This window comes from Vicugna pacos, chromosome 28, assembly GCF_048564905.1.
Source record: "Vicugna pacos chromosome 28, VicPac4, whole genome shotgun sequence".
NCBI classification, from domain to species: Eukaryota; Metazoa; Chordata; class Mammalia; order Artiodactyla; family Camelidae; genus Vicugna; species Vicugna pacos.
Genome location: NC_133014.1, coordinates 5,195,567 through 5,339,023, shown reverse-complemented (window position 1 = coordinate 5,339,023; position 143,457 = coordinate 5,195,567). Strand labels below are relative to the sequence as shown.

The following is a 143,457-nucleotide window of genomic DNA, read 5'->3' as shown; positions in this document are numbered from 1 at the left end:
CCACTGGCGCCTCCACCCTCTTTGCTCCCCTGCACCCAACTAAAGCTCTGAGCGGGATGACTTGTCCCTGAGGAATGGGGTACATCTGATGTCACTCTCCCCACTCCTCACTCTCCCCGCCCACCTCCAGGATGATTGGTGCTGACTGAGCATTTTCTAAAAGTCCTCTTCACTCTGGCGTCTTGGGGGATCAGAACCTATCAGCTGCTTTCTGCTGGAAGCTTGGCTGAAAGAACTCCATACTGTGCACTGGTATCCGAATGTCCTTCAGTTCACCATCAGCGGTAATCTCAAACTCTAAAGAAAACCTTGACTCCCGTGTTCAGGAGGGGCACATTTCCCTGCGTTTCACTACTCGGTAGGAATGGTGAGCGCAGGTCCCCCGACAGATTCTGGGTTGGAATGTTCAAAATTCCTTTATCTTCATTTCAAAAAAATATTTTTCGAGCATTGGGAGAAAGAATTTTTCCTCCAACAAGTCTCTGTTAGATCACTGCTGACAAAAACACCAGTTTTTAAAAGGTACAGAGAAATGACTCAGAATAGGAATTTTCTAGGAAACGAGCCTGATGCAAAGTGATTAAGCTTTTCATAATGGGATCTACATTAAGCTTTATGAAACTAAGATATTTTTAAATCATTGCAACCAAACAAACAACCTCAGAATGGATTTGGCTCCTGCTGTCATAAGGGAGTATTTTGAGCAACTTAGAGGTTTAATTCAAACATGGCTCCTATGGGTTTGCTTTTCTGTTTCTCTGCCCTTCAGTATATATTTGTTGCCACTTTAATTCTTTCTTTCTTTCAGTCTGTCAGTGACGGTTTGTGCCTCTGGCCTCTGGGTCAAATCCAGGAAAAATTTCTCCCACTTTCTATTTTCACCTTTATAATAAAAGCATCCTTAAACCTGGCACTCTTATAAAGAAAAAGATTCAATTCAGTAAAAAAAAATTTACAAATTCATCCTTATGCTTACTCAACAAGAGACCATTCATTCATTTGTTCATTCAGAAGGCATTTATTGAGGACCTGCCCTGGGGATACATCAGTGAACAGAACAGAAAGTCTGTGTGTGGTGAATAATAATTATGTAGTACATTAGGAGGTTATAAAAGCCATAGAAAAATAGAGCGAGGAGGTTGGGAGCACAGGGCTGGTTGAGGTAAAAGGTAGACTCATTAAGGGGAAGGTGAGGGAGCCAGTCACACAGCAGCCTGGAGGAAGAGAATCTCAGATAGGGGAAATAGCTCTGAGGTGAGGGCAAGCGTGGGGTGTTCAGGGAAGAGAGAGGAGGAGAGTGTGGAATGAAGGTGGGGGCACAGAAGGATGTGAATCAGAGAGGTGTGCGGGCTAGCAGACCACAGAGGGGCAATGAGTAAAAGGACCATGCTGGTTTCTGCTTTGAAAACAGATCCTAAGGGGGCAAGGGAAGGACCAAAGAGATGAGTTTGGAAGTTTCTCAATAATCCAGGCAAAAGATGATGGTGGCCTGGACCACCAGTGAGGGCCATAAGCGGTGGTCACAGACTTGGCAAGTAGATTTAATGGGACTTGCTGAAGGACTGAATGAGGTGTGTTGGTGAAAGAGGTTTAAGGAAACCGCCATGGATTTTGATCTGCGCAGCCGTGAAGATGGAGTTGCCATCCACCATGATGAGCGCTGTTGGAAGAGCAGGCTTTGGTGTGAAGAGTAGAAATCAATCTTGATGGGTTAATTTTGAGATGTCTCGGACACAGACAAGTGGAGACATCAAGTCAGCAGGAGCATGTCTGAGTCCAGAGTTCAGCGGGGAGAGTCTGGATGGCAGGTTAAACTTTGAGAGTGTAATCAGCCATATAGAAGATGTTTACAACCTGGATACTAGACCACATCACATGGAGTATGAGTGTGGACAGAGAAGAAAAGAGGTTTGAGCTCTGAATCATGCAGCGATGGAGAGAAGAGATGTGAGGAGAAGCCAGTGGCGTCCTGAAGAAAGATGAGGGAGGAAGTGTTCCACTGTGACAGACACTTCTCAGGGCTCAAGGAAAGGTGGAGACTGAGGACAGACACTGGCTTTAGCAATTATGTGGACGTAACTGGTGACATCGGCAAAAGCATGGTACCATTGCAATCCTGACTAGTTATTAGAGTTTTATGGTTTCAGATCTTACATTTAAGTCTTTAACCCATTTGGATTTTATTTCTGTTTGTGGTCTAAGAAAGTGATTCAGTTTCATTCTTTGGCACGGAGCTGTCCAGTTTTCCCAACACCACTTATTGAAAATACTGTCATCCCCACTATATATTCTTGCCTGCCTTCTGTTAGATTGATTTTTTTTTATCATTATATAAATCCTTTTTTTTTTGTCTCTTGTCACAGTCTTTGTCTTATAGTCTATTTTGTCTGATATAAGCATTCCAGAATCCACTTTGGTCTCTCATGCTCCTTTACGGTTAATCGAAGGCTGTCATCTCCTCATCCCAGACAATCACTCATTAGCTTTACAGTTTTAGAACATTATGTAAATGAGATCATATAGCGTGCACTCTTTCACACCTAGCTTCTTTCACGCGGCATAATGTTTCTGAAATTCATTCAAATTGCACAGATCAGTAGTTCCTTCTTTTTAATTTCTGAGTAGCATTCCATCATATGAGTATAAAAGTTTATCCATGTACGTGGTGATGGTCGTCAAGAGTCTATGAGACTGATGTGAGTCTCTTTATAGGCACACATTTTTTTTTTATTTCGTTTGGTCAAATCTTTAGGGGAAAAATTCCTGAGTCACATGACATTTCTTAGAAACTGCCAAGCCACTTTCCAAAGTCATTTACCATTTTACGTGCTGATCAGTAATGTGCTGGGAGCTCTTTGCACCACATTCTCACCAGCACTTGGTGTTGTCAGTCATTTTAATACTACCCACAATGCTGGATCTCACTGTGATCTTAATCACTTGCATTTCTCTAATAAGTTACCTTGGAACATCTTTTTTTTTTTTGTATTTGTTCAACATTGATACATTTTCTCTTGTGAAATATCAGTTTAACGCTCTTCCTCTTTTTTTAATGGGGCTATTTGTCTTCTTTATACTGACTTGTAAAACTTATTTCTGAACTAGACACAAGTCCTTCATCAGATGTCTAAATTGAGTTTTGGGTCTGAGACTTTGGTTTGACTTATTCCAATTGTAATGATGCCTTTGATATAATGGTTCTTAATTTTGATGAAGTTCAAGTTATTTCTTTTTCTTTCATGGTTGATGATTTTTGTATCTAGTCTAAGAAATATTTGTCCTACTCCAAGTTATTAAGGTTTTCCACTATGTAACTTTCTACATATATGATCCATTTTGATTTTATTTTTGTGTATCATGTGCAATAAAGATTTATTCCAGATAGATGGCCAATTTTTCCATCATCATTTGTTGAAAACACTGTGCTTTCCCCAGAGACTTATACTGATGCTTTTATGAAAAATCAACTTGCCTTACATGTGTGAGTCTATTTCTAGACTCCTTTGATCTTTTGTTCTATGTATCTATCTTTATGCCAGCACCACACTGTTCTCATCATTGTGGCTTTATATTAAATCTTATAAACAAGTTGTATTAGTTCTCCAGTTCTGTACTTATTTTTTAAAATAATATTTTGGCTCTTTTAAGTAATTTAAATTTCCATGTGAATCTCAGAATTGTCACAGATTTACAGATGATGATTCTAATGCCGGGGAAAATAAAGGCCACGCTGATCCCACGACAAAGGAAAGTGTCCATGAGATAAAGGCTGGCAAATGCTGAGCACAGTAGCAGATTCTCTGGAATTAGCAGGGGGTAGATTATACGGTGGGCATAAGCTATTAGTCTCAGAGGGATCGTGGTTATAATTTAGTCACTTCACATGGGCAAACAGTTAAGCGAGCTGGCTGGTTTTCCTGTGGCCAGCACCCCCACTCCCTCCTTCTGTCTGTCCTCAGACAGCGGAGCCCCTCCTGGCTTACTCAGCTGCTCACTCCTTTCTCACCCCTGGAGTTTCCACAGGGCCTTCCAAGGTGACTTCGTCCTCATCGTACCATGAGGCCGGACAGGGAGGACAGGGTTTCAGGGGAGAGCTATAAAAGCATGGCAGAAAGTGTGCTGCTCCTGTTCAGATTCATACATAAAACCTTTACTTTTCAGACTGAAAACCCCACCCCATAGTTGGTGTGCTGGCTCATTCAGTGAACACTTTTGGGGCCCTGCTTTGTACAGGTTGCCATTCCAAGGATGTGAGCTAGTGATCAGTGGACACAACTGACAGAAACATCTTTCCTTCTGGAGCTCGTATTCTAGCGGGGGAAACAGAACAGAAACAGTAAACACGGTGTGTTAAGTAGAGTCTTAGGAGATGATGTGCGCCCTAGAGAAGGACCAGAGCAGGGCAAGGAGATGGGGAAAGAGGGAAAGATGGGCAATTCAAAATTAGCCAATCAGATACCAAACAAACGCTTGGACACCGATGTCCACAATGGCATATTCACAATAGTCAAAGGCAGAGGCAACCCACATGCTCACAAATGGATGAACGGATAAACACATTGTGGTATATTCAGACAGTAGAATATTACTCAACCATTAAAAAGAGTGAAGTGCTGATATATGCTTCAACATAAATGGACCTTGACTACATTATGCTAAATGAGTCAGGTACAAAGGGCACTTATTGTTTGATTCCATTTATACGAACTATTCAGAATAGGCAAGTCCATAGAGACAGAAGACAGGTGGATGGTTGCTAGAGACTAGGGGGAGGAGGGGTGGGGTGGGTGACTACTGATGGCACAGGGTTTTATTTGGGGTGATGAAAATGTTTTAGGTCTAGATAGATTGTTGGTTTCACAACATTGTCAATGTATTGAATACCACTGAATTGTCACTTTAAAATGATTAATTTTATGTGATGTGATTTAAACTCAACAAAAAAAGTTCAGGAGCCAAAAAAAAAAAAAAAGAGAGAAGAAAAGAAACTTGAGTAGTAGGGCTAAGCCTTACTGAGAACGTGCCGTAGGAGCATGGGCTTTGAGGAGGTGAGAAAGTCAGCCTTGTGGATCACTGGAAGGAGCCATCTAGACAGAAGGAAGGGCTAGTGCAGGGCGGGAACTGTCCTGGTACATTCAAGGAGGGCACAGGATTGGAAAGGAGATGCCAGGTGGCCTCAGGTTGTGCGGACGCCACAGTGGAGGTAAGGGTGTTGGCTTTTCCTCTGGAGGAAGTGGAAAGACATTGGAGGTATATACGATTTGACTTAGGTTTTAACAGGCTCTCTGGAGCCTCTGTATTAAGGATAGTCTGCAGAAGGGCATGAGTGGAAGCAGGGACAACCATTAGAAGCTATTGTTAAAATCCAGGTGAGAGATGATGGTGGCTTGTTCAAGGGAGGTGGCGGTGGAGGTGGGAGGGAGTCCTCGCAGGTAGGATGTTCTTTCAAGGTGGAACCAATAGGATGCACTGGTGGACTGCATGCCAGATATGTGAGGAGGAGAAGAGTCAATCATATATGGAGAGTTTTAGCTTGGGGAACCGGAGGATGGAGTGACCGTCATTGAGACGAGGGAGACTTAAAGGGACAGGGAGGGGAGAGGGATGGAGGAGCTCAGCAGGCTAGTCCTGGATATAGATAGTCTTTGTTATTTCCAGTTTGTCCTTGAATATGTACCAATTGCTTTGAGTTTTTGAAGGGGAGAGTTGGGTGAGGCCAAAGGAAGGATGGAGGGAAGGAAAGGAGCACTGAGTGCTTGTTCTTGTGTGAATCATTGAGTGAGAACCTGACCCACTTTAAGTCACATAAATTTAACAGGACAAATATTTCCTGCTTTTCACATGGTTACTGTAAGACCAGGTCACCACTGGCCAGCCCTGCAGTGTTAAGACATTCTATCTCAATTTCGCTATGACACCAGCCAAGAAGATGAATAAACCTCACAGGATATCTTCTAAGTAACAAAATATTTGGATGCCATGATCCAAATGCAAGCCCCTAGGTGTGACTCAGGCAAATAAAAGTTTTTGTGTTTTGCTTCTTAGTAGAAATTTCAGAGAATTAGATTATAAATAAAGATATGCAAGATTTCAAAACAGAAAAAAATGTATGGCCAAATTAGGTTAGATTAATTTTGAAAATGAAGAGAGCTTCTGCAGGAGCAGCCAGCAGGCACCGGAAGATTTCTGCTTAACTTGGCAGAATCCGTGGCCGCTCAGAATCTTTGTTTCAGGTATTTATTAGAAGCCTTGCCTTTCGCATATTGTCTTGCTAAGTTACTATCAACTTCTAGAGTTTGATGTTGGATGGTGTCGGCATGGTTAGAAGCCAGAAGGGTTTAGTTCTTGACAGAGGAGAGGCTTAAAGGAAATTAGAGTTGCTTATTCTGTTTTACCAGTCATAGCCATAAGAAGGAAAGCTTCACTGCTCTAATCTCTTTTTTAAGCTGATATTTGAAAAAAAAAAAGAAAGAAAGCCTTGGCTTTGAGGTTCAACAAGTCTGGTTTCAACCCCAGCCACAACTGGGTGAACTTGGTCAAATTTTTTAACCAGTCTCATCCTTGGGTTTTTATTTTAATCTGTAAACTTTGAAGGATGCTGATGATAAGTCCCATGCAGTGTTGTATTTTGAATGAAGGGGCCTAGTTGTTGAATAATTGACTGAGTTATTTTATAATAATATCTTTTATTTATCATAATAGCTAGACTTCATTAAATGCTTCTGCAAGATTTCGTGATGATGATATTACAACTCTAACTGAAACCTTATTTAAAACTAAGAAACCAAGGTAGCTGTGGCCTAGTCTAAATGAATATATGCCCACATTAAGTAAAAATTTTTGAAAGATGTTTTAGGACACAAAGTATAAGTTTGTACTCAAGTATAAGAATGTTCAAGTTGGTATTATTTCATTTATCACAATGTTATCTCGAGCTGACGGTTTCTGGGCACTGTGTCAAGCTTGCCTGCTCCTGATTCTGTGGTCTCAGTGTCAAAACTCAGGATCTTGATAATAAAAAGTTGACAACTAAGTCAAGAATGGCAATGAACAGATCTAATCTCTCGAATTCACACCAGATGTCTCGTGGTAAATCTCCCAGCAGTGACAAGACTTTGCTCCTCTTCCTCTGAGAGCATGTGACTGATGTCCATGCAGACGGGGGTGGCTGTTCAGGCACGTTGCCGGTCACAGTGCTGGGGGGGGAGGGTGGGTGTAGTCAACTGACTCCAAAAACCTTCTACAACTTTGGCAGCAATCTCCTTTCTCAACCTTTCTCACCTGGTGGTGGTATGACTTAGTGATTAGAAATCTAGCCTTTAGAGCCAACCTGCTTGGGTTCAAATTCTGGCTCCGCCTCTTAGCAGAATGTGACCGGACATATTGCTTGTCCTCTCAGTGCCTCAGCGTCCTTGTCTGTAAAAGGGTGACCATAAGAGCAGGCCTGCCTCCTTGGGTGTTTGTGAGCATGAAGGAGTTAATACATGGAAGTCATTTAGCACTCTGTCTGGCATAGAGTGAGTTCCAGAGAAGGCTTAGCTTTTATTAGTATATCATTGTGCTGGTCTGGAATTAGTTCCCGAATCCTTCTGGGATGTGGTGAATTTTAAAAGTGAGTTCAATTTACTCATGCCTGAGTCATCCCAGCAATGCATAGCTGAAAGCAGATTTTTGCGGTGAACGTTTGTTTTATGTGGACCCTGAGAGTTGAGGGTCCTGGTTTTCCTTGTCAATTCCCTTCAGGCAGCCTTATTCCTCGAAGCCTCCCTCTATTTCTCTGAATTCCTTAGGAAAACTTCCTTTCCCCATCCAAGCCTGCGAGCCCTGTAGGGACTTACATCTGTGGAGTTGGAGTCTGTTTTTGGATGAGACCGTGTCACATTCTGTACCTGAAACAGAACATTTGTGAGATCCTGTGAAGTCCTGTTTGCTCCTGCTTTGCCTTGGAAGCTCTCTGACAGCCTCCCTAACCCATGGCTGCCAAGCGACGTGCCAAGGAGTATCTGAAAGGGCAGTATCAAATTCCCAAGACTGCAAGATCGTTTAGAACTCAAAGTGCAGTAATATCGGGGTGATAAACAGCTAGCATTAGTCAGCTTGAGAAACTGATGCTAAAACGGGTGGAGATGATTTGAGTACTTCTAAAGAACTATTCAATGTACTTCTCATGCTTTAAATATTTATGTACCAGAGTCAAGGGTTCTTGGTACACGATACATCAGCATTTTTGAACAAGTCATGAATTTTGGCTAAAAACCAAATTTCGGGGTGGGTGGAGTGGCGAGTTGAAGGATGTCTTTGCGTGTCACCCCTTTGAAATAAAAGAGAGAGCGCATGCTCGTGAGGACTCTGCAGGGAAGGAGCCACGAGAGCCGGACACTTCACAGCTCAGTCTTGACGTGAAGTTCGTTCCCTCTGCCCTTCACTTTGGGTAAGCATCAGTTACTTATCTCAAATTTGTAGTAAAAACTTTTCCACACAAGGAATAAGAAAAGTGTCAACGATTCATGCTTAGAGGACACATGCTTTCTGAAATATATTAAGGGTTGTTGTATTCATTCAGTATTTGTCAGTTTCTACATTGGTTCCATCCCTCCCTGGAGTTTTTTAAGAAAAAAATGATATAGTTAAGTTATTCTTCTGCTGAGAGGGGGAAAAAAGGTATGCAATTATTTTTCACAGACTTTCGACTCTTCTTAGAAAGACTTTGTTGAATCCTGGGGACCAGCTGGGGCAGGGACAAATTTTAGAGGGTTTGGTGTAGTGTTCAGGGCAATTATTTGATGACTTTCCTGTGTTCCTTAGCTGCTTTGTGACGACTGTTTGCCTGTGTCCTTGAGCTGTGGGTCACGCAGCTGGTAGCCTATGTGGATGCCTGTGGTCTCAAATCAGTGTTTATAATATTGTGTTTTCTAGGGTCTGTTGAATTTTATGGTTTTATTTTTTTCAAAAATAGAAATTCATTTTCTTTCCTCTTAATTTAGCTTCTTTCAGTACATTCTCATGAGACTATGAAATGGCATGGCCATAGTAAGTTTTGTGTGGTCCAAAGGTCCAGTAGGAATAAATGTGTCTGAAGCCTGCTCCCAAACATATTTATACATACTAAACACCTGTGAATGATTAATTCTCCTGGGGGGTATTGGGCAAGTAAAATCATGGCTGTAAATATTTTGCTTGTGATTTCGTATGATTTGTTTTTCAGAAGAGATACTGACAATTCTTTCCGACTATAAATCTTAGGGAGCGCCATCAGCCACCTAGGGGAGAATTTCACCCTCCTGTGTCACAGATTCAATCTGAATCATCTCGAGAATCAGTTACCAACACTTGCTCTGGATGAAGAAACTGAGAATGAGAGTTTGCGTCTTGGCAATTCTGATGGTTCTCATACCTTCCGCGTCAGCTAAGTTCAGTAAGCATTGCTTTTGAACTGAAATTTACAATTCTTTACATTAAGTAATTCCAAGGACTTTTGCCTTGCTTTTAACTGCTTGCTGCCAGTTGCTCCAGCTGAATGGTAACTTGGAAAATTCATTTATGCTCTGCAGACATTCTTTATCACCAATCTATCAGGACAAATTCTTCATAACAAACATGGCATAATTTTAATTTTACGTATTCAAATACATCAAAATTTAACACGATGCCTGCACGTGGAGGCACTGTAAGCATTTGTTGACTGACAACATGCTTTGTGTAGGTAGACATGGCTGCTTCTCATTGGAGCAATGCGGGGGATTTAGCCCCAAATTAAGTCATTAACCTGTGGTACCCATTAGAATCATCATTTTAAGTGAAGTAAGCCATGAAGAGAAAGAAAAATACCATATGATATCACTCACATGTGGAATCTAAAAATAGAAAAAAGAAGACACTAATGAACTCATCTACAAAGCAGAAACAGACCTGCAGACATGGTGAACAATCTTATGGTTACTGGGGGAAAGGGGGTGGGAAAGGATAAATTTGGGCGTTTGAGACTTGTAAATGTTAGCCACTATATTTAAAAATAGATGAAAAAAACCCAAGTTTCTTCTGCACAGCACAGGGAACTATATTCAATATCTTGTAACAACCTTTAATGAAAAAGAGTATGAAAACGAATATATGTATGTACAGGCATGGCTGGGACATTGTGCTGAACACCAGAAATCGACACATTGTAACTGACTGTACTTCGATTAAAAAAAAAAGAATATTTTATGAAAGATCATAGCTCATTTACTTATTCTTTCTCAGTTAAAGTATCACCAAGTATGACCTGGTTTCTAAATTTAATCCTAGAAGAGGATATTTAGAATACAGAGATTATAATCTTTATATACGATCATTCCAGGATTTCATATTTATATAAAATATCTATAATTTTTTTTTGTCATTTGCAGGCAAATCTTCTTGGGGCCTGGAAAATGAGGCTTTAATTGTGAGATGTCCCAGACAAGAAAAATCTCAATACCCTGTGGACTGGTATTACTCAAAAACCAACACAATTATTCCCACCCAGAGAAGAAACCGTGTAGTTGCCTCCGGGGAACGTCTGAAGTTTCTCCCAGCCGAAGTCAGCGATTCTGGATCTTATACTTGCATCATCAGGCGGTATTAGCCCTCTTACCCTGCTCCCTTGTCTGAGTTGCCCTCACTTCCCTTCCCTTCCCCATTCTAGACCTTTGTGGAACAGTTGAATATGTAAAGAAATTTGAAAAAAAGAGCGCTTCTAGGAAAAAACCTCAGGTTGGGGTTTAGGTGATGGTGAACTCACTATTGGGATGATTAATGGCAGGGGTTAATTTGTAGCTCAATTGGAAAAAGACTAACTCTTTCAGTGACCAAGAGAATTGAGAGCAGTCGCTCATGTGGGGCTCCAGATCAGAACAACCCAGCACAAAACACAGGAACCTAGGAGCTGGGCATGTGGAGGTCTGCAGTGTGTGTCAGGGGCAGTTTCCCACTCTGTCGATCCGAGGGGCAAGCCCCAGAGGGTAACGTGAGATTGTGTGCCTGCAGGTCACTTACCTTCCGTGTAAACTGTCAAATGTCTGTGATTTTGTGCCTGTTCGGCACATCCAAGGTGTCAGGTGAACTGTCGAAAGGCAAGATGTGTATAGTTAGGTGTCTAGATTCTGAGATCAGACAGGGTTTGTTTCAAATTCATGGTCTGTCACTAGTTAGCTGTGTGTTGCCAGCAAGTTACTTCTCTATCTATAAACCCACTTTGAAGGACAGTTGTGAGACTAAAATGAGGTAGTGTTACCACTACGAATGGTAACTGTTAATAAATACTCATTGTCTTTAATTATATTGGTCCTCCGCAGGCATTACAGCAAAGACAGTATACAAAGTAACAATGAGGAAGTCAGCTTTAGGGTTACTGTAAGAGCTATGTTTTATCTCAAATGTAACAAAAGTATTTAAAACTCTAAATTTCAGTGATTATTTTAAACCAAGAATCACTATAAAATAACAACCATGCATCACTTGTTTTAAGAAGAAAAGCAATATTAAGTAAAAGAGTTGCATGAAGTTATTTCATAATGCTAAGTGATTTTAAGAAAAAAATTGTTGGCTTATTTTAATAGTCCTACCTCCAATAAGACTGGGTATGTGAATGTCACCATTTATAAGAAACCACCAGGTTGCAGTATTCCGGATTATCTGATGTATTCCACAACATCCGGGTCAGAAAAAAATTCCAAAATATATTGTCCGACAATTGACCTCTACAATTGGACAGCGCCTGTTGAGTGGTTTAAGGTAAGAGACGTGTGGGACACGGAGTAAAGTCACACAATGTATATGAACGTAAGGAAAGAATTATTGCATATGGACTGGAATTGTGTTTCAGAATTGTGACCTTCTTCGAGGATCAAGGTACCAAGCACACAAGTCGTATCTGCTGATTGACAATGCGACTCGCCAGGACACCGGTGATTATACGTGCAAATTTATGCACAATGAAAATGGTGTCAGTTACAGCGTGACAGCAACCAGGTCATTCACAGTTATTGGTAAGCTGCCAAGTTTAACAAAATGCAACACTTGAAGAAAGATAACATGAGAGATATTGAGCCCTTGTCAGTCTGCCTTTGCTTCATCCTCCTCCCCGAAATTCCTCCTGTCTCATCTTATCTCACATACTCACCACTATGACGCAAGAGATTTTCTAAATGCGCTATCAAGATTTAAGACAGCTTGGAGGGAAATTACTCTACGAATCCAAAGCTGCAACTGTTCTCTCCTCTATGGCTTCATTTTTCAAAGATAAAGTGAGCTGGGTGCTAATTGAACTCTTTTTTTTTTTGACTAGAATACAGCTATTTGGAGAACAAGATTAACTCTCTTCCTCCCAACTTGTTGTCAGAGGTTCTGCAAATAGAAAAAAAAAAACAGTCTATTTAGTCTCTATTGCAACTAACTGGATTAGAAGCTTAGTGAGAAGTTTTATGCAGAGATACACAGATATCGTTGGGTGCTTTCCAATCTTGATTTGTGGTGCTTTCAACATCATCAGTGACCTCAAGTAGGTCATTTAATTCTAACTTCTTTCTTTCAAATTTACTTTATATTCTATAAAACTCCTGTCAAGGGACAAGACTTCACAATCAAGCATGTCAAATCTCCAGGGAGATGGGGGTCTGGTCTCCTCAGCATAGCTCGATCTGTGGATGCAGGTGGAGCAGCTCCTGAATGGGTGGCGGAGTTCTTAGGGCAGAGCAGCAGTGGAGAGGAGGTTTTCTGTGGAGTTTTTCCAACAATGTCCCACTGCTGTAAAACGGACATGACAGGACCGCATTTCTGTCAGTGCCTCTTGCTGCTTCACATCAAAGCCCGCAGCGATCCTTGATCACACCGTCCTGAAATAAGTGAGAATCAAAGGGTGCAGGAATGCAGCCTGGCCCCAGAAGACCCCCTTTCACTGTCTCTAGCCATCAGTGCCACAGGAATTAGAACCTCCTGGGACAGTGGGCCACCTGGGCGGAAAGGCGTGAGCAGAAGTGTGGACTTAACATATTTATCATTTTCATGAATCTTTAGAAATCTTCCCTTTAGCACTATGCTTATTCTCCAGAGCTGCAACTAATTTAATAGGTTGGACAGCCTTTCTTTTAATGATTAAAAAAGAGAATAGGAAATGACAAAAACCATCACAGGTTGTAAAAGGAAGTATTACTTGAATGTTTTTGTTACATTTGTGTGTGTGTGTGTGTGTGTATTTGTGGCCATGGGTCACTGGCAGAAAAATGTGAGAAACATCACTATGAAATAGGACAGAAATATGAAAATACAAGGTTTACAGTGATGACCACCCAGTGCGCTCCTAATACTTTTATTCTCTTTCCATCTTTAATTTCAGGTGAGCAAGGCTTTTCTCTGTTTCCAGTGATTATAGCCCCTTCACAAAATGAAACAAGGGAAGTGGAGATTGGTAAGAAAACTTGAATGCTGTCAGTGTTGCATGGAAAATCCTTCCATATGACCCCTGTTCTGAATTCCCCAAGCGGTGGGGTGGGGGGCGGGGGTTGCGGGTCGGGCCATTAGCATAACAGATCTTGAGGATTAAATGAGACGTCATGTTTGGAAACACCCACCTCCGGCACTCGCTAATAGTAGGAGTACGTGGCCACAGCAATACTCAGCACTTACATCTGAGCTGCATTTGTAACTCATGCTGCCTTCACGTGTACTGTTTCGTTTCCCTTTCACTTCTATCCAGGCGGTAGACAGTGTCCCCACTGTATGCTTGTGGACACTTAGGCTCAGAGAGGACGCACCCAGGGGCGTGGACCGTCAGTGACAGAGGGATGCTCTGCCCATCTCTGCCTTTCCTGGCTCCCCACTAGAAGTGGGGTCCCACTCAAAGTTCTCAGCATATAAAACGAGACCACGCTGACCACCTCAGGGTTGGTCCACGGATTTGCAGCACATCCACGATCTTCCCTGCCTTTGCCCATGTGGTCCCTCCTTCTCATCCCTCAACACTAAGCTCAAATTTCACCTTGTCTGTGAAATCCCCCATGCCAGCCTCCTTGCCTGCCAAAGAGCAGGATCAGAGCCACCGTCCGATCAGGTCCAGAGGCACCTGTGGCAGCCCTGCTCCCTCCACTGACCCCTCGTTCCATGTTCCCGTGCCGCTTTGTCAGTCTTTCTGCTAGAGCACTGGACCACCTTGTGTTCTGATCGTTTGTTTATGGCACTGTCACCTTCCGAGAGACTCTGAGCTTCTCATCCCCCTTCAGACACTTGATTCTCTCTTTTTTTTTTTTAACACTTTTACTGTTGTCTGGTTCCTGTACAGTAAACTACACATATTTCAGATGTACAATGTGATGAACTTTGATAGATGTAGACACCCATGAAAGCACCACCATAATCAAGACAGCTAACATTTCCATCACTCCCCCAAAGGTGCCAATTTTGGATTCCCAGTTTATCCCTTCTCACCTCCCTCTACCCCCTGGTAACCATAAGTTTGTTCTCTATGTCTCTGAGTATGTTTCTGTTTTGTAGGTTAAGTTCATTTATGTCCTTTTTTTTTTAAGTCCACATGTAAGTGATATCATATGGCATTTTGCTTTCTCTTTTTGGTTTACTTCACTCAGAATGATGATCTCCAGGTCCATCCATGTTGTTGTAAATGGCATTATTGTACTCTTTTTTATGGCTGAATAGTATTCCACACATATATGTATATGTGTATCTATATATGTGTATATCCATCTTCTTTGTCCAGTCATCTGTCGATGGACATTTGGGTTGTTTCCATGTCTTGGCATATGCTTAATTCTTGACCCAGGAACTAAGGGCTCTGTAAGAGATGGCTGAGTATTGTCCCAAGGCAGGAAGCAGGTAGCCCTTAAGCTTTCAGTTCTGAAACGAGGAAGTCTCAAGTTACAGAAGTGAGGATGGAGAGGGCTTTTGTTGGACAATTAAACACTGGGATTGTAGCTGCGTCAGGTAAAAGGGTTTTACCCACCAAGGCATCTCTCTATAGAGAGATGAAGAGAATTCTGTAGAAGGAGAAAGGTGGAGAAGGGAGCAGTTAAAAAGAAATTGCAATTTAGAGTAAAGGGAAATCTTAGATATAATGTGGTATCAGAGAAACCTCTTTAGTTTCTGCTGCAAGGGAGAGGGGAGAGGGAGCTGAGCTTCAGCCTGAGTTGTGGGATGAAGGTGATTGGAGAGGGAGGAGGCAGAGAAGGTGCAGACGATGAGGGAGGGAAATGGGAGTCAACTCATGGCACCTCTAGGTGTTCGATGAGTGTTTTTACACTAAATTAAAATTTAAATTCATTGCACTTAAGTACTACTTGCAGAACTTAATTTTATTGATGCATTTCTTTCCTTCTCATCTAGGAAAACCAGCAAACATAACGTGTTCTGCCTGCTTTGGGAAAGGCTCTCAGATCATGGCTGAGGTCCTGTGGCAGGTGAACAGAAGCAAGGTTGCAAACTTTGGTGAAGCAAGAATCCAAGAGGAGCAAGGGCAAAATCAAAGGTATTTTAAAATTGCAGTTAAAGCATCCCCTCCCTTTCATGAAAGTTTGCAACTGCAGCATAAGCACTGAAAGTAACAGGTTGCCTTTTTAGTTCTAGCAATGAGCTGACTTGTCTAAACACCGTTTTAAGAATAGCGAGTATAAAAGAAGAGGATTTGTGGCTGAACTACAACTGTCTGGCCCTGAATTTCCACGGCTTGGCCGTGCACACCGTACGACTCAGGAGGAAAAATCCAAGTAAGCCATGTTTCTGAGACTTCGGTCACCCGAGTTTGCTGTATCGACTGTGAGCGGACATCATTTTCTTAGAGAAAAGAGTGTTGACGTGTGGTTCCAGGGGGCCCCATCAAGACAACAGAGGGCTCATAAATTGTGCTTCTCCGCTTCAGAACACTGAGCACTTGTAGCCTGGTCTTCTTGGAACATTTCCATCTGTCTGGTTACCTCTCTACGGGGTTTGCCTCCTCCTCCTCTTCGTTCTGCTCCTCCTCCGCCTCCTTCCCTCTCCTCTTGTTGGTTCCTCCTCAACACCCATCCGCTGCCTTGGCCATTCTTCTGCTTTCTAACTTCATTAGCTCTCTCTGTCTCACTGTGCGGGAGGCAAAACACACCAACAGTGAACTGTGAACATGCTCTTTCATTACGTTTTATAACTGTTGTTAACATAAACATGTCCCTTTTTATAATTTGTATTTTTTTTTGTCCTAAAGAACATGCATTTATTTTAGTGAGGCTGACAAAGTGGACTAAAAGTGAAGTATGTAATTGCTGCCCATTCCAGTAAGAAAATCTTAGGAGCTGCTTTGTAATGATAGTTAAACAATTTAGGTGGAACTCAGGGGAAGTCTGGTAGCTCAGCCCATTGCTTTATTATATCTGTTACTCAACACGCAACTGAGGTACCACCTCTTCTGAAGAGCCTTCCTTGACCACCAGTTTGGAATACATTGTCCTCTTCCTTCTGTGCATTCCTGCAGCATCCTGTCTCCATCACTGCTCTCACCACACCCTGCTCTACGTGACTGTAAATGCCACGAGGGCAGGGGTGGCATCTCACCCATCTGTGTGTCCTCAGGCTGTGGGGCAGTGCCGGGCACCAAGCATGTGCTCAATGAACACTTGCTGAATGAAAAAATGAACACACACCAAAGTTATCCAGGAAGGCTGTTTTCGTACACTTCCCTTTCTCTAGCTACAGGCTTCATGACACAATAAAACAATAACACATTTATGTTGGTTAAATCGAACAACTTTACTCACAAATTAGGAAGGGCAAATTAGTTGTGTTAGTTTGCAGTTTTATCTAAATCTAGCATGCTTTTACTGATTTCCTCCTATCTTGATGCAATAGCATATAATTAGGCAAATATGAAACTGACTACTCTTCAATGGATTAATTTCAGACCTATATATAATCTCTCAAAATGTAGCATCCTCTTTTGCAAATATTCAGGGCTACAAGGAAGAGGCAGGTGGAGAAAAGACCTGTCTCTGGTGTAGGCAACAGGAAGATACACCATAGGGAATTCGAAACAGAAACAAAGCCATCAGTCACTGTGGTTTTTATCGCCAGCACACCCAGACAGCGTTACACCCGTCAGTGAGGACACGCTCCCACTCCCAGGGACACGCCGGTCTTCTCCCAAACCTTCCATGTGTCACTGCACGCACTGATGGCAGCAGAAATAGTTTGACAAACATTTCCTTCCTGGCACCTGTCAGTTCCCTCACTTGTTTGCTTGTCCAGGTAGAGACACCTTGTTTGTTAGATGGAGCATTTAGTCCAGTGGGATAAATGGTGGGGAGAAAAATTTGATATTTTAACACTTGTCACTCCAATTGCCACTAGGTAGAAATTACTCAGTGTGTCTGTCAATGAGTCAAAGGGAGAGTTAAACTCCCAGACTATACCCCTAAGTGCGGGTGCAGCCCAGATTAATTTGGATAAACCCACAAAGGCACAATATGATTGGGAGAGATGAGAAGACAGACCACCAGTTTGATATGAGCGTTTAGTCTCTGCCTGAGGTGGTGCTTGGGATGTTCTTTGTGTTAATTCAAATTTAACCACCAGTTTGTAAGTTTTTATAAAACAAATGGCAACGTGACTACTGCCGATGATTTTAAATGCTATCGTGTTTCTTGTGTCACCAGGATTCTGCCAGTTATAGCTGTGTCACCCCAGGACATGTGGATCGTGTTGAGATGTTATGTCAGGGCGATGTTCGTGGTGCTGGTGGGCACGGTGGACCCCGCAGGAAAGCGGAAGCCACGCCCCTCCAGCTTTGTTTATCTCATCCTTATGCCCACGCTGTGCTTATGTGCTCCTTTTATGAATGTTCTCCGGGTACCTGTGTATTGGAATTGTTTTCACATTACATGTACTTGGTGATTTCGCTTCTTGTAATTTATCAGCATTTGCTACCGTTCACCTATTTTTCTTCAAATCAACATGGTTACACTGTTTCAGCAACTGTGTAAATTAAACAAAAGATGTCACAGCTGCTCTTGAGGGTCACACCAAATTCCTTTATTTCTAATCACAGAATAAAAGAAACTACAGCATTGTCTCGAACTTTAAAAACAAAAACTCAAAAACGCTGTGTCCTCATGATGTTAAATATTATTAAATATTTGATACCCATAATAATAATAAGAGTACACATTTATTCATTGCTCCCTACACGCCAGGACCTGTTTCATTTTTTCCCATTTAGTTTTTCATTTATTTTATCAAAACCCCAAGAGGAAGAGACTTTTTAGACATGAGGAAACTGGGGCAAAGAGAGGTTGGATTAGTGACCAAGTGCATTGTTACAGAGGCAGGATTCAAACGCAAGCAGTATTTCCTGTTTATAAGCACTTACAGAAAGTATTCGATGTTTGGCCATCACATACAGGAATGATTTATACGTTTATAAAGTCTCTAACATTTAGGAAGATACTGAACATCAACTGCCTTCAATGCCTTGGAGTAGCGTCTAGTTTAAAGTAGCCAGTCGCATGTGTAACCACTTACCCACAACCTCCACAAGCAATACGCGTCCCCAGTGTGCACCCAGACAGCCCTTTAAGTAAGAGTGGACTGGGGAGGAATCCTGCTGAAATAATTGACTTAGGGAGTATTTATCATTTAAACTGATGGCAGCAGACGTGGAGCTCGTGGCCAGTTTTCGGTGTTGAATGGGTTCACCTCGGTCATTCTTGCCTTCCCCGTGCTGGAGACTCAGGGAGCCGAAGGAATGGATGGAGGAATTTGCAGATAGGGGCCGGTGATTTTCTCTGGCCAAACTGACAGCCCAAGCTTTGAGACCAGATGAACATGAAAAGAGAAATATGTGGCCCAGCCTCACGTGAGAGCCTTCGCCCAGTTTTCTTTAAATGGGACTGTTTTAAGATCGGAGAGTTAACGGTTCTTAATGCAGGACGTAAACGTAAAGGAGCCATAAATCCTAGTGGTGAGCACGGTTCTCGCCTTCACTTTGTCTGTATCTGATACACGGAAGATGGGGCCACCTTGCACACGTACGTTGTGAAGCAATAAGGATAAAGGCTCAGTGATGGCTAAGTAACGTTCCCCAGAAGGGAAATCCAGGGTCTATTTAGGACCTAAAACCCAGTCATTTGACTTCATCAGCTATGCATTAGACTTATATGGCTCTTGTTTCTTACCTGCTCTCCTACGTCACCAACCCCAGAGGCCGTAAGTCCCCAAGACCTGTTGATTCTTCCTTCTCAATGCCGCCAACACCAGGCTTGTGTGTTCCTCTCTCACTATCACACGAGTCTGGACCCCCCTCCCCTCTCACCCCCAATACTGCAGAAACCTCTATCCCATTCAACTCTGAGTACCTGTGGTCCTTTTCTGCAGAGACTAACCCTCCACTGCCATCAGATTAATCTTGCTAAAAAACCACGCAACACTCTTCAGTGGCGCCCATGACCAGAATAGAGACAAACTGCTTCAGCTAGAGCTTCGAGTCTGATCAGAACCTAGTCCTGGATCCACTTTTCTACTCATAAATTCCAGTAATTCCCCAAACTGGATTATCCCCCTTCCTCAGAAAACTCCCTGCCATCTCTGACCTTGGGCTCAGAGCATCCTCTCTTGCCAAGAGTGCATTTCTTTTCTTGCAGCCACCTGAACCTTACTCATTCTCCAGGGGCCTCATCTTGCAGGGAGCCTTCATTGCCCAGACCATCATGGAGTGAGCTCTCCTTCCTAAAAACTCTGCTCGCTAAAACTAACGCTTTCACTTCTTGTTTTAGTTAAGTTTACACGTGTTTCTGCATCTCTTATGCTTTGAAAATCTCCTACAATGCCTCATCTGGTGCCTTGCACAGAATTGAGGCTCAGTAAACATTAATTTACTGATTCTTACAACAGCCATGTAAATTCCATGTGGGCATCCTTTGTATGAATCTCTTGTACTCCTAATGGAAGCCAGAATCCATGTTTTCGTTTATTTTCTCTTGTTTTAGTAATAATAGTGATCATTTTTCTCCTCCCTCTGTCTTTTGAATAGTCGACCAACAGAGCACCTACTACCTACTTGCAGGATTTGTCATATTATTATTGCTAATCAATGTCTTGGTGATAATTCTGAAAGTGTTCTGGATTGAGATTATTCTGCTCTGGAGAGACGTAGCTAGACCGTACAAAACTAGGAAAGGTAAGTGGCAAGTTTCAAGTTTTCTTCAAAAGGAAAGGTCCTATGATGGCTGTTGGTTACTTGTCCAATAACTTCTTAATAGCTATGCTACTAAACCCAGGTTCCCTTTTGCTTGCTAGCATCTTACCAATAAACCTTTTCAAATCCACTCACAGGACACTCTCTGTCTTGCCTTGTTGCTTCTCTTGGTTCTGAGATTCATCTCAACAGCTAAAATTCCCTCCCCCAGCAGGATTTCTATTCCTACTAAATCCCCAATAATATCCAATCCCAGAAAGGGCATTTTGGAAAATGTGTGTTGGCAAAACTTAATGGAAGTCAAAACATTAACAAAACTTTTTCCTGCTTTCCAGATGTGAGCAGGTGCACAGCATTCTTTCATTTGGCTGCAGATAAACTCTAGATTCTCCACGTGGGTCCCTCAACTAGAGATAATTGTCTGACCTGTGGGAAACTCAGATCCCTTAAACACTTCTACTTTCTTGCCACTGTTGGCCTTTGGCACTTTCACTTCCCCGGGAGAAATTCGCTTCCCCATGGGGAAGACAAAAGATGACGCTGAATTCTGTCCAACACAGCAGAAAGCCCCTTAATCCATGACTATCAATACTTATTAATAAATCATTGATCAAACTTGATGATATGATTGGGACTAAACTGGTCAGGCTCTTGCCTGTTCTCTGTTGTTCTGTCTGAGGCAGTAAGAAAGGGGACTTTGGGACCGAGACTGATTCCCTGATGACATTTGACAGCAGTGGACTGTTTTCAACATCTCTGGATCCCAGAATAATTGCGGGGATGAGATGCACTCGCCAGTGACCACAAAGCTCCCTGAAGAACGTCCACCAAGACTCAGATGAGAAGTTTCTAGGGCTGAGTTGTAAAGTCGTGTTTCTTGTTCTCACTTTCAGATGGGAAGGTCTACGATGCTTATGTGATCTATCCACGGAACTGCAAAAGCAGTTCGGAGGGGGCCGGCTCTGTGGAGTACTTCGTGCACCAGATTCTGCCTGATGTTCTTGAAAATAAATGTGGCTACACGTTGTGCATCTATGGGAGGGACCTGCTCCCTGGAGAAGGTAAACTTATCACCATACATCAGGGACAGAAGTTCACTCTGCCCCTAGCTCACTCTATGTCCACGTCTAGGATAACTCACAGCTCCTTAGCCTCTCTAGAAGATTTGGAGGAGGACTTAAAACCCAAAGAATTTTGTCCTAATATCCAGAGGCACTGGCTAAAATACTTGAAAGGACTCAGAAAGTCTTTGTAGTTTTCCTTAAATGGGTGAAAGGTCTGCAAACTTACATTCTCACAAGAACAAACAGAATTGTGTTTTCTGTTTCTTAATATTCCTAGTCGATTTCAAGTACTTCTGACAGTTGGGTCACAATCCCAGCATTTCAGTGGTCATTCTCCTTTCTCTCCGTATTTACGTCAAGTACCTATGAACTATCCTTCTAACCCTTCCCAGATTTCTCAGGGACCAAGAAGCATTTGGAATGTGAATGAGTCAGGGACATCATGAGCGTGAGCATTCAACATTAATGTTTAGGAGACTGAGTTTAAACTGGCATTCTTACTGAATAGAGGGGTTCAAGTGACTACAGGATTAAAGGTCCACACGACAGGCCAATTTGATTTATCCTGCAATATTTGGGTCACGTTCATGGCCTCATACCAGCCTGGGAGACATGCAAAGTGCACAGTTCAGGACAACGTAAGCAGAGTCTCCCTGGAGGTCCCCCTCTTCCTCAGCTCTCCCCACTGGCTACCTGTGCAAGCAGAGAGGACTCTCGTGGTGCTCAGATGCTCTCTGCATGTTCAACCTCTGCTCATGAGGCTGCAGGTGTTGGTGACATCACAGATGGTGACATGCAGATGTTGGTGACATCATAGCAGGTGACCAATCTCATTTCTAATTACAACCCTCCCCAGCCAAACATGAGTGCCAGGTCGCTGGCGCTAAGCTTCTGTTGCCTTGATTGTGCTGTATTTCATTTGAAAAGATTTCCCACCTCCCCTCTCTCAAGTACGTCCTCTGACCTTGCCTCAACCAAAGTAAAACAAAATCCAATAAAACAACACCAAACTTCACTCTTCCCATAGAAAAAGTTCATGACGGGCTCATACAGTGTACTTCTTCCCATGACGGTTACTTTCCATCTGTTCCTTCAAATCCACTCTGTGCCCTTCTCTATCCAGTGGCTCTGATGGCTGACCCTCATGGAATCCATCAGCCCTTGTCCTCTGCTCCATGCTGGGCTTGGCTAATGAGAGGCACTGGCAGGCGCTCAGAGGGCAGGACGCATCCCTGCCCGGTCCGGATGGGGTTGCCAGGGTAGTTGTGCGCCTCTCGGCTGGAGCCCTGGCTCCTGTCAGTCGGCCCTCCTCAGCCACGACACAGCTTGGGCGCCGTAACCGCTCCCTCCCCTTCACACCTGGTGGGTGGCCCTGGCTCCCCGGTATGCCCAGTTGTGGGGCTCTGCGCCATTCCTCACTGATTTCCCTTGGCTCTGCCCACATCTTCATTAAAGTTTCTTTACTCAGTCCTTTTGAGTGTGCCATGCTTTCTCTTAGGATCCTGACTGATACAAGGTGTTTGTCTGGCACTGTTTGACATTCATTTCCTTACTGCTGACTTTGTGGACTGGCCGTCTTTAGCCACCACTCTGTAAGAACATCTTGAGTTGCTTTGTTCATGGTTGTGCCTCCTTAATCACGCTGGTACCTCCTTGCCCTGAGAACTGGGTGTTTGACATGTTCTCAACCCACCCAGAAGTGAAGTGAAGTCGCAGTGAACCTGATGCTCTACAAACACTGACCTGATGAGGGAATCCGATCTTCCTTAAGATTTCTCTAGGCTGGATCAAATCAGCTTCTAAAACCAAGACTATGGGAGAGGGTGTGAATTGGACCCAGGACTCCCTGGAGAATTAAGTCAACTCAGAGAAGCAAGGGTTCCTGAGTTTGTGCTCTTTGATATGAGAGTTAAACTTCTAAGTCCTTTTACAACATGGAAGCTAATATCCTAAGAAGATAGTATGTAGCTAATGAGCCTGAATTCCAAGTCTCCTGCTGAATCTCTCAATGTTCACCTTGAACTGAAGGACTCTGTTTAGTTAGGACCCGTCTGCCTGGGAAAGAGGAGGGCGTGGGGTTGATATTCTCACAGTGAAAGATGTAAGATGACACAACAAGTCCTCTATCCGTGTACATGCCCACCTTTCTGAATAAGCGACCTGTTCAGTGTCAGAATCTCATACCTGATTATAACAATAAGAGTTTTTCTTAAAGTTCAGAATATTTATGATCAAAGCATTAGACTTACAGACGGAACACCGGGACACCCTGTCCGTGTCTTTTGTTCCTAGATGCAGCCACTGCCGTGGAAACCTGCATCCAGCAGAGCAGGCGGCACATCTTCATCCTGACTCCTGACATCGTGCACAGCAAGGAGTTTGCCTACGAGCGGGGGGTCGCCCTGCACAGCGCCCTCCTCCAGAACGACTCCAAGGCCATCCTGGTTGAGATGGAGGCTCTGTGCCCGCCCGGCGGACTGCAGCTGGAGGAGCTTCAGGACTCCCTCAAGCACCTCGTCAAAGTGCAGGGGACCCTCAAGTGGAGGGAGGACCACGTGGCCAACAAACGGTCCCTCAATTCCAAGTTCTGGAAGCACCTGAGGTACCACATGCCTGTGCCAAGCAAACCTCCAAGAAAGACTCCCAGCTAGGCATCCTTGAGAGCCCAGGGGCGGCGGCTCTGGCTCTGATGGCCAACATGCCTGGTTTTGTAGGTCCAAACCCCTCCCAGCTGGGTCACAGACACTGTACCAGATGGTGTACCAGAGAAGTAAGAATGTCAAGGGTGTTCAGAGCTCAGGTTTCATGCACTAACTGTATTTCCATTTCCCTGACTCTGGGTGGATGTAAAATGTCCAGAGACTTTTATTCTCAGCCCCTTTCTCTCCACTATATATTCTCTCCCCCATCTTCCTTGGCTGGTCCTTCTCCATCATGGCCCAACCTCTTCTCACTACCTCTTCCCCTCTCTCTCCTTATTCCTCATCAATATTTTACATGTTGAACATCAAACTGAAAGTTGTAGAGTTAAATTTTCAGGTAATCTTGAAGAACACTCAAATCCCCTCGAACAGAACATTGGTGCTAAATTTTGTTCCCAACATGCTAGAATTTATTAGACATTATTTGACCAGATGCTTATGTTTTATTGTATCAATATTCCTAGTTTTGTTGGAGTTTCTTCCCCAGTTACTCGATTATCATTATAATCAGTTTTTTTACAATCTTTTTTTTCAATTCTGAAATTTCTTTCATATATTTTTATTCTCTTTGAAGATTTTTTTCTCACTGAAAAAGTTACAGAAGAACAGAAAATATAATAGAAGAAAAATAACAAAAATTATTTGTGAATCCATCATCCTAAGATTATGACTTTTAAACATTTGGGTAAACTTACATTTTTAAAAAAGGTTAATTTGTAATTCAATGCACCATATATATAGCAGGGATCACACAATGTGTAGTCTTTACACTTTTATCTACTCAACATTATGATAAAAGCATTTGACGTGTCATTTAAATTTTAACATTTTGAAACACTCATAGCGTTCCATCTCATGGCTGTGCTGCAGGTGATGTGTCCAATTTACATGGTCATCATTATAAATGATTCTGCCATGGCCATGCCAGTATGTATCTCCCAATTAAAGCAATTTTCTTTTTAAATTTGATAAACTTGGTTTGTTGTAATTTTTCTATGAAATGAGTAGCACATTTTGGCAGAACTGTTTTGGTAAAACTGAAGTTAATTTGCACAGCCAAGGCCACTCCCTTGAATTCCTTACCGTTAGCATCCCTCTGGGGGCTCAGCCCATCAAAGCTAGGGCTGAGGCACCTACAGGCTGAGAGTCCTATCAGAACTCAGATTTTGCACGTGGCTGGAGATCCTGCTCTCAACTGAGCTGCTGTGTAAAGTGTGTGCTTTCGTATTTAACTGCAAAAGGAGGCTGCACTCCAGACCCTTGAGTGTCATCTTGAACTCACTGTCGTTCAGTTCCTGGCAGAATCTTACCTGGAAAGAAATCATCTTTCTGGAAGGTTGTCTAAAGGATCTGCAGTTACCTATGCCTCTCGATATCCTGTAATGTAAATCTATACCCCCGGCCGCCCCAGGGTGCGGAGGGCCCGCAGGTCGCCGGGTCACCGCACACCGCCCGCGAGCTCCCGGGACCCGGGCGCGCCGCCTGGCCCGCAGCCCGCGCGGCCCCGGCGAGGCGCCGGATTTTCCAGCTGCGCGCCGTCGCCCCCGCCGTCGAGCCGCTCCCGGAACCCAAGGGCGGGTCTCAGGGCGGAAGGAGCCGGTGCCCCGCGCGCCGCCAGGAGCGCGCACCCCGCCCCGGAGCGCCCCGGACCAGGAGCGCGCAGGACCCCTGCGCCCCCACCGAGGAGCATCCCCAGACCGGGCAATCCCTGCCCCGAAGGGCCCGCAACCCGGAGCATCCGCAGCGAGGAGCGTCGCCAGACTGGGAGGACCTCCGCCCCGGAGCATCTCAGACCCGGAACACCGCCCCGGCGCGGGACCCGGAGCAGCGCCTCGCCCGCAGCCGAGTTTCGCCAGACGCTTTTTCTCTCTGCGTACTTTCTGTTTCTTTTTCTCGTTTTCTTTTTCTTTTTTCTTTTTCAGCCTTCTCCAGTTGTCTTATCTGTTTCATCAGCCTTGCGGCTCCTCTCCTTTCTCGTTCCGCGGAGCTAGGGGGGCAGCGGTTGCTGCTTCTCACCTCCCTTCTCACCTCTGCCATCGCGCCCCGTGTGAAGGGGGGACAGCCGCCCCGCCCCAGCCCAGGGACGCCCGCCTGGAGGTAAGGGCAGACCTGCCTAATACCGCACCCCCTCCCACTGCCCCCTGCTGCCGGCCGGGGGGCGAGGGGCAACCCAGCCTCGGGGGCAGGGGTGTGTGTGTGTGTGTGTGTGTGTGTGTGTGTGTGTTTACACGAAAAACTGGTGATTTCAGCGTCATCAACTTTCCCTGATAGTATAGTTTAGAGGTTAAAAACAGTCCTCCCGCCAATTTTTTTTTCTTCTGGAAAGGCGAGAACAGCTAAGATAAGTGATGGTTTTCATGTATTAAACACTTACCGGTGTCTGACACTATGTAGAAAACTTTCAGATGCATTATTGTCACTTACTCCTCCTACAGGCGGGATGAAGAATTCTTCCTGCAAGGAGGTAAACGCAAGCACAGAGATGTTCAGTGGTTTATCCAAGGACATCCAGCTGCTGATCAATAGAGAGCAGACTCACACCCAGATTTTCTTGACTCCAAGCCTTTGCCTTGATCCGAGCTGCCTCCAGGAGTTGGAACCCCGTGGGCTGCATGACAGCTATCAGACAAATCCCCGCGGAGGAAGTCCGGTCAGAGATAGGCACCTGTCCCCGCATTACAGAGCGCTGTGCAGTGCGGGGATGGGGGCGGGGGGCACACTTCTCAATCCAAGGGTCTTGGATGGGCTGGGAGAAGGTAAATTTGGGGGAAACTGGCTTTGAGAGGTTCTGGGATAGTTGGAGAGCTTCCTTAAGCAGACAAACATTGAGGCAGGTTGCAAGGACCGCGGGGACCTGGCAGCTGGAAGTGGGGAGGGTGGTTCCCCAGCACGACTAGCACAGGCATGCGGGGGTGGGGGGGACACAGGGGTAATGACAGCAGACATTTGTGTGACAAGGACTGTGAGACGCAGGTGTCTCTCCTGGCCTTGAGAAACCTAATTCGACACGAATTCTTTCTCCCTTAGAGTGGAAGTGTGTGCGTGCGTGCACACTTTGTGTCTGTGAGATGTCCAAGATAACCTTTCCCCTCTTTGCATTTGGCTGTTTTGTCACCTTAAGGGATGAATGAAACGCTGCAGAGAAAGAATTACGTTCAAAAACTACTGGTGCTGTGGGGCAGAAATTAAGGATACTTCATAAAAAACGGGGGGTGGGTGTAACTCAGTGTTACTGCGCGCTTTGCATGCACAGGTCTCGGAGTCAATCCCCAGTATCTCCATTAGAAAAATCCCAGTTAATTAGAAAGGAAGGGAGGGAGGGAGGAAGGAAGGAAGGGCGAAAGGAAGGAGCACTGCTGGTATGATTCTCATTGGCAGGTTCTCTTAGGAGGCGCTCAGTTACATGTCTGTAACGCTGATCAGAGTGAGGCGATCTCCATCTGTTAGTGTGTGAGTCAGTGTAATCCTCTGTAATTTGAACTTGAACATTTCATCTGATCGAGTCTCAGGCTCTTGATCAGAAAGAACTTTGAAGTGGCCTAACAACTCTTGAACTTCTGTGAACTGTTTTTTCTAGAGAGCAGTCACTTTTGTTCGGGGTAGGGTTTGTGAACGGAAGTCCGGCAGAGCGAGGGGCTCAGGAGCTGGACGTTGGGACGCTCGGGGAAGGGGTGGTGTTGGAACCGTGCAGCCCTGGGGGCAGAGAGAGTGGTCCTCTTGTATCTGACCCTTGCCCAAGGTCGCACAGGTTTTGGAAGAGAATCTTTTTCATTAAGAGAAAACTTCATGCCATTGGGTGATTGAGGGTAAGTTTGTGAGTATTCTTTGTGTGTGTGTGTGTGTGTGTGTGTGTGTGTGTATGCATATGAACATACGTATCTACATATATACACATACACATATTCATGCACATATATTTATGTATCTTAACTATTAGGTATTGTTATTAAATGTATATTTAAGATATTTTGAATTTACTTTTCTTAAATTTTAAAAAATTTATTTCTTATTTATTTATTTTTTGAGGGGGCAGTAACTAGGCTTATTCATTTATTTATTTTTAGAGAGATACTGGGGATTGAACCCAGAGCCTTGTGCATGCTAAGCATGTGCTCTACCACTTGAGCTATGCCCTTCCCTGCTAAAATTACTTTTAAGTATACAAATAAGTCCCCTAGATCAGGGTCTCCCTACTTCAGCTATATCTTGGGATCACCTAGAGGAGTTTACAAATCACCCAGGCTGTACTCCAGATGTCTGGGTGGAACCTAGCCACCATTGTTTTTTTCCAAGCTCCAGGTAAGAATGAGTGCCCCAGTTGTTAAAACATAACTTCTCAGGATGTTATGATTTAAGAAGCATGTCATAGGTAGAAGGTTATCTTAATCTTTCCACGATGGATCAGATAATCACCTAAGACTCCAAACTGTATATATTTTATGAATTTAATGCATTCATCAATTCAGCGAAAAACAAACAAAAAAGCAAGCCTGAAATAATAATATGTCAGCTAGTGATAAGTGTTACGAGAGCAAAACAAAGCAAGCTGGGAGAGCAGAGACAGAGAAAGAGGGTGGTGTGCGTGTGTGTGTATTTGCCCTTGAGCAGATGTTAGATTTTCCATAAATTGCTCAGGAAAGCCCTGTACCTTATACCTACAGTATCAACCAACTGTAAAGGAAAGACAGGACTGTTTAACTAATGACAGAGAAATAAGTAGTAGCCATTTGGGGAAAATAAGTTAAGTTAGACCCTGTCGTCTTACCAAACAGCAAAATTAATTGTTAATGGACAAAAAATGCAATGCAAAAAGCCCACTGAGCCATACAAATGAAGAAAACACAGGTAAGTATCTATCAGATTATTGAGGGGAAAGGAATGTTCTAAATGTGAAAGTTAAGGAAAAATCACAAAGCAAAAGAATGATTGGACTGACTTCATAAATGTAAAATCGTCCATCTGTGAAGACATCAAAAGAGGAATTAAAAAGGAAAACTAAACACGTTGGGGAAAACGCTGAACATTTAAGAACTGGACAAAAAGCATGAAGACAAGGAAATGAAATAGCTAAAATACATGATGAATATTTTACCTCATTTATACCAATAAAAAAGCATACTAATAAACCATGAGATACCATTTTATCCATTTAAATGCCTAATTAGATTTAAAGACTGAGAACGCTCAGTGCTCATGTGGATGTGGTGGAGAGATACTGTGCTGCGCTGCTGAGGGGGCGTGAATTCTTACAACATGTCTGTGTGCAGTTTGGCGGAATGCATTTTCATGTTTAAAATGTGTGCTTTGACTCATAGATTGTAGTAGCAGCAAGAAGAGAGTAAGAAATGTAGACAGACAATAGCAGGGCAGACACTTGGCCACCATCCCATCAGTTCTGGGAGGCAGTGTTGTTACCCCCTTTCATGGATAAAGAAATTGAACAGAGATGGTAAGTGACTGGCCTGATGCTATTCAGCTGGTAAGGAGTGCAGTGAGGATTCAGATCCAGCCAGTTTGGCTCCAAAAGCCATGCTCCAAAAACTGACTCATAGCCTTACATGGGGAGGTGGCCGGGGGGGTTATTTTATAGTAAAATACGTCTTGTAAATTGAGATATCTATATGAAAGAGTATTGCGTGGCAGGTAAGATGATGTTAACCAAGAGTATTTTGTGACATAAGAAAAAGCTGTTTGATTTAGTAGGAACTGCAGGATATGAAATTATTTAAATATTTTATTTGAAAATATATAGAAAAAAATACAAGAAAGGACCAAAGTGTGGTGCATGTTGAGATTATTTGCTTCTTTTCCATCTTCATTTTGTAAATGTCCTACAATGGGCTTACAGTAATCTAGAAATCAGGAAAACTTTTAAAGAAAAAAAGAGAGAAAGAAAGAGGAGGAGAAATTTTAAAATTACAGAAAGACCAAAAAAATGGTACCAACCTCAAACATAACACTGAAAAAGAAAAACACACCAAAATTCCTACATGCAAGAAATGTAATATTTATATTCTCCAACGTAGTATCTATGACATTTCTCAGGATAACTTTTCCTTTGGAAATAAGTTCCATTATTTAATATCTTAATCTTTTAAATCCACAAGTACATTCAAAATTATATATACACACACACACACACTCACACACAGAGCAGTGCAAATATCAGCTAATCTGTGTACTGGGATCTTAACATGTTTCATTTTGAAACTGAGAGTTAACTCAGAAGAATTCTGAATTTCTCATAATAACTTTATCTCTTAGTAGACCCTGAAAATTAAAAAAAAAAAAAAACACCAGAAAAACCCCAACAGTGCCCTTTACAAGACTGTGTCGACCTTAACCAGAGGAAACGACACTTTTCATTCTACCCGAGGTAGGAGGATATAGTTGATAATAAAGTGTGTGTGTGTGTGCACGTGTGTGGGTGGGGGCTGATTTCAAACCATAGACATATTCTAATTTGATGATGAATGGCTGGTACTTTCCATACATACTTATCCCCTTTGTCTTTACATTATTGATTATTATCTCTTGGAAATTACATCAAACGCTTGGTGATGTTACTCATAAGGGTTGATGTAAATGGCTTGGCACCTCAGCTATTAAATGTTGTCAAGGGTCTGGGTGCTAACAGTGCTCTGTTTTCATATGGGAGGTGAGTGACAGCTGTCGGGAGAATTACTGGGGGCTGAGAGGCTACCGTGCACCCAGGAACCCTTCATAAATATATTTGCTCATTTAATCACTTAGTACTTTTGGAGTTAGGCTTTCTTATCAACCCCATTTTGGTAATGAACAGACAGGCTTCATGACTTCTAAGTATCTTGCCCAAGGTTATGCAGCTTGTCAAGACTTAAGTAGGAATCCCAGCCCAGTTTTGTGCGTCCCAGAAACCAAGCTCTTTCCATCCTGCTGTGCTTCCTCTGTCCAGTGGGGCTAGATGTTTGGTACACAAGGGACATGGGATTATTTATGAAATATTCAGACTCGGTGGCTGAGGCCCAGTATATCCTTCTTACACTCTCTCTCAATTTGTAATCAGTAGAACAAGTGATGGTTTGGAGTAGGATCGAAATTCAGCAGATTTGAGTTCATTGAGTCGATGTAGATTAGGGATCTGGGTTGTAGAAAATCCCCATTTTGTGCCTCCATTTTCTAGAATAAACACTATGGTCACATGAGTGTAAACTTGTGTACAAACACACACACACACATCCCTATTCCTCTTTAACAAGTATTAATGAGTGCTTACTATGTGCAAGGCATTGACTTTGGTGCTACAGTGATGAACAAAACAGACTTAGTTCCTAACTTATGAAAAACTTAGTTCTGAAGAAAGAATATCGGTATTTAATAAAAAAGGCACCTGGAACACACACACACACACACAATTCTACATGGGCAGACCGTTCATTCATAGGATGGATTTTCTGGAAACACTGTTGTCCCCCACCTTGACCTTGTAGGTAAGATTCAGTTGACCAGGACAAAAACACAGCAGACTCTGTTGTATTAGAAAAATTGCATTATTTAGGGATTTCCAAAATTTGCTGCCTTGAAATGTTAATCATTATACATGGTTGAAAGTACTAAAGGAAACTAGTGACTGGATTGAGGGATATGAAAATTTGTTGGGCTGATTTTCAAAAGCCTGTTTGCCACAAGACTTTTAAAACCTCCTTCATCAGACAGGTGTGCTTTTGTCTGAGATCCTTGGCTGAACTTGTCTTATTCTGTTTTCCAGAGAAACCATTTGAAGCAAATCCTAAACATGCATCGTAGAGAAATACCCTTGACATTTTTGATGCTTGCGTTTTTGGGCACTACAGGTAAGTCATTGTAATCAGTCACAAACATACTCCGTTGGTAGTCTAGAGAGAATATCAGAGCTTTGCTTTTTTAGGTGGAGGTGACCACTGAAGATGCTGAATTTTTTTTACATTTGTGATTTAGAATTTTACTTTAGAAAGTTGCCAGCCATTTGGTACCCCTAGCCTAGAGAATAAAAGATTCATAGGAGTGGGGTCAAGGAAAGACTCGTATGGGGTCACTGATAAAGAAAAAGTTCAGCTCTGTGAGTTTACACAGAGAGAACAGGACGTGAACACTTGCATCACGAAACTGTCTGAGCTGAAAATTTGCTTCATGCTGTTTGCAACCGAAGAGATCACAGCCATCTTTACTACTGAGTTTTAGATAGTTTTGCACACTTAATTTCCGCCCTGGCATGAAGGCAAAGATCCACCTCATTATTCAGCTAATGAAGAAAGTAAACTGGAATACCTTACAGATCTTAAAGAAAATATTCAAGTTAGAGGGAGCATATAAGAAAGAGATTGGTTGGACCAGGAAGGCAGGCAGGCTTTGTATCAGGTGTCAGGTACCCATTTCAATTCATCAGCTGTCAATGCTTGAAGCTCATTCAGAAGGATCCTGAGGCCTGAGCAGGGACCTCTGAAGACGAGTCCCATGATTGATTGACAAGGTCCTCACAGGCTTTGGGAGGAGAAAGCTGGGGCACAATGATTGGTTTGCCGTGATCTACTGAATGGGAGAGGGAAGGCGTGAGCTCATATCCCACACATTGAGAATTGCTGATGAAGAGATTACAGTTAGGTCACTGAAGCTTTCAAATAATTCAGGTCCAATATTGGGGAATAGGTACCTAATGGGTCTGTGTACTGCTGAGATCTGAACAGTGCAAAGCTACCCAGATGCTGAAGGAAAGAGGCAAGTCTGCTCTTCCTGTATGGAAGGACCTGTCCGAACAAGTGAGAGAGACCAAGGTGCTGGAATGTGTGCATCATATGAAAGGATCTCTTGCTGTATGGACATACACTGATAACCTTGCCCCCAAGTTGCAGTAAAAACATGCTGCAGGCTTCAAAACAGCCATGCGACCTGTGCTGTAAGGAAGCTAAGGTCCCAGCTCTCTGTCCTTTGAGGTGTCTGAAAAGCACCTTTCATGCAGGGTTCACTCTAGGCAGACGTGACAGTTTTCCACGAGTCGGATTCATTTAGCCCTTGCTGAAGTTAGGTGATCCTGTTACTGTCCTGACTCAAGACAATTCCAAACGCAGACATCATTGCAGAGAGGTTAGGTCCTCGACCTTGCTGGGTCCTTGTGCTCTGTTCAGGTAAGATTAGGAGTGTGTGCTGGGCTGTCCCCGCCCTTTGAACTCCATTCATGTCTCTAATCAAAAACCATTTCGAATCAACAAAACCTGCAATGTTAAACATAAGATTAGACCTCTGAAACCATTCGTTGCCTGGGGAGTGTGAACTTTCAACTGCCGACCGTGCGCCCTGGAGAGAAAGCATCCCAGACCAGGTTGCTTTACGTGATGACCGCCTCAAAGAGGAATGAGTGTCTATGTCTGTACAAATTCGGGGGTTCATAGAAGCTTGTTAAAGATTGGCTCAGACCTGGAGATCACCCAGACAGTCAACACTGTTAGAATGGATAAATAAATCGTCAAATACTAACACAATTGGATACCACATAACTATGAAAAAAAAAGAACAAATCACCGCTACGTGCAGCAACATTGATTCCCAACCTAGACAAAAAGATGCATCAATGGTCCAGACCAAAGAAGAGTGTAATGTATGATTTTTGTACTCTGTTATACGCATATTATGCCTCTAAAACAGGAAAATAAATTAAGTTCTTAATGAAGTACCGTGCTTTGGGGTGTCAGTGAAAACTAATACCCGCATTTACACATGTATCACACTTTCTAAGTTCAAGTCCTGAACTGTAAGATAGAGATTTCGTAACAACCACCAGACTCAGGGTTGATGCTCATTAACTCTTACGCTTCGAGGTAGGTTTGACATCCATGTTTTCAAAGAATTGCTTCTCCCGTTGGAGCCACTTCCTCTTTACCTTGCGGTTAGCAACACTGAATTAAAACCAGACGGTTGCTTTGCAAAATAAACCCCAACCATAGAGAAGGCACGATCTCCATGCCCCCTGAGAACTGCTCTGCCCAGTATAAGGGTTCTCATTCTCATTCTCAAAGTGCAGTCAAAGGAAGCTGCCGGAGGACAGGATACAGGGAAGGTCCACTCATGCTGACTTCGAGCTGTTGGAAGTGAAGGAGGAGGCAGGTGGTGACCCTGTGTAACCAGAAGGATCGGAGAAATGTCCAAAGCTAGAGTTACCTGGGTTAGTTGAGAAAGAAGGAAGTGGGGAGAGAGAGAGAGAGAGAACGAGATCAGAAAGGGGAAGTGACAGATCCCCTGATTTGGAGTGAATCAATATGAATTATTCATCAGTGTGAATTATATGAATCAATTCTTGATCATGCATATGGTAACCTTGAGGGGTGCTGGACTTACAGACGCATAGATGTACCTTTAACCATCCCCACATCTGCCTGGGGAGTGGCCAGGGAGACTGACTGAGAACAAGACCTATGAGACTTCTGATGATGCAGATGAAAAACTGAGGTCTCAAGGTTTTTGTTTGTTTGTTTGTTTCCCCCATGGAGACTCCTCACTAGGGACGTTTTGGTGTAGGTGTGGCAACACTGTGACTCTGGTGGCTTTCCTTGAGAGGAAGATGTGATGTGTAACATTTTCTTTTAGAAGATTACAGTGCATTTATCTGTCTTCTAGCTTTGATAGGTTAAGTTATGTTCTGAAAGTGCCTCTGTGTTAGAAAGATTGACTGTCTCTTAGAGTTAGAAAGACAGACCCTAAAATAAAAGAACCCACAGAACTGAGACATTGTGATTTCTCAGGATGTCCTTACCAACCTGCTTCTTCACTTGGTGCATTAGGGAGGAAATTCACCTTTGTCATGCTGGGTTTGTTTTTTTCTTGTACTTTGCTAATCTTTAGAAGGAACCTGTACTTCACGTCTGCACATTACTGCCTTCGAAGGGGAACCTTTCTATCTGAAATACTGCTCCTTTTCATCTGAGCGCGAGAACAAATCCACCACCATAAAATGGTACAAAAATGAATCACGTGGACTTGTTGAGCTGAACCCAAGTAATTCACCCAGAATTATTCTGCATGATTATGTTTTGGAGTTTTGGCCCATTGAGCTGAATGACAGTGGATCTTACTCTTTCCGAATGGGGTGAGTACACCTTCTTGTTAGTATGTTTCACTACTGGACTTCGTTCAACAAATCAAGTCTCCACTAATTGGAAGGGTCAGATAATCCATGTGTTTTCGTCTCCTTACCCTTCCTACACCAGGAAATAAATACTTCATTGTTGAAAAATTAACTTAAACACTGCCCTTGTGTTTATGTTCTTAGTGATCCCAATGAAAGGAGATTAACTTAATACAATTTATGTTTAGGCGATCCTGGACAAAGGTAAGTGACGACTGAATGAAACTCATTTAAAAACTCAGCTGCTTCTGTTGTCTAGAGTCATGGTCAAAGGAAATAAATGGCTAGGGCTTCACAATGTTATAGACATGTAGTGAAAGGGATCAGTGTCAGCTTCGAGGGTGGTTACTTCAAGCCAGGGTGGCAGTTGGAATTGGTGTAGACACTTCCTAGCCCAGTTTCCAGGGCTTTGCTGAGAGCAGGTGGCAGTGCTGGTGAAGGGTACGTGTGTTTGTTAGCCCATCACAAACCTAGAGCCGGGGACAGTGAGAGGGGGCTTTGCACGGCCGTTTCAGGACATAACCCTAGATTCTTCCAGGATATTCACAGTCAAGAATCCTAAGTTCTGTGAAATGGTGGCAACCAACTGAATTGTGTCAATGACTGTTACTGACCTTGGTACTCTTCTTTATATTTTATTTGGTGAGATGAGGTAGGAGTAACTGTGACAAGAAACCTTCTATGTGATGGACTATTAGCGAGAACACTGATGACACAGTGTTTATCTGGTACGTTTGTGATGTGTACGAATGTATGTATTTCTACAGAGATTTGAGACTCACCTGTAGAAAACAGCTCAGGGCCAGGTGAGGGGTGACGGTGAGCTTCTCAGACATGGGAGTGAGTCCCGAGTGTTATCCGTGGTGCCACTGAGAGCGCAGTGAGATATCACAGTGAAACTTTGATATCACTTTTGTGGTTTTGCACAAATGAGATCATTTGGGTTTGTTTTTAGACATAGAAACTCCCAGGAGTCAAAGAGACATTTGAAAATTCTTTTCCTTTAACCAGTGAATTTTATGTGAACTTATAAGAGGGATGGTTCCAGAAATGGGTCACCACTGGGTTTTTCCACACTGAGGAGGAGCGTGCACTCACAGCTGGTGTAGAGGAAGCACGTCTCCCTAGTCCTGACTGAAGAAAGGCGTGAGTTATGTGCACAGACTGTTCTGGGCAGAAAGAGCACATGAAAGGCAAGCGCTGGTTATCTCTGAAGGTCCCTGGGAGACAGGTGGGGCTGGGGGGGCATGAACTGTCCTTCTGTTATGGGAGTTGGAGAACGCAGCCTGGATTGGGGAGAATAAGGGGAGTCCCCAGGTGGAGGTAGGATATCGGGGAGGCACAGACAGACCAGGAGGAGGACAGGGACGGTGGGGAGGCTCACAGTGCTGTGTGATGAGCGCTGAAAGTGATGGAGGCTGACGATTAACGTGAGACTGCGGTGATGGTGGGAGCAGCAGCCTTGACAGTGGTTTTGAAAACAAATGGGAGCCTTCATGGGAGTGAGTTGTTCTGGATGCCTGAGAGCATTGAAGATAGAAGCTTTTCAAGTACAGTGCAGCTGGTGAACAGTATCTTGTGTTTGCACAGAGGGGTGTGTGTATGTGTCCATGTGTGTATGGTGTGTATGTTTTATGTGTCCATCTGTGTGCGTGTGTTCATGTATGTGTACATGCATGTATGGTGTGTATGTGTCTGTGTGTGCATGTGTCCTTGTGTTCATGTATGGGTGTACATGTGTGTGGTATGTGTGTCCATGTGTATATGGTGTATATGTGTCCATGTGTGTGTACATGTGTGTACGTGTGTACATGTGTTCGTGTGTGTGTACATGTGTGCATCATTTGGGTGAGTGAGTCTTTGTAGTTCTGTGTGGGATTCATCAATGACCAGACCCTCCTCCTGGACGCCTTCCATTAGAAGTGTCATCCTATAATTCTTCAGGAATCCTCTACTGATAATCAAATGCCTTTGGAGACTGATGCTTTAAACCTGCAGTGACAATCACTTTGTCAGCGAATTTTTGTGGAAGTACAGTATTGTGCAGAGCACTCTTGGCCTTGAGGGCCAAACAGACGTGCATTTGCATCTGGTCCTTATTGTGAGCTGGGTGTGTGACCTTGGGAGAGTCATTTAACCTTGCCTGAAGATTAGCTTTCATATGGCATTTTTCTTTCTCTTTCTGGTGCACTTCACTTACGTTTCTATTTCTCATCAGAAGGAACTACAATGAAATGTATTCAAACTGACTTTTGCTCAGTGAGGCACTTCGGGGCCTAAAACAACTACTCGGAGGGTGGCCGCTCCAGACGTGGTTTACTCACCTAGTAAGAGGACTGGAAAAAAAGCGCCATGAGAAATATAAAACCTGGTGCATATATACGAACTTCCGGAAGACATTGTAGCCCTCATGAAACCACCTCCACTCCCCCATCCTGGGTTAAGAGTCTTTGAACCTGATCGTCTCTAAAGATCATTGAAGTTTTAAACATTTCTATCTTAAAATGTACATTATATATGGTCTGGTGGAGGCTTGTGTGTGTATGTACTTGTGTCTGTGTGTGAGTGTGTGCTGAGGACACCTCAGGGTTTTTTCATTCACTGCCCCTTGCTCACCTCCCATGACAGTTGTTAATTTTTTTGCTGCCCTGAACCTAAAAGGAGCAGAACAGGATTTGGGCATCAATGAATGAGTCCCCTTACACAAAAATAAGGGCAAATTTTCACCAAATCAGTTACTAAAAGCTGGTATTTGCAAAGTCTCTGTATTCATTATAAAATATTTTTAAACCTTTATTTCCTAGGAATGATACTCACGACTGGAAATTAAATGTCGTTGGAAGAGGTAAACACAGCTGTTTTACTGAGAAACTAGTAATTAGTAAAGTTGTGGAAGTTAAGAAATCTTTGCACGTAGCCTGCGAACATAGTTACTATCAAAAACCGGTCAACAGAACGCTGTATAAGGTAATGTCTTTACATTTTTAACTTACAACTTGATAGAAAAGACAAAATTCCAAAATGACGGTCTGATGGCTGTGGAACATTTCGGTCTCACGACATGCAAGCTGTGAACCCACGCAGCTCAGGTGGCCGCGTGGCCCACCACACCCCACATGGGGCGCAGCTTCCGCGCACAGCAGGTGTTCAATAAATGATAACAGCTTCGTCTCCCTTCCTTCGTTTTCCTTCCCTTTCAGGAAATTAATTTTTAGGAATGCTAGTTCATTTCCTTCTGCCACATATACTTAACATTTTAAATTCTATAGTATGTTTGTTTCCTGAATATATATGAGTTTATGAAATTGGAAGATGAAAAAATGAATAATGAAGATAGCAGAGACCACTCAGCTGGAGGCTGGGGGTTCTTCTGTGTCAACATCTACCTTTAAAAAGTGGTGGTTTTCCTTTATTCACTAAAAATTATACCGTGACTATATCCCCACGTCTTTAAATATTCTCCTAAACATGGGATTCCGTTGTTTATACACTTGTATCGAATTGATTCCATTGTTATACACTTGTATCTAATTGATTCTGTTGTGTATACACTTGTATCTAACTGATTCCCTGTTATTGGACATTTGTTAGTTTCCTGCTTTTCAATATTATTTATAAGAGTAAAATAAATATCATTCCCCTAAGCCTTATGGTGTATTATGATTTTATCTTTTAACCAAATTCATAAAAGTAGAATTGTTAGGTAAAAGGCAATGAGCATGTTTATAGCTTTGGATTTACACTGACAAACTGTTCTCCAGGGAGCAATACCAGTTGAAAATCCTTTTTTTTTGTACCAGTACCATAAAAGGATGAATACTTCAAAAAAATTTAAAAATCTGACATGCAAAATTTCTGTAACTCTGTTTCCCCATTTCTCTTCTTAATAATAAGTTAAACATTTTTATGTATTTATTGCGTCTTAGTATTTCTTCTCTTGTGAATTGTCTGTTTTCTTCCGTTGGTTCTATGTGTTGAGTTGTCAGAGTGTGTTTAGACAACACTATGGAAATTATGTATACACAAGTTGTATTTGCACTCACGTGTGCAGTGCATAATATACATACGCTTACACACACATACATGACACAAATTATGTTATTTCTATAGAAAATGTAACTCTGTTATGGAAACTCTGAAGCTCTGTGAGAGAGGGTGGTCTGAACGGAAGACCTTGAGAAAGTTCAAGCTACCGACAGTGATTTCTTAGAAACCTTCGTTTGTACCTTTTGCTCGAACACTGTTTACTTGTGATTCGTCAAGGAGAGCTCTTACCCAAAATGTTTTCCAAACATCTGTGTCAGTCCTGAGCTGACTCTATTTCCTGTCAAATACGCAAATGTTTCACAGTACCTGTAAATTTGTGAGGATCAGGGTACCAAGTTTTAAGAAATTCCTATATGCAGATATTTAAATTTAGAAAATGAGACGCATCAAGGATGTTTTTAGCTGGAAAACTGAGAGGAGAGGAGCAAGGAAGCTGTATCAGTAAATAATTGGTTGGAATTAAAAATAAAGATTTTTTAGATGCCTTGGTCTTGACATTTTAACATGCCTTGGAAAAACTAAGTCTGGGTCCAGAACATTTTGGTGTGTACGATTTTGTGGGCAGTAGGTGCTCCTTGGTTGATATTTACAGGAACAGGGTCACATGGTCGAGGCTGGCAGTTTGGTCGAGGTGAACAAACTTTGCTTCAGAACCTATCTGTGGGTCCCTGATGGCTGGATTGAAGAAGGTGGGTTTTTCGTTACGATTGATTCCTGTAACATTTGGAAGTTTGTCTTAGGGAGACATGTTTGTGTGTGCCTACACGTTGGAGTGTTCTCGATGCATTTCTTGTCAGTCCACTGTCGTCTGGTGGAGGACATCAAGGGAGTGGGTGGTCTGCCAGGTACTCAGCTCTCTGAGTAATTCTGGTCCCACCCCCACCACCCACCCCCAGGATGGGTGGTCCCGAATACATGGAATTAGGCTCAAAGTGGTAAGAAATAGAGCTGTGTGGGAAGTTTTGACCAATGCAGGAATTTTTTTTGTTGTAGTGATTTTTTTCTCTCCTTCCTCCTCCTCCTCCCTCTCTTTGTGTGAATAAGAGAGAGATTAAAAGAAAATGACAAAGGCAGCAACAGTGCTCCCCACGCTCCACTTCCCAGCATGTGTTAATAATGGTGACGCTAATTCCAGTAACAGGACTGTGTTTCATTGTTCCAGGAGAGGTGGTGCCAAGTCACTGGGACAGTCACTCAGAAACTGCTAGTGCTCAGTGTTTCCCTCTTTCTCTAAAGATCTTTCACTTTAAAAATTTGAATTCTTGTAATACAATATTGCTTTTACTTAAACTACTTTACCTTGTTTTTTTTAAAACACAGGACTGTCAAAAGATAGAGAACAGTAAAAACCCATTTTCAAAGAATGCAGAGTTTGAAGACCAAGGCTACTATACCTGCATGTTTTTCCTCCGTCACAATGGGAAACTATTTAACGTCACCAAAACCTTCAATATAACAATAGTTGGAGGTAAGAGAAATTTTAGAATTGGGACAAAACAAATGCATCTTAGTAAAATGGGATCTCTTCTTTCTTCTAAAGCAGTATGAGAAGCCAGAGGCAACCTAGTGGGAGTTATAACCACAACAGTAGTTCAAATATAAGGGTCAGAATCTTTGGCATCATCCACCACGCTGAATAATTTTGAGGGGGATCTAGAAACGAAAGTTTATCTGGGTGATCCTCCCATGCGTCAGCTCTCTTATTTGGTATTTGAGCAAATTGTAGAGTCTTTTGTTATTAAGCATATGTTCACACTCAACAAATATTTATTGACAGGTGTCTGTATTTAATAAGCTGTACTGAGTGTTGGGAGGTAAGGGAGCAGGGAAATAGGAGATGTAGTGAGTAGTGTAGTGTTCTCAGGAATTTGAATACAGTCAGGAGACGGGATAAGCCAGGTGGAAGCACCATAGTGTACGAAACTGGAGTTGTCTGTGAGGTGCTAAGGGTGCAGAGCTAGAACAGACGCAGGATGCCCTGAGCTGGTTCTTGGAGGCTGAGTGTGGTGGACGGGCAGGTAAGGAGCACAGGTGTGGCGGTGGAAAGGGGCTACCTTTTGGGATGATGACTTAGTCTGGTTGATCACGAACCCAGACCATATCTAATGGAAAAACTGAAGCCTGCATTTTAGGGTAACAGAGATCTTAGAAATAATTTAATTAAACCCCATACTGTGAAGATCTCCTTCATATGGCTCAGCCAATACCGGATCGTTCAGTCTCTCCTCGGGAACTACTGTGGAAGTTACTAACTCCCGCGATAGCTGAGGCCAGGCTTTTGTGCCTGATTGTGGAGAAGTCTTCTGCTCCCGTTGAGTCCAGCTGTGCCTTCTTGTCGGTCCCACTCCCTGGTTTGCGTTTGCCTCCAGGAACTCCACAGATCAAGTCTGGTCCCTTCTGAAATGACTGCTCCTCTGAGTATCTGAGGACAGGTGGCTTGTCCACCCTTCATGTTCTTTCCCATCCTCTGGGAAAGTGTACCCTCCTGCAGTGACTCGTTCAACAGCATCGTGGGCTCATGCTTCCCAGAGCTTCTTTATTTCAGCATCATTTTCCCTCTTCATTCCAACTGCCTTACGGTTCTGGAGGTCAGAAGTCTGAAGTGAGTTCACTGGGCTAAAGTCGAGGTTTCAGTAGGATTGCATTCCTTCTGGAGTTTCTGAAGGAGAACAGATTTCCTTGCCTTTTCCAACTTGTAGCTCTGTTATTACCATCCCCGTTGCCGCCCCCCAGGCCCCCCACTGCCCCAAGTGCTAGTCTTCTGTCTTAACCACCCATCTTATTTTCCTTGTCTTCTTGGGGAACGCCACCTGCAACTTTCAGGACTCAGCCCAAACGTCCCTCCTCCTCTGCTCTTGTTCTTACTTCTGGCTGCTGTCAGAATCGGACGGCATGCCCGTTTCTGTCCCTAGACTGCGGAGCTCCTGGAAAGATGGGATTCAGCTGAGTCCTCTTCCTCATCTTGACGTCTCCCATACTTATGGCTGGCACTTGGCACTGTAGGTGCTCATTACATGTCTGCTGAGTGAAGTACAGGCTTACCTCATTTTATTGTGCTTTGCAGATACTGCCTGTTTTTTTAAAAAATGGAAGTCTTGTGGCGACCCAGTGTTGAGCAATTTGCTCTATGAGCACTTTTCCAACAGTATTATTTTAAAATTGAGCTATGCACATTGTTTTTTAGACATAAGGCACACTTAATAGACTACCATATAGTGTAAACATAACTTTTATATGTCCTGGGAAACCAAAAAAATCTGTGTGACTCACTTTATTGAGATGCTCGCTTTTATTGTGGTGGCCTGGACGGAACTCACGATACCTCCAAGGTGCGCCCGTGCCGAGACAGCGACAGTTTCTCAGTCCTGCTTCATTCAACAAGGAATCTAGACTCTTCACCTTCGGTTTTGGTGAAGTTTGCCACCATTCTCTTATAATGTAGAGCTTAGAGTTGACGCTGGTAACCAGGAGGTGTCGTGACCCCTGCTGAGGGCAGCGGGACTCTGAGCGGCCACCTTGTCTGTGTTCAGCTGCGGTCGTGGGTGCAGCCCTCTCAGCTGTCACGGGGCGAGCACCGCGCCTTGGACCACAGTCCACTCCATCCCGCCTGGCCTCCACCGTTGTCCTCATCTCACGCTCTGGCTGATGTGCTGATGTCTCCTCCTACAGCTGATGGTCTCTGTGCCATTTTGATTCCGTGACAGCAGCTTCATAGGTAGACCTGGCTTTCCAGGGGCGCACGCTGAAGTGTTTTTTTTCTTCTGTTACCTTAAATAGGACTGTGCCCCTCACTTTACACCAGTTTTGCAAGCCCGGTGCTGCTCTGGTTCTCAGCATACACTTCCAGTTCTGGTACCCGGCATCCTCTCTTTAAGATGTCCTTTCCTAGTGATGTTCTTTTTACCACCTCTTCCCAAGACTCCCACCAAGTTCTTGAGAACAAAGACTGATCAAGAGAAAGACAGTCAGTAGGAATTTTCTCCATTACCCCAAGCCACCTCCTGTCCCCTCGTCCTGGGACCAACCCCCGCTCCTCGGTGCTCTCAGACCTCAGGGTTGGCTCTTTCTTTGGAGGCAGCCCAGCTCCTCCTGCCTGTGTGAATTCCAGGCTTGCCCAGAGGAGAGTCTCACCCTGGGGGAGGCTGGGAGGGCGTGGGTGCTGAGGGAGAGCCCCGAGTCTCCTTTTCCCCTCATGACCAGGCACTGTGCTTGCTGGGAGCCCCATGAGGGCTGCTCTGGACCTTACTGGCAAATGCCCCAGAAGCACGGACGTACTAGAAGGGAGAATCCAGGTGATGAAGAAAGTTTCCGATGCTGATGGGAGGAGCAAGAACGTGACTGTGTGGCGAGTAAACGTGGGACCGCAGGGCTCTCAGGGTTCTGCACGTATTAGCCCCCTAGGTGGTGGGACAGCCCTCTGTGGGAGGCTGCCGGGGGCTGCTTACCTCCTACGCTTTGCCAGATGGGGCTGAGATGGAGAATATTTATGTGCCTCCGATCGGGGTCAGAAGTCACTTAGGAACAGAAGCAGAACTGAGCTCACAGGTGTGGACATCAAGCTGGGCTGGGGCTAGGGTGTGGCAAGTGAAGTTTTCAGGGCACAGAAGTGAAGGGGCGTCTCCTCTCACTGTCCTGCCAGGGGAGGGTCTCCAGAGGCACCTGGGAGTGAGTGCCTTGCCTACCCAACCCAGGTCTTGACCTTGCACCCAATAAATCCATCATGAGGAGTTGAGGGTGGGTGGAAGGAAGAAAGGAAAGCAGAAAGGTGATTGATTCCCAGTGACTTTGCGTCTCCTAAGTCCTGCAAGTTTGGTTGTCCCCCTGGATGAATGTCATCTTTTGGCTTTTAGCTGCGGTGAGCAGAAGCCACAGACAGGCACTGAGGGAAGACCGAGTTCAGTGTGCTTTCTCCAGCTAGGTGAGCTTTGAGTCGATGGACAATGAAACAACAAAGAGTATTAGCTGCAACCATTATTTAATGAAAATATGATAAAGTAATAAGTGTAACAGGATGATTGTTAGAATTTTGGTCACATGGTATTATAAGCGTATTTACAACAAATGTTTTTGTCTTCGCAAAGCTCGATACAACACTAATGCATTTTTGTTTCTTTTTTTTTTTCACTTTTAGATCGCAATAATATAATTCCAGTTCTTCATGGACCAAAGCTTACTCATGTTAAAGTGGAATTAGGTATATTTTGACATACGTATATTTTGCATATATGAATGGGGGGCGTAACTGAGTTTTCCAAGGTTAAATCTGGTTTCTTAATGATCAACATTATGTAACATTCCATGTTTACTGAAGAACATTTCAAGAGCAGGAAAACCTTGTCATTGTTTGTTGCTATTTTTAAGCAATAATGAAAATTAACAGTCTGTTCAAAAGATTATGGAAGTGCCTGTGGTTTGTAGACTTGTGGATTTAGTCACTTTGTATGTGATTTTAATAGCATCTGTGGGCATTTTTAATTACAAAAACTCATTGGAAATACTCTGGAGAAATGATTCAAACTTAATGTGTGGTTTGAATATTTGATTAATGAATTCACTTTGAATTAATTGACTGTACATTTAAGGTTTGTCTAGGCAAGTCCTGCTGAATCAATATGTCCCAGCTGCATAATTTCTTTCAAAAGAGAAAGGAAGGAAGGAAAAGAATAAATCCACAGATGCTAATCCAAGTATTGTATTAGGCGACAGAAGTATGCGATTTCATTAAATCCTCCAAGCAGCTCTGAGGGGTACTGTTCCCATTTTGTGGATGAAGTGACTGAAGCTCAGAAAGGTTAAGTTAATTCTCTGAAGTCAAACCATTGGAAAGTGGCAGAGCTGTGATTCAGGTCTCTTAAACTGTTTGCTCTTGATTATTGTTTGAACTTGTTGATCGTTTCCAAAGCCCACAGCCCTTGACCACAGCTGGTCGCGGTCATGTGCATGGCCACATATGCCCAGTGTAACTCGGACACTTTGCCGTTTGTGGTTTGTCTGTTTTGTATGTTTATTGATGTCTGAACTTATGTTTATTATTTTTTTCTTCTCATTTTGGGCTTAATTTCCACCTCATGTTTCTTCTGTTGACATGGAGAGTTAGAGAATCAGTTTCAATTATCCTCTCTTGTCGTATGGGCATTTTAAGATCTAAATGTCCCTCTGATCACTACTTTAGCTGTTCCCAACAACACTGGTATGCCATATCCTCACAACTCTTCAGTTCAAAATATTAAACAAACCTCCCTTGTGATTTATTCTTTCATCTATGGATTACTTATGTGTCTTAATTTCCAAATATTTGAAGGATTTTCTAGCAATTTTTCTGATATTGATGTCCAGTTTAGTTTCATTATGGTCCAAAATAATGCACTGAACTGCTGTTTTTAAAATGTGTAGTAACTTGCTTAAGGATCACACTGTGGTGTATCTGGATGAATGTTCCAAGTACCTTTGAAGCAAATATGTATTCTGCAGATTTTGGATTTATCATTCTATAAATGTCAGTTAGGTGAAGTTGGTTAATGGTATTGTTCAGATCATCAATATCCTTTCTCGTCTTCTGTGTGATTTCCCTGTTGCCAAGAGAGATGTTGGTACCTCCAGTGATGATGGTCAATTTGTCTGTACATCCTTTAGCTCTGTCAATTTTTGCTTTGCATATATTGAGGGTATCTTATGGGCACATACAAGTTGATGTCTCTTGAACTGACACGTTAACATTGTGAAGTCTCTCTCTTTATCTGTCATCATACATCTTTCTGTAATGCCTGCTCTCTCTCACGTCCAAGAGACACGTCAGTTGTCTGTGGTTTGGGATTGGCATGCTTTATCCTTTCTCACATCCTTTTACTTTTAACACTTGTTTGTCTTTATACATAACATGTGTCTCACATAAGCTGCCTGTGTTTGGATCTTTTTTGAAATCCAGTATGTGTGGTGTCTAATCCATTTACATTGAATGGCTTACTAATACGGTTGGTGTGAAGCCTCTTATCTCGCTGTTTCCAGTTTTCTTATGGGATATTTGTTCCTTTTATTCTCCTTTCCTTTTAGATTAATAAAGTATTTCTCTTTATTTGGTCTGCTTTGGGTTCTTTTTGGTTATGCTGTGTTGTATTCCTCATAGCAGCTCCCCTAGAGATGATAACGTCTCTTCTCGTCTTCCTACAGCAGGACAAATGCACTTCTTAGTACGTTGACCATTTCACAAACATGTGAGAACCTTACAACAGGTCATTTCATTCATCCTCTTTGCTCACTTTATGCTATTGTTTTATATATTTCTGTCCTCCACATGTGTCATAAAACTCACAAGAAATTGATGTTGTCATTGCTTTAAACAACCAAAATTATTATATATATATATACCCAAATCTTTGTCCTTTCTTGTACTGTTCATTTGTAAATGTATGTCCTTGCTTTAATCTGGGATAATTTTTCCTGAGAGTCAAAAATTCCCTTTGGTATTTCTTCTACTGCGGTTATGTTGGCAATAAATTCTTTCAGCAATTGCTTACTTGAAAATATATTTATTTACCTCCAATTTTGAAGATTTTTTTTCAATAATTTCAATAATTCTAGATTGGCAGTTTTTTTCCTGTACTTTAAAGATGCCCTTCTGTTGTTCGCTGGTTTCCATAGTTTTTATCCATTTTTTCCCCTAGAAATTGCAGTGGATGTGTTAGCCTGACTCTACCTATTAAGTTACATGTCGTAAAGAAAGTCAACTGGCCACCCTAAGTTTTAATAATTGATTTAGACATAAACATTTCAAAAGAAGCCAATTCATGGTTTGGTGATAACTTGTAATTACAACCTAATTTCTCTGCTTTATAAGTTTTTTTTAATTTAAAAATAAGACTTTTTTTTTGAGATGCAGCACTATGTTAACATTATATATTAGGGTAATATATATTGATTATATTAATCCTAACCTTCGGGAAACCTGAGTTTCTAAAATCACATTTGCTGTCAACTTTTACCTAGGAAAAGACATACAGCTCAACTGCTCTGCTTTGATGAATGAAAAGGATAAGATTTATTGGAACAACTGGAAAGAAAATGAAAACGACCCTAATATACATGAAGAAGAAGGGCAGAGAATCTGGTATGGCTGCATTCTGTGCGTTGTGCGCTTCTTGCTAGACAAAAATCACACTGTATCGTGTACACGTGAGATAAATACAGCAGACTCCTGAAAGGCCGACAGGATACTTGAGATGAATTTAACTTATAATCGTGGTTTACATATTTTATAACTATGATTCCTGGACTCTGGGTTGGTGAATTACGCAGAAATGTATTGCTGAGATCTAAACTAGAAAAAGAAGGTCGGTGAGGCTTTTGAGCATCACCTTACAAAAGCTGCTTTTGGTCAGTCGGGATCTGATGGAGACGGGGACTTTACCTTAGCGTCTTATAAAAGAGTGATCCCCTGGGGGCACAGTCTTCCGAATTGTGAAAATTGCGTTGAATGCTTTGTGTTTGCTAATGTGCCAGAGAAAAGGCCAGGTGGGGAGACTGGGACACGTGCAAGTGACTCCGAGCCCCCGGTGTGCAGCAGGCGTGCCCAGCTGTGTTCCCCGTGTCACTGTGACCAGCTGCGAGCCCAGATGTTGCGGCGTACATCATTAGTACCTTTTCCTGCTGGGGGGCAGCCCCGGCCGCAGGCGGGCTGTCTGCTGCCGTTGCTGCTCCAGACCCACACACGCGGGGATTTTGGGGATTTGTTTGCTGGGCGTGAGATGTGCTGACGTGGGACTGCCTCCTGCTCTTTAGAGACAGCCCAGAGCTTCTTTTTATGCTTCTTTTTATGCTTCTTTCCCAGAGCATTCCTTACAGGGAGGAACTTCCTTAAAGGTGAGAACTGAGGAATTTTGTCAAATACGGAAAGCTCTCCAGAGACTGTTAGGTGTTAAGTGATGTCTTGAGAAAGCACTGCTGTAAATGACCAGGTGTCAGCCCTGTGCCATTCGTTGTCGGCAGATTGACGTTGATCATAGTAATTGTGGAGGCATCTTCCTGCCGGAGTCCATTAGGGAATTAGAAAGACAGTAAGAACAGATAGAAAAAGCAAACAGGGCAGTGGTTAGCCAGATACCTGGGAGGCAGCACTCGTGCAAAAAGTTCCTATATTCTCCTGCTAAGGGATGTTCATACTTGTTAAAACAGAACATTCTAAGCCTATGGGCCATTTAAATATTTTGGAATGACTCTGGATTATTACTGTCATTTTTAATGTGCTGATCCACTCAGGTTCCAGTGAGTAGGGGGCCTAAGGTGTCTGTCACCTTAGCGGCACTTCTGAGGGCTTTTCTCTGCTTTTTATATCATCATGCTGGAAGCTCTCAATTCTTGCTGACACTTGCCTACAAGTGCCTTACAGTGCGAGGTCTACGCCCTCGCCTGGGGCCGGGCGCAGCTGCGTGGCGTGGCTATCTGGCTGTCGCATCTTATCCTCAGCGTCTGTCCTCTTCCCCCCACCCTGGGTTTCTGCATTTCTCCCCCTTCTCTATTTCCCCATCTTCTCATCTATCTCTTGTTAATCTTTGGAGTCACAGAAGACCAGCTCATCAAACTTATCAGAAATGGAGCTTAAGCTAAGCTAAGTCTTAATCACAGGTGTATGAACGCCTTATGGCGTCTGTTTTGGCTTCCCAGTGGCTTTTTGTGCCTTACTCCTGGATGTCTCATGGATGTTGGATCGCTGATGTTTCTGGGTTGGTAACTGCTGCACAGAATTATGTTCCAAAATGCATTTGAGATAGTTGGATGCCACAGTGGGTACCATGCCCCGGCTGCTAGGGGCATGGCAGGTGAGAGACTGCACCTGGGCGTGCTGGCTGCCCCAGCGCCTTCAGGCCCTGTCACCGGCAGGTGTCAGGTGTCAGGAGCATTTACCTTGCATCAGGGACAGGACAGCTTGAATTCTTTTAGAAGAGAAAGAGAACCGGCTGCCTCTGGTGGTCTCGGTCATTTTTTGACACTCACTGAACAGCTGAATTGGTATTTCTCATGTGCCTGGGGAGGGGGGTGTCTGAGAATAGTGTTGTTTTTACATTTATATTATTTTAATTTTATTTTATTGAGTTATAGTCAGTTTACAATGTTGTGTCAATTTCGAGTGCAGAGCTCAATTTTTCAGTTATGCATGAACATACATATATTCATTGTCGCTTTCTTTTTCACCGTGAGCTACCACAAGATCTTGTATATATTTCCCTGTGCTGTTTAAACGCTGAACAAAATAAGAGGGGTCTTTAGGATTGTGAGGACAAACTTGGTATGAAACTGCATCTGTGCTGAAAGGCTTGCAGTCCTGTCACAATTGATGGAGACTCCACAGTGGGAGGAAGGCTGAGGAGCCAGGACAGCAGAACTAGGGGAAAACACAGGCACCCCTCAGGGATGTTGCATGTGCAGGTCCAGACCAAGACAATAAAGCAAATATCATGATAAAGCAAGTCACACAAATTTTTTGGCTTTCCAGTGCATATAAAAGTGATGTTTTTAGTTTTAAACTAAACTTTTAGATAAAAGTTTATAACAGACTATACTGTAGTCTGTTAAGTGGACAATAGCATTATATCTAAAAAAAAAGTACATTTCTTAACTAAAAATACTTTGTTACTAAAGAAATATCAGAGAAATTAGAATAATAACAGCAAAGATAACTGATCACAGACCACCATAACAAATGTAATGATAATGAAAAAAATTGAAATACTAAGAATTACCAAAATGTGGGGGAGGGTGTAGCTCATGTGGTAGAGTGTATGCTTAGCACACGTGAGGTCCTGGGTTCAATCCTCAGTACCTCTATTTAAAAAGAAAAAAGAAAGAAAGAAATTAAAATAATAAGTAAATAAACCTAATTACCTCTCTCCCCCACTTCCCCCCCAACAAAAAAACTAAAAGAAAAAAACAATGTAAAAAAAAATTACCAACATGTGACTCGGAGACATGAAATGAGCAAATGCTATTGGAAAAATGATGCTGAAAGATCTGCTTGACACAGTTGCCACAAACCTTCAATCTATAAAAAGGGCAGTGTCTGCACAGTGCCTTGAAATGAACTCAATAAAATGATGTCTGCCTGTAATTGAGAGAATTTTTTTTGTATTTTCAATTTAGCATCACTACCTGCCAGGCATTTTAATATTAGGCAGGTCACAGTGCTGTCCCCAGATGATCTCAGGAGGGCTGAGACCCCCAGGAAGCAGGGGGTTCCTCATGGCCCACTCTTGAAGAGAGCCCACCAGAAAGGGAAGGTTTCTGGGGGAAGGGAAAGACCACAGAGCATTGTCTTTGTACACAGGTATTTGCACATCCAAATTCCTGTCTCGTGGGTAATGTTGGCAATGACAGAGCTTGTTGCTAAATCATTTTCCTCTCTTACAGGACTTCAGAAGGCAAATTGCTTGCTTCAAAAGCCCTGATAATTAAGAATATTAATGAAAAAAATCTAAACCGTTCATATAGTTGCTCTGTGGTCGGCAAGGAAGGCATCGACACAAAAAGCTTCATCTTGTTAAAAAAAGGTGTGAGAAATTTAATTTAATTTTACAATACAATTTTTACCACTTTTTGGAGACCTAGAATGTTACAGCTGAGAGACCCCGTCAAAGGTCATCGTGTCCTCATGTTACACACCAGGAGCCCAGCTCCTGCCAGGCGAAGGAGGCACCCGGTGTCGCAGGCATCCCGCAGCAGGGCCGGTGCTCAGCCCCCGCTGGAATCCCCTGTGCCCCGATTCCAGGCAGAGAAGGAAAACCTCAACTTTATTCTTTTGCGCTCAGTCAGATTCCACTCCCAGGTAGAAACCAGGGGCCCAGAGCAAGGAGATAGGTGGAGCTCAGGGACAGATGCTGGCGGGTGTGGGGCACAGGGGAGGGAGTCCTGGCAGCGCTGGCACAGCCTGAACAACCAGAGGAAGGTCTCCAACTTGGCGTAGGCTGAGGCCAGTGGCCCAGGGAGTCGTTGCTGCCTCCACCCTACCTTAGCTGGTCATTGGGCACAGGGCACCCTTGGGTGTGGTCATTCATTCAACAAAAATTAACTGAAGCTTCCCTCCCTGGACTTGGCAAGCAGCCAGTTGATGGCTCTGATCTGTGGACCCAGTTTTTCCGTGCCCTCCTGATGGAGTGCTCCATCCTCCACCGAAACGGCACAACCCAAGGCTCAGGAACAACTCAGAAGTGGCCATGTCTGGGGCCCAAAAGCCAAACTTTCCAGTTGTTATTACTCATTATTGTTCATTTTCATGCTGGACCATCAATTTCCTGGATGTGCAGGGAAAGGTTAGGATCTGAGAGAGGCAGAGACAGAGACCCACAGACAGACAGAGACAAGCGTGCACGCTCGCGCGCGCACACACACACACACAGAGCAGTGGGGGGAGAGAGAGAGAGGAAGGCTGGGGTGGGCAGAGCTGTGTCTGACTTGGGTGAAAAACTAAAGGAGTGGACGAGAGAGGACCTAAGGCCAGAGGCCACCCTCTAAGTTACCATTTGCAGCTCACCTGGAGCATCTGCTCTAAGGCTGTCACTCTACCGCATGCAGGAATAATAGCTAACATCCTTTACATGTTCTTATACAGCCGACTCTGTGCTGAGCTCTTACCATCACTTAACGTGATCTTCACAACAAACCTTTACAGGAGAAGAAACTGCCCCATGTCGCACAACTAGTAAAGAGATCAAAACTCAGACCTGATTAGCTCAGAAATCTCTGCTCTCACCCTCTGCAGGAATTGTCACAGGTGTCCCCTACCTTATGTGACTGTATGTGCCTCTGTCCAGCCCTTGTGAGGCAGAGGCTTTCAAATCCCTTCTTTTTGTTTGACCCCCTTGCCTTGCCTGCATTTTCCGGTGAGTGCTGGCCGCTAGCCACCTCTCCCCTGCTGGATCGGGACGTGGCTGCGCTCTCTGTCCTGGAAGCTTCTACCCTGATCGCTTCTCCTTCTGCTGGGCTTGGCAGCATTGCCTGGAGAACAGGCCCTTGCACTCCCCCATCACCCCTGGAGGAGTGTGCGGACCAGCCCGAGAGTGTGTATTCATGGGGCACAGTCACAGCTTTGCAGACCTTTCAAAGATGCAGGAGCCCCAGATCAGGGCATGGCTTTATTCGGAGTTCACTTTTCACATGACTACGCTTGCTTTCTTACATCCCAGTAGTTAATTTTACTGGAAAGACAATCCCTAAAATGGTGCTAAGATGGCAAGAGCTTTAGGCATGTTTACATCTTTACCTAGAAATCCCTCTACCATTAGAATCGACTCTAGGAAAATAATCAAAATAATCAGAAATATATATATATATAACAGTTTATGCATAGGTTCATGGCAGAATTATGTATATTTGTAAAATAGATTGCAGTTGACCTGAATATTGGGATTTTATGAATTATAACTAAAAATCTAGAGAAATGCTCATAATATAAAGTTAAGCAAATAAAGACTGATGACCATGTAATCCCAATGAAGTAAATATTTTCCCTAAAAAAAGAAAACCTAGAAGGAAATATAGAGACATGTGGCCATTACCACATTGTGGGAAAGTTATTAAAAATTATTTTATCTTTTATACTCCTCCATGTTATCTCATGTTGTTCATAGTGACCAAAAACTGAATCAATCTAGGAAAGGTAATTTTTTTTTCCTCAAAGAACACTTCCCTATAAAACTATGTTACAATTCTCAGAGCTGAGCATTAGGCACTGTGTTAAACTAATTATGTGTAATATTTCATTGAATCTTCCTCTAAAACAGCAATCCTATAAGTGAAGGAGAAAGCATGGTTAGCTTCATAGCTGTACTGTGTATACAGATGGAGTTTCTAAGAGCTGAGGGTGCCAGTGACTTTCCCTAGGACACGAAATAGGAGAGGAAGCCCGGCTGGAGCCCAGATGACCTCAGTTCGGCACTCACCCTCTCAAGACTCTGCACCTCCATGTATGTTCCCAGCCCCCAGCTGAGACTTAATGTTTGGGTTCCTCTACATTTCATCCAAGTGTCCTGGCGTCCTGGAGATCTGACTTCCGCAGGCAGGGACAGACCCCTCACAGCGCTTTCATTTCAGGTCCCTGCATGTCCTTGTACACATTTTTATTCTTCAAAAACTGCAGCAGGAAGATGACCCCCGGAGACTAAAGGCAGACATGTGGAATAACTCAGTAGGGCGTGTTGGGCAGACAAATGGATTCGTGTTGAAGGTGAAATCTGACAACCGCAGAGTTGTGGCGAAAGACACTGGTGAAATTTCTCTAATTTTCCCCCGTTTTCTTTTTCTTTCTACAAGACGTGATTGACATCCCAGGCCACATCTTCACTCGAGGAATGATCGTAGCTGTTTTGATCTCAGTGGTCATCGTGTGCCTAGTCACTGTGGGTGTCATTTATAGAGTTGACTTGGTTCTATTTTATAGACATTTCACGGGAAGAGATGAAACCTTAACAGGTAACAAATGGCGTGACACTGGGATTTCTTATTTTATGGTTTCATTAAGAAGCCAAGTAAAGGAACCTCATTTTGATTATATTGCTGACTTAATGGGCAGTAGAAATCTTCCAGGAGATAAATTGATGTGAATGTATCAGCCATTATGAATGTTGTCTGTGCTACTTTTTCTTGTGTTCACTTATATGTTGCCAAAAATTATTCTTTAATTGTTTCATGCATGTATTCATGTCCTCCCGAATGCCCTTGTGAGATGCTTGAGCCCAGGGACTGTGTGTCTGAATGTCACTGCTCACACGCCATCTGGGCGCCTTAGACAGCCTGTGCCCTCCATCAAGATCATTTAAATTGACTTGAGTTGTTCGTCAGTTTAACCTGCAAAGGAGGATGCATGATGTACTTGCAAGAATCCTGAACTACATGCCAAACAACCTGCGCTCTAGCCCCCAAATCTGCCACTTTTTATCTACTGCTACTTATTTCTATCTGGTAACTCTATGTCTCAGTTTCCCTACTTTTAAAGGTGACTAGAAATCCTCAAGATTCAAAATAGTCACCAAATTAAAATAAAATCAACCTAACCCATTGCTCGTGTGTGTGTAGGACATACGTAGTTCAAAACATCAAAAGCATTAGAATTTGCACACGTGCACTTGTCCCATGCCCGTGTTTCCCACCTCATCCCCCACTGACAGTGTATCTAAACAAAGAAGAACTGAGGATCTTATTTCACTCCTGTTTTTGAAAGGCAAATCTTAAACATGTTATGCACCCTGTTGAGAATCTTGCTTTACTGTACCATGGACACTCTTCCATATTAGTTTATTAAATCTCTCATTTTTTAGGGTTGCACAGTGTTTGATTTCTGTGGCTTTACCACTGTTTATTTAGTCACTGTTTAAAGGACACTTGGGTTGCTTTCAACCTTTTCTTATTGCAGGAACGATGTGATGGAGAGCTTTTGTACAGCTGTATTTCACAGGTGTGCAGTGTAACTAAGGGAAGAATTCCCTAAAGTGGGATTACTAGACATGCAGAGATGAATACAATTGTTATTTTGACAGACATTACCAATTTGTCCACTTGTATACTCCCTACCACCTTCAAAGCGTAGAAGTACATTTTTTTCTCATAGTCTTTCCCACAACCTTTGGGTATTTACCAGTCTGATCGGTATAATCTGAGCAGTGTCACAGTGTCACCTTCATTTGCACTTTGCTTACTGTGCAAGAGTAGGAGCAACTTCTCATGTGTTTAAGACTCATTTGTATTTCCTTTCTCAAAGTGCCTGTTCATGTCCTTTGCCCATTTTTCTATTGGATTATTGCCTTTTTTTTTTTTTTTTTTGCTTGTTCATTTCTAGGAGCTATTTACATTTTAGGGAGGTTAGCCCATTGTCTCTAATATGAAAGGCAAATATTATCTCCAGGTCACTGATAGTGGTGAGCTTTTGACTTTGCTAATAATGGTGTGCTATGTGGAAGACTATGCAACATGCAGGCATACCTTAGAGATGCTGCCGGTTCAGTGTCACCACAATAAAGCTAATATCACAATACAGTTAGTAACACTAATTTTTTGTTTTCCCAATGCCTATTAAGTGTGCAGTAGCATTATGTCTTAAAAAATGTATATACCTTAATTAAAAATACTTTATTGCTAAAAAGTGCTAAACAGCATCTGAGCCTTCAGCAAGTCACAGTCTTTTGGTTGGGTCTCTTTTTGAGGGTCTTGTCTCAATGTTGATGGATGCTGAGTGATCAGGGTGGTGGATGCTGAAGGTTGGGGCTGCTGTGGTAATTTTTATAAATAAGACAAGAGTGAAGTTTGCTGCATCAATTGACTCTTTCTTTCATGCACAATTGCTCAGTGCTGTTTGACAGCATTTTACCCACAGTAGAGCTTCCTCCAAAATTGCAGCCAATCCTCTTGAACTCTGCTGCTGCCCTCTCAGCTATGTTTATGGAATATTCTAGGTCTTTTGTTATCCTGTCAGCAGTCCTCACAGCATCTTCACCAGGACTAGATTCCATCTCAAGAAAACATTCAGTTTGCTCATCCATTGAAAAGCTTCATCGTGCAATTGGTCACATCTTCAGGGTCCACTTCTAATTCCAGTTCTCTTGCGGTTTCTGTCACGACTGTAGTGACTTCCTCCAAGAAGTCTTGAACGCTCATAGTCATTCATGAGCGTTGGAGTCAACTTCTTCCAAACTTCAGTTAATGCTGATGTTTTGACCTCTTTGCGTGAATCACAAGTGCTCTTAATGGGATCTGCAATGGTGACTCCTTCCCAGAAGGTTTTCAATAGACTTTGCCCAGATCCACGTGTATATCACAGTATAAACTTGACTGAATCAGCTTCTCAGTTTATTCCAATTAGTTACATCTTGATTATAAGAAAATGTACCGTTTTTAGAAGTGTACTTACTTATTTCTTAAATCTTGGCACCCATTTTAATCACTGACATAGTGAGTATGCTAATGGAATCACCAGCACTTACTTTTAATAATAAATAGCCATATTTCTCAATAACCTAAGAATTATCCAGGGAACCCACTTCTTGATTAAACTCAGAACTGGCTCTGTTTTTGGCCATTTTTTCTTACATTTGTTATGCACATTAATTCTGTAACGTTTACTGAAATGTTTGCTCTTTCGTATGCATTCAGTTTTACAGAGCAATTGCTTTAAACCAATGTAGGTTCTGAGTCGGACCCTGAGCCAGGATGCTCTGGGTGGGACTGAAGCAGCTTTTCCTGGGAACAGAAAGGGTTGTTTTGAGAGCCTGGGTGCTGTTGAAGATACCGGGTTGGGCTGTTGAACATAATGGTGTGACACCACAAAGAACACGGACTGAGAACGGTTTCATTTCCTATTCAGTGAATACAGGACCCAATAATGTTTAATCTCCAACTCAGTAGCAAATTCATTAATCCCAATAACACACCCGAGCATAAATCTAACTCTTCTACCATCTCATCAGTTGTCATGGGATGAGGATAAACTGTTTCCCCACCACTTCCCCTCCTCCCTCTACCAACCCCAGTCAGCGTCTTGTCCGTCAAGATCACTCCTTATTCCCTGATCAAGTCATTTTGTTTGTTAGCTTTGTTGTTTTGTTGACACTGTCTTGCGTCTGCTAATGGGTTGTTTGTAAACTTTTTCAGGTTTTTGCATTTGTCTGCTCTGTCTTCTCAAGGAGATTAGATGAAGGTAGAAGACAAAAATGTCTATAATTTTTCGGTTACCCAGTTAGTAGAATGATCTTTGCTATTTAGGTAGCACAGTCCCTTGAAGGTGTCCCTGTAGCCATTGAGTGCTGCTTCCTTATCAGGAATTAAATAGGAGTAGAAGTTATCATCAGTGAAAGCCTTTTAATAGACCAGAAGTTTTCCTCCTGACGTCTAGTATCATGTCATATTTTTAAACATCACAGCACGTGTTCCCGTAGCATGTTGTTGCAATCACTCCCATCATTCCTTCCCACTCTCCAGTGTAAACACTCAGCTTAGCTTCCATCCTCACTTTCCAGGGGATGGTTGTGGAGGTAACACTGGGATGGTGATAGAATTAAGTGATATGGATAGAATAAGCCAAGGTGAGATTTGCTTTCCAATACTGGACTGCGGGAATATTTGGGCTCCTTGGCCTTTCACCATCTTTAAATTTCTTGAGTCCCGTGGCCTGTATCTTGCATTTCTCTTTGTCCCTTTCTGGTGTCAAGCAGTGGGAGTCTTAATGTACATGCTTAAAAAATTTTTGCTAATTGGTTGCTTGATAGCATACAAGGTTCAAGGGTACTGTTTTTGTTGTTGATCTGTAATAATAATTTGATTTATTCTTTGTTTCTGACAACTTAAAAAGTCAGAGGTAAAGAATAATGCATAAAAAAAATCATGGAACCAATGAATGTTTGAAGATCTTAAGAATTACTTAGTTTAAAATTCTCGTTTTATTTTTTAATTTGTTTTTTATCAAAATATTTTATTCTTTTGTTTTCATTGAGGCATAATCAATATGCAAAGAATTATGTATATTTGATGTGTACAGTTTGATGAGTTTGGACTTGAGGAGGGTATGTTTGCCTTTTCTTTTTCAGTGATTCCTTTCCCATTTTTCATGACTTCCACTGAAATCTGTACTTAAATAGACCTTGATTGACACACTCATTAAAAGAGTCAATCTTATCTCCTAGATGGGAAGACATACGACGCTTTTGTGTCTTACCTAAAGGAATGCCGGCCCGAGAACGGAGAGGAGCACGCCTTTGCTGTGGAGATTTTGCCCAGGGTGTTGGAGAAACATTTTGGGTATAAGTTATGCATATTTGAAAGGGATGTGATGCCTGGAGGAGGTAAGAAAGGGAATAGCAGATAGAAGATGAGTGCGGGTCACTTTCTTTTTAAAAGGTGAACTGCTTAGCCTTACAAAAGGCTATGCTGTGTGCTTAAAAAACAAACCAATGAAGTTGTCTTCTAAACAAGAAATAACCACCTAAATCAATATGGTCAATTGTGAGAAAATGGGCGAACTACACTGCCTCCAATAACGGCCTCTCGAGGTCCTGGCCTGGGCCCTGGTCTCTTCACTTGACTTCAGATTTCTCTGAATCTCTGGGGAAAGGAAGCAAGCATTCCATTTTCAGAACCAGATTCAGAATGATCATTATCATGAGGCATTTCTCTAGAAGTACGCCACAATACGTAAGACTACCTTTTACGATAATATTTTGTACAGCAGAACCAGTTCCTGATTTAATACATGATCCTTTGGACTATACATACAGGTTAATTCTTACCAGAAAATGCTGCTTCTTTATTGTGTTGACATCGGTGAGAAAATTGAAGTAGCAGTTAGTAGGGGCATTGGCAAATATGAATAACAGGAGATTGGTGATTTGTACCATATTTTAGTTGTGAAATTCAATTTTTAAAATTAATATCTGAATACAGATGGCCATAACACATATACAGAAGTGTATTACAGTTAAAAATCAAAGAAATTTAGTAACATCTACATGGTTTCTCTGAAGTCTTCCAGAGATTTGGAATCTGGTGTCAAATTATTTTGGAGACTGGTTTGTATTAAATGACTCCATTGTTACCATCATTCATTCATTCGGCCAGTGTTTACTGAGCACCCTCCTTGTGCCAAACTCTCAGCTGGCCGTTGAGGATGAAGCAGTGAATAAGAAACAGTTGTTTCTTCCCTCCTAGTTTACAAATTAGGAAGGGAACATGTTACAAATTAGAGAGAGAAAATAGCCTACTTTTTAATAATCTTAAATAACTTTTCAAAAAGAGCAATTTGCTGAATTATCAGATGCTTCCAACCCTGCGATATTTTTGTGTGTCACGTCTTGCTGTCTAAGGAGACGTTGTCACTTAGAAAGCATTTCTGCTTGGCTTTACATCAATTTTTATTATATTTCCATTATTTTCTAGGAGTCACTTTGAAAATAAATTTCTTCTTAGTTCTTAAATAAAAATAATGTTTGCATAGTCAATTGTAGTTAGTTTTGGTTAAAAACTCTATTTGAGAAGGGCTAGAGGTGGTCAGTCTATCTCCCATGGGTTGGGTCTGGCTGGCCGCCCTTATTAAAACAGCCCCACACTTAGGTCCCCGTGTTGTCTGTGGCTGTTTTTGAGCTACAACAGCAGAGTTGAGTTTTTGTGACAGAGACGATAGGACCTGCAAGGCTAAAATATTTGCCATCTTCTCCTTTACAAAAAATGTTTATCAACCCATGGTCTAGAATAATGGCAGGATTTAAAAAAAAAACCTTTAAATTCAAATTTCAGCATGTTCCTCCAGTGTGTAAAGAGGCAAGATCGTGTAGTGATTAGGAAGAAACACTCCAGAACTAGACCACTTGGGTTCAGATTCTGGTTCTGCCATTCACTAGCTGTGTGACTTTGAGCAAGTTACTTAACAACTCTGTGCTTTGGTGTCCTCATCTGTAAAATGAGGGTGATAACAATGCTTTCTTCATAGGGTCATTATGATGATTAAATGAGTTAACATACATAAAATATTGAGAAGAAAGTGGGGCACAGAGTGTTACTGTTGTGTAGATAATTGCTTCTTTTAATAGGCATATAAAATTAAGAATTACAAACTTATGGTTACCAGTGGGGGAAGGGATAATGGGGAGTTCAAGATTTGCAGATACTAACTACTATATATAAAATAGATACACAGCAAGTTTCTACTGGATAGCACAGGGAACTATATTCAATATCTTGTAGTAGCCTATAATGAAAAAGAATATGAAAACAAATATATGTATGTATGTGCATGGCTGAACTATTATGCTGTACACCAGAAATCCAGAAATTGACACAACACTGTAAACTGACTATACTTCAATTTAAAAAAAGAATTAGTGATTTGTCTTAAAGAAAAACTTGCTAGTGAAGTTGAGTTAACTAATACAAAGTAAGACTGTGCGAAATGACTTTTGTCTCATGCCCACCTTTCCAGTTCTCTTCAGTTAACCTGTCGCGTCTTGCATTTCAGCTGCTGTTGAAGAAATCCACTCCTTAATAGAGAAGAGCCGCAGGCTGATCATAGTCCTGAGTAAAAGCTATATGTCCAACGGAGTCAGATATGAACTTGAAAGTGGACTCCATGCAGCACTGGTGGAAAGGAGAATTAAAATCATCTTAATTGAATTTACACCTGTCAGTGACTTTGCATTCTTGCCTCAATCCCTAAAGCTTTTGAAATCTCACAGAGTTCTGAAGTGGAAGGCTGACAAATCTGAGTCGTATAACTCACGGTTCTGGAAGAATCTTCTTTATCTGATGCCTGCAAAGACAGTCAAGCCGTGTAGAGATGAGTCAGAAGTCTTGCCTGTGTTTTCACAGTCCTGATCTTCAGAAAAGCGAAGTGTCAGAAAGAAGCCTGGACCCCCTGGGCACTGAGTGTGTGAGACTGTTTACAACAAGGGGCATTATTCAAATATTAAACTCTGTTCTGTGAACATCCTACTGACAGTTTGAAGATGAAACTTGTCATCAGGTTGTCAGGCTAAGACTAAATAAACATTGTGCTGTGGTCAAGGGCTCCCAGAAGACCCTGGATTCATGGAAATGGATCTCCTGTCTCTCTGTCTTCTGTAGTGAGGTGCTTGGGCTCTACTCAGTCCCATATTGAGCAACTGTGAGGCTGGACACAGAGCAAGATGCTTTATGCTTTACAATAAGGGCGTATCTTTAGGAGTTTTTAATACTAATAAGTGAACTAAAGGATTTTAAGTTCACGAAGTAGCGTTTTTTATGAGCCAGGAGGTGACCCAAAAACTGGGATGGTGTCTTCACCCTCCCACGACGGCCACTACCTCTCAGCACCGCGGACAGTGCCCGGGATGTGGTTGAGAGCCGGCAGGGCCGCGTGCAGAGCGGGACTGAGGTGTGAGCTGCTGGAACAGAGCCCCCGCCCCAGGATGTGTTTACCGTCTCCTGGCCGCAGCTGCAGGTCCACGATTCTCGGAACCCCACTGCGGCACCGCCCAGGGCTTGCTCAGTTGGGCCTAGGTGTGGGAACTTCTTAAAAGGAACTCAACTTTTTATCTTCCACGCGAGACACAAATTGTAATTCAGATAATTTTCTAGGTCTTTCAGAAATGGTCTAAAACATTTGTTGATTTTACACCAGTGTTTATATACAGGATGGGTGCAGATCAGCTTAGACATTGAGCAGAAAACAATGATGGTTACTTGCTAGATTTTTAGAAGATTACAGACGTAAAAGTCCCTTTGGGTGGAGGCAGTGCGGTGAAGAGGATGAACTGTGTGACCAAGAGGCTTGAGCACGAATCCCAGGTTTACAACTTGCTTCTGTGACCTCTGGACGCTCTTTTAACTGATCTGTGCCTCAGTTTCCTCATCTGTAAAATTAGACTTTATGAGAGTTGTACGGGGGCTCAACGAATAAATACAAATGAAGTACTTATCACAGTTCTGGGTACAGACTTCCCACCTGGAAGCGTTGGTGGTGCTATTTTTGTTATTATTATTAATTATTACTTAGCTCAGCTGTTTCGTGGTGGGCTGACACGGAGCCAGAGAGCAGGGAAGGGAAGGAGGTCTGGAGAGGGAGGCGGTGTTGACCAGAGGATGTTTGTTTATACAGAGAAGGGTGGAGGAGAAGCATAGCGGTGGGGCCAAAGCTATTCCTGCGGTGGACTTGTGCCGGGTTTGGCACTGGGAGACATGTCTCTGTCTCTTTAAAGTGAGCCCAGGACTCTGGGCCTCCTTGCTGGCCTCCACGGCCATGGCTGCCCATGAGAGTCACTGAGCGAGGGACAAATGTCAGTCCTGCGGAGAAAGGCAAGCACTGGGAAAGCTGGGAGGGAAGGCAGGTTAGAAGACACGGGCGCAGCATGGATGCTCCAGAAAAATGTAAAACAGCTGTAGTAGGTCTTGCTGCCAATCAAAGAGGAATGAAACGTTCGTGAGATTTTCAGTGTGAGGATGTGGTCTAATCGTTTGTAGAGCTTGCAATTTTGGGTGCTCGTTGGACGGCTAAAAATAAGTAAACTAATTTAGTTACTAAGGTGTTTTGTATGTGAAAATGTAGGGTCCAGGGCAGTTTTACGGCTGACATCATAGTCTTTAATACATAGAATGACTTGCTTCTCTCTTTCGTTACATATGCTTTTAATATATTAAATGTATTTTGTATTAAATGTGTTCATTACATATATGCGTTGAAGTACATGAATGAACCATTGGTCTAGTGCCTTTATGTCTCATGACATCTTTTTCACTTACTTTAGGATTTCAATCTCAACACAGGTTCCCACTTGTTTTACTAAGCTATGGGTCACTCAGAATGAATGCTTACATCTATCTTTGTTTTTAGGTCAAATGACTTTGCACCTACCTTCTAAGTTTTACCTTCCATCTAGGAGTGAAAGAGGAATCTCTTTCAAAAGGCCATGCAGTGCCCAGCACGAGTATTCGTTCATCACATGCCAGTTCATTCAGGTGCATATTTTAAAATTTGGGTGCAAACATTTCCAGCCAGGATAAGTAAATAACTTTTATTGATGGGATAGCATCATTTTCTTCTATAACTTCAGATGTCCTTAAACTGTGGAGTTCATTTCAGAGAACCAGCGAACAACCAGCTCTCTGAGGCGTTTAAAGAAACATCCCATGTATGTCTATTCTATACTGGAAGCATTTATTGAGTTAGAGTTATACTCTCTTAAAGCAGAGAGAGATCTTATTGCCCACATATTCTAAACCCAGGAACCTGAGTCACGGTAAGTCCAGGGCTTTGACCCACGTGCACAGCCAGCTCTTTTGATGAGGCTGGGGCAGAGAGGGGTACTGTCTCCTCTGTTTGGAGTAAGCTATGGGTCATTCGGAATGAACGCTGAATTGCCTGTTGAGCAGTGAGGCTTGGAGGTGGCAGGCACTTTCCTGAGGAGCATCTGGTACCAGGAGGGCCTAGAACAGTCTTGCAGAGAGAAAGCCGGGATGCTCAGGACTGGCTCGGAGGAGGACAAAAGAGTATGAGGGGTCTTCTAGGCTACTAGGTTAAGGATGGAGGGGGACTAGCACTCAATTCCTCCACAAGATGAATGTGTACACTTGACTGTGGCGTCTGTTGAGATGCAGGGAGTTAGACCCCAACAGGTACTAGGAGCTCATCCCATATTGGTGCTGGGTGGTTGACCAGCCAGCTTACGAGGACTGTCCAGAGGACACAGAGAAGGGGAGCCTCCCTGCAGCTACCAACATGCTCGTCTGAACTGGGGACACTGCAAAACCAGTGCCCACGGCCGAGCTCAGTCATAGCTATAAATACTCAGAGGAAATAGCCTGTCACCCTGGCAGGAGTGAGCACTGAGGGAGGAGACCCAGGGTTTGGGGGAAGCTGTCTTCCTGAGCAGAAGCTACTCTGAGAAACAGGCTCATAAGCCATGCAGGGCTCTTCAAAGAGTGGCCAAGCCACAGCTCTAACAGGAAACGGGATGTGTGCACTGTGGGCAGGACACTGAATCCTTCCAGCCCCACCTGCGGGCCACAATGATAATGATCACAGTCCAGGCGGGAGCGCTGAGACCAACACCTACATTCCTGTGAGAGGCTTGTGAAAACCAGCTTTTATCTCTTTGCAGCCCAACTTGTGGTTGCACGTACCATCTGGGGAACGCAATTTACACAGCTGCTACAACTTGGTGTGCCAGTTTAATAACGAATGGCGGACCTGTGAAAACAGACTGTCTAATTGTGTTTCAGGGCCCTAGAGCTCCTCAGATGTGCCTCCCTGACCACCCTGGGCAGTGGGATGCCGTGAGGGGCACACGTGTGCTGGGCCCCAGTCCTCCCCCACCTCCAGCTCCTTCCAAATACTCCAACCAGAGCAGCGTTGCTTTTCTCCATTTTTATGCTGAGATACCACTTAACAGTTTTATTTGGCAAAATCAAACACCTCTGAATAGGCCATGGTATAGATGTAATGAATGTAATCCTCTCTGGTCCTCTCTGGCTAGTATAAACAGATATGGTTACAAAATTGTTTAGAAAGGGGATGAAATAGACTCTTGGCTAATATTCCAAGGGTATCTTCTAAAGTCACACCAAAATATTGGTCACATCAAAAAAGAGCTGCTGATTCTGCCATGGACAGGAAGAAGTCTGTGGAATCATAAAACTTCTGTTGCAGCCTTATGGAAAACAGTATGGAGATTCCTTAAAAAACTAAAAATAGACTTACCATAAGATCCAGCAATCCCACTCCTGGGCATATATCTAGAGAAAACTCTAGCTTGATAAGATACATGCACCTCAGTGTTCATAGCAGCACTGTTTACAATAGTCAAGACATGGTAACAGCCTAAATGTCCATTGACAGATGACTGGATAAAGAAGTTATGGTATATTTATACAATGGAATACTACTCAACCATAAAAATAATTAAATAATGCCATTTGCAACATGGATGGACCTGGAGATCATTATTCTAAGTGAAGTAAGTCAGAAAGAGAAAGCTGAATATCATATGATATCACTAATATGAGGAATCAAAAAAAGGACACAAATTAACTTATTCATAAAACAGAAATAGACTCACAGACATAGAAAACAAATTCATGGTTACCAGGAGTGGGGAGAAGGGGAGGGATAAATTAGAAGTTTGGAATTTGCAGATACATACTACTATATGTAAAATAGATAAACAGCAAGGTCCTACTATATAGCACAGGGAACTATATTCAATATCTTATAGTCACCTATAATGAAAAAAGGGTATATCTGTATAAATGCATGTGTGTATAACTAAATCACCATGTTGTACACCAGAGACTAACACAACATTGTAAATCAACTATATTTCAATTAAAAATGATAATGATAAAGTTCTACTGCAGATACCAGCTCCAGAACTGGTCTTCAGGCTAATTGTGAAGCTGTTGATGACTTTTTCAGGCCAACTGCTCCTGCATACCCGAGTCCACCAGGAGACATTTAATTATTAATTTGACTTATCCCACAATGTATACAATAGCCTCAGTTCCAGATATTGGGAACAAGACCATTTTATCCCTTGAGAATATCCCATTAGAATGTAAAATCCAGTTGGTGTGTTCTAAAGTCATTTGAAAAGATTCCTCTTGATATAGTTTTGTTGGCTCAATATATAGTTAGATTTATTTCTTTTATTGTGATTTTTAGGGATTCTTATTAAAATTTTATTTTGTTTTACAATCATGTGGAATAGTTGCATCCTTCTAAGAGCAAATCTGCAAAACAAGGTGTATGTGGAGAAGTCTGGCTTCTGGTCCCCTCTCCCTGGAGAGTGTTTGCACCTTCCCCGTAGGCAGACCTTAGAAAAGGTGTCAATTTCTGGTGTACAGCACGATGTTTGTCATACATATACATACATACATTCACATACATTCATCTTCATCTTCTTTTTCGCTACAGGCTATTACAAGATATTAAATATGGTTCCCTGTGCTACATAGTATGAACTTGTTGTTTATCTGTTTTTTTAATTGAGGTACAGCCAGTTACAATGTGTCAATCTCTGGTGTGCAGCACAATGTCCCAGTCGTGCACATACACTTTATGTAACCCTCCAGCCATGTGTAGAAACAGTCCTAGAGCCTCCCTGTGCTCAGATGCATCAGCCTTATCTTTACTAGAATATGAGCCTCTTGAGGGAGGGTGTTATCTATGCTTTGCCGAGATGCTTTCTAGACAAAGCTCTTTCTGACCAGTGTGGTCTCAGAGTGGTCCAAGGTTCTAATTAAGTGATTTTTCTTGTTCCGTCAAAGGAACTGTGGCAAGTTATATTTTGAAATTTTCTTTTGATAAAGAGATACGAAGAAGCTGGTAGTTTTAGACTTTAATTAACTTCCTTGTCTGTATCAATCAATCATTGTTTCAAACAAACGGTGTTGGAGAGAGACTTTTTTCTTTTTCAGATTTAGAAAGTTAATCACGCGGAAAGCTTTAGGTTATGAAGGTTACATTTTCGGGAGCTAGCTTTACAAAACGAAAAACAAAAACAAAAACCCCAAAACCTACAGTTGAGAAATTGAGTTGAATGCTAATAATCTTTACAGGAAATTCCTGTAAAGGAAGTAGGCTTACTCACTCTTTCAACTAAACCTAGCCACAAACCTTATCTAGTCAAGGAGGTTGGTCTGGGGAGAGTCTTAGATGCTTCATCGTTAGGTCATTTCCTTCTACTGTTAGAGGTCGTTAATTTGATTTTCCTGATGTGACCATGGATTTAACGTCAGTGGTCATTTACAAAATACTGAAGTCTTTCCTTTTTTCTCCAGATATAACTCACCATCTCCAAACTTGCATGAGTTAAGCAGCTGGGGTATCTTTTCCAGTTATCTCACTGATAGGAAGAGATTTGTAGACCTCTTTGAAAGTGGATATTCTCACATGTTCTTCAGACAGAAAAGCCGGCAGTCACTGAAATAAGGACTTGAAGTTCCTTCCTCTTTCTCAATGTCATAAGAAACAGGAAATAAAGGTAAGACAATAGTACTTTTTTTTTTCACTAGCTTTCCTAACCAGCAAATATAAGTTAAGAAAAGAGCTTAAATAATTTTCAAAAATGTATTGCTAACACAATTCCTTTCCAGGAATCTAATAGTAGATATGCTATCTAACAAGCAAAATGTACATCTCCAGCTATGGGGAGACTTCACTTTATTTAAAAACTGGTGGCTATAAAATAAACCTACCTACAGGGCTGTTAGCATTTTGTGGGAAAGGTGAAGAGGAGACAGATTTGAATTTGAGTGCTTATCTTGACTTGACTGCAAGATCTTTGAGAGCAGGAGCTGCACGCTTGATACTCTGTAATTCCTAGACAATGAGACACAGAGCTGCCATAGATCATGCAAGAGCCACAATAATATTAGTTGAATTAAACAGTTGCTACATGTTCATGTATTCTCTGTGTGTAGCCACCGCTGATCCTGTGGGAAACTGTCTTTGACAGTGAGCCCCACCACCTGTGCCTCAGATTCCCTTGCCTTCTGCAGAATTGTCCTCTTTTTCTCCTTTTCCCATCCAAAACCTTAATTCATCATCAACCAAATATAGTTGAAGGTAGAGTCTTGGCCATCTGATTGAAGGAATCTTCAATCTCGGACAAAAGAAACATGGCCCTCAAAAAGCAGGTATGGAAAATGGGGTGGAGCAGAGGCCTTTCAGATACCTGAAGTCACCCTGTTGGGCTCTTGTCCTGTCTGGTGAGATGACAGCATGTGGTGAATAGGAAAATGAGAGTCATTGAGACCCTCTACATGTGAACATGGATTCCTCTTCTAATACTTACAAGGTGTGTGATGATCATCAATGGTGGGGACCACACTTGAAGCAATACGAACCTTGTCTGTCCATCAGTGAAACAAGAAGGACGACTCCCTCACTCTTTCAAGTAATGCTAACCACAGACCTTATCTAGCCGAGGTGGTCACATCCTCCCAAGTGTGACCAGAACGTACATAAGAAAGCAGGGCCCCCTAATATTCAGAGCCACCTCTCCATTGTTTTACTCCCATGAACAGACAATCGGCAGCCTGGTTTGATTAAGTTGCCCAATGCTTGATAAATGCTCGATAAATGCACCCTGTGTGATTCTTTGTGATTCATGGAAGTGTTTCGGTGATGGTGGAATAAAAGATGTCACATAGACGTTGAATGGTCTCAAAGAGGTAAATGTTGACAACTAATATCTATTGTGTTATCCCACATAGATGGGGTTTCCAGAATGGACTTGTTCTTGTGTTGCTCAGGAGCCAACAGTGCTGGCAATAACCACTGTAACTCAGCACAGACCCACCCTCTCCAGCTCTTGTCTCGTCCCTGGGCAGGGTTTCCCGGGGATGCTTCCTGGGTCGCAGTGATTTCCAATGTTCTTTTCCTGGAGAACCTGATTTAATATGATTTGCAGAGCCCAGATATCTGCATTTATAAAAAGTGTTCCAGGTGATTTTTGGAAGGAAGATAATTTGAAAAACATGGTCCCACAGACAAAGCCGAGCCTAGAAACAGCACCAGGCAGCCTAATGTATAGGCGGGCAAGTGAGTGCATCGTGGGCAGAGAGCATCTGGCCACTCAAGGTTGGGACTTGAGACTTCTGGGTGTCATGGTAACTGATTTTCTATAGGCTTGGTGATTCAAACATGGAATCACAGAATGTAAGAGCTGAGATGATCTTGGCAGTCACAAAGTCCCATGGTTCTCATGTCAGGGAGCTTTAAAATGTGCAGATTTCCCAGCTTCATCCCCAGAAGTTTGGATCCCCTTCCTCTAAGGAGAAGGAACAACTGATAACAGTCAAAATGATTTACTATGTAGATAAGAAAACTGAAGTGCAGAGAGAAGCCAAGTGTCTTAACTAGAGTCACACAGCGAATCAGCGGTTACACCCAGGCTGATGCGCACTTGCTGTGACTCCTCCTGAACTGTTTTGCATTTATTTGGACAGCAGATTATGATTTATGCACGAAGCTTTGTCCTAGGATTTGGAGATAGATAATATTTCTGTAACAGGAGCCCTGCTCTTAAGAAGCTCTGACCTTACTGTGAGTGTAAATGGGATAACAATTAACACCACGGTGTAAATAAATTCTGAGCAAGGACTTCCTGAGACCCTGTTGTGAGCCAGTGCCTGTTCCTGGAGACAGGAGACAGCGTGCGGGCTGTAAAGACGGACTCGGTCCCTGCTGGCAAGAAGCTTCGATTCTAGTTGGGGGAGAAGTTTTCAAAACAAGGTATTTTCAGACCATAATGTGTGCTAAGACGAAGTAATATCAACTGAGTAATAAGAGAGATGGTTGCTGGCTGGCACAGTGATGAGTAAGGACGGAGAAATTCCCTCACGCAGGTGGTCAGGGAAGGTCTTGGTCTTTCTGGGGATGGAAGGCCAGATGAGACATGAGAGAGCCAGTCAAGTCATACGGGGGTTTGAACTGGAGAGTCCAGGCAGGCCCACACGGTGCTTTGGAATGGAACCTCATGGGCGGTGGGGCTGGTGAGGTTATCAGCACTGAGATGACGTCCACAGGCTTGTGTTTTAGGAAGGTGCTTCTGGTAGCTGGAAACGGGGAGACCGTTCCCTCAGGGGCTTTGTGGGGAAAGGAAGTGAAAGTCGGGGTGGGGGGCCAACCGCATCTTGAAAGGCAGTTGCTTATCCTGTCTTGTTCCTTAATCAACGTGTTGGCAAGAAGAGCCACCAGCCGTTGTCAACTGGTGTAAGTAATGCAGGGACTCCAGGCTTGTCCCCAGCGCTCTCCAAGGCCCCCCACCCCTCTGTGGAGCTGCTTCTTCCCTGAGCATGCTCCCCTCTCAGCAGGTCAGCAGCCGAGAGGAAACATCCTGCACTTCTGGCCCCACCTGGGCAAACTGGTCTGGAGAGACGTCCCACCGTACACGATTCTGTCCACCTCCATCCAACATGTCTTGTGGCTTTCTGGGTTCATCTTCATAGAAGTCCGTCCACGACTCTCTCCTCACTCTTGCTTGTATTTGACCTGCTACCCTGCCAACTCCTTCTTCGTGGTGGGCTCATGTCACACACGAGGAAACACCTCCAGCCTTCCGTGCTGTGCAGTGTAGCGTTCGGATGGTGTGGCTCGTCCCCAGTCCCCATGTCCCTTCCCTGACACCCTCATCCCCATCAGGGCAGCCCTCCTTCACCTCAAACCCTCTGCACACATTGGTCCAATCTATCAGTGGCCAAATCCAATGGAAACCATCCAGCCCTTTCCAGGCCCCACTTCTCTGCAGCTTCTGACATTGACATCTAGCCTTCTCTCCAAACGTTCTCTGTGTTTCGTGTCATGGTGGGCTCTGCGTTCTGTTTCTTTTCTTCATTTTCGGTTTATTCTTGTAAACTTACCCTTGGCCCTGACCCACCCTTACAGGCTGGTGCTCCTCAGGGAAGTCTGTCTGCCCTTTCCTTGTAGCTTCCTGACTCCTGTGGCTTGAACTCCCTGTGCTGCTGACCCCCAGACCCCTCCTGGAGCCCCGCCTGGCTGCCCTTGGAATGCTCCATTTGCACCTCCAAAGGCACCTCAAGTTCAACATTTCTGTCAGGGAAACATAGTGACTCATAAATAGTTTATAAATATTAAAATTACTCCCTTCTCCTGCATCTGAAGATGTTGGAGACATGGTGTGTGTGTGAGTGTCTAAAGGGTTGAAAACGAAGAATTTATAAGTTGAGGAAAGCCAAGTACTTATTTATGAGAAAAGATGGGGATTCCTGGAGAGAAGTGTCCTGGGAAAGTCTGGGCAGAGGGAGTGGCTGCAGGAATGGCCAGTGAGCACATGGAGGAGTGGGGAGAGGAACCTGCATGGCTGGCTAGATGTGGAGAGAAAGAGGAGGGAGGGGAACTGAGAGACAGAGAGACAGACACAGAGACAGAGGTTGAGAGAAAGAAAGATTGATTTTGTCAGTTGTCCAAGAAACAGAGGTGTTGTGGGAAGAAGACTTTAAAAGAGAACTTTCTGAGTGGCCATGTGTTGCTCAGTAAAACTTTTCTCTATCTTCCTTTCCTTTCCTTTCCTTTCCTTTCCTTTCCTTTCCTTTCCTTTCCTTTCCTTTCCCTTCCCTTCCCTTCCCTTCCCTCCCCTCCCCTCCCCTCCCTCCTTCCATCCCTTCCTTTCTTTCTTCTTTCTTTCTTTCTCTTTCTTTCTCTCTTTCTCTTTCTTTCTTTCTTTCTTTCTCTCTTTCTCTTTCTTTTCTTTCTTTCTTTCTTTCTTTCTTTCTTTCTTTCTTTCTTTCTTTCTTTCTTTCTCTCTTTCTTTCTCTCATCTTCCTCCCTTCCTCCCTCCCTCCTTCTCTTTCTCTCCCCTTTCCTTCCCTCTTTAATTTTTTCTTTTCTGTTATCACTGCATTTGTTTTTCATTGCATTTTCCTGTCACTGTTTATTTGCTTGCTTGTGTTGACAAAGACTCTTTTCCTCATCAAATTTTAATCAAGCTCCTTGAGACCTCTTCTCAGGTGGGCCTCGACCTTGGCCTTCACCCTGACTGGTCTGCCCAGTCCAGTCTTAGCAGGGAATTTTGCGTAGTCATCCTCCCATCCTTGTTATTTGATACCTCATCTCCCACCTTTGCTATTTAAGTCCTTAATCTGTCATTAGCAAGGATCCTGTTGGACGCTTTAGTCAGAATTCCTCTGCTCTTGACGTCTCCGCTTTGTGATTTCCCACCCTCTGAGGTTCACCTTCCTGGTCAACTCCAAATCCTCGCCGGTCCTTGTTGTGTTCTGAGTTGAGCTTGGTCTCTCTCCCCTGTTGGAATAGCCTTGAACAAAAGTCTTCCTCACTGTTTTAACAAGTGTCAGAGTAACTTTTTCTTTAACATGGTTCTCCACACTATGACTGACCCTTGAGCGCAGAGTCAAACAGCCCCTCTTTGCTAACATTTATGGCAAGGTAGCAGCATAGACATACTCGGTCTGACATTTTCATTCAACTTGGATCATCTTTGGGGAAAAATTTTTATGTAACTCTTTCCAAATTACTCACAAAAATATATGTACTAGGTCAGAACTTCAAGAAAAGGAAGAAAAGGGGATTCCATGAAGAAATGGTGCCCAAAGAACACACCATGTGGAGCATACGTGCAAAAGGTACCGTGAGCCTGAGATGGTCCCCCTCCTTTAGTTGTGTAAGAATTGACACGTGCAGTGGCTGCCACACGCCGTTGAAAATACCACTTAAGTGTGGGCATGGGAGGGCTCGTCTGGGTAGGTGCCCTTTCAAAGCTTCCTGTGTGACTTGCGTTTTGATTGCTGGTTCTGATTTCTTCATTTCCCATTTCTTGATTTGCAGAAATGAAGAGGATCCTCAGGGTGGAGCTCTGAGTTACAAGGCCCTCTCCTCTGGGACCAGAACAAATGTACTGAAGTGATGACAGGACCCGGGGAGAAGAATGCTTTCTTTGGGCTGGATGCTTCTCTGGCTTGTCGCGTCAGGGAGACTGGAAGGACCTGACATCTCAGGTAGGGTTCTCCACTTTTCATGTTAACGTTGTGGATCTTACAGTCACGCTCAAAAGGGACAGGTATTCTGATACATCAGCATGACATAATCATACAGAGCATTTCCTTTCTACTACCAAGATGGAGGTGGGAGGAGAAATTATTGGGGTGAACAGGTTTTGGTTGATGCCAGGCATTGATGGGGAGCCCAGTTACTGTAGCTGGCTGTTCAGTGGAAAGAGGTGAGGAATGAAAGGTGAGTTGGCCATCTTTAACAGGAAATCTCTGTTGCTACCGGTGATGCTGAAGTCCAGGGCGAGTTAGAATATGAACTTCTCTTCCCCACAAAATGGGAACAGTGAAGAAGACACACAGGCAGCTTCATCCCTGGTTAAACCAAGTGCTCTTTGCAAATACAAGTTATGAGTTTCATTTTCTAATGTGTTTCTGTGTTGCTTTGTGTGTCGTGGTTTTCAGACTGCTCCACCAAAACGCTTCCTAGGACATACGCTGCCAGGTGTGGGGAAGAGTCTGTCTTATTTTGTGATTTGCCAGAGCCACGGAAATCCCACTTCTACTACAGAAGTCGACTCTCACCAACCCAAGGCTCTGACCACCTGCCCTGCAGAGGCAGTAAGAACCTGTCCGATGTCCAATGGTATCTACAACCTCAGAACGGAGGTCCACTGGTAGAAATTACTCAAAACTATCCTCACATCATCAAGGACAGAAGAGCCCTTCATTTTTTGACCACAGGGATGAAGGATGCTGGGTCATATACTTGTAGACCTAGGATTAGGTATGTCTCAAATACATTCCTATCTGAAAACATTCCCAAATCCTTTGTTATCTGGGTATAACAAGGACCTTGTTCACAGGACCTTGTTAACTCTCCTAGGAGCCCCCAGGACGAGGCCTGTTGTGTCAAGATGATCTTAGAAGTTAAACCCAAGACAAACATATCCTGTGGGAGCCCCGTGTCATATAAGCAAAGCCTTCTTCTCGGCAGCACGGACTCCATTCACTGCCCCGGTCTCAGCCACCAAAGTGATGCACAGAGTCCAGAGGTGACCTGGTACCAGGTAGGAATGACCTCTCCAAAGCTGATGCCAGGGTATGGATTTTTTAGTAACGTCCCCATACATATTTGATAGAAACATGTGCTTGAATCTGAGGCCGAGAGCTCCCCAGAGACCGGCCCTATGCCTGTGAAGACTCGACTTTCTAGAGCAATCTTTCCCCTAGGAAGCTGCAGGCTCTGATATTCTGATTATTAGAACTGTCCTTTTATCCGTGCCAGAAACATTTCTAAAATTCAAGTATATTACAAGCGAGGCCGAGACATAAGCTTGCAAACACCTGCTCATGCAGAAGACCAGATTCATTCATTTTCACTTGGCTGAGGCAAAAGGAACGCCCAACGAGTATGCCTTGAAGGGCTTCTGAAAGAAGCAGGAGGTTGGAATACTTTCCAAAGAGGACACATCTGGGAAGACAGTGAAGGCAAATACAGGGTGGCCCGGGTGACAGGTGTCTCGCACAGGTGAGACGTTGGGGAGGGAGTGCCGTGCTAAGAGAAAAAGGGAACAAAGGAAGCTGGGAAAAGACAAGTTTCAAAATGATTCTTACTTATGAACCGCATGTCAGTGAACTTCAAAACAAAAACATTTCACGTTTTCATCATGTTTCGCAAGTTTTCTGAGTCCTGCCAGATACGGGTGCTGCGTAAGGATCTCTTCCAAAGTCAACCCTGTGTCAGCTGAGCCTTGGGCGGTGAAGTCTGGGAACAGAATTTAAATTACCTCCTACACGTGTAAGAATTGTTTGACATCCAATATTTTGCTTTAAAAAAACCATGCAAACCTTTAAATTGACTTCCAAATACATCTGTTTGTTTATATAAAAATATCACTTTAAATTCCCACTGACCAAAGTCAAGAAAGTGGCCCGTGTTTACCTGTTGGCTTTCTGTGCTCTGAGACTCAACAATCAGGGGCTCAGGGGGTGAAATTACTGGGGTGTGAAGACGTGTCCTCACCTGATTCTCTTGAGATTCAGTGACCACAGGTGAGCAGGTGCTATTACGTCCACTGAGAAATAAGCGTACCTGGAGGGGGAGTGAGGTGCTTAAGGCCTCGTCTTTGAATTTTAAAATGACACTGAAAATACGCTGCAGTCAATAAAATCTGAATTTCAGAAACACGTTAATTTCATAACCTCTAAAATGAGGTTAGCAAGAAGAGTCAGTGGCTCTGCTCATTATTTTCAGTTCTCTCTTAAGAACAAAACTTCCCATGGTTTGAAAGTATTTGTAGTCTGGATGGCAGATGTCTTGCTATGTCAGAATAGGCTGTTCCCAGCCCAGGAAAGCAGGCTCAGTTATTTAAAATGAAAATGCATTCGAATTTTCAGTGATTGTGTCCCTGAGATGGAAGCTGTTTTCACTTTCTGACATGCACAAGCCACACAGGAGTTGCCAGCTGTCTGCACACACTGCTCTTGTGACCTGAACCCTAACATGGTACGACGTTTGCAAAAGGAAGCTGTAGTTCACTTCCCTGGGGCCTTGACTGCAAACATCAAGGTGTTCTTAATGGTGACCAGGCATGTGTCTCAAAGTAGGCAAACAATGGCTGTTGTGAAAATTGTACCTTCTGACTCCAATTTGGACAGTCCATCATTTAGGTTATGTTTCATGAATTGCGTGTGTGTGCACGTGTGTACACACACACACACACAGACACACATACACACAGGGTCCTGGAAAGTCACAGACCTCATGGCAGCAGGGTGTCACTAAAAGCAATGACATTGGGCAGGAAATAATACCCAGGGCTCCTTTCCTTCGTGCTAAACCTCAGGTACTCAGGTGGTGGGTGCGTCTCCCCCAATTATCTCAGAGCAGATGACACTAACACTGGCTGAGAAGATGAAAACACAGTGTTACTGAATGAATTCGGAGGAAACTGTGGGCCAGGGACACACCTGCCAGCTGTATAGAACATCCAAGTGAAATAAGCCTCATGGGCTGGAGTCTCTGGAGATTCTTAACTGAAATATTTAATGATCAAGAAGTCAGAATGAAAGTGAATTATCTGTTCTTTCTCATTATAAAAATATAATGAAAAATATCTTTGGCATAAGACTTCATCTTAAAGAGAGGCCATTGCATTCACCAGAGGGTATTTTGTGTTCTTTAAGCGAATCTTTGACATGAGGCAAAGTTATAATGCAGGGGAATGGAAGACGTTCCCCTGCAAGGGCCTGGGGCCCTGAGCTGTGTGTGTCTGTGACACTGCCATGACCTGCTGTCTGTAGGACTGTGCCCCGAGTGACTTTTCCATTGGTGGTTTGAGACAGCCTCAGTCACACACCACAGTGCTGACGTGGCTGCCAGGTCATCTCTGAGCCCTGTGTTCCATGGAATTTTTGCACATAGACCTGCCACTTCTTCTCGTTTCCTTTGGCCTCATTCGCATAGTAACTGTTGGCATTCTGTGAGTCCAGTGATGTGGAGAACTGGTGAAGGTGGTGAGACTGGCTAGACCAAAGGTTAATGAGATTCCAGGCAGAGAAGAGGTAAAGATGGCTTAGGTTCGATTTTTAACAACAGTTTCCAAGGTCCATAGATGAGCCACTGTCCTCAGTGTGAAATTTCAGAACTCTCATAACCCTAGACAACTGCCCAACAGCTGTCCAACGCCGCCGTCCACATGTCATCACATGCGTCATTTTCCTTTAGGAATCACTCACTCTCTGTATTTGCGGTCACACTGATAGATGCTCCTCCTTCCATCCTGTGTGCAGGACTGACTCACATCTGAGCAAAAGAAAGAATTTCCCGTGCAGCCCCATGGGCACCTCTCTTTCCTACTAGGGTCATTTGTGATTGTGTTATTAGAATGGGTTTCCCATCACTCTTGGCACAAATTCCTTCCCCCATCTCTTTTCCTTGATGTTTTGACTGAGTTCCATCCCATAAAGTCGTGATGATACATACTAAGCCATGCTTATTCTTTCATAAAGAAAAAAATCAGGTCCACTTTGTTATTACTCATTCTCCCTCTGGCCCTTGAGCTCTGGTGACAAGTCTGTATCCTCTCCTCTGCATCACCTTCTTGTGTGATTGATGACACACACCCACTCCAATTTCTGTTCTTTGGATGTTTTTACCATATTCTCTAGAGTTTACCCCAGGCTCTGAAGATTTATTTGAAGATATTTTTGATCCTTGAGATCAGCTGATAGATATTCAGCCTGCTCTGTCCCACTTCTTGGCCTTGTCTGACTTCCTATCTGCAGCTGCCCCGCCCTGACCAGTTCTGACCCTCTTCTCAGACTCCTTGCCAACTGACTGGAAATTCTCTCTGAGGCCACAGGAACCACACCAGAGACTTGGAGTAGGGGAATTCCTGCTTCTTCGAGTCAGCAGGCAAAGTGGAAGGGAAATTCCTCAATCAAAACATGAAACTCAGAGTCAGAAAAACTTAGATTGATTTTTGAGGCCTCTCACAAGCTCTATGACATAGAGCCAAACACAAACTTCAGAACCTCTGTTTCTCATCTGTGAAATGGAACGTAGAATGTATACCAGCCAAATCAGAGAATCCTTTGAGCATAGGAGATAATGCATGAGAAAGAACTTTGTAATCTGGATTGGTAATTGGTTTTTATTATTTTGTTAATTTTGTTGTTTATCTCTTTTATTTCAACTACAGTGGTGAGAGACATGCCTCTGGTACTTAGTGGGAAATTGGAAGTGCTACATGGAGGTTAGCAGCTACAGGGTTAATGATACAGTCATACTCCATCATTGGATAAATATTACCGAGCCCCTACCATGTCCTAGGCCCTCCCAATACAGAGGTGATCAAGATAGTCTTTGCTTAAATGTACAGGAGCCTCCATACTTGGCTGCCAGTCATGGTTCTAAAAATGTCTGCTCATGTGACTCTCATGCTTCAAAACCTTTCTTCCAATTACACCTGCATTTACTCACCCATCATTTACAAAGACCTTGCTGTTGCTGGCCTGCTCGCTGCCTCCTGAGGACATGAAGAGCAAACACAGCCACGTGCATCAGCCCTCCCACCGTGGCCTTGTTTCCCACACACGTGCTTTGCTTCAAGTGCTCCTAAAATGTCAATTACTTTCATTGACTGATTCCTACATGTTCTTTGAGGCTCTGATTAGACTGGGGGGAGCATCTCTGCCACCTGTGAGCTAAGCCAGAGCCACCTGCGTGCTTTGTACTCCGGCTCACGGCTCAGACTTGCGCTCTTGGACAGAACGCACTGAGAGCAGGGGCTATGTTTGTTCCTCCCAGTGCGACCAGGACCTGCCACGTGTCTTGACACAAAGGCTGCCCTCCACAACCGCAGAGGAGACACTCACTGCACTAGCATAGAAGGGCTGTGCTCATGATGGAGGTCGTGCTCACTGCTTTGGGAGCAGGTGTGGCTGAGCCTGCTCGCGCAGCGCCTGATAACTTGTCTCCTTGAGAATGACCTTGCATGAATGGGAACTGGGGGATGAGCGGCTGCCTACCCGGTGGGGAAGAATGATGGGAGATGGTGACTGCGTGGACTGAGGAAGAACAGGGTCATGTAGGGAATGACAAGTGGGCAGAGGGACGGCAGCAGGAAATGAGTCTGGGAAGCAATGACAAGACCAGGCTGTGAAGGATTTTGAACTTCATCCTCCAGGCAAAGAGATGCCACTGAGAAATTCTAAGTAAGAGAGAGAAACGTCATTGTTGAATTTTAGTTCTCAACTTGGGGTCCACTCTGAGTTGACTCAATTGTTCCTCAGTCATCGGCTCGTCTTTGTCAAATTTAAGTACATCTGTTTAGCTGCGACTTAATGTTTTTGATTTAAATTTTATTCTTTTATGAGAGTTAAATGTATTTAAAGAGGAAACTTTATATTGGCCCCATACACAGGAAATCTATGTCAATTTCCAGAAATACAAATATATATGCTTTTAAAAAAATCATTTAGTTATCATTCACTTAGAACACCAGGAGCTTTCTAGAACATTCCCTGGGGCCTGAGTCATGCCTTGGGAAATACCAGGTTAAACAACTCTTGGTGGGCTGATCTAATTTGGTGTCTTGGTTGCCACATGTAAGGGAATTGTCTTTGAAAATGCCTCTGACTTCAAGGAAGAATCCAACAGACATGGTTTGTGAGTAGAATCTTTTTATAGCTTGGGGTTTTATGCTCTGCAATGTCCTTATAGCAGACTGGCCTTCCCTTCCCTGGCCCAAACCCATGCAGTTTTTCTATAGGTGAGTTTCATGTCAAGAGCAATTATCCAGTTAAAGAATGTTATTTAACGTTCTTGTCTCTTGGGTTAGAATGGAAAACTACTCCCCCAAGAAAGACGCAGCCCGATCGAAGTGGATGAAATCTACGACTACCACCAGGGCACGTATGTGTGTGATTACACCCGGTCGGATAATGCAAGTTCATGGACAGTCAGGGCTGTTGTCCAAGTGAAGACCATTGGTGAGTGAGATCGTGGGTGCAGTATTTGAGATTTCAACCCCAGCTGCCTAATTTAAGTTATCGTCCTTGTCTTCGTGGTGTTTTTCCTTTTTTGGGAGGGAACAAAGGGGACAGCCATACCTAGTGGTAAAGACTGGAATGCTGGTGAACATCAGTTTTTCCATTAACCTAGATTCCATCCTTCAAGGAAGGCCTAGTTCTGAATCACGGTCAAGCTGTCACAAGCTGCGCTTCCCACGCTTCGATCCCTGGTTGGTTTTTGTGATAAATTCAAAAAACAAGACTAAATATTCCTGCACAGAAATAAGCAATGTTAACCATTTCACACATTGTAACTAATGATTGTTAAAAATATTACATAGTTCACACCCAGAACTGTGACACCCACATACCTACCACCAGCTTTAACAGTGGCTTTTCCACAGGCTAAAGTCTCACTTTTTCTTTAACGAAACAAAGCATTACGGATACGTTTGAGGCTGATGCCCTCAGCCCTTCCCACTTCCTCTTTTCACAAACGTGGTCCCCTCTTAGCTTATTTTCTTTCTGTCTATGTTCTTATGTGTTTTCCCCATATGTGTGTGTCCATTAATGAAACAGAATATTGTTCTGTTTATGTCATAAAACGTGCCTTGTGCGATAAACACATACGGTATTGTTCTTAGGTATTGCCTTGCTAGTTGCACCCCCATCAGCAAGGACCAGATTCCCATTGCTCCCAAATCATACTTGGTGGTTTCAGACCTTCTGACTGGTGTCAAGTCGGGGGATCCCTTTTTCCATCCATACCAGCTTACATTTCCCCGACCACCAACGAAGCTGAATACCTTGTCGTATGTTTACTGGCCCACTGGGTTTATTCTTCTGTGACTTGTCCATTTTTGGTCCAGTCTTTCCCTTGGCTCATTCCTATTAGATTTACTAATGTTAGCGTGGATAAACTCGACGATGTAATTAATTTAAGCATGGCCTGTATCAAAACATAACCATGTAGAATGACTGACTTAGCTCTTAGTAAGTATATTAATTTATCTTACTTCCTCTTCTTTCACTGAACGATGCAAACCACATGGAGCACGCTGAGACCAAGTCAGGCCCCCCTGCCTACTTCCTGGCCCTGCTCCCCATGACTTCAGATCCCAGCAATTTAAATTTGTGTTAGACTGTTCCTTGGGCCAGAAGTTAGACTGCAAACACCCTACGAGGACCACTTGCCCCCTCCCAGTGTGACCGCCCTTTCACTCAGACAGGATTACTCACCCCCTCAAATTTTCAGTAGCAGAATCTGCTTTTCTCCCTCTCAGAGGACGCCTTGTCACGCCGGTCATGTCATTTTCAATCAAGCCTTCTCTGTCATCATTCCTGTCTTCCCCATTTATTTACTCACTCATTCTTTCATGCATTCACTCTTACACAAATGTTTGTTGAACATCTGACACACGTCAGGCCCCAGCACTAAGGGTGTAAGAAGGAATACCTGGATGCTTTCGCTGGCCTCCGGGAACGCACCATCCCGTGGGGCATCACAATTCAGCGTGATGAACAGGAGAGGGAGGGAAGAAGTGGGCACGTGGGGGCCCCACCACACCCAAGCCTGAGTGGACCGAGTCCAAGTGAGAACCCAGAGGTGAGGGCACGCTAGCCCAGTGGAGGTGGGAAAGATGCTGTTCCAGGCAGAAGGAACAGCATAGCTAATTTCCGGGAGATGAGAGAGCACAGGGCATTTCAGAAAGAAAGAGGTCAGGTGAGTGTGAGTTTCTGGAAGCAGAACAAAAATTACATGGTTCCAGTAACTTTGGACTTTGTCTGAGAAACAGTGGGGAGCCATTGAGGGTTCTAAGTGGGAGAGTGTCATGAACAGACCTGGACTTGAGATGGAGCACTCTGCCTGTTGTGTAGAAAATGGATTTGGGGGAGCAACAATGAAGGCAGGGAGAAGCACGAGGAGGCTACCGGGGGTCAAGCAGGCAATCGCTGATGGTGACCTGAGCCAGGAGTGACCGGGCAGCGGGGTTGGGGGAGGGGATTCAGGGAAGTAAACAAACTCAGGAAATATTTAGGAAGTTACACATGAAAGGATTTGGGAACTGGGAGTGAGGAAGAGGGAAAAGGATGAGAGCCAGGTGTTAAGCTGGGCGGCTCGGTGGGCTTTCTGTAACACACGGAGCAAGGACAGGATAGGGTGGGTGGAAAAGGAGGGACAGGACAGATCAGGGCAGACACGCAAGGGCTGCTGAAGGGCGCGGGTGGGGGAGCAGCGGGCTTGACTCATGTTCTTAAAGGATGTCTCTGGTCGCTCCTCTTTTTAACACCTTTATTGTGGTATGATTCTTGTAAACGACACATGCTTCAGAGGTACACTTTGATGAATTTCAACAGAGGTCTACACCCATGACAGCACCACCACCATCAGGACAGCTACCATTTCCCTCCCTCCCCGAGAGGCGGTGACTCTTTGAACAGACTTCGCAGAGGTGATTAGAAATGGCTTTGTTTGAGTGTTAATGCGACACCTTGATGGATTTTACTGTGGAAGATGAAAGAAAGAGGGAGCTCAAACTTGGTGTAGCTTTCTGGCCTGGATGAGTTGGTAACTGCTGGAACCATGTAAGGAAGGAGATAGAAAAAAAATGAAAAGAAGAATTCTCAGTGGAAGAAACTCAGGGGTAGGCCAGAGAGGACTTGAAGTCATCAAGCCACAGTGACAAGTGGGGATTGGCTAAACCAGTCCTGAGACTCGAGGGCCAGAGCTGTGATCGTGAGGGTGGCCGGCACACATACAGCCGAGGGGAAGGGGTCACGTGCGCAGTGAGTACAGACAGGAGGGAGCGGGAACTGAGGCTGGGGGCTTCCAGCACCTGGGGACGCGGGGAGAAAGAGCAGCCCACAGGAGATGGAGCAGGTGTGTGAGGACATAGAACTGTCCCAGGGCTCCGCAGTCACGTGTCCCAAGGAGGAGGGAGTGATGCCTGGGAACGGGTCATGGGATTTGGGAAGAGGGAGGTTGTCATCTTATCAGCAAGTGGGGGCCAGAGGAAGGGTGGGGAGGAGAGCAGGGGAGGAAGTGAAATTGGCGATGTGGGAGAGAGAGCATTTCAGGGGCGGAGACCTGTCGTAGGGGAGAGGCCTGGAGAGCGAGCTGCCCGGCAGGGAGCGGGGGTCGAAGGAAGACAGCGAGGACAGAACTGGAGGGGCACCGACTTCACAAGGGGCGCAGACGAGGAGGGGCACACAGCCCCAGGGTGAAAGGTCAGGAGAAGGATCCCCCGAGAGCGTGCCCAGCAGCCTCCAGCGCCACTGAGCTGAGAAGTGGATTAAAGACTCGGCGGTGCCCAGTGGACCTGGGTGCAAGGAGGTCCCTGGTGACTTTGGCCAAAGCAGTCTCAGTGGCGTGATGGGGGCAGAAGTCAGACTCCACGGGAGGTGAGGGGAGGGGGGACACGAACACACAGCGCTCACAAGAACTTGGCTGGGAAGGAAGGGGGCGAGGCAGGGATGTGAGCGGAAGGGTTTCTCCTCTTTTTTAAGATGGAGAGACCGAATGTGGATAAATGCTGATGGGGAGAAGGACAGAGAGAAAGCCAAAGATACAGGAGGAAGGTGTAACTGAGGGAAGGGGTTCCCCGAGAAGTGAGAGAGGATGATGTGCCGGCAGACATGATGGATTTTCCCTTCTTAGGAAATGGGCCTTTCAGGACGATTGGGCCTTCAACTATGGAGGCATAGTTGAAAGTCTGTGGTGGGAAGTCGAGGGATGAAAGATTCAGGGAGGGCTGAGCTCACCTTTATTTTGAAACAAACCGTGGATCTGAGGATGGAGAGGTGGACTCTGATCTGGTTACCCGTGCCCTTTGTCAGGTGGGTTCTCCTTCTTGGACTACTTAGCCAGACGGCACTGAAAAGCAATCTTGAAGGAAAAGAAAGACAGAGATGGGGGTTCGAGTCTGCAATCGGTGAGCAGGGCTAGTGTGGAAGAAAACGTACCCCGGTGGATGTGGGTTTGTCAAGGACCCACATTTTGCCAGCACCTGCTGCCTGATGTCACAGTCACCTTTGAAGGCACGCTTTTCACATGGAAACAAACCTCTAGCCTTGTGAATTCTGGATAAAATATGAAGAAGAAGGTCTAAAACATCTAGATCAAAGTGTGAGCATGTTCTCAAGTCTTCAGCACTCAGCCCTTCAGATTTCCCAATGCGAATAATGCTTTCTGTTTGCTTCTTTTAGTGAAGAACACTAATCTCAAACCAGATATTCTGGACCCTGTCAAGGACACACTGGAAGTAGAACTGGGTAAGGTGGGTGGTACGACCCCCCCTCCCCCAATGATGTTGACATTGACTGATTTTGTGACCTGATGCAGTGACCTAATCTTTCGAAGCCTCAGTTTATAAATCTGTAACTGGGCAGAATAGAGCTGACCTCAGCAGCTTGCACTGAGAAATACAGGATGCTGTGTGTTAGGTGACTGGTGTGCTGGGCACGATTGATAGATCTGAGGTTCTTCCTGACTCCGCCCAAAAAGGGAGGTTAGGTCCATTGGTTAAGTCTATACATGTGACTTAGGTAGCCCTAACCTTTGTGAGTACAGGGTTTGGTCTGGACTTTAAGGTACCTGTGAGACAATACTACAAATCCTGCTCAGATAAGTTGTATTCCAAAGCAGTGTCTTCTTTGGGGTACAGGGGACAAGTCACTTTCTGTGGTCCCCTTTCGTTCTGTCAGCTTCGGTAACATCTACATCTCCCCACACAGCCGAATAAGAACTGCTCTATTTAAAACCAAGTGCTGGTTGTTTCAGTAAAATGTGTTCTTTTAAATGTTAGTAAGGTATTTATTCTGGCAGCAAGAAATGGGGGAAAAAAAGGATTATGGTAAGAGACCACTAGGTGGCGGTAGCGGCGTATCCTGATTGTAGAAACAGAAATAATTACGATACGGGGAACGTCGCAAGAAGGGAAGGAAGGAGGGAGAAAACTAATTAATTCAAAAATAGCCAAGTTACCTGTCGTATCAGTGAATTTTAGTCTTATCGTGGAGGAAGCATTATTTAGGTGCAAAGATAAGTTTTCAAACGGAGTCTCTAACCGTTTCACAGTTAAAATGGCAGAGAAAATGGGCAGAAAGCGGGTAGTGGAGTCACATGCGCGCCCGTCCATAGCGCATCGTTCAAAATACAGCTGAAAACTGAAGTAACTTCTCTAAACCACATGCTACTGAAACCTCAGGATTATCACTTAACAGGCAAACACGGGTTAGTAAAATATTCTTTATGGACACACCTTGTACGACCTGAACAGCAGCATTGGAAGCCTCGTCACGGAATCTGCTCGTTTTCCTGGTGTTTCCCCTTAAACCGCATCAGAATCCTCAGTGCTATGACCATCCTCACCTTCGTTTTAAGAAATACAGTCTTAGGTTTGAGAGCTTCAGTGTTGCCCGGTAGAGACAAACATCCCTGAGTGACAGACAGACAGACAGACAGACGTCTGGGTCTTTCTGACACAGCCGCTTCACCTGTGAGCGTGCCGGCCTCCGAGGTGGGGGGGCCCCTCCTGCGCAGGGCAGAGCGTTCTCACCCGCTTCCTTCCTTCCTCTGTGACCCCTTCACTTTCAGGAGAGCCTTTAACTCTTAACTGCACAGCACGATTTGGCTTCGAAATAAACTTTAAACCTGTGATAAGATGGTACATCAAAGATTCTGAGCAGGAGTGGGAAGTCCCAGCGCCTGAGGAGAAAAGGTAAGAAGAAAATTAGCGAATTAAGTTTTTTTTTTTTTTGCAACTCACACTGATGCTCTCACCTTTAGAAACCTCTTAAATGTACACAGATAGCTGACTGAACACACGGAGCTGACAGTGTAGACAGCAGCTCCAACTAGTGGTGCAAATAAAAGTGCAGAAATACCAAGGGTGGGTTAATTTTAAACGTGGGGCCACATGCAGTTTGGGACAGGACCATAGACTGAAATATGTCAGTTGTCTTGAAGCTCAGTTTGACACACCAAGCCAATGAGCAGACAGACACACCGACCCAGGCTGCTTGTGTAGACATGGCATATTCCGCAAATGGGACCACTCCAAATACTGCAAACGGGCGTCAATCTATGCTACTACATGGTGTGGTGTTTCCTCTCCTTTCCCAGCATTAAATCCACCCTAAAGGATGAAATCATAGAGCGCGTTGTCTTCTTAAACGAAGTTACTCAGCGTGATCTCCGCAGGACATTCACCTGCTTTGCCCAGAACTCCATTGGGAACACTACCCATTCCGTCCAACTAAAAGAAAAGAAAGGAGGTGAGCCTGGGAGGTCGCTGAGAATGCGCACAACTGCTTTGACCTGCGAGGAGGGGAACTGCCCTAGGGGGTAGTCATGGTGATGGTAGCCGCTAACATCCACCAGACGCCACACAGGGTTCTAAGTAAGCACTTTGCTTGCACTGATTCATTCAACACCTTGACCAAAGCCACACACCTGGTGGGCTTCACATCAGCGATCCAGGGCTGGTCCTCTTAACTAATCCTCTGTTGACGGGAGCTGTCTACCATTCATTCGTTCTGCAAAGACCTACAGAGAATGTCCTGTGTGGCAGGTATTGCGCTAAGACCTCGCTCCCTTTTCTGTTTTCCTCTCGTGGCTTCCAAATCCAGAGAATGTGATCGCCCAGGGTTGGAGAGTGGAGGGGAGGAAGTAACCTTGCTCAGTTTCAGAGTGATATTACAGATCATAGTGATTTTAAAGCTGGAGTGGAAATTCCTGGGAAGGAATAGATTTAAATTTCTTTTGAGAAGATGATCAGGGACGAAGGGGGTATCATTCATTCATTCCATTGATAGAGATTATAGAACAATCAGGGTTTGAATGTTTGGGAGGCTTAAATAAGCCACACTTGATGGCTGGTCCCTCGTGGATGCTCCGTGGGGGTGGGCAGAAATTCCCGCATGTTAGCTACCGCAGAGGTGAGCACCTGAGTCAGACGTGGTTCTGGGTCTCAGGAAGTTTAGTCTTCAGTGGGGTCGATAACATGTGAAAATGACTTACAACATGAAGTGAGAGTGAGGCACATAGGTTGCCTGGAAGTTTCCTGGGGAAAATAAGTTAAAGTGACTTTCAGCAGTTTCCCCGGCCAGCCGGGAACTGCCCCTCTCCCCGCGTTCTCTCGGGTTCGTTTTGAGATTGTTCCCCCAAGATGTAATTTAGGATGTTTCTAGATTCAAGAAAAATGTTTCCAATAGCAGTAATTTTGATAAAAATAACGGGGTTGGAAAAGGTACAGGGCCAGCCCCCAGAGCCGGCCTGGCCACGGTCGTTGATGGTTGGGGGGTGGTCGCTGCCTCTGCCTCCGCTCACGGCTGCTCTGTCCCCCCCAGTGCTGTTCCTCTACATCCTCCTCGGCACCGTCACGTCCCTGGCGGGTGCGCTGGCCGCAGGCGCGCTCCTCTGCAGGTACTGGATCGAGCTGGTGCTGCTGTACCGAACCTACCAGAGCACGGACGAGACCCTCGGGGGTGAGAAGACCCAGCTCGCCTGGCCTCTGACTTTGCCCGTGGAACTGACAGAGGGGGGAGAGAGGGCTTGAGACGTGGGTGTTCCCTGATGCATGAAGTCACGCCCCTCAGCATCTGAGATCTTCCTGCGGGTCTGGTGGCTTCCCACCTGGGAGGGAGGGAGCCCAGTGGAGGAACAATTTCTTTTCATCCCAGTCGCCAGGAACATTGAGGACGGTGTGACTGCAGGACACGTTGGACTTGAGGGCAGTCCCTCGGCTCACCAGCCTAGAGCCATAGGACGGATGACTTGACCTCCCCGCATCTTAGTTTTCTCTGCTGTGAAGCAAGCCCTAATCCCAGTCGCAGTGGGTGCTTGTGGGCTCACTGAGTCAGACACGAGGGGCGCTTAGAGCAGGTCCAGCAGGTGCACGCCAGCTCTAATGGTCTGAGGACCGAGTGCTGCCAGGCACCCGGATTCGCTGCTGTCATTGTCACACACACCATACCAGCCAGATGGAGACATGGATCCTGTGCCCCAAAGGGCACTGATCATGGGTATTAGGGTTAGAGACGGACCCAGGCAGTTTGGTTTAAAGCCCCCAGTAGCTATTGCCTCTTCTGCATCTCCTCTTGGAGATGGTGGACATGTCCTTAAAAGCATGGAGTTGGGTAAAATGCAAGCACTATTACCATCCAGGAGGTACTGGTCAATAGTCTCATGAGACGGGATAATAGCCGATTCTTTACATTCACTTCTTTAGACTAGAGAGCTGCCTGTGTGTCTTTCTAGTTCTGGAAGGCTCTAAGGTTAGGTGGGATGCTTGCGGTTTTAGTGAGTGATTCTACTGCTTTGGAAGGAGCAGAATTCCTTCCGCTGGACTCCGGGGACATGCACGTCCCTGGCTGGGATGCCCCGAGCACGCCCATGGTTTTCCCACACGAGGATCTCAGTGAAGAGCCGAAAGATCGCTGGGAAAAGGACAACGGAGAAATGCATCAATCACACTTTTCTTTAGACCAATTATTGAGAAATATATCCTAGAAGTCCTTAAGCCAAGAGTGTTTCCAAGATACATTTTAAACAGCTTTTTAGCTTTTTTGAATTGAGCAAATTCTCTAACCCCTGTCTTAATTGCTCCCCTAGACAACTTCATACTTCTTTTACCAAAATGCTACCTATCTTAAGATTCCTGGGCTTGTACAGAAGACTCCATCAACCGTGAAGAAATTGAAATGTGTCCTCTCTTGCTTCTCTTTGCACAGACAGCGTTTTCGTAACCTGAGAGGGAGGCAGAACCCAGTGACTCAGGGCACTCTGTGTCCAATCTAATGTTTTTCAGTCACAAAGACCTTTTCCTTTGACTGTCCCAAGTTTTAGAGAGACATAGAAAGCCAGAATGGTGGAGATCACCTCCTTCTCCCACTCCCAAATATTATTTCTAGAGAAATCTAATGCTTTCAGATTATAGAAAAATCCTAGTTTGCTGGAGTGTCACAGAGATGTGGGGGTTAAAAATCAAGGTGACCACGGTGTGTCACACAGCTCAGCTGCACGGCAGGTACCTGCTGGCCACGCCCCCAGAGCGGCCTCCTCCCCACCTGGGCAGCGAGGAGCTTCGTGGCCCAGCCTCCCGGGCCCCACCCTCTGGCATCCTCTTCCCTTGACTCCAGATCACCTCCATTCCCTCTTCTTTTTTTGTTGCTGACATTACCACCCACGAAGGCACCTCCTTAGGTCCACAACCCAAGGTTGTGCTTGTGGTTGAACAACCTGCCAAGCTGCAGCAGTAACCAGCCCTGTTGTTCACGGCTCTGTAATGATGCGATTTGCCAGGCGTGGTGTGAAGTGCTCGAGGCTGAGCCAGCTGTGCCCAGCTCCCGAGCCCATGGGTCCACTTCTGAGATTTTTCTACGACTTCCAGTTCATTCTTTAGTGCATCCCAGAATCCACGTGCATTTTAAATAGTCGACTCGACAGAGGCATATGAAACCTTAAAAATATTCCCAAATAAGTTCCAAAATGTAGCTTTCTACCTAGAAGGGAAAGGAATGAACATTTATCTTGTGCTATAAGGCAGACTCTGAGCTCTTCCACACATTATCCCAGGCCACCCTGATAGCAGCCCGCTGGGAAGTTATTATTATCTCATTTGACACGTGGGGACTCAGATACATGTGCCCTCAGCCCGCGCATGCGCTGGGTCTTCGCCGGGCTTTGCTCACTGGATATTAGCACGCGGGGATGGAGCGGGCTCTGCTTTGATGTGCAGCTAATGAGACAGAAACAATGAGGATGCCAAGAAAGCCCAGAGGAACTCCAGGGCCCTGTGGTTTAATCAGGGGAGGTCCAGCTGTTTGATCTGACCTCAGGGAAACATGCAGGAGAGCCCCATCGATTAGACCCCGATTCTGGGTAGACAGTCAGTGCCACTCAGCAGTGTGGATCTGAAATGCACACAGACACTGCTTTTTGTTTGTTAAGTCAGTTCAGTAATGGTCCCAAATCTTGATTCTTACCCGTCTGCCATCTGGTTCAGGGGGTGCAGGTACGCCACGGGAGTAAAACCGGTGCCCGTGCCTTACAGTTTCTGTTGCTCCTCTTCCGCAGATAAAAAGGAGTTTGATGCTTTCGTATCCTATGCGAAACTGAGCTCTTTGGAGAGTGAGGCCACTCCGTCTCTGAGCGAGGAAGATCTGGCTCTGAATCTATTCCCTGAAGTTTTGGAAAACAAATATGGATACAACTTGTGTTTGCTTGAAAGAGACGTGGTCCCAGGAGGAGGTAGGTTCTGAATGCCGACGGAGAGCACAGAACAAGGAGGGGCACACGCAGGCACTCTCTGTGACTTCCTGTTACTCTTTCTGGTGGATGATTTATTTCTGGAAGGTTCCGTGGGTGACAACACAGAGAAGCGTGTGCTGCAGAGACAAATGCCATCATTAAAACAATCCTTCTTCAGAAAAATATACATATATAAGGGCCCAGGGAACCTTCCAGAATGAAGATACCTTTTTTTGGTTCCTCTGCAGGAAGTCGGAAACAGTCCCCTGAAGTCCCTTTCTGGGACTCTCCCTGCCACAGCCTCGGCACTGGGCCCAACAGACTCCCTGGGCCCGGCCCTGGGCACCCATCAGATGTGCAGACCCCATCCTGTCCTGCTCACCTCCTCTGCCACAGGTGTCCCCACCCAGGATCCTGGGACATTCCACACCCCTCTCTTATCCCAGCCAACCTTGTTCCAATGAGCTTTGCTCCTAGAGGAACTGACAATTTGAGGAGACAGGACACAGGGGAGGAAGGTGAAACTGAGAGTCACTAGACACTAGAGTTTGTCTTCAGCTGTTGGTAGAGTTGATCTGGTTGGAGTGATGGAGAAAAGCAGGCCTCCTTTCCTCGTGGCCTAAGAATGTCTATTGCAAAGAACCGTTTGGAGGGATCTGGGAGATTCAGGGTTATTGTGACTCAAAGTTTAACAATAACAATTGCAAATAACTAAATTCTTTGTCCCCAGCATATGCAGAAGACGTTGTGAGCGTGATCAAGAAAAGTAGGAGAGGAGTATTTATCTTGAGCCCCAACTATGTCAACGGACCCAGGATCTTTGAACTACAAGCAGCGGTGAATCTCGCCTTGGACGACCAAACACTGAAACTGATTTTAATTAAGTTCTCTCCCTTCCAAGAGCCAGAGTGTCTACCTCATCTAGTGAAAAAAGCTCTCAGGGTTTTGCCCACAGTCACGTGGAGGGGCTTAAAATCGGTCCCTCCCAATTCCAGGTTCTGGACCCAAATGCGCTATCATATGCCCGTGAAAAGCTCTAAAGGATTCACGTGGGACCAGCTCAGAATTATTCCAAGAATTTTTTCTCTGGAAAAGACTCAGGAAAACAAAAGCCACTGGGAGGAGCTCCCAGCCTAGAGGATGGGGGGATGAGCCCCAGAACCCCCCCCCCCACCATCCCAGGCGAGGCGAGCCCTGGGCCCCTCCCCCAGATCCCAGGTGAGCAGAGACATCGATGAACAGAACACACGGCATGGACCAGGCTGATAGAAAGTGAAAAGAGTTCTTCCAGCCCTGAGCAGGCTTGGCAGGCCCTGGAAAGACACCGGAGCTATGGTGGCAGCCTCTGATTCCTTGGACTGGACAGAGGAAGAGCGAATTCTCCAGATTCTTATACACACTCAGCCTGCGAGGCTTCTAAGATTTCCCTGGTCATCTATGTGGAATCAGCAGATGCAGCCCCTTGGCTTTGTGGCTCTGGACTGTCTTGTCTACTAAGTGTTGTACACATAACTTTATATATCTTTGCAATCAAATAAATATTACTTTATTAGAAACTAATGGTTTAAGCTTTGCCAGGAGCTTCTCTGTGAGGAAGAGTCCCTTGAGGACTGGTAAGCGTCTGGGAGATAAACGTGTACACTGGTGAAAAGACAGCAAGACTGGGGTTTGAGCGGAGCTGAAGACTGAGCCGCTTGCTTGTACAGGCTGGAGGCCTGTGTGTGCCTCCTGGCCCACTGGTCTCATTGAGCTTCTCCGAAGTGATGGGCAGGAGGCGGGAGCACCGAGCAGTGGTTCCGGATGGACCACGCTCCGTTTATTCTCCTGAGTGTGCCTGCCCCATGCGAGTTCAAGCTGCAGTTAACATACTGTTCTGGTCATATGTGAATGTATAACCTTTGTGTCCCATCTTCCCCAAGAGAATGGGATGACCCAACCTGAGCAACATAGAAAAGCAGTTTCTGGACTCATTTGCCCGTAATGTGTCGCATCCACTGGTATGAATGTGATGCGGGCTTGGAGCGGCTTAAGGCCCTGTCATCTGGCCTCTGCTGGGTGCCCGTGTGAAGGCTTCAGGGCTCTGTTTTCACAGAGGCACCCACATCATAAGAACCACTGTGGCTTTGGCACTGAGCACCATCCTTGTTGGGAATTTCAGTGATAAAGTTAAAGATGAGTTAAAGGGTATAAATTATTCCTGGAGGAAGTTTCTTGTGGGGAGGCTCATTGCAGGGCCTCAGAAGGGAGAAATCCACACTGTCATTGTGTCATTGTGTTTTGGTGAAGACCAGAATCCCTGGTTTTCCTGCCAACCGCTCTCAAAGATCTAAGACACAGAAACCTCTTTTGGCCAGTTTATCCAGGTTTTTATTTTATTCTAAAATAAGTATTGCTGGAAGTGATCTATCCAGAGGTCCAGAGGTTTGTTCCTAGCTTAGACAAATCTCAGACTGACCCTCAGATTTGTGCATACACACACACAAGGGACTATCTCAGAGGTCTCACATTTACGGAGCACGCCCTTCCAGGTGAGCGGGGACCCTGCAGGTGATGGCAAGCAGCCAGGGTAAAGGTTTATTGGTGTTTCTTACCTGTAAATTGATTAAGAGTGGACAATGGGAACAGATGTTCTACAGGCAGGAGACTGACGGTAATTAAACAACTGATCTTTGTGCAATACAATGAGAAAGAATATTTCTTCCCACCGCACTTTCTAAATAAGGCATCCATACATTTCAGGTCCTGTTTCATATCTGTTGCCCAGGTATAATTTTCAAAGTCCAAGTATAATTTCACCTTCTGAAAATGTGTCTTACTTTGGATGATGATCGTCTTACCTCTAACACACATCACGGAATAGCCCTTGCTGACTCTGGATGACATCTCAGGCAGATCTCACAGCTGTCCTGGTCTCGTCTGGGTTTTGGTACCCATATTTACTAAATAAACTACTTCCAGGTAAGATGGAATAAACACACAACCGCCTCCCTTTTCCATTCATTGTAGCTATAAAATTTGAATAAAATGCATAGAAAAACCAGCAGCTGATGTATCTGAAAAGTACATCAAAGCAGGAAGATTGGAGAAGACAAGAATTCAAAGCTCCGTGATTTTATTTTCCTCCAATATCTCTTGGCTTAGACTCAGCACACTCTGAAACCCAGAAGAGGGGCATTAGTGATGACAGAAAGCATTCCACAAAAAGCCCTCTAGTGCTGCCTGGAAGGCTGGGAAGGGAGTTTCCTAACAGTCCCGTATTTTTTCCTTTGTTTGGTCTTTTACATTTTATCCCCGTGCAATCTTGAGACAGTGGCAGTGGGGCCAACAAAAGCAGAGACAAGAGGGGCCTTCAAGGGCCTGCATCTCTGCCAAAAAGGAATTGTCCATTTTGATACAAGGGGCTGTGGCCTTAAGGGAGTGTGACAAATCTCTATTGATTTTTTTTTTCTTTTGGTCTCTCTTTCCTCTTACCATTTGGCTGGGAGATGGGAGCAGTGGAAGGGAGTGCACTGCAGAGTGCAGTATGTCAAGTGCCAACATTCTTGCCAGAGGACTGCGAAGAGGAGGGTAAGAGGCCTGCAGAGCTGGGAAGTACCTTGGAGATGCAGACAGAGAGTGGATCAGGGAAGCAAACCCATGAAGTTGCTTACAAAACTCCTGGGCTCATCCCCAAGCTGCATATGGGTGAAGTTGACTTTAAACAGAATACCGTAAACTCTGAGAATTCAACTATAAGATAGACTGCTTCCTGAGTCCCAGGGACAAGTCTAAATAGAACTGAAGGACAGTGAAATGGAATTGATGTTGAAACCACAAGGCTGGTTAGAATTTTAGGCTTGGATCCAACTGGGTCAGTTGCCTACTCAATCAAAATAGCATTCTACATAGGGTTTCCACAAGATCCAGAGTTGCATAATACAATATTTAAAATGTTCAGGATACAATCCATTGGAAGAAAAAAATTATAGCATTTTCTGATGGAACTTTTTATGTAGGTAGACATAAGTCAACTACAACACGAGAGGGAAAGAAAGGGTAGGGGACCTCAGATGGTGGTGAGGTAGCTATACACCGCTTGAAGTGATGAAACATTGCTTCTAAGAAGAGAGTGAAAGCTCACGTGTGCTGTATTTTAATCCCTTGGGCAACCACTAAAACAAACAAATGAAAAACCAATTTTGTTAAAACATAACAGATAAACCAAAATGGACTAATGAAGTGCTTAAATAACCCAAAAGAAGGAAGGAAAAGGAAAACAGAGAAACAAAAAACTAGGGAAATAAACAGAAATTAAATAATAAAATGATAGACATAAATTCAAACGTATCAATAATTATATTAAATGTAAAAGGTATAAACATAGTAATTAAAAGACCAAGATTATTAGAACACATTTGTAAGTGACAACTATATCCTTTCTACAATAAACACATTTCAGATATAATAATATAAGTAGATTGAAAGTAAAAGATTTTGCTCCACTGATCTGTTATTTTACCAATATCACGTTGTATTGGTGGTTGTAATTTATATTGATTTATAAAATTGAGCAGTGTAATTCCTCCAACTTTATTTTCTTTTCCAAATGGCTTTGATTATTCCAGGACATTTACCTTTCCATTAAAATTTTAGAATCAGTTTTCTCCTAGCAACTAAAAACTCTTCTTGGTTATTGATCCAAATTGTGTTAAGCGTCTAAATCAATTTGAAGAGAATTGTCGATTTGAGACTATGTTGTGGATTTGTCTATTTCTTCATTTAGTTCTGTCAGTTTTTGCTTTCTGTATTTGGAAGCCCGGATGTTAGGTACGTACATGTTGAAGCCCAGTTAGGAAAGAAGGCTGGAAATCTCTGCTGGCCCGTGAGATCACCCCACATCTCACTAGCCTGTATCTGCCACTTCCATTTAACCAATTCTTCTGGGCCATCAGAGGAAGCCTTTCCCCAGTGGCAGCCCATGTTAACCACTCACCGTAGTGAGAGTCAGTGTTCCTCCAAACCCAATGTCAAAGTCACCCTAAAGGAAAAATACTTTTGTTGAGGAAAGAAAGTAAAAGAGGAGGAGAGATTTCAGAAGGAATAGAAGGACACACTTACTAGGTATTTTTTAGCACAAGGGATGGTGGCTGTGGAGGGGGAAAGGGAGGTGACAGTTCCTGAAACAGAGAAGAAAGCGTGAGGAAGGTACAGTTGCTAGTTCACCACATTAGTCTGGGATGAGCCAGCCTCGTGACTCGTTTTCTGAACAGTTGTGACTGGTGATAATGTGGAGGTAGAGGAAGATGACGCATTTCATTTCAAATCCCCTGCTGTCTTACTTTGGCCAGTTAGTTTGTTCATTTAGAGGATGTTGCAGAAAGGACATTGCTTAGGAATTACGGCAACTATTAAAGGGATAGAAGACTGATGCCCATATAGAGTTTATAATCTTTTTGAAATAAAATGAACCTAAAATTCATCTAGGACCTACCATATACCAAGCATTTTCCTCTCTGTCATATGTTATGTCACTTAATCTTCAAACCATCCTTAAGATGGTCCTCCTCATTGTCATTGTCATCATCATCTTCATCACAGATGAGGCAGCTGAGGCTTGGAGGTGTGCAGGACATGCCCAGGACCACACAACTTCCAGTCTCTCCCTCGACAGAATCCCTGTTTCCTTAGGGAAACGATCACATTGGAACTGTAAGACCTTGACGTTAGCCATACTCTGGTGTAAAAACCTGTTCCATTCCAGAACTGGCATTCATGCCCACCCATCCAACTGCACCACCCCAGTGCCTCCCTTCTCCTCCTCCTCATCGGGAATCTCCCAGAGTTGAGGACACCCTTCCATGGCACCCTCTGTTTCTCTCTGAGTAACAGAAGTTTGACTTTGGGGAGCAGAGACAGAGCTCAGCTTTCCTGTCCTGAAAGCAGGGTCAAAGCTCTTGACTTCACTCCAGCTTGGGTTGCAGGCTTTCAATTTAGGGGTATGATGGACCAGAACTTCGTCCAAGGCCATCCAACCTAATTGCTAGCTGTGGGCTTGGAAAGCAAGTCATGTTTCTGGACAGCACTGACCAATTCCCTATCACTGCTTTCTTCTTCTCTTTTCTTCCTAAAAAAAGAATTCAATTTGAGCCCCAGCGACGTAACAAGAGCTCAGGGGCAAGCAACAGATACTCGAGTTCCAGAAGTGCCATGTTGATCCTTTCCAGGGAAGTCAGTTACTACCACACACTATGGGAAGGAAGAGAAGACATGCTGATCATTTTGTTTCAAACTGTTCTCGGGGAGACGAGTCTCCAGTTCATCGTGAGCAGGCAAAGAATAGTATGCTTTGTTCTTTTGGAACTTCTCAAAGACAAAAGTTGCTTTGGGAAACTGAGGGTAAAAAGGAAGACAACCAACCCCCTAAAACTCCGCTTCCAGCTGTACACAGCTGGAGTCCTGGGTGATGGGAGAATCCCCTGCTGAGTGCGTCACCCCTTAATTAGTCTCATGAGGGTGGACCGGATTTGGTCACTTAAATTATAAGGGATCCACTTGGGAGAGGATGACAGGTCATTCCTTCGCCACCCTGGACTCTATGAGTGGACGGGTTTAGAAGGGCAGATGACAAGGACCACAAGGATTCTTGGGACCTGGCCCCAAAGAGGGTCAGAGCAGGTCAGGTTTCTGCTGCCAATACAATTACCCGGATAATTAGACCAAAACCTTTCAATAATTTGGTAGTCTGCTGCTGACCGAAAATTCCAGAAGAAATCCTTTAATGCTCTGCTTTGCAAGTCAGAGCTGGGTTTTCCTTCCTTCACATTCACACTCTCTTTTTCTATGTACAAGTCTAGGCAGGTAAGCGTTCAGCTCCTATGGTGCTCTGATGACTTGGGAATCAGTCCTGCCCAAAGAATTACTGTAACTGGTGATTATCATTTGGATCTTATTACAATTTAGACACATCAGGAAGAATTTGTTTCACTTAAACTATAAGGATAGAAATTAAAAGGCTCCTTATCAATTGCCCTGACACCCCCCACCCACAAATGTCTGCATCCCCTTGGTTGCGATCAGGAAAACCTGCACAATGTAAATGTGTTCTTGAAACATCACCTTCTCTTCCTGAGTAAACACCTTTTCCTACTTCTTATCCCCAGGACATACAACAACAATTTTTCATGTTTGTTCAATGAAGGAAGGCCCTCCTCATCTTCATCCCACCTTCTCCCCCTTTCTTACGTCCTGACTTAGTGCTTCTTTTGCGCCAGGCACTGTTCTGAGCACTTTATGAATATCAACTCATTTAGTCCACAGGACACGTTTTTTGTTTTTTTCCTTACATTATCCATGAGGAAACCTAGGCACAAGAAAGGTTAGGTAACTTTCCCAAGGTCACACAGCGAGTAAATGGGAGAGCTGGGGTTTGAACCCGGGTCACCTGGCTCTAGCACCTGTGTCCTCAACCACCACAGTATTGCTTCATTCAGAAGCTTCCTAGAAATATAGCTTTTCCGGCAACACTTCTTTGTGTTGCCTCCCTTAATTTTGATTCTTAGGTGGAAATGAGTTTGCTGTGAAATTTTAAAGGAAGACTTTAACTTTTCCAGGTGGTGGAACACACGAGGTTGGTGTGAAAAACTTCTCATTTCAATGTCTGTCAATCAAGTATAGCCCCTTTGTCCCAGGCACTGCGCTGGGCACTGCAAACTCCAAGGTCTGCTTTGATGAGCTCACCGACTGATGGGAGATGTCCAAGAGAAACCCTCTTCCAAAGTGGGAGGAGGTAAGATGCTTCTGCCCTGCATCCTAAAGGACCAGAATGTGTTATTCAGATTAATGGCAGTGATGGGAGAGAGAGCTGGGCTACTGTAATTTGAGGGAGCTGCCTTTATAACAACCAGGCAATTATAACACAATTCTTTAAAATGAAAAGATTGGATGTGCCACTGAATTTTTCAAAACCAGTTTCAAAACCAGTCATGGAGCTGGTTTCTCTGATTATTATTCTTTTTTTTTTTTTAATGCCATGTAAAGTTCACAGAGAGCTGGAACTTCATACTTTGAATTTTGCCCATGGAGACCAGTTTTCCTCCTCCTCCTCCTCCTCCTCCCTCATTTATAAAGACCATATGGCGGAGTTTTCCATGACAGCCCTGGTTTACACGTATAGTCTGGCGTAATTATCAATAGCTATTCTTGACTCTTAAAAGTGCCCTGGTTTGGGTGAGAATTACCTTGGTCACCTTAACCAAGGTCCGCCAAGGTGTTGTACTGCGGCCGTCCACTAGGTGTCAGCAGTGTGGCCTCCAGGGAACGCAGGGAAAGCATTTCATTACTAAAGTCACATCTGAGCAAATAATTAAGTGTAGTTCAAGAGCTACCTGCAGCCTTGGCTATTCAAAACAGGTGAGCGAGCAGGGAGGGGAGAGAAGGAGCAGGTGCAGGACCGGCGGCTCCCTTCCTGGGGTCTGGTAGAAAGGGAAGGATTCCCTTCCCTTCTCTGGTATCACCTGGAATGAGCACCGTGGTGCCCTTTCCAATTTTCGCCCACAAGAGGAAACCAGTGCGCAGTGAAGTGAGGAAACAGCTTTGAATGAAGAGGTGTTTTTCCTTCATAAATTGCTCTTCAAATTGTGATCGGATGAACGTCGCACAGGTAGCTTTCTCGAGTCTATTGTACGACTGGGTGCTTTTGAGCCCGAGGCTGAGTTGTCTGAACACAAATGCTTCAAAGATGATTTGAAAACATCGATACTCAGAGCTCAGTGACACACCTGGACTCTTCCTGGAAGGACCTACCTACTGCACGTCTAACACCTGTGACCCAGGTGGGCGTCACTGCTCCCTGGAAACCCTCCTCACTTCAGAAGGGAGGCACACGCAGGTGCACGGGGGAGGAGAAGCCCACAGCATGGGTTTTCAGCTGCGTGTGCCTTTGAGTCCCTGGAATTGGTTGCTCTTGCTAGTGGCCCTTAAGAGTTCCGGAGCATCCTCTGATCTGAACGAATCCACAAATTCCTCTGCCCAGCACGACCTGAATGTGCGGTTTGCCGCTGCCAGCTTTGAGCCAGCTGAGACGATCTCTGTTTTCTCTCTGGATTATGACTACGTGCAAATTCCTTATGAGGTCACCCTCTGGATACTTCTAGCATCCCTTGCAAAAATAGGTAAGGCCCCAAACACCCACCTGGTTTGTGGAGTTGTCTCCCACCTGAGATAATGTGTGTGTAAATGCCTTTTAGGGGGTGGGCTTGGTGGATTTAACTGTGACTGCTCTTACATCAAAGATGCTGTCTCCTTGAGTCAAGGGAAAGTCCAGACTGATTTTTCTCAAGGCACTTAATGCTTCAGAATTGTGCTTTGAAATTCAAGAGCCTACATCTGGGCTCTGGGTTGCTTTGATTTCCTCTCATTTCAGGGTGACAACCATGTGACATTATTTGGCATGTAAAAATCTTGAGCTCTATGCTTTAAGAAATACAGAGCCAAACATGTAGACCTTGGAATGATGCCCACTGGAAATTTCAGGAACCACATAATGATTCTTCTGTAAAATGTGCTTCCTTCATTCTTGGCCATGGAGCTACAGGCTTCATCAAAGACCTCCATTGTTGATTCTTTAAAAGTGGCGTGTGCTCCTTGCAAATTAGCCGAAAGCAAGAAACTAGACAACTACAGGCAACTCGTATCACTCCGTGATGGGGTATGGGGGCATATGAGATAGGATCTGTCCGTACAGTCTTGGTTTACACCTGTCAAATGCAGTGCATGGAGTTCCTCTGGTTTCCTTTGTGACATAAAGTGGATTCAAGTTAATGGGTTAAATTCTAACCAGGGTTCTTTGTGCCCAAAAGCCATGTGATGGTTTCCACTCTGTGACCATTTACTCTCCAACTTCACCCTCTCGTATCCTTGAAACCAGCTATTCCAGAAGTTGCTACCATTGTGCCAGCTGTCAAACAGAGCGTCTCCTTGGCCTCGGTGGTGAACTTTGTTATTTGAGTGGATAGGTTGCCTCATTGAGGTTGAACCTGTGAAACAAGTTGATACTGATTTATATTTTCCTTCAGAATGGCTGCAAGATGTGGGTCGAGTCATGAGATCAGGCACTTAAGTCCTTGGCATCAGGGTGGTGGGCTCTGTCTCCTCACCTAACTCCCGCCCCAGGGATGTTGGGGGCGCTGGCAAGTTCACTGGGTGCCCTTCCTGACTGCTGTTCACTTAGAGCTAGTAAGGTGTGAAGATAGAATGAAATCACTAGCCTGAAGGACTCTTGTGAGTTTGTCAAATGACTAAATGACATTATTTAGTCTCATGTTATTTCTAAGAGGGCTTTACATTCTTTCTAAGAAATGCTCAAGTGAAAATGGCTTTTCCAAGGGACACTATTCTTCGTTCAGAGCTAGGGGTCTAACATCTTTCAGGCAACCACATGGACGCTGAGAACATCCCAAGCGATCTTATGTGGGTCTAGAGTTTTCCTTCGTAAAAATGCCAGACACGCTGGTCCCACCCACTTCTCTTTTCCTTTCCACAGTAATGGGTGAAGTGCGTCTGGAGTCAGAAAATTAGATCTGCCACTGACCGGCTAGTCGCTCTGTCTTTCTAAATCTCAGTATGTTCACCTGTGAAATGATTTCTGAGATCTCTCTTTGGTGCAAACAGGGATTTTCGAATGGGAAAGAGGCTTCCGTTCTGTGTCAGTAAACATCGCAATACAGAAAGGACATATCTTGCTTGGTTTTATATTAGCATAGGACTCGGATAGTTCTTTACAGGTATACGTCCCCAGACTCACTATGTCCACAGGCTCACAACTCCCGTGAGGACACTGTTGCTCATAGGACTGCTGGTTAAATGTCCTTGATTTTCCTCTTGATGCAATTCAACATACTTTAAAAAAAGAAAACGGAAGTAGGTCTTCAGTGGGATCACGCTGATTCAAGCACAATTTCCTATTTGCTAGTCTTTAAGAATTTAGGTTATTTTTATGTTGTGTGTGAAATGAAGGCCATATTTATGTATACCATGTGCCAAGTGCTGGGCTTCTAGTTTTATATATGGTACCTCGTTCACCTGGGGCTAATAATAATAATTATAATAACGCCAATGCTAATCACATAAAACTTTAACACTTAAGGTATCATGTAGATTTTTTTAGACATTTTATCATACATTTTGAGTCAAAATAGAATTAATAATCATTAGTATTATCATCCATTCTTTTTTTTAGAATGAATTTTTATCTAAAAAAATTTTAAGTGTTTTTTTCTTAGTGGAGGTACTGGGGATTGAACCCAGGACCTTGTGCATGCTACGTATATGCTCTACCACTGAGCTGTACCCTTCTGCATCATTCGTTCTTTTACTCAGTCATTCTATCAAGACACATTTATTGAGCACCCATGCAGTGTGTGGGGATGACTGTGGTCCCTGGCCTGAAGGGAGAAGATAAGTGAATCTGACACTGCCCGGTAGGTACTTCAACAGAAAAACAGCACAGCTCTCTCCAGTCCTTTTCAAACACTCAACTATGTATGTTACCAAAGAACCATAGTACAGAACAAAGAAAACACAAAGACTTTGTGGTTTATCTTGTAGTTCAGTCCCACTCTGAGAACATCATAGAAAGACGATTCTTGAATCTTTGGGCAGAACGGAACTGCAGGGCCATCTTTGAGTTTCAGGCAGGACTTTGTTATTCGTGGCCATTTAAGTTCCAGGCGCTAGAACTGTGAAATCTCAAAGTGACTAACTCTGCTGTCCCTCCTGAACAGGGAGCGGAGGAATCGTGAAATGTGAAATTCACATCGTGCTTCCCTTCAAGGGCCCGGCTTACAGGCTGAAGGCTCTTCCTGCTACCCCGGCGTCGGCGCCACTCAGCCTAAGGCGGGTGACGCTGGATTCATTTCAGGAAGCTCGGTTCCTGGAAGCAGGACCAGACCAGGGAGACGCGGGGCCTGAGAAAAATCACACTCTGGGCTCTTCGCCTACTTTACATATTCAGAAAGCTAAATGTGGTTAGAATCAGCACTAGCTGAAGGAAGAGGAGGAGGAAGAAGAGGAGGAGGAGGAGGAGGAGGAGGAAGCTGTCCTCAGGAAGGGGAGGGCGCAGGACTCCAGAAGGAAGCCTGAAGCTGGTCGTGAAGCCATTGGGCTGGGCATGTGGTTTGCAACATTTCTTGGTACCAGTTCCACTATTGTATTAGCCCGGGGGTAGGGAAGTTCAAAGCTCTGGTCAGGGAAACCCACGTGCTCTTTGGATGGCTGAACCTAAAAGTTCCTGAGGAGACATTCAATGGCTCCCCAAGACACTAGACTAGACTTTAACCTTGACTTTCAGGCCCTCCATGGTTTGGCTGAAAAGCTTCTCGCAACTCTTCTCCCAATACTCTTCCCAATTCAAATTTACTCCATCCAAATGGTGCAACTCAGTGAATGTCACAAATCTCTTGCTGGGCCATTCTTGGCTCTCCCCTCTTTCTCCTGGAGATCTCCCCACCTAAGACGTCTTCACCTCTGTTGTGCAACTGTGGAAGGGCCAGCCGTCCTCCACCAACCTGTTCAGCATCTCCTTCTCATGCAACAGCTTCTCTGATGAACATCAGACCTGCTCATTCATTCATTTATACACTTTTAGATTCTTTCGGCAAGTAGACAAGCTTATGGACAAGACGCCTTCATCATCCTTGGGAAGATATAAAGATATGCGCCATTCTGCCTGAGTCTGAGGAGATTAGAGATTCGTAGGGGAGAAAGGTCACAGACTACAAATGGTAGAAAGGGACCACTGTTGTTAGACGGGTACAGATGAAGTGTTGTAATAATTCAGAGGAGGATACATTATTTCCTTGGGAAGAGGTGGGGAAAAGCTTAACCTCAGGGACTGAGCACTGCCAAAACAGGTTGAACAAAAGGACGACCCAGGCAGCAACAACGGTACCTAAAGACAAAAAAGGAGGCCTGCAGGGTGAAAAGGCGTGAGGTTGGCTGTGATGTAAGACGTAAGAAGACAGTGCAGGGTGTGTGGGATCTGGACTCAGGGAAACCCCTCAGGGGGTCTGCTGTGCCTGGATCCCTTGTCATGTTCCTTGATATATTCAATACACATTTCATTGTATACGTAAACATTATATTTTATCACCTTATTTGTTAATGTCTTCTTTCTTAAAATTTGGCCAACAGTTGGAGTTGTAGAAAATGTTCAGTCCTACACCTCACAGAGCTTTCAGTGGGTTGGTCTTGGCACAGGGATGCTTCACAAATAATCTTGGTTTACATTCTGTAAGATGCTGGGAGCCTTCAGAGTCTTAGGTGGGGAACGAAACAGTCAGATGCAGGGGGTGCAGAAGAGTCCTCTGGTAGCATGGGCAGTGTGGGATGGACTGGGAGGTAGAGGGGGATGTGGGAGATCGGGAGGACAATGCAGGAAGCAGGAGGAGAAATGGGGAGGTGCTCAGTGAAGGCAGTGGCTGCAGGAGTGGAGAGGAGGAGGCAGACTTTCAGGGCAGCTGATGGGAGGCTAACTGATGAAATGGATTGCTGATAGCATGAAGGGGCAAAGGTGATGAAGGCGGAGTCCTGAGAACGTGACTTGATTTCCTCGTAAGTGGTTGACTGGGTGGCAGTGTCATTGTTTAATAAAGGGAGAAAAATGGAGACTTTTCCTATTTATGTATTCATTTGGTGAATAAGGCAGTGAGGTTAGGTAAGTTTGGAACAAGCTGGGGTGTAGGTGACTGGGATCGACCCTGCATAAGCTTCAGAAGTGGATTTTGCATGAGAGCAGGAGCATTCCACACTCAAATGGTAGTCTGGTATAGCCACTATGGAAAACATTATGGAGATTCCTTAAAAAAACTGCAAACAGACTTAGCATATGATCCAACAATCCCACTCCTGGGCATGTATCCAGGGGACACTCTAATTTGAAAAGACACCACCCACCCAATGTTCATAGCAGCGCTATTTACAAAAGCCAAGACATGGAAACAACCTAAATGTCCATTGACAGATGACTGGATAAAGAAGTTGTAGTATATTTATATAATGGAATACTAGTCGGCCATGAAAAAGAATAAAATGCCATTTGCAGCAACGTGGATGGACCTGGAGATCATCATTCTAAGTGAAGTAAGCCAGAAAGAGAAAGAAAAATACCATATGATAGCACTTGTATGTGGAATCTAAAAAAATAACACAAAGGAACTTATTTACAAAACAGAGACAGACTCATAGACAGAGAACAAACTTAATAATTACCAAGGGAGAAAGGGGGTGGGGAGGGATAAATTGGGAGTTTGGGATTTGCAGATACAAACTACTATATATAAAATAGATGAACAACAAGGACCTACTGTACAGCACAGGGAACTATACTCACTATCTTGTTATAGCCTATAATGAAAAAGAATATGAAAAGGAAAAAATATATATATAACTGAATCACTACACTGTACACCAGAAATTAACACATTGTAAACCAACTATATACGTTTTTAATTTAAAAATTTTTATTGAAGTACAGTCAGTTACAGTGTATAGTTTAATTTAAAAAAAGAGAGAAGCGTTCCACTCTCTCATGCCCCTTGGGATTGGGAAAGGAGGAAGGAGGGAGCAGAGGGCCCCCGGGGCTGAGGCCGATTCTGGACCTCAAATGGGGCAGGGCAGGTGAAGCACCTGACCTTGTCCAGCGCCCGGCACTCCTGCGGCCCCTGGTACAGGAAGACGCTGAGTCTGGGAAGGGCCCTGGCCCCCAGTACGGGAGGATGCTAGGGCTGGGAAGGGCGTGCTCCCCGCCCGCCTGTAACCCCGGCTCGTGCTCTCCGCAGGCTTCCACCTGCACCCCAGGCTGCCCGGCCTTGTGCCCGAGAGCTGCCTGCTCATCGCGGTGGGGGCGCTGGTGGGCGCCATCATCTTCGGCACCGACCACAAGTCGCCGCCAGTCATGGACTCGAGCATCTACTTCCTGTACCTGCTGCCGCCCATCGTCCTGGAGGGCGGCTACTTCATGCCCACGCGGCCCTTCTTCGAGAACGTCGGCTCCATCCTGTGGTGGGCGGGGCTGGGGGCCCTGATCAGCGCCTTCGGCGTCGGCCTGTCGCTGCACCTGGTCTGCCGCGTGCCGGCCTTCGGCCTGGGCGACGTCACTTTGCTGCAGAGCCTGCTGTTCGGGAGCCTGGTCTCGGCCGTGGACCCGGTGGCCGTGCTGGCCGTGCTGGAGGAGGCGCGCGTGAACGAGCCGCTGTACATGATGATCTTCGGGGAGGCCCTGCTCAACGACGGCATCAGTGTGGTGAGGCCGCGCCCGGGGCTGGGGTCGCGGGGGGCCGCGGGGGGCCCCGGGGAGCTGGGGAGTGGGGCGGGCCCGGGGCCCAGCGGGACGGAGCGGGACGGAGCCGGCCAGGGCCGCCTGGTCCTCCTTCCTGGGTCTGCGCGGTGCCCACGACCGCTCAGCCCCGCGTGCCATCCGCCAACTTCTTCAAGGAGAGAAAAAGGAGCGAGAACGTGTGTTTCTCTTGTTAACACGGTTTTGCACTCCGTCGGCAGAAACCGTTCCTCGAGGCTCTTCTGCGTTCTCACACGACAACAAGCCGTGTTTTTGTTTTCTCAGTCACCAGACCTCATCCTCATTCCCTTATATACTTTTTTTTTAAATGCTGCTTTAGATGGTGCAGTTAAATAAAAGAGGCTTAGGGAGAGAGATAACAGAGGATCTGCAAAAATGCGTGCGCTCCTGCGCCAGTCTCAGGTGCACGACTCACATGGAGAGTGTGATGGGGGGCACTGTGGCTTGGCCGTCCTTCCCGAGAGAAGCAGAGAAGGATTTCCAGGCCAGATCCGTGCACAGCATTAAGGCCCAGAGGGTGTCTTTGTCTGGAGGTCCTGGACTCTTCCAGGCTGACTGTTGCATTGCTGGGTTTCATTGTATGACTGCAAGGCTTCCCCGGGGGTTATTCTATGCGATATTATATATGCTTTGATATACTTCTCATTTTTACCTTTATATCACATCACGTAAGTAATACTAGAATGCCTTCTCAGTGTAAAAGACTCAAACAGTACAGAATCATACAGCATAAAACACGGAAGCCTCTGACCCTTTCTTCACCCTCCACGCGCGAGGCTGCCGGGTCTGCATCCTGGACCCACACATTTACATACCCGGATGCGGACGTATCAGCTTCTACGTAAACGGGGTGGGCTTACATCACGTGTGCAGCTTAGATGTAACACCTTGGAACACTTCCACTGCTACGGAGGACTCCGTAGGTTAGGTGTATGGTGATTTATTGCATCATTTCCTGATGGATGGATATTTAGGTCGTTGCCGATTTTTTATTTTAAAAAAACAATGTTGCAGTGAGTATTCTTGGTTCGGCATATGTTTGTTTTTGCATGTATATTTTTATCGGATAGATTCTTGGAAGTGAGATTTCTGGGTTAAAAAGTGGGCACCCTTAAACGCTGGAGAGAGGCTGCAGTTTTTTTTTATATATTTTTTGTTGTTTGTATTTATTTATTTATTTATTTATTTTAAAACTTTTTTATTGAGTTATAGTCATTCTACAATGTGTCAAATTCCAGTGTAGAGCACAATTTTTCAATTATACATGAACATACATATATTCATTGTCACATTCTCTTTCGCTGTGAGCCACCACAAGATCCTGTATATACTTTCCTGTGCTACACAGTACAATCTTGTTTATCTATTCTACAGTCTGTCCCTCTCCACCCCCATCCCCCTGGCAACCACAAGTTTGTATTCTATGTCTATGAGTCTGTTTCTGTTTTGTATTTATGTTTTTGGTTTTTTTTTTTTAGATTCATCATATGAACAATCTCATATGGTATTTTTCTTTCTCTTTCTGGCTTACTTCACTTAGAATGACATTCTCCAGGAACATTCATGTTGCTGCAAATGGCATTATGTTGTCAGTTTTTATGGCTGAGTAGTATTCCACTGTATAAATATACCACATCTTCTTTATCCAGTCATCTGTTGATGGAAATTTAGGCTGTTTCCATGTCTTGGCTACTGTAAGTAGTGCTGCTATGAACATTGGGGTGCAGGTGTCTTTTTGAATTAGGGTTCCTTCTAGGTATATGCCCAGGAGTGGGATTCCTGGGTCATATGGTAAGTCTATTAAACAGCTCCTGTTCATTCAGCTGATGGAGGGATTCACACCCAAGAGTTATGCAGTGACACTGACACTAAACAGAGGACATGAGTAACAGTGTATTGTTAGTCATTTATACTCACAGCCCTTGGGGAGGAGGACCCCACACACCTGGCAGGGCCACATGGGTGCTGTACTCTGGAACAAAGCAGGAGGAAGGAGTGAAAGGATAGGGTACCTCCTGGTTCCTAAGGGATGATGTGATTGACTTATTTTGAATAATCCTGCGGGCTGGAAGGGGACTGGTCCCCAACACTCAGGGACATGCAAGTACTGTGCCTGGTCCCTTGATAAAGAAGGAGAGTTATTTAGCTTGCGGACCTTAATGTGGGGTCCGATTGGGGAGGGGAACTTGCAGGTAGGTCATTCAGAACCAGCCTAGTTGTACCAAATAAGATACTGAATCTTAATTTTATTTTTTACATACACAGCTGCCACAACTTTTCGGAAATCTTCGTGGGCTTACTTTCCTTACACGGTGCATATTTCCTTGTATTATTGTCAGCAAGGGACATTGCTTTCTTAATGTTTTCCTTTCTGATGAGCAGAAAAGGATTACACATGTTTGTTGTCATTTGCATGATGATATTAAGCACCTTTTCAACAATTGTTGACGATTAGTGTTTCTTATGCTGTAAATCGGAAGTTCATGCCTTTTCAGGGTTGCCAGACGTTCAAAAAACAAAACAAAACAAAACACAGCAAACCAGTTAAATTTGAATTTCATGCAAACAATGGATGATCTTTTTCTAAGTATGTCCCAAGTATTCTATACAAATATTGCTTCTTGTTCATTTTTCGTTGAGACCACTTGCTGTTTTTTTCTTTTTTAATTAACTTATAGGAACACATTAAATTATCTACAATTTAAACTTTTGAATGTTGCATTAAAAGGAAATATTTTCAGGAGGAGGGGTAAGAGTTCAGTGGTAGAGCAGGAGGTCCTGGGTTCAATCCCCAGTCCCTCTATTAAAATAAAAAAATAAAAATAAAAAGCAAGTACTTTCTCCTATTCTGTCACTTAATTTTTTTTGAAATCATGGTATCTTCTATCCTATAAAAGTTTTAAATGTTTCTGTAGTCAAGCCTACTAACTCTTTTATTGCCTCTGGGTTTTCTGTTTTGCTCCCAGAGAGTGTGCCTCCCTGAGGAACTTACAGCTATTTCTCTTCTTATATAAAAATTATTTAAATTTTATTTATTTTTTAAATAAATTACTTAGAATTTAAGTCTTAAATAATAAGTTAAGAATTAGAGTAATAACTAAATTATTATTTCATTCTTAAATAAAATTTATTTGTTTCATCTGGCACATGATATTTTATCGTGAGGACTTCACATGAAAATAGATGGTCCAGGGGTCAGGTGGGGACAAGGGTTTTGACCAGTTAAACCAAGATAACCCGAGTGGATTCGCTAAGTGAAGGAGACCCACACTTGGAGTCAGAAAGCCATTTATTTATCCATAATGAGAACCTCTAACTGTTGGGCAAGATGCTGCACTCATCAGGCCTGCACATTCTTTCTTGCTCGTCCAGCGTCACAAAAAGCCACCTTGTCCGCAAGTTGTCAGGGGAGCCTGGACTCCGGACGGCCATTTGATCCAGACATCTCATTCCTCAGCGTGTGGCCCTCGAGCCATGTGCCTCAGAGTCACCCAGGTGGACTTGACGAGCCTTCGGATGCCCAAACCCTGTCCCAGAGCTCCCGACCCACGGTCCCCGGGAACGGAGCCTGGGAACCTGTAGTTTTAATGAGTACTTCCGACAAGGGCTGACTTTCATTACCTGTAGGTGGTGAGAAGCTGACATATCTTGGTGTAAAACGATGATACGTCCAGAGCAAGGGCTGCACCCCTCTCCTCAGACTGGGCTGGGTCACCTCCAATGTCTCCTTGCTGCCATGCATTCTTTCTTTAGATGCTGTCAGTACTTTTTGGTTTTGTTACGATGGAGTAAGTGTCCTTGGCTGGGAACTGATCCCATCTCCCAAGGGGGCCCCTCTGAGCCACGATGCTTCCGTCTCACTGTACATCTCCAGGGACAATCTCCTTTCACTCCCATCTACATTTTTTGGGGTCCCTGCTTACTGCAACCCCCTGACAGCAGTGCCCTTGAAGGTGCTTTTCTGTGATAACATCAAGGCCATTGTGAGGCAGTGATCCCACCTTCCCTTCCTAAATCATTAGAGAGGCTTAGAAATGACTTTCTAAATGCCACATTATTTAATTTCCACCAAACACACTATTTCTTGAGACAACCTGCAGACGTTCTCGCCGAGACTTCGTCCTTATCAATTACGGGTGAAAGCATTTGCCTCTGCTGCCCCTCTAGTGCTGGCCCTGAACTTGAAACTCTGACTTCAGCCTGAATTGTCTCTAGATTTTACATCGAGAGCCCGTCACAGTTTGGGTTCTGCTTGGAGTTTCTTTGTTAACAACATCTGTTTGCCTTTCCCCAAGTTTAATTGTTTCCACTTGGACTTTTTTTTTTTCATGATCATTTGAAAATAAAATGACCATTTTTGGCTGACCAGAGTGTCTGCTGAGGGCACGGCTGTGGCCCCCACGAGGCGAAGCTGCTGTTGTGTTGGCTCCGGGGGGAGCTGCCCACATGTCACCCCGGGTCACTCTGTGGTCACCCACAGCACAGTGATATTAAGTGTGCGCTGGGGCACTTCTGTGTCCCTGCGTGAAACCGGAGAAGCTCGGGGCCGGATTTAGAAGGCAGTTTGAGAGCAACTGGTATTTAATGCAGTCCAGTTGTATTTTGAGCCAAGGGCCTTGAACTCACCCTCTCATTGAGGAGGGAGCCTTCCCGGGGGCAGTCACAAGCGTGCTTTTTCAGCAGAAAGTCTGAGTCATCTAGAGAGAGACCTGTGATTTGTGGGTTACATGTGACAACTCTGCAGATCCTTATCCACGAAAGGGCTGCCTCTCGCTAAAGAGGAAATGTTCTAGAACTGCCGAAAGAGCGATGGACCTGATCCCCCAGGGCTCTTGTCCACTTATTTCTCCCTCTTGCTGAATATTTTAGGGTATGACTCTAATCATGAAAACTTCCTTGGTGGTGGGGGAAGGGACCAGAGGCAAAACTCAAATAGCTTTAAAATAACTACGAGCACCCCCAGTTGAATCTCGTGGCAACATCACAGCAGGAAGAGGGGTGCAGCCACCATAGCCAGGACCTGCATGGGGTCACTTTTACCTTGACTATTTTATTAAATCCTTAGATTTTACCGTGAGGCATGAATTCATAACCACATCTCACAGATGAAGCGAATGAGCAAGGGAAGTGAAATAGATTGAACAGCGCATCCCGCTGGCCATGATGGGCTGGACGCGGGTGCACAGGTCTGTCTCTTCCCAACCTCTTGTCTTTTATTCTTGCCATTTGAATTTTCAGCTCACGGCGCTGGGCAGGACAGGGGAGAACCCGTATATTATCAATAAGGAGACTGAACTCATGTCTAATTAATAGTGAATCCAGGGCTTTTTCTCCAAAACAGAGTTGTCTTGTTTGGCTGAGTTCACTGTGTGGCTCCAGGAAAGATGCTGGTGGTCTCTGTGCTTTGCTCCTGGAAGACTGGGAGGAGGCTGTTACTTAGCTCCTGGGGTCGCTGGAAAAGTCATCTCAAGCCTTTAGTACAGTGCGTGCTCAGATGCAGTGAGCAGTTCATGCAAGCAGGCTGTTGTCCTGTATCACACCGACTTACGGACGTGCGTTCAGGTTGGCTCCTTCTTAACAGGCAGTTGGTTTCAGATCTGGCACAGCGTCATTTATTGTAGGCAATTGGTTCTTACGTTTGATTTCCTCCCTGATTTTCCTGCATCAGTTTGCTGAATAAGGAACAAGGCAATGGCACCAAGGTCTCTATCACCTCCCATCTCCCTCCAAACATCTCCCCTCCTCCAGCTCCTCTGAGAGGTCCAGAAGGCCAGGGCTGAGGGTTGAGCCCAGGCGGCCTGGCTCCCGGCGCCTCTGCTCCTAACTGCTCCTCCATACTGTCCCTTCACCCCCTCCCCCCACCTTATTTTTCTCCAGTTTTCTCTCCTTCCTCTAGTGATGTCTTGGTTTGAGTTCTTGCTGCCACTGTAGTCCGTCCCCTAGGTATGCAGTGGGTGAGAGACAGGTGGAGGGAGGCACATGGAAGTTTCTGAGCACAAACCTTGGACCAGTCGCACTGGTGACATTTCATGTACTTTTCCTTCCTCGGGCTTTGTAACAGCTCCAGGCGGCGGAAATCATTGCCCCCAGTTTGGAAAGAACAGTGCCTAGGGGTCAAGGGAGAGAACCACCCCGGCCCCAGACGTCTGTTGACTGAAAAAATGCACAAGGTGAGAGTTGTGAGTTAAGTTCTATTTGGCGCAAACTGAGGACCACAGCCTGGGAGACAGTGTCTCAGGGAGCTCCGAGGAGCCGCTCCGAGGAGGGCTGGGGGAGGCCAGTGTGTATGAGACTTTGGTGAAGGGGGCACGTGCAGTCACGCACGCATTTTGGCAGAAGGTTGCTGCTCGTCGCAAGGAGCAGGTGTCTCCCTGAATGATTTTAGTGCTCTTCTAGGTATGAGAAGTGCAAGAAGCTGGGCTCATAAAATCTCCAGAAAATACCAGACTATCAGCAGGCCTGTGCTGCCTCTAATATGTTGGTTTTCCCTGAGCCCAGAGCGCCTGTTTCCTGGTCTCCGCCCTGAGCCCCGTTCAGGGTGTGCTGAAGGTCAGCGACTGCGGTGGCCGGTGCCCTCATCCTTGTGGAACAGAAGGCAAGCGACCGTTTCTGGTCTCGTCTCTGTACTGGCTCATCCTTGGTTCTTTGAATCTCTCCGGTGAATTACCAGACCGCCAGGGCTGAAGGCTTTTCATGGTTATTTTTATTACGAGAACACAGGCTGTCAGAGCAGTCATGTATTGAGTGTAATTTATCCTCTGCAGCTCAGTGTCCAACAGACACAGTGGAAAGCTGTCTTCTGCTGGCCTGGGCGCTTCTAGCCTCAACCCACCCTTCTCTTCCACCTGCTTCTTCCCTTTTACAGTAAACCGGTAATCTTGCAAGTGAAATGTGTCTCTGAGTTCTGTGAGCTCTTCTCACAAATTCATGGAACCCAAGGAGGGGGCGGTTGGAGCCTGATCTGTAGCTGGTGGGTCAGAAGCACCGATGACAGCCTGGACTTGCAGCTGGTATCTGAAGTGGGGCTGAGCCCTCCCCCTGCGGCACCTGACTCTACCTCCAAGTAGGTGGTGTCAGAATTGAGTTCATTACTTGGTGGTGTGAGAGAAAAGCGTACACATAGGAACTGGTGTCAGAATCAGGGAGTTATTAATAGAAATCACCTCCCTGAGTGCTTCGGAGCCACAGGCCTCCCCCTCTGCATCCTAAGTGATGCTGCATCATGTTGCCCATCTGTCTGGACTTGGCGGTCTCAGCTTTTCCGCGAGAAGGGCTGTGCACAGACCTGGACAGACTCTTCAGCGAGAAGAGGAAGGCATTGTGGTCTTGTCCTCTTTTTATCTCCTTAGTCACATTTTTTTTGCAGATTCCTAGGGTAGGAGGTGAGAGGTACCTTTCCAGGTACACGGTCTCCTCTGGCCACGGATGTGGGGAGCTCAGTGTAGGAGGGGGCATGAACCTGACAGGTGTGTGATCTCGAGCATGTGACTCTATCCTTTTGTGCCTCAGTTTCCTCACGTGAAAAATGGGAACAAGTAGTCTGACCTCAGAGGGGTGCTTTTGAGGAGGGGTGGGTATGAGACGTGGGGACTCTGGGCCCCCAGGAGGTGAGGAATTGGGGTCCCGGTGCCCTTCCCGGGCCCCAGAGGAGGTTCCACACAAGAAAGTCAAGCTGCTTGGTGTCTGTCCCCCTGGAAATGGGGATCCGGCCTCAACCTGAGACAGACAGGGCCACGCAGCCGTGGTTGGGTGGCTTTAGGCACCTGGGCAGCGAGCGTCACCCGCTGCCAGGACTCAGCACGTGGACCTGAGCTGTGCCGTCTCCCCCAGGGCTGCTTCTGACCCGGGAGGCAGGGCAGGTGTCTGGTGCCCACTCAGCCGGGACCCAGGCATTTTCCTTTTCAGACCTGACTCCCATCAAAGCACCTGAGCTCTGCTTGGTGAGCTTCTGCTCAGCCCACAGCCGCCGAGGTGGTGAGAGATGGCACTGGCCGTGGGGGCCGGTGGTGTGTGTGTGTGGGGGGGGTGTGCAACACACACAATAGCTTGGGATGCACTTGGACCAGGTTGGGGAAGTGGGAGGAGCTTGGAGAAATGAGGGGTAGAGGGCAGCCCATGCTGGTCCCAACAAACCCGGATGTTGGAGGGGTCAAAAGTTCACCAACAGAGGAGGCGAATTTGAGTCTAAACTCCCCCAACTGGGAGACACCTTTACCTCTGCGTGTCCGGGGTCTAAGGTGCAGGGGGCTCTCGTTAACCAGCAGCCTGGAAGGTCTGTTCCTCAGGCCCCTGTTCCTAATTCAGAGATGCGCAGCGGCAGGGCCGGGTGGGAGGGGGACATTCAACCCTGTGTCCCCTGGAATGCAGGAATGCCTCCAATTTGATGCAGAAACACTGGTTTGGTTCACTTTCTTCTGGATGAAGACGCAGAGTGATTGAAGTCTGGGTGTCACGAACTGGGTTTCCAGCAGCCTGCGCTGTGAGCCATGGATGGGCGATGAGACCTCAGTCCAGCTCACAAGCGCAGGATGAAGAAGGAGCCCTCGCTGGTCGTCGGGCCAGCCTTCCCTCGTCAGGGGGCAGGGCCGAGCGGCTGTGGAGATGGATTTCGAAAAGAAACACTTAGGGAGAATAGCAAACTCAATAAATGTTTAGGAAATGATCAGAATGATGGCAGAAAAGCATGTGGAAGCAGATCCTTCAATGCCATAGCACCACGCTCTGTCCCCCGGTGCTGTGAGTCCGGGCTGGAGAAGCAAGGAGCCCTGCCCCCGCCTCGGCAGAGCCACAAGCCAGGAGCCTGGGACCTGATTCTGTTCATTTGTAGATCATTCTTCCTGTGCAACCGCGGACCTGCTTCTTCTGGATTTTCTTTTAATTGAAGTATAGTCGATTTGCAATGTTGTGTTAGTTTCTGGTGTACAGCATAGTGACTCAGTTATACATACACACACATATACACATAGATTCCTTTTCATATCATTTTGCATTATAGGCTGTTACAAGGTATTGGATATAGTTCCCTGTGCTGTACAGTAGGACCTTTCTGTGCATCCATCTTATATACAATAGTGTGTATTTTTTATACCCCTTTCAAACTCTAGGCGATTACATGATGCATTAATAGAAATCACTGACTTGGGAGAGCTACCTAGGACCCCAAACAGCCGAGAGAGTTTCCCAGCTCAGTGGCTTTCAGGAGACACCCCCCCGGCCCCCCTGCCCAGCACGCCTACCTGCGTTCTCAAAGGTGCATCAGCTGTGTTGGGCTTTGCTGTGGAAAAACACATGCTCAGGATCATTTGAGGAGTCCTGAGAGCTGGCTGGTTGCCAGCTGGTTTCCCTGTAGCTTCCTCAGTGATTATGTAAAACGAACAGGATCGGGCAGAACCTGTTGTGCAGCTAACATCACATCCAGGGGAGGGTCCGGAGACGGAGCGCTGATTCTGGCTCCAGGCTGTGATTTCCGTAGCCCTCTCCTTGTCACCCCGGGTCAGCTTCGGTTGTGAGTGAGTGTTAGACCATCCGGTCCACTCTCGTTGTACCTCCCAGAAGCTGTGGTTGCTACAGCGCAAAACTGGGCAGAGGGTTTCACTCAGGCTATGTCATGGCCCCCAGTCCATGGATACACTTCTCAAGGGTCTGTTGACTCCTGTTCTTGAATGAGAGGTCTCTGGCTGGAAGTCCTCTTAGCCACCAAGGCTATCAGCAAGACACTGAGGATCTGGACACCATCAACACCTTGTTCCAACTGACAGTTAAAGAAGACTGTGCCCAGCAACTGCAGACTACACATTCCTTTCAAGTTCATCCACCATGCTCATCAAAATGACCATGTATTTGACCATAAAAGATGCCTCAATAAATTTAGATCAGGATCAAAGCAACATATCACTCTCAACATTTCTATTTATTATGTAAGAAGAAAAAAGCATACAGACAAAAATCACTAAGGACATAGTGTATATGTCTCTGTTTGTAGATAACATGATGGTTTATGTAAAAAAAAAATCCCAAGGAATATATAAAACAACGACTAGAATTAATAAGTCAGTTTGGCAAGGTCATGGGATGTAAGGTTAGCACACAAAAATCAAAACACTTTAATATAGTCGTGGCAAACAACTTTAAATACTGGTGGCAGGAGGTAATGTTCAAATTCCATTTATAAGTCCTGTCAAAATGAAAATGCTTAGAAGTTCAAAAAAGTTGAACAAGGCTGTTTCACTGAATATTATAGAACATTGTAGAAGACCCAAACAATATCATGTTTGTTAACAGAAAACTCAATATTAAGGGCAGTTTTCTCCCCACTGATCTGTAGATTCAATAAACTCCCAATAAAATCGCAGGAGACTTTTTTTTTTTTTTGGTAGAAATGGACCATCTGATACCAAAGTCTGATTAGCAATCCAAATGACAGAATACATAAAAGAATTTTTAAACAGAGGAACGAAGTTAGAAGACTTATTTGAAGACTGGCTATGATGCTACAAAAATTATAGTAAGGAAGCAAAATTACAATATTGATTAAACAAAAGATGTGACCTTGTGGAAGAGAATAGAGAGTCTGAAATAGTAACACATACATGGCCAGTCGATTTTTGGCCACAGGGCCAAAGCAGTTCAATGGAAAAGGAAGACGTGGAGCTAAAACAACAGGATAGCTATGTGGGAAAAGATGCAAGTTACCCCTTACCTCAAATCAAATTCAAAAAGTACCACAATGTAAAAGCTAAAATTACAAATCTCCCAGAAGAAAATGTAGGAAAAAAATCTTTACGATGTTGGAGTAGGCAAAGGACAGAAAGGCATAAACAACAAAAGGAAAAAGGTAACAAATTGGTTTTTATCAAAAGAACAAATTTGGTTGGCTGTAAAATGGGGGAATCCCACACCCCCTCCTTCAGTTTGATAATTTGCTAGAACAGCTCACAGAACTCAGGGGAGCAGTTTTCTTTCTATTACCAGTTTATTAGAAAGAATGTAACTCGGAACAGCCAAGTGGAAGGGATGCTGATGGCGAGGTACCTGGGAAGGTACTGAGCCTCCGTGCCTTCTCTGGGTGCGCCAGCCTCCCCACACCAACCTGGAAGTGTGCTTTTAAATTTTTTTTTATTAATTTTATGCAAGTTTTTTTTCTTTAATGGAAGTACTGGGGATTGAAACCAGGACCTCACACATGCTAAGCATGCACCCTACTACTGAGCTATAATCTACCCCCTGGAAGTGTTATGAACCCCATTGTTTAGGGCTCTTCTGGAGGTTCCATCATGTAGGCATAATTGGTTATGGTCTTGGCCATTAAAGTCAAGCTCCAGCCCCTCTCCCCTCTCTGGAGGTTAAGGGGTGGAGGTGAAAGTTACAACCCTTTAATCACGTGGGGAGTTCCTCTGGCAACCAGTTCACCTCCAGAAGATACCTTGGACCCAGGCAAGAGTCACCCCATTAACATAAACTCAGGTGTGGCTGAAAAAGGCTCATTACAAATAAAAGATGCTCTCCACACTCTTATTACTCAGGAAATTACAAGGCTTTTAGGAATTCTGTGCCGGGTACCAGGGACAAAGACAAAATATATATTTCTTATCACATCCCAGTTAAGTGAAGAGGGTAAATCTATCTCGTTTTCCGTTAGTGCCGGGAACATATTCGAGATTCAGGGCTGGCTGAGTTTTCCCCTCCAATATGTAAAAAACACACACACATGATTGCGATTTGAAATAAATCCAAAGAAAATCTTTCACAACTGTAATGACACTCAGAGCCGTATAATTTGAAAGATAAGAACTGTTTTTCGTGCAGTCATATTGATTGTGTCTGGAAATGTAGTCTTCTTAATTATAGGTACCACTTTAGCTTCTGAAATGGCTATGGCCTCTCCCTGGCAGGACACATTGGTGTCCGGGGACAGGGCTGGCCCAGCTGACTTTCCCAGGCCCTAGGAACAGACCGGGTAGCCACTGGGTAGCCACTTACAATCCAGAGAGCTATGCAAACGAGTTCTCCTTGGGGGAGGGGGAGGGGGAGGCCCTGGGCAAACAACAGACCACCCCCCAGAGGGCAGGCGGGGAGCGGGCACCAGCAGGCAGCAGCACTGGGCAGTGGGAGCCTGGGAGCCCTGACCCAGCATGGCCCTGGGGGGCAGAGGGCCTTCCAGGGGGCCGGCTGCATGGCCGGGGAGAAGGGAGGGTTCACAGAGGGCTGGACCCCTGGCTGCAAAGGGCCGTGGTAGGCCTTTTTGTTTCCTGTGCCAAGAGGTCTGTGGACAAGTTAGCAGTCAGGGGGAGGCTGCAAGGTTGCAGAGGGATCACTTCCAGCACGTGTGGCTCTGGCAGGCTCCACCGGAAGTACTGCCGCCAGGGCTGACCCTCATCCCTCCCACCGGAAGTTGCAGGAAGCCCCTTCCCCCTGCAGTGCCGTTCAGCGCCCTCTACCGAGAGAGCGGAGCAGGGCGCTTCTCACTTCAAAGGAGAAATCAAGGAATTCCATCGTTTATTACGGTGCCCATGTTGAAGGGGGCATTTGGAGCGGAGACCAACTGATGATGGCACAGAGAGCTTAGTAGAGTGATTGAAAACTGAGAATATTATACTTCCTACTCAGCGAAACTGAATACATTTAAATTATTTGGAATGCATTTAAAAGTTAGGCAGCCATGCTGATATTCCTTGTGACGTGCTTTATTGTGGTGTATTATTTAACTAGACAGAAAGTTAAGAGTCTGCGTGTGAAATATTTCTCATTCCTAACTCATGATTTTTTTTTCATTTTCTTTTTGTCTAGGTCTTATATAATATATTAATTGCCTTCACAAAGATGCACAAATTTGAAGACATAGAGCCCGTGGACATTCTGGCCGGATGCGCCCGGTTCGTTGTTGTGGGGGTGGGGGGGGTCTTCTTCGGTGTCGTCTTTGGCTTCATTTCTGCATTCATCACGCGTTTCACTGAGAACATCTCGGCGATTGAACCCCTCATCGTCTTCATGTTCAGCTACTTGTCCTACTTGGTTGCTGAGACCCTGTATCTCTCTGGCATCCTGGCGTGAGTACCAACCAGGGACCAACTGTCATGCCGTAGAGGAGAAGTCAGGACCACGTCCTGTGGACCAGCATCCGGGGAAAGCCTGACTTTTAGCGCGTGGCAAGAGTCAGGATTTTTGAATTTTTGTGAAATCCGATTCAGGTCCTTTGCCAAACAAATGTTCTCTCCAGCGTTTGTGTGTGCTCTGTTCTGGTGATTTGCCTGAAGAAGGCGTAACAATTATGAAGTCAATGTATAATGCTCAGAAAAGCTGATGGCAGTGAAGAGCTGGGAGAAGCTCAAGGTTAAAATCTCACTTCAGTCATTATTTTTTTCTCCTTGGAAAAAGTGCATGATTTTAAAGTTAAAGGGAAGCATGCCTCGAGGCTCTGCCTTCTGCTGATTCCCTCAGATCACATCACAGCTTCAGGACTGGTCAGTGTGGAATGAAACTAGGTGGATGGGGTGAGAATAGAAATACAGATTTTTTTTTTCCCGAATGAAAATGATTTTGAAATGCTTATTCTTGGGTCGGTCTTGGGACGAGGCCTTTCATCTTGGCTTGTTATTTCTGAATGTGCTGCTTTCTTGATGACATTATCCTCATACTTAGCTCCTTGGGCAGAATTTTATTCGATAGAAGTACTTATTTTAATTAAACACCATAGTGTAAAGTCTAAGTGCTCATCATTCTCCCAGCTTAAATGTAAACAAACAGCTAAGACAGGGCAAAAGCCTTTCTTTTCCCTTCAGACTTGCTAAGTAGCTCCAGAACAAAAGATTTCAAATAAAAATGTTCTCATTAAACTTTTGTAGGAAATAGAATGATATGAGGGGGACTCGCTGAATTATCCTTTCTAGGTACCTGCCCTGGATTTATTGTGGTTCAAGGCAGGTGAAGTAGAGAGTAAGATGTGAGGCTGACAAAGCCCTTGATGGAGGAGGTCGAGACAGAAACTTGCGGCTGGTGCCTGAGTTGTGCGCCGTTTTGTTTTGGGAAAACCTTGCCAGACACACTCAACTTGTGCAGACTCCTTAAGGCGGGAGAAGAGGAAGAAAGCAAGTCTGTGGGAAATCTGCAGGCAGAGAGAGGGATGGAGACAATGTTCTCTCTGGGTAGAAACAGGATTCGTGTATCCAGCCAGCACTCGTAGGGAGGATGGTTCAGTGAGGGGCAAAGCCTTGTGGCTTCTCTCTGAGACTCCACTCCTTTTGCAGAATCACAGCCTGTGCGGTGACGATGAAAAAGTACGTGGAAGAGAACGTGTCCCAGAAATCCTATACGACCATCAAGTACTTCATGAAGATGCTCAGCAGCGTGAGCGAGACGCTCATCTTCATCTTCATGGGTGTGTCCACCGTCGGCAAGAACCACGAGTGGAACTGGGCGTTCGTCTGCTTCACCCTGGCCTTCTGCCAGATCTGGAGGGCCATCAGTAAGACACAACAGGGCCCGGGGGCCTCTGGCCTGCCTCTTTTTTTAATTTTTCTTATTCCTTCCTGCAAGGTTAAAGCATGGGCGATGAGGTGATGCTAGCTGGTTTCACTGGTCACGGGGGTTTGGGTACCTGGCAGCGACCAGGAATGTTCTCTGTTTGCTTCCTTAATCAGTTCTGAGTAATTAGTGGCTGATAAGCTTCTGCAGTGAACCTAAGCTGGGGCGGGAGCACATTTCTTTCTTTCTTTCTTTCTTTCTTTCTTTCTTTCTTTCTTTCTTTCTTTCTTTCTTTCTTTCTTTCTTTCTTTCTTTCTTTCTTTCTTTCTCAAATCGAAGCAAGAACTTTCACATCTACACATTTAAATATAACTCTGTACCTTTATCCTTTGCTCTTCACTTCTTTGCCAGTTTGCACCCTCTTTTACCTCAAATCAGATATAAGTTATAATCTGTGGGCTTTCCTTTACACTCTTATTACAAGAAAAGTGAGATCTCATAAACTGTAGCCTACGTAAGGCAAGTGCTGTTAGAAGACAGCCCCTAGATGATACAGGTAGTTTTAGCCAAGGGTTCAGTGTGATGTACAGAAAACAAAGGAAATGAATCTCTAGTTTTGAAAAGTGCTTAGTATTAATTATGTATTAATTATTATTAAGTATTAATAATTAATTAGTAATTAGCAAAAGCAACTCTACAATATGACTGGTATCACCCCTATAAAATATGCCTAATTTAAACATGAAATGTCTTGAATGGCTTTTATCTTGTACATTAGTTTCTGGAGCTAGAGAGAATGCCAAGTACTGAACTACAAGATATATTTTACCTTTTGATTAGAAGCAATTGTATTTTTAAATGATTTTGACCAACATTTGAAACTTTTTTTTCATTTGACTTTGAGCATTATTTTCAAGCCAATTACTCAGAGAGAAATTAGGAGAAATGGCAGAGAACTCATCTTGAGCATATCAATTCTAAATTTAGAATGGTTTTTAGGATCTAGGAAAGGATAATAAGAATGTAGAAATATTTAAGATATTCATAAAATTAACTCTGAATGTATTGGGTGTCCCGGGGAGAAAAGAATTAAGGATCCTGTGATATATATTTGTAATCTCACACCAAGTCCCAGCATCATTGCTAATAACTATTTGACCTTAAGCAGACAGTCAACTACTCAACATCTTTTTCCCCACCACAAAATGGCGAGTGTGGACACATTTCTCAGGTCCCTTCAGTTCTAATACTGTAGGGATCGCCAGGGGAGTAGAGCTGAGGTCAAGAGAAGTATCACTTCAGAGCACCAGCCCAGCCAACAAGAATAGAGAGCACACAGTGGTTCATGCTGTGGCGACCTCATCATGGTTGACCCTTGGTGACCGTCTCATCTTCTAGCTGAGGGACTTGATGGACCAGCTCCCAAGAGAATGGCTGACTTGGCCACATGACAGTGAGGGACAGAGCCAGGTGTCAGAGTCCAGCTGTCCCCTGCCCAGCCTGACTCATCAGAGCTAAGGATAGTTCCCACTCATGAAGACTGATAACATTATGAGGACTTGCTTTCTGTTATTTATAGGCATTAAATTTGTTAAATCTTAACACCCACCTTTTGAGGTAAATACTGTCACGACCTCCACAAAACAGGTCTCTGGAAAGATGACAGTCCTTTGCCCGAGGTCACATAACTAGCTTGTGGAGGGCCTGGGGCCAATACAGCAAAATGAGAAAAATTAAATGTTACTGTCTCCTGCGCTGCCCACGTGCCTGTTATCAGGGATCCTCACTGTGACGTCTGTGTGATCAGCAGCCACATGAGGATTCCAAGAGCTGCATCATTCTGCAGTGAAACCTCTTGTTGAATCAGTCAGAGCTTCAGTGAAGGGCCCCCTTTCTCACCGGGAGCCACTCCGTTGGCGGCAGCTCAGCCGGGCAGGCTGCTCAGGGCTGGAGAACCCAGGTGGTAGAAGCCACCTTCATATGCCCAGCAAGCTCTCCCGCCACCCACCTCCCCCTTACTGACAACAAGAAGCCCCCCCGGGAACCTGCGCCAACTTCCTTTCTTGTTTGTGTTGAGCCTCAAGAAGAACCAAACCACCTACAAAAGATTTGCTCCCCTGCTAGACACCCCAGCCCCTGCGAGGGCTCCCCTCGTCTGTCAGGTCGCCGAGGTCCTCTGATGACCCGGTGAGAGTCTGAGCTGATCAGAATGTTTTCATCTTCCAAGTGCTGCTTTGGCCTTATGTTGGTTTTCAAGGGCAGAGAAAAATTTATGAAAATAAGTTAGAAAATATATGCCACTTCTTCAACCAAAAGTATTAATATTTATTATCCTAAACACACACACACACACACACACACAAGCATGCTTGGAAGCTACCAGGGAAGACTTCCAGCGTGAAGCCCTACTGCGTTTTCTAAGCTGTTCTGCTGGAGACTGGCGATCGTGGGTGTGCTGGGGTTAGGCTGCCTTGTTCTGAGGGCACGTGCACACGGCTTGGGCTCACCAGGCTGCTGTAGCTCCATCGCTCATGGCCCTCTGCTCTAACACGTATTTCCCCCTTTCTAGGCGTGTTTGCTCTCTTCTATGTCAGTAACCAGTTTCGGACTTTCCCCTTCTCCATCAAGGACCAGTGCATCATTTTCTACAGTGGTGTCCGAGGAGCTGGAAGTTTTTCACTTGCGTTTTTGCTTCCTCTGTCTCTTTTTCCTAGGAAGAAAATGTTCGTCACTGCTACTCTAGTAGTTATATATTTTACTGTGTTTATTCAGGTTGGTAGAGTTCTTTCATATTTGACATAAGTAGAGTCTTCCCAGGATTATGTATTAAATTTGTTTAATTTAACCAAGAAAGGGACACTTTATCTGATTTTCAGGCATGCCCTCAATATCCAATCTAAATTCCCAAATATTTCTAGATCATGTTTTTGGTCATCCTGTAACTTTTCAACGTTGTTGCCTTTTAATCAATAGAACATATTCATCAAAACATTCCCTGACAGATGAATGACAGCTGCTCTAATGTGAATTGCTGACAGTGAGATTCCAGTTAGTCATCAGTAGCACATGCTTTTATTTTAGCTGAGTTATCTCTCAGCAAACCAATGAGAGGTTGTTTTAAGGAAATAAACTAAATTCCTGCTTTAAAATACAGACTAAGGGCTATTTTCATTGCACAGCTTAAAAGAATTAAGTAAGAATGAAAGTAAACACTGGGGCATTTATCCAGCAGAAACTAGTATGAAACAAAGACATAGAAGTTGGAAGTTCTAATCGTTTTGCTATAGTGAGAACCTTCGTTATAATAGACCCCTTTATTTTGCTATTTATGATCTAGGGAATCACAATTGGCCCTCTGGTCAGGTACCTGGATGTTAGAAAGACCAATAAAAAAGAATCCATCAATGAAGAACTTCACACCCGTGTAAGTCATCTCTTGGTCATAATTGATAAGTTATTGGTAAACAAAAACTATGAAGAGATTGCATTCATTCCTAAATTCCTATAAACAATTTGGAGAAAACAAATGTAGTATAATTGACTTGAATGGTGAAGTGTAAATACTGAGACAAAATGATCAGATGAGGCACATAGATACATTTGGTTGATATATGTTACTAGTATCATAGACTATAGCTGTAGAGCTGTATTTCCAGAAACTGTATATATTAATTGTGAAATTAAAACTAACAGTTAATTATTAAGCTTTACATCCATGTGATTTCAAATTTCCTAGATCATTCTGGAAAAATGTTATTCAGAGCGAATGGCGGGTACCTTGTTCTCATTGCAAGTTACGTGCTTTAATAAGGAGCTTATCTGCAGAGACTTTGAGTCACGAGACTGAGCTGCATTACTGGGAAAGGCATGAGTTTGTTACGTGAACAGAGTGATAGAAAAGAAGATAGACTCTGGGAAGTTTTCCCAGAGGCTTTTGTTTTCCAAGGTGGTTCAGAGTTAACGTCTCCCCAGCAATCATGTTTCTGTTTGTTTTGGCAGTTGATGGATCACCTGAAGGCTGGGATTGAAGATGTGTGTGGACAATGGAGCCACTACCAAGTGAGAGACAGGTAAGGAGGCTGAGGGTCTCACCATCGAGGGAGGATGCATGGGACATGGGCCACTTCAGGAGGTTCTGTTGGAAGCTGACATCAAATTAGAAGGAATCCCAAGGAAGGGGACCAGGAAGATAAAGGGCCTGGGAGCCAGGCCCTACAAGAAGCATCGGAGGTCCTGGGAACGCCCAGCCTGGGGAGTGGAGATTCCCAGGCAGAGGAGGCTGTAGACTCGGGCCAGGCTGCTTCAGACAAAACTAACAGGACTGACAGGTGGAAATTAGAGATGCCAGGTTCAAGTTTAAAACAAGGACAAGCTTCCCGGCGATAAGAGATGCTTACCTGGGGAGTGAGAGGCTTCCTGAGGCTGCAGAGGGAGTTGGTGACTCATCAGGGACCCTGGGGAAGAGAGTCCCCCATCACAGCGGTGGCTGCAGCGGAAGATCCTGAAGGCTCCTTCCCATGTCAGGAGCTCGCGGACGCCGAAGCCCCTCTTCCCCGCTGCGTCTCACACTTCAGAAAGCAGTCTCTTCTTGATTTGGTTACAGCCCCGTGTCTTAATGACGTGGCTCTGAGGAGAGCTCGATGGTTGACGGGGAAGATGTGTGTTCTTGAGTTGTGCACAGCCACTAGGAGCACGCAGGAGTTAGCAGTAGTTGAGTGAACCAGACTGAGACATTTCCTCTCCAGGGCTTTGCCGGTGAATTGAAGTTGGTGATGCCGAGAGAGACTAGATCTTTAAAAGTCTGGCTCTTGTGGGGTGGTGGCACCAAAAAGGGAAAATGACAGCTTTTGGGTTGGCTTTTTAAAATATAAGGTAGAACGAAGGAGAGTTTTATCTCCTCAGAGTGTTAAAGTGGAATTTAAGTGATGTGTCTATTCCCTGATCTAGAATTTAGGCCGTGGGGTTTTTTAAGTCCAAATCCCAGAGTCACCCCAATGAAACGTCGTTCAGTATGCTCCCATTTAGCCAAATCTGTAGCTCATTTTCTAAACACTAAGGCAGATGTTAAGAACAGGAAGGAACACTCGGTGCCTTCCTCACAATGTAGTGGACGGGGCCCTCTGGGAGGAAAGAGAGAAGCAGCCTGACAGATAATTATGGTCAACAAATCATCATGTCATAGCAGGGGCAAATGCACAGAATGATAACAATACAGCAATGGGAGTGAGTTTTGAAAATAAAGGAGTTCTCCAGGCAAACAAGACGGGTCCTGTCCTCGGGAAGCTCCCCATTCACACCTGCCACGCAGGAGCAGCCGCAGGGGTGCGTTTCCATCTGCAAAGGGAATGAGGGGCGTGTCGTGGTTTGGATGCGGTCAGAGAGGTGACACGGGGAGACAAGGACGGACAGAGGCGCTTTTATGGCGCGCAGTGCGATGGAGCTCTGTACAGCCATTACTGCGATGAAATTCGACTTGACCTTTAAAACTCACATCCAGAGGCTTTTACGTAGGAGAGCGGCGTGGCCACGTGTGGCTTTTGGAACGCAAGCTACAGCAGCGATACGGAAGCCGGGTTAGAAAGCGTTACGGTGAGGAATTATCTCTCACGTCTCTCCTTGACAGCCCCGTGTTATCACTGCTGTTGTCATTTTAAAGACAAGGAAGGCAGTTAACCTATTCTGTGGCAGAACCTTGATTTGAGTTCAGGTCTGGTTTTAAAGCCTTTTGTTTTGAACCACAGAGCTTTCAGGCTAGTGAGGATCAGGAGCTTGCAGAAGGGGTCCTGGGACCCTTCTCAGGTAGGCGCGGTGGCTGGCTGAGGCGTAGGGAAGGGAGAGGAGGGAAGCGCCAATGAGAGTGGCCGTCGGATCTCCAGGTGGGGAGCTTGGCCGCTGACACGGCTGTGGTTAAGTTACAGACTGTAGAAGAAGGTTGAGAGTTAAAGAACAGATTCTGCTTAAGATGCCTCAAATATTTATTCCACCCTCTTTGGGAATTTAGTCCCAAGTTTACAAGGACATCGTGGCTGCTGATAAAGTTTGTGAGTGGTCCATGAGTGTTTGGTACCCAAAGCCATGGGCGTGGGTGAGAGGACTACAGGCATGTGAATGGGGAGCTTCCCGAGGACAGGACGCTGAGAAGCTCCCGTGCCTGCGGGGCAGGTGAGGAAGAGGAAGGAGCAGAGGAGACCCAGAGGGAGTTGTGAGGGGGGATGGAGTGAAGCAGGTGGCTGATGGGACCAGGGCAACAGCAGCCGCTGGCCGAGAATGGCACAGGTTCAAGGTGAGCTCAGGCGATGGGTGTCAGAGAAGTCCTGATGGTTGGCGGACCGGTTGCAGTGGGGTGAGGAGTGGACAGGAGCAACAGCCCCTCGTGAAGAAAGGCAGAAAACGAGCAGGCGAGGGCGTGATCCGGTTGGAGCCAGGGCGGGCCTGGTATGAGCCAAACACAGATCGTGGAGCTCAGGGCATCACTGCCTTCCAAACCAGAGGAGCCTTGACGGATGAAGGGTCCCCCCACCTCACTGACCAGGACACCGATCACCAGAGCAGAAGCCACCAGCCCAGGAAGTGAAACAGGCAGACACATCATTCTCTGCTTGTAGAATGACTGCAGGGGTTGAAAACTCCTTCCCCCAACAAAGGGCCGATCTGAAGACACCAACTGCTCCATGTGGCTCAGGCCAGTGGATTGGCCGGAGATCTGCTGCCATAGTCAGTTGTCACCAGGTCCACTCTATGCAGATGCTCCGTCATTCGGACTGTCAGGGTATCTGAGGGTTCTCCCCGCAGCCCTGCCTGATTGGCAGGATGCAAAATGATCTCCAGCATAATGGGCACAACTACTGCAGCTACCCGGGCATTTACACTTACTGGGTTCTGGCTGGACAGGCCGGCATGAGTGTAAGCGCAGCTGTCACTGTTACGAGCTGTTAGACTGGGACACATGTTCACAAGCTCCAGCCCCCTCATTTCTCCTCTGACAATGGGAGCTGGCCTGGCTGGGCCTCCCCCACTCCCCACTTAATGCACAATTTTCACCCTGGTTACAGCTTGTCCCTTCCTTTCGTTTGGCTGATTTTCAATGTATTCAGTCCACTAGGGCATCATTTATTTATTTAAAAAAATGTACATTCTATGATTTTTTTTAATGGGTTCCAAGTCTAATAATTCCAGGCATGGTCCTGGTGTTTTTCAGAATAAAATTAAGCGGTAGTTTGTTATAAGGAAAATACACTCTTACGTAACACGTACAGAGGTGAAAGATTTCCAAAATGTTGGTTTTCGTTTCTTTAGGTTTAAGAAGTTCGATCATAGGTATTTGCGGAAAATCCTAATCCGAAAGAACCTGCCCAAATCGAGCATTGTTTCCTTGTACAAGAAGCTGGAAGTGAAACAAGCCATCGAGATGGCCGAGGCTGGGGTTCTGAGTTCTGCAGCCTTTTCCGTCCCCCGTCCGTAAGTCACATCTGCCCCTTGATCTCGACTGTCACCATCAGAATTACAAGGGGCACTAAAATCCACTGTGCTGTTTAAAGATAATACCAGCAGTGAAGGGACAGAAATATGACAAAGGAAAAACTTTAAAAATATGATCCAAATCTTGGCATTTTGCAGCTGGGTCCATATTCAATCTGTTTCACCTCGTTTCTGAAAATTTCCTTCTGGTAGAATTACCTACTATAGTTGAATGACATCTGTCTTCGGGAGGGAGGGGCAAGTGAGTGTACGCAACATTTATAGCCTATTTTACAAGTCTTTTTCTGGCTCGTCCTATTCGACACGTCTGCCCTTTAACCCCGGCTCATTTGGTTGATTCTGTAATCCTACCCTTGCCCTTCTCCCGTAAGTCAGTTCTCTCCCTGCCTCACGTGAGGAGAGACCAGGTTGGCATCCTGCGATGCTGACTTGGATTTGGGGATGGGGTGTGGTGATGGGTGGGCTACCTGAAGAGGAGGTGGTGTTTGTAACTGCGTTTCTAAGGTAAAACTCTGTGTGTAGTTGTGAGATTGCCTGAGCCTGTGTGAGACCAGCTTGGCGTAGGAGCAGACAGGACTGGCTTCCTGTGGAGCAGAGGGCCCTCGGGAGTTGGCAAAGAGGTGGGGTGCAGGGAGGGGTAGGACCAGCGTCTGCACCCATCACTACAAGATGCTTCCTTTGAAGCCTGATGCTTCCACTGGAACACCTGGAAACCAGTTGTCCCAAGAGCTGGAGGGACATTCTCTAAAGCTGCTTTAACTCTCTGCCACTTAACTAGAACCCCTTCAATGTCCTAAGAATTTATTCGCCCCCCACTCCCCAAAGATGCCTAGTTTTCTTCCAAGAAGCAGTTTATGAATCAGAGGAATAAGTCACTATATATATATATAGTGGTGAGTGGTCCGTGAGTATTTGGTACCCAAAGCCGTGGGCGTGGGTGAGAGGACTACAGGCGTGTGAACGAGGAGCTTCCTGAGGACAGGAATATATTTATATTTATATATATTTTTATATAAATATTTATATTTTTGTATAAATATATATATATTTAGCATAAAGGGACACTCGCTTCTCCATTGTGGCCTCTTGAGAAGATCATGAGCTTCAGTGACCTCACGTTTGAAAAGCGCACTGAGAGAAGCACTAAGAACAGATGGCCGTGAGTTGTCACCGATGCCCGAGTGTTATTTCCCAGCCCTGACTTGCCAATGAGTCAGAAACACTGTCACCTTTCCTACGTGGGAAAAATCCCAGCCTGGGAAAAAAATCTCAAGTGTCCCTGAGGGCATCTCGGCATAAACAGCAAGCTTTCTGCCTCATTTCTCAGTGGGGCTGTGTCTGCAGTTTGTTTGTTTGCTTTCTGGCTGCCCCTTATGTGGCTTTAAGGAAACTTCTGACACACGGGATGTGCGAGCAAATACTTGTTGGCAATGCCGTGCTCAGCCACGTTAGAGCCGAGACAGAAAGTAAAACGGGGAATGTGATCTCTGCATTGACTTTCATTTTCTACCATATTGAATTCAAATCCCACGTCCCTTGATTACTGAAATTTTGGGCACCCCCTTCCCGAAGGTAGTGCCTCAGTTGCCTTCCTAGGTCCAGCCCCGTTCCTCGGGCATCTGTTCTGTGCCATGGGGGAGAGGGGGCTGTGAAAGGAGACAGCCCCTGCCCATGGAGCTCACCCCCGGAGCAGGGTCATGGAGTTAATAAAATAGCTCCCCCAACACAGGACCACAAAGGCCAGGAGCCATGAGAGTGGCAGAGGGAACCTCACCTGGTCCCCAGGTGTTCGACCTGCTCACTGAAGGATGAATGGAGTGAACTCAGTGCTCGGCAGGAGGGCCAGACCTGGACGGGCCCAGGCAGTTTAGACCATTAGGAACTTCCCCAAATGTTTGCTTGCTAGTTAGGTGAGCACCCGGGCTAGGAATGCAAGGACGCTTATCTCAAATGAGAATCAGTCTCTCATGTGTTAAAACACATTTTGAATCTCTGTCTTGCATCGCCTTGGTTGCAAGCAGGAGCCCCAGCTCCTGACCTCAAGGCAGTTTTAAGCCAGCTTTCTCTGGAGGATGTCCTTGTGTTGAGTCAATTGCTTTTCAGACATTTATTCAAAATTACTAAGAGAGCCTTCTAGGCTAGAGACATTTTTTTTCCTCCTATAACCAGGTAGTTCACTGAGGTAGGAGAGGGGATTTTTTAAACTGATGTTAAATACAAGTTTAGTATTTAAATCGCATTTATTTGATCTCATCAGAAACCTGTTGGACGTCAAGCAAAAAGGAATTCCTCTCAAGATCAAAGCAGCTAATTTTTTAAAAAACAAACCTTCATACAATAATAGGAAAAAGAAGTGTGCACTCAGCTCGCTCTTTGTTATTCTGTATGAGTTGGTAACAACAAGACGCACATATATTTTTTTCTTTAGAAGTTTAAGCGATTGTTCTATGAGAGGTTCAGATTTCCAAACCCTGGGGCCTTCAGAACACTCCCTCTCTGACACACTGAGGTGATGCTGATTTCATGGACTTCCATTGCTTTTACGTACGTTATTTAATCTGACTTTTAGAACACCGCTGTGGAGGAGGTAGACTATGTCCTTGGATGATCATTTTAAATATGAGGCACCTCCTTTCACCAGTGAACAGTCAGTGCTTCGAAATGTCAGTGGGTAGACACTCGAGCTGATGAACAAATATTGGATTAATAGTAAAGAGATATTAAACTATTTGTAATAAATGGATAGGCATAACACACTGCAGCTCTGCAACTTCAGAATATTGTATTTAACCCCCCCCATAATTGTAATGTCAGTTATAAAAGGACACTCATTTATGGGAGTTTAAGAATTTTTGAATTGATCGCATGCTGGCAGGTATAAGGATATAGCGTGCACTCTTATACCAAAGACTCTGCAATGAAGATTGCAATGCCATTTTCACATCCACGGTGGAACCGTGCCCCGTGGGGGGCGGGGCCCACCGCTCTGTCACTCTCCACTTATCCTGCACGTTGGTCATCTGGGTGAGCTTTCTCAGAAGACGCACGGTGGCCACACACACAGGAGAACCGCTGGGTACCACTGTTTACTTAGTGGGCCTTCCATCTGTCAGTCATCTTAGCGTACATTTCCCTGGATTTCATGTATAAAGCTACTCAAATAGGCTGGATGCTTCTAAATGAATCAGGACCTATTTGATCCAATGGGAATGCATACCACAGCATGAATGTAGCGTCTACTAGATTTCTGTCAATCTTGCTGTGTTTAGAACTGAAACCTTTTATTACATGATTATAACATCTGATTTTTTTTTAAAAAAGGTTAAGAGAAATAGGAACCCTTCATTCAAATACATTTTGATTCAGATTTTCCAGTTCGATTTTAATGACCATGCAGTTACGGGACTTATTTAAGGTGACAGAGACTTCCTTTATGGATAATGAGTGAACGGTCCCGTGACAAGTCTTTCAGGTTACAGTCTTTTGACGTGGAAGTTACTAATAGTCAGTTTTTCTAAGGACTGTATCTTTCCTGTGCTCATGGTATGATCTTTTCATCCGCCAGCAGCCGGAATGGACTTTTAATTAAGTCTGGTCCTTCCCAAAGTGGTCAGTTATAAACTGGGGAGGGGGTGCCAAGTCAGATCTGCCCTCTCAGGTTGAACGCTACCATTTCCCTCACTGATGGGTTTTTCCTGTGTGGTCGCTTTATTATGAACACAGAAGTTAGAACTGTTTGATTAGCTGTTTCTGTTTAGCAATAGAGTCCTTCCACCATGATATGAAGGAATGTGTTCAGACTGTGGGAATGTGTGGGTGTATCTAAATCAGAACAAATTCTATTTGAAGGGCATTTAAACAGTTAGGTTGAAATAGCCCGATAATAATGTTTAAATCACTAGGGGTGGTCCGCGAATATCAGCGATGTTGACATTTTCTGCTCTGAGATATGGAAGCCGAGTTCAGTGATTCTGTAGCGAGGGCATTAGTCAGCCTACAGAGAGCATGGCTAAGTCAGTGCTGGCGCACTGTGATCTCCACCACGCAAGCCCTTAAACGTCTTTTACCAGCTGTATGTGACTTACAGAATAGCCTTGCTATTTATAGCACTCTTGCTAATATTTGGGGGGAAAAGTACTTAAAAAGTGGCCTGTATTCAAACTAATAACTACTATTCTCCGTGATCAACTATCCCAAGGCCTTTGCAAGCAGATATTTGCACATCAGTGCACGTGTGCATTTCGAAGAGCTGCAGTTAGAAAGGAAAAAAAAAAAAATCGCCACTCTGTGAGGGTTTATACCAAGATGTTAAGGGAGGTAGTGGTACTAAAATATGGGTTTATTTTCTGTACTTTGCTCTTTTCTGTTCTTATGTTCTGCAGTGAATACATATTAATTCATACAATACGTTTTTAGAAACTGCCACCACTAGGCTGCAATGATTGACATCAAATATGTGCGTCACGTGAGAATTCTGCACATAGCGATGTCATGACTGAAATCCTCAGAGGACAATTGTGCATTGACTGCTAACCTGGCCATGACTTGGGTTTTGAGCCCTTTCGGGGGTGGGGGGTGGCTCTTGGTGAAGGAAGCCATGGGAGCTGGTCAGTGAGGAGGCAGCAAGCGGTCAACTGCTTCTAGAATCCCAGCGTGTCCAACATCTCCGAGCTGGCCTGGTTTTCACAGTGGAAATGGTCCAAATTCTCCTTGTAAAATACGGTTTTCGTTTCTTACCATTATTGTTTAACCAAAGATAAAATCCCTAAAGGGACAATTGCAAGATAAATGTACTCATGAAATTAAAATACTGCATAGATTAGAGCTACTCAAAGTGTGAGGACTGGATGGCGGGGTCCCTGGGCCTTGAAGGAGGAATCTTATTTCTGTTGAATCAAACTGTGAAACATTTGGTTTACACTCTGTAGTATCTTTTTCAAAATTTATTTTCTAATTGTTGATTTTTAGTGGGTTTTTTTCCCCCTAAAACATGTCTGTTCATACCCGATATGGAGGAAAAAAATAACAGGTTTGTCACCACTTTAAACCTTTTTAAAAAATGAGTTAGAATAATTCCTACATAAAAGCTAAAGGCAAAGGAGCCATATTAAGTCAAGACGCATGTGCTAACGTTTCCTATGAACTTACTAGGACGAAGGGAGGGTTATGTAAAAACAGGGGTTCTGGAATTAGAAATCCTAAAAGTAGATTTATATTGATGCTTTCGTGGTCCTCTTGCCAAGATGGAAGATTAATGCTTGGCTTCCCTCCATGATGTTTCCAGGGCCCAGAGGATACAGGAAACCAAAAGACTCTCCCCTGAAGATGTGAAGTCCATGAGGGACATTCTGACACACAACATGTACCAAGTCCGACAGAGGGTGTGTATAAAGGCTCGTCCCTATGCCTGTCCTCGGAACCAGTCCCTTGGGAATCAGTTCTTGGTCACTTTGTCCTCTCAAAGAATCCTTCTCGCTGAACAATTTCTGCTTAGTGTGGAGAACAGAAAGTTAATTGTTATGTTTCTGCGACGGAGCTGGCACCGTGGTGCACAGAGAAATGCAAGTCCGGCTGCCGGCCCTAGGGGTCAGCCTGCCCCAGCCCTGCGGTCCCGGGCTCCCCAGAGCCAGACAGAACCGGGCACGGACAAGTGGTGGAGCTCGCCCACCACGGGAGAAGGATGGCACCAGGGTGCCGGGGACAGTGGAGCTGTCGCCGCGCGATTGGCTGTAACAGAGCTCAGAAAACCGAGATGCTTTAATTAGGACACGGAAACTACAGTGTTGAAAGCCTAAAAGAAAAAGGACCCATTAGGCGTATTATTTTTCAGTTTTGGAAAAAGGTGTGGGAACTAGTCCAAAGTGCGCAGAAAGAACATTTCGGGGGAGTGGGTGAGTCCTCCTGGACCTGATTGAATCAAAGGGTGTTTAAACTTGGGTCCTCTAATTAGGAGGTATTTAAGTTTGAGGGGTCAACGGAACATTCTAGTTCCTGAGTAGGATTATAAGTGAATTCACTGTGAGAGTCTCGGTTTTTGTGACTATGTCATGGGACCCAAAAAATCATCTAATCAAAGGTCCCCATTCTCAAGAAGGAGACGCCAAGGTTGGTGGAGCTGTTTTATTTGACTTGTTTAAGGTCACAAACCAAATACAAGTTAAGCACCCGGGTCTTCCACCTGCCTCCCCGCTGCTTTTTCCATGACTCCAGACTCACACGACGCAGGGAAAGGGCCAGTTCTCCGGCTCGTGTTTCGGAAAGGTCAGTGATTAGGAGGAATGTGTCAGCAGAAGGTTCTGCACCTGCTGAAGGAACCCAGGTCGGCGTCAGTCACAGACGTTTCGAGTAAATCCGGCAGCTTTCAAATCGTTCCAAGTGAAACTGTCTCAGTAAGACTAGCACGTTCTGCCTTGGATAAGTAGTTAGGAACGTCCTGGTTGAAGAATGCCAGTCAGCTGAGGGAGGACCAGAGCCCGAAGGTGCCTGGCACCCGGTCTCTCCCATGTCGGTGGAGGATGCCTTTAGGGAAAGTCCAAAAATAGAAATTCTGAGACTCTAACCCAGTCTACAATGAGATTAACTGCCCAGTCTGTTTTTTTTTTTCCTTTTCTGCAGATTTCCTGATAGTCATCTTTCTTCTTCTTTGCCAAGTGCCTATTCAGTCTGCCCTCCAGGTTTCTCCCTTCTGACCTGTGCTGGCTTCTCCTTCCTTGTCCCCAGTGAACCAGTAGGTCCTGGGAAGTCCCAGGGGGAGAACACGCAATAACCGGAGGGGAGCGCCACCTCTGAGATGGCTTTTGCTTCCACTTCTGTTACTCAGGAGGGTGGGACTCACCAGTCCGGGCCTTTCTGTCTTTCCCCCTGCACCCTGTCTTTACGTAGGTCCTGGACCCCCTCTCCTCCGCCGTGGTCCTCTTGCTCTCTTGAAGGGAAAAACCCTCCAAAGATGCAACCCAGGAGAACTATCTGCCTGCTTCGTTGCTAGCAGGAAATGTACACTTTCGATTGTCACAAAGGGTGACATCTAGAGTCCTCTAGCCTGGGTGGTGGGTCACGAGGCCCCGCACGGTGTAGGCAGAGTGGTCGGGACATTTCTCAGTCCACATCTTGGAAGAGGCCACCTTGGGAGTCAGGAGTCACTTCAAGGCAAGGCTGGCAGGAGTGCAGGGTTCGATTCTGGGGGATCCTAATACCTGGTCCCTCTGAAACGCTGCTGGTCCTACTGATCTGTTGTACCTGAGAGGGCTCCGGCCACTCCGGTTGGAAGCCACACCCCTCAACACGAGCAGTGGGAGGTCTTCCCTGGGGGGAGGTTGAGGAACTGACCCCTGGAGCTTCTCAGCGGGGCAGGCAGTGGAAGCCCTCAGGAACACGGTGGGGAGGGAGATTGAGAAACACTCTTCCTAAACTTACAAGTGAAGAAACGGGCCCCAACCCAGACCCAAGGTAAGTCAGAGACTGGCGTGCAGTCCTAAATGGTCGGGTCTCACTCAGAATTTCTACGTACTTCTGAAACTTCAGTTTTCTTCAGCAAATATTAAACGCACATCTGGAATGCACATCTTTCTCCCATAGAGCTGCGGTTTTAGCGGGAAATACAGGCATTAAGCAATCACCAGCTCCTTCACTGAAGGGCAGACGTGGAGGAAGGGGCAGGAAGATACTTGCATGTACAGGACCTGCCACCCCCCTCGCAGACAGGCCCCTCAGACAGCTCATGGTGATGCGCCACGAGGCCAAGTGGAAGAAAAGAATGCCTAAATGTTCCTTAAAGTGTAGCCTCTCTTCAAGCCAAGGTGTGGGGAATTCCCGCTAGCAATGCATAAACACACACACACACACATAGGTATATGTATGTGTAAACACACACACACACCTGAATTTTATTTTGCATGGTTGAACATTGAGTTTTTCTTGAAATTTTAGACGCTTACTTTTTTAATGTTATGCTAGTGTCGTCTATAATTCTTTAGTATCTTTAAGAAGAATATTTAATTCTTGAATATCTCATTCTTTAATGGCAGCATGCAGCATCCCTCAGAGCATGTGCACCCCGCCCGAGACACTCTTGGCCTCGAGGGTTGTCCCCAGATCTTCCTGCACCCCAGTCTCATCCTTTACCATACTTTGAATAAAGTGCTTCATTTTCCTGTGATAACAGATTCCCAGCTCTACTCCTCTGGGGTCCCCTCTGACCTCCACCCCACGCTGCCTCACGGCTCTGTCTTTTCCCTCTTCCTGGAGCGAACGCCCCACAAGTCTTTCAACACTCAGCTCAGTGCAGCATACCTTCCCCCCGGACCAAATAGGGTGCCCTCTGCCTGCACTCCAGCTCTCCCAGTGGACCCCAATATCTTACCGCTTAACCTGCGCACATAACGGTATGGGCTCATTTGTTTGACTCCAGCAGTAGGTTGTAAGCCTTTTGAAGATCATAATTTGTAATTTTTAAAGCCCTGTGCTTACAATGGCACACAGAGCATTTGCTCTCTTGCCATTGAACTGAAAACCCTTATTAAAGCATCCATGAACCCGCGTGACAGCGCCCGCAGTCCTGATCCTGTTACCCCGGAACCCGCTGACCCAGGGGAGACGGGATACTCACACTGGTGAGAGAAGGGAGAAAGACGTTCCAATTAAGCTCTTTGCAGACACCTGAGGACCGATGTTGGTCTGTGGTTCCAAACAGATTTCCATTGGCCTGGGGAGGACAAGGGAGACATTTTTCATAAAACTAAGTTTTTCAGTTTGAAAAACTCTTTTCTTTCTCTGAGATGATGGCCTTTCTCCTGTGTTGACTAAAAGACGTCCTCTTTTTCGAACTGATGATGGTGATCCTAATCGGTTGATTATTTGAATGTATCTTGAATTGGCAAAATTTAAAAAGTAACCAGCATATAGAAATATCCAAAGTAGTTTTGGCATTTTCCTGACCCGTTAAATCCGAACACTCAGTAACCACTGGTCTAGAATAACAAACATGACCTGGGAAAGAAAGTGTGGGTGTGGGGCAGCCAAAGTCCATGGGTACCTCGGGGAGGCAGGGGTGGGTCACTGCGAGGGTCTCAGAGGGACAGTACAGATGGAGGACACTGCCGGGCGAGCCAGAGGCAGAGCTCTGTCCCGACGGGTGGACCCTGGCACACACCTTTCCTCCGGGGCCCCACCTTGCCCCTGTGACTGAGGCAGGTGCTCCGAGGATCTCCATGTGGCCTTTTCGCTCTGCTCGTCTGTGTGTCATCTCCCTGGTCTCCTGTGGCTGAAAGTTGTCCTGGAGAGGTCTGTACGCATTTGACGTCCCCTTTCTGTCCACAGACCTTGTCCTACAACAAATACAACCTCAAGCCCCAAACAAGCGAGAAGCAGGCTAAAGAGATCCTGATCCGCCGTCAGAGCACCCTGAGGGCGAGCGTGAGGAAGGGCCACAGCCTGCCCTGGGGGAAGCCGGTAAGAGGGGGGCGGACTCGGAGATCTGGCGACGACCCTCAGGCGACGACCAGCAGTGTTTAAACAACCCAACAAAACCACGACCTTGTTGCCAGAGAAAGACAAAACTAAGGGGGCTCAGGACACCAGACACCGGCCTGTCTGGGTCCAGGGCATCTGTCCACGGGGTACGTGGCAGCAAGTCTGCCTCCCCAGGTTGGGTCAGTGACTGAACGCACTCCCTGGGCTGGGAGGCCAGACCAGACCCATGGCGGCCAGGTACTGGGCCGTCCAGGGAAGCTTCCGTGGACGGGGGCCCGGGCTCCAGGAAGCTCGCGTCTCTCCCAGGGAGGAATCTGCTCTTGCCAAGACTCCTGGGCCCTCTCTCCATCTCCTCGCTGTGCCTCTAAACTATTCCACCAGAGGCCCTGCAGTGCCGTCTTATTGGGACTTCTGGATGGAGCTCGGGTCTGGACTGGACCCTCATCTCTACCCTAATCTCAGTGGGGCTGTGGGAGTCACTTGGAGAGGTGTCTATTTTATCATCATCTATTTTATCTTAGTGGGAAAGGTAATCTGTTGAAGCCTGAAGCATTTCCCTCAAACTAAAGTGAGTGAGTCAGTGGTGCAAATGTGATGCTCCAGGGTGGGGCGTGTCCTCCACTCCGCCCACCGTGGGTCGCACTCATCTGTGGCAGCTAACTCTGCTTTTATGTCTACTTCTCACCCTCAGGCTGGGACCAAAAACATCCGCTACCTCTCCTTCCCCTACAGCGATCCTCAGCGGGCAGGTCGAGATGCCAGGGTTGCTGACTGCACAGGTAACCTGTGAGCCTGGCTTCTCCTTCCTGCAAAGACTCAGATTTTCAGGCTTGTGGGCCAGAAGGCAAAATCAGGATGGTCATGTGGGTACCTGTATGACAAGAAAAAGAGAAAATAAATGTTTTATTCATTGAATTCGGACCTTTAGCTATGAACACTGAAATTTGAAATGCATATAATTTTTACTTATCATGAGATATTCTTTTAATTTTTTTCAGCCATTTAAAAATGTAACACCCCTTCGTAGCTCAGGGGCATTGGGGTGGGTCTATGTGGAGGCCCTCGTTCGTTGACCCCTGTCTTAGAGAAGTATAAAATGGCACTTTTTTGAAGTTGTTGGATTCACCCACAGCTTATAAATATTAGCAGAATTCTCCAAAGTTGGCTAAATTTTACCAAAATAATTTCCCCAGATTTACTGACTGGATATTTCCTTCCATTTTGTCATCCTTTCCTAGGTAACAATGACAGTGACTCAGAACTCCCATCCAGCCCGTTCTACACACCCTCCCGAACAGAGTGGCTTCAGGAAAGACGAGGGACCCAAGGAATAATCCCGATGAAGAGCTTGCCCAGAGGAGGGAAGCTGCCCAGCTTTGGTTCTCAAAGAAAGACGAGCAGAGATGAGCACGTGGGCGGGGGCGGGAGGGCGGCTTTAAGGCCCGAGCCACTGTGTCACACGGTGCATGAGGAGCGCGACTCTGGGGAGGACAGTGAGGAGGGGGCCTCAACGGGCGGGTCCCGATGGTCAGCTGAGCACCGACCCAGCCGGGGACACCACAGGTCCCACAGCCCTTTGCTCCGAAGAAAGTAGCGTTGTGGTCCCCGGGGATTTTTCTGAGCACTGGGAGCAAACGGGCAGGCGCCGCCAGGTCCTAGCGGGCGCACTTCGTAGATGAATTCCCTGCAAGGGATGGATGTCAGTCACCCCAGGATTATCCCCAAGTGTGTCATTCATATAATTTATTGAGATGCAAGCATGATCGGGCAATAATTCCCTTCGACTCCATGCGTGTGTAACTTCCAATCAATTTAGAACCAGGGGGAGCTTTGGAAACGACCTGGCCAGACCTCCCCCGCCCCCACACCGTGCTTACAAATGAGCACACCTTGCCCGGGTCACAGGGTGAGTCCCTGCCTTCTCAGCTCGTTGTCCTCCATCCCAAGGGAATACATTCGGTTTTGATTTTGGTATGCACGATGCAATGATGACCTTTCCAGGGCGAGGTACAATCTGTCATCACATTCCTGCATTTAATCAGTAGCAGTTGTAGACAGATGCAGCACACACTACAGGATGAATCTGGGGTCTTGCGGTCTGTTTTGTCATTGGAATGCTTATTTTAGAAACAAGCATTAGAAACGAAACAGCCATAAACACGCTTTACTAGCAATGACAGAAACCACAGGCATTTACTATATGTGCATTTGTAGGGTGTGACTTCTTTCTCTAGGGTCTGAGACTCATTTCCAGTTTAATTTTCCATTTTCATCATCCCCTAGACTTGACCTTGAGCCTCACACGCCAGCTCGCCCGCTTTGTGCCTGACTTTCTCTCTCCTCCCTCCTTCCACTCTCTTCCCCTTCCCTCTTTCTGGCCACCCACAGGTGAGCAAGACTTTTTTAGTGCCGTTGATTGTGCCACGTAAGTAATCCATAATCACCAGTTATCCAGGCAGCCTTTATCACCTGCAACAATTCCTGACTGATTTAACCCTGTGCATCTTTAAGGGCCACGATCCAGTGCTTCCCAGGAGTCCGCAGGCCTGACTTGATCCCCTTAATCAGAAGTGATCAGATCAAGTGATCCCTTCCGTCTTGGGGTGCCCACACCCCGCTGGACGTGTCACACATAGAGCGCATCTAGGAATTACACTTACACACGTGCTCACGAGTCTGCCGTGGCCTAAAGAACAAGGAGGGTAGTTTGTTCATTTAAAATCTCACCCATTTATCTGTGGTGTTTCTTGTCTCTTGGCTCATCTTTTCCTGTTTTTCGCTTTTATCAATTTGCTATCCTAGATATTACAGGGCCTTGTATATACACGGCAGATTATCTATAAACATTACTGCAACCAGGACATCTCAGAGTTTGAAAGGACATTAGAGAAGATGTTGTCAGACATTCTTATTTTCCAGGTGACAAAAAATGAGGTCCTGAGAAGGTCCTGGTGCCGGTTCAGGGTTTGCATTCCCCTGAAGGACACGCCTTGCCCTCTGGTACAATCCGTGGCCACAGGGACTGACGAAGGGCTCTCACTGTCCCCGATTCCTGTTCCGTAAATGGCTTTCCCTCGGGTTCCTGTGGTAGACACGGTGATGAAAGGAGCCCACTGGTCTCTCTTCTTCTGCATCTGCAATGTAAGACTGTCTCTAAGTTGTCTAAATATTTTGATTTTAGTAACTACTGCATAAATAGTAATCAGTCCAAAGGGATAGAAGCACACATAAAACCTTGGCATTTCGGAGGTTTTCTTTTTGTTTATGTGAACAAGCAGTCAAAGAAACAGAAAAACCATACGCCCCATGAGAGGGCGTCCGTGCATCACCCTGCATAGACTCTGAGTGGAGATACAGAGACAGAGGGCTTGCCTGACATCACCTTTCCAAAGCCACAGGCAGAGCGGATTCTTGAGAACCCTCCACGTCCCTTCCTCTCCCCTCACAACTGAAATCCAGACTGCAGAGGCCCCTTCCCAGAGCAGCTGGCAAAGTGTAAGGATCAGTGGACTCCATCTAACTCTCCTGTTTCCCTCTGAGATGCTGGCGCCGTGGGGAGAGGAGTGGTGAGATTTAGTGGGTCGACTGGAACTTACCTCTTGGATCAGTAGAAGCCATGACGGAGGTGTCCTCCCCAAGGCCATCTGCTCACCTAGACGCTGTCCGGCCAGGGCTGCAAGGTCTGGGGAGTGGGCCTGGAGCTCCTTCCCTGAGAGGTGTGAGAGGCTGAGGGCCCCAGTGGTCCAGGGAGCTCTGGCAGACCCGGAGAGCTCATGGTGGAGATGGCCTCTCTGTTTAGTCATCCGGGATGGGGGTCAGTTGGGGGGTGTAACAGGTGCCCCAAGCCCTTGGGTATCAATGTTGCTTGATGAGTTTTCCCAACAGGCCCCAAGCAGCACAGGCGAGAAAGTCGAGTTCCTCTTGAGTGTTGAGAGAGGTCTGGTCCTTGCTCCCTACTCAGCGCCGGGAGGGGATGGACCCCTATGGGGCTCTCCCCAGCCTGGCTTCTTGCTCGCTGAGCAGCACACCTTCTCAATCAGGGCGGAATCTGCTGTTGCATCTTTAGTCTCAAAAAAATCGACACACAACCATAGAATCCCATTTCTCTCCATAAGTTGTTTGTTTATTTTGCTTTTTTTTTTTTGACTTTCTCAAACCTATTCATAGCAAAAGGGTCATGGAAGGTAGGGCTGGAATCCCCCTGCTATTCAGTGGTAGAACCCCCCCCCCCCATGGGCGGTGACTCCTGCGGCTGGTGTGTGGCAGAGCTCAGGTCTTCAGCCCATGGTACTGGGCTCAGCCTGCAGGGAAACTTCTAGAATGCTCCTCACCTATCCAGGTGCCTGCCCCTCAAATCATTCGGCTTTTTAAATCAATATAGTTAGTTCAGAGCTCAGGCTTTGAAGTCAGACCACTTTTAGCTGTGGGACCACCCTGGGCAAACCTCACTGTCTTCCCTGTGCTGAAACTTACCGATTGATAAAATAAGGTAATAATTTTATCTACCGTGATCATAGAGTGATCGAGAAGGTGAACTGGGAGAACAGTGGCTCAGGGCTTGTTTTATACTAAGGACGTGATCACTCACAGCTCTAACTGTCCAGGCTAAAATAGATAAACCCATGAGAGAGGACATGCATTGATTTACTCATAAGAGACACTCAGACCTTTCTGAGAGGCAGTTTGATTGACAGAACAGAGGATACTTAGGGGCACCGAGGAAAGGACGAGACAGAATTACAGGCAATGGAAAACCATGAGCACAGCTCGACCCCGTGGAATCTCCACCCAGCATCCATCAACCAACAGCAAAACCAGAGACAGAGTCTGGAATACAGATGCGTGTTTTTCAAGCAAAGCTGGTTTATGTTGGTGTCCTTACCTCAGGATGACTGCATTTTCTTGTTTTGGGAACAGGTACCCTGGTGTCCAATTCTAATCATGGTTTTTTTTCTTCAAGAGACAGTGAGTTTAGAAGCCCCATCTTTGTATGTTACGATAAGCACCCAGTGAGAAACGGAAAACTCTTTGTTGGGGCGATACTCCTGGGCTGTAATTCTTCAGCTTGGAATCTCTGATTCGGGGACCTACCCTCCAGAAAACTGCTTCTCTTAACCTGTGAACATTAACTACAGAGATAAGTGTTCTAGAATTTTAAGCACAGGGAAAAAGTAGTTTCTAGTATGTTTCATAACTTTCTAAAGTTCGGAAAGGTAATTTTTAATAAATAAAATCTGTGAATGTGTTGATTCTGTCTGAAGTTTTTCCAAGTATATTTTATCCACAAATAATACAGGTGGCTTCTTGTAGTTTTTAATTTTTTTTTCTAGGTAAACTCTGTCAAGTATCTTATTTCTAACTTCCCCTGAGAAAACCCAGCCATGCAGACAGAAAGCTTCCCCTTAGAACATCAGTCACTGTTAATTGTTACTTGGGCCACAAGCCAAGGGAAATAAAAGAGATGCCTGGCTCAGGGCTAGTCACTCCGCTGATTAGCGAGAGATACGCTGGTTCATCTGCGCACAATATTAGATTTAACAGATTCTTTTTCTTTCTGAGATTCTGTAACCAGTTTCCAAGACAGGGTACTCAAGAAGTGTGACAGGTTAGAAGTCACAGTTTCCATTCCCGCCGGCCTCTTACTCAAAAACTGGAGCCGTGGTGCAAACTGAACCAAGAGGGTCACTGCTCTGTTTCCAGGCAGTGTCATGCAGATCTCGAATCACAACGGGTGGCCCCCAAAGCAAGGCGTGCTCTCTGTGTGCTGAGAAATCAGACTCAAACAGAGCAGGACTCCCAGGCCGCATTTACAGGGTGCTTCCTGCAACCAGGCACTATCCAGAATGCGTCCTGTGCGTAGACGCAGTATCACCCCGTCTTAAGTGAAAGGTTACATGTTTAGAGGGATTAAATGATTGGTCCAAGGAAGACCTTGGAAACCAGGTCTGTCTGGTTTAAAACCACTGACCTGAACTTACTCCCTGAGAAGGACTAGGAATTTGCTCAGTGACTCAGATCCACATGGAGTTATGTTTCTCACTCGGGGAAAATCCAATGGGAAGAGACAGAAGAACTTGGTCCTGCCAAAAAAACCCCCATTGCTTTAAAGGGAAATAATTACAGTGGAAGATGATGTGATTTTGAAAATCTGATTTTACAAACTTACCAGATGATCTAGAAATGAGATGACAAGCGAGACTGATCATTTGTGATGTTAGGATTATTTTTTTAAGACAAATAAAATGTTGTGTGAATGATTTTAAACTGAGTTGTTTTTTTGAATGTTAATCATATGTTGTTTCCAAAGACCTTTGTTCTTGGTTTCCAACTGAGACCCCCGCCCAGACTATCTCCAGTTCTGGGCAGCTCTGCACCACGGGGCTGTGTGATTTACACACTATGGAAGCATCAGCCAGAAACCCACTGAAAAGATGGAGGAAGGTAGCGGGGAATGACTTCAGTGACACATTGATAATATTTCAGGAGGAACATATCTTCTTGGTAGCTGAACCATTTATTGAAAAAGTACTATTAGCCCTGCTTTTTACTAAGAACTGTAGGACACATGTTTTAAAATTTAATTCTCATAACAATTTTATGAAATCATTATTGTTTTCCCCACTTTATTTTTTAATTTTTTTATTGAAGTAGAGTTGATTTACAATGTTGTGTTAATTTCTGGTGCATGGCATAATGATTCAGTGTGTATACACACACACACACACACACACATTATAGGTCATTACAAGATTTTGAACTCAGTTCCCTGTGCTATGTACTAGGAGCTTGTATTTTTTCTATTCTACATGTAGTAATTAGTATCTGCAAATCCCAGACTCCTAATTTATCCCTCCCCACTCCCTCTCCCCTTTGGTAACTAAGTTTGTTTTTACTGACTATGAGTCTGTTTCTGTTTTGTAAATAAGTTTGTGTCATTTTTTTTAGATTCCACATATAAGTGATATATGATATCTGTCTTTCTCTGATGGACTGACTTCAATTAGTGTGACCATCTCTAGTTTTATCCCCACTTTACAGATGAAGAAACTGAGTCTCACAAAAGCTTTCCCTAGAGACACAGAGCTGGTCCACGTTTCCATCAAGGACACACGGATGGTGGGATGTCTGCATTTGGAGTTGTCTGACCCCAAAGCCACTACCTCTGTCCACCAAGCTGTAGTCACAGCCTGCTGGCTGGTATAAAGACTATACTGAATAACCTAAAAAGGTGGATACGCCTTATGCCACCACCATGTGCATCCTTAAGACCACTTCACTAAACCGAATAAGAGTTTTGGTCTCACTTAGGCACTGCTGCCACCGCCACAAGTTTCCTTTCACTTTCACCTGAAGTCGAAGTGCTAACTGATGCTAACAGTGGCTGTAGCTAGATCATAGATTCAAGAATCTGCATCTTGGATTAAGTACAGTGAAGTGAGACCGGGAATTATCCTTTAAGCAATTTCTTAGTTCAACATTTTTATTCCTATTGGAATGTTATCTTTGAACTAATGGAAATACTAGAAATAGAGCCAGTTAGAAACTTTTAAAATAAGGGGTCACCTGGCACCTCGGCCCTGGACCAGTTTAAAAGGAAGGAAGGCCCCACAGCGTTTCATTTATTTTGCTTCCTTACAGGAATTTTTCTGGGTAACCAAGAGCAAGTGAAACTCGGGTCCTGGGTTTCGCTGGTGTCCTGTTTCACCGCTGAAGGCCGCCCTTGTTTTGAGTTTGTGCTGGTCCTGGACCTGGTTCAGAACGCAGCCCCGTTATCTAACTATGCCATCTTTAAAAGGGGTTCTGTGTATGGGGAGGGGGTGTGTCCCCAAAGTTATAAAGGCAGAAGTTAAAAAAA

General features: G+C 44.9%; 4 protein-coding genes across 6 annotated transcripts in view; all 4 read left to right on the top strand.

Moving 5' to 3' along the window:
* The window catches only part of IL1RL1 (interleukin 1 receptor like 1), a 28,307-nt gene extending 3,419 nt beyond the window's left edge, over positions 1 to 24,888 (top strand). The window contains exons 1-11 of one of the 3 annotated variants that reach the window (XM_006218732.4): positions 8,346 to 8,431; positions 9,244 to 9,415; positions 10,389 to 10,599; positions 11,580 to 11,754; positions 11,846 to 12,008; positions 13,355 to 13,426; positions 15,355 to 15,496; positions 15,589 to 15,734; positions 20,024 to 20,170; positions 21,082 to 21,249; positions 23,545 to 24,888. In XM_006218732.4, coding sequence (XP_006218794.3) covers positions 9,340 to 9,415; positions 10,389 to 10,599; positions 11,580 to 11,754; positions 11,846 to 12,008; positions 13,355 to 13,426; positions 15,355 to 15,496; positions 15,589 to 15,734; positions 20,024 to 20,170; positions 21,082 to 21,249; positions 23,545 to 23,903 — 1,659 coding nt within the window. In that variant the 5' untranslated portion in view covers positions 8,346 to 8,431; positions 9,244 to 9,339 and the 3' untranslated portion in view covers positions 23,904 to 24,888. Of the gene's footprint in view, positions 1 to 8,345; positions 8,432 to 9,243; positions 9,416 to 10,388; positions 10,600 to 11,579; positions 11,755 to 11,845; positions 12,009 to 13,354; positions 13,427 to 15,354; positions 15,497 to 15,588; positions 15,752 to 20,023; positions 20,171 to 21,081; positions 21,250 to 23,544 lie in introns of those variants that run through there. The other 2 variants (XM_015251593.3, XM_072951630.1) reach the window with 2 other exon arrangements.
* Positions 24,889 to 25,568: 680 nt separating this feature from the next.
* Positions 25,569 to 61,554, top strand: IL18R1 (interleukin 18 receptor 1). The gene is made up of 11 exons (XM_031691971.2): positions 25,569 to 26,051; positions 31,702 to 31,786; positions 34,806 to 35,049; positions 37,893 to 38,055; positions 40,456 to 40,603; positions 44,267 to 44,329; positions 47,119 to 47,239; positions 50,533 to 50,672; positions 53,431 to 53,589; positions 57,789 to 57,947; positions 60,113 to 61,554. Exons 2-11 carry the CDS (start codon positions 31,729 to 31,731, stop codon positions 60,466 to 60,468), a joined length of 1,611 nt encoding a protein of 536 aa, XP_031547831.2. The 5' UTR covers positions 25,569 to 26,051; positions 31,702 to 31,728; the 3' UTR covers positions 60,469 to 61,554.
* A 10,478-nt stretch (positions 61,555 to 72,032) lies between these two features.
* Positions 72,033 to 90,349, top strand: IL18RAP (interleukin 18 receptor accessory protein). Its single transcript, XM_072951629.1, is given in 11 exon segments — positions 72,033 to 72,102; positions 72,559 to 72,880; positions 72,980 to 73,163; positions 78,441 to 78,591; positions 82,819 to 82,889; positions 84,214 to 84,332; positions 84,737 to 84,888; positions 85,963 to 86,100; positions 88,691 to 88,864; positions 89,595 to 89,950; positions 89,952 to 90,349. Coding segments are annotated over 11 exon segments (1,872 nt in total). The 3' UTR covers positions 90,087 to 90,349.
* Positions 90,350 to 97,757: 7,408 nt separating this feature from the next.
* On the top strand, positions 97,758 to 137,196 carry SLC9A4 (solute carrier family 9 member A4). The gene is made up of 12 exons (XM_072951584.1): positions 97,758 to 98,013; positions 103,678 to 104,141; positions 116,982 to 117,241; positions 118,439 to 118,656; positions 121,225 to 121,427; positions 121,993 to 122,079; positions 122,655 to 122,725; positions 125,952 to 126,113; positions 131,419 to 131,515; positions 135,450 to 135,581; positions 136,294 to 136,381; positions 136,841 to 137,196. Exons 1-12 carry the CDS (start codon positions 97,758 to 97,760, stop codon positions 137,194 to 137,196), a joined length of 2,394 nt encoding a protein of 797 aa, XP_072807685.1.
* Positions 137,197 to 143,457: the final 6,261 nt, after the last annotated feature.

What these genes read in the sequence shown, in the direction of transcription:
- IL18R1 (XM_031691971.2), top strand. Translation starts at nt 31,729, where the DNA reads ATGCATCGTAGAGAAATACCCTTGACATTTTTGATGCTTGCGTTTTTG. An exon ending in TCTTACTCTTTCCGAATGGG is followed by an intron (nt 35,050 to 37,892) that starts GTGAGTACACCT and finishes TTTATTTCCTAG; the next exon opens with GAATGATACTCACGACTGGA. An exon ending in GGATGTGATGCCTGGAGGAG is followed by an intron (nt 57,948 to 60,112) that starts GTAAGAAAGGGA and finishes CTTGCATTTCAG; the next exon opens with CTGCTGTTGAAGAAATCCAC.
- SLC9A4 (XM_072951584.1), top strand. Translation starts at nt 97,758, where the DNA reads ATGGGTTTTCAGCTGCGTGTGCCTTTGAGTCCCTGGAATTGGTTGCTC. An exon ending in GCCTTTTCCGTCCCCCGTCC is followed by an intron (nt 126,114 to 131,418) that starts GTAAGTCACATC and finishes TGATGTTTCCAG; the next exon opens with GGCCCAGAGGATACAGGAAA. An exon ending in GCCTGCCCTGGGGGAAGCCG is followed by an intron (nt 135,582 to 136,293) that starts GTAAGAGGGGGG and finishes TCTCACCCTCAG; the next exon opens with GCTGGGACCAAAAACATCCG.